General features: G+C 42.1%; 2 protein-coding genes, 1 long non-coding RNA gene and 2 pseudogenes across 11 annotated transcripts; 4 read left to right on the forward strand and 1 right to left on the reverse strand.

Annotated features, from left to right (window-relative positions):
- Positions 1–26576: 26576 nt before the first annotated feature.
- On the forward strand, positions 26577–85523 carry ZNF169 (zinc finger protein 169). Of its 9 annotated transcripts, none has more exons than XM_060610261.3 (6): positions 26577–26665; positions 30257–30474; positions 46830–46917; positions 69980–70106; positions 70582–70677; positions 83821–85523. In XM_060610261.3, exons 3-6 carry the CDS (start codon positions 46885–46887, stop codon positions 85332–85334), a joined length of 1770 nt encoding a protein of 589 aa, XP_060466244.3. In that variant the 5' UTR covers positions 26577–26665; positions 30257–30474; positions 46830–46884; the 3' UTR covers positions 85335–85523. The 9 variants fall into 9 exon arrangements, with proteins under 9 accessions (XP_060466244.3, XP_060466242.3, XP_060466251.3 ...); XM_060610265.3 differs by lacking the exons at positions 26577–26665; positions 30257–30474 and adding exons at positions 38568–38584; positions 57812–57956; XM_060610266.3 differs by lacking the exons at positions 26577–26665; positions 30257–30474 and adding exons at positions 48155–48241; positions 57812–57956.
- On the forward strand, positions 66199–69350 carry LOC132663740 (heat shock cognate 71 kDa protein pseudogene; annotated as a pseudogene).
- A 6024-nt stretch (positions 85524–91547) lies between the features above and the next one.
- LOC144614005 (uncharacterized) lies at positions 91548–124678 on the reverse strand. Its single transcript, XR_013551538.2, has 5 exons — positions 124592–124678; positions 116837–116968; positions 109672–109793; positions 99423–99483; positions 91548–98644 (listed from the first exon to the last, which is right to left on the reverse strand). It is a non-coding gene; the product is annotated as an uncharacterized LOC144614005 (long non-coding RNA).
- On the forward strand, positions 112536–113084 carry LOC144614004 (large ribosomal subunit protein eL21 pseudogene; annotated as a pseudogene).
- A 2647-nt stretch (positions 124679–127325) lies between the features above and the next one.
- On the forward strand, positions 127326–136299 carry LOC144614003 (NUT family member 2G-like). Its single transcript, XM_078436095.2, has 7 exons — positions 127326–128969; positions 130907–131624; positions 132111–132239; positions 132581–132720; positions 133178–133464; positions 134956–135072; positions 135435–136299. The coding sequence occupies exons 1-7, from the start codon at positions 128954–128956 to the stop codon at positions 136188–136190; spliced, it is 2163 nt and encodes a 720-aa protein (XP_078292221.2). The 5' UTR covers positions 127326–128953; the 3' UTR covers positions 136191–136299.
- Positions 136300–144179: the final 7880 nt, after the last annotated feature.

The raw sequence follows: 144179 nt of genomic DNA on the forward strand, positions 1-144179 counted from the left end.
TGCACTTTCAACATGCAGCATGTCTTTAGGTCTAAAGTGAGTTTCCTGTAGATAGCACATGGTTGGATCTTGGTTTTTTTTGTTTGTTTTTTAAATCCATTCTGGTACCCTCTGTTTTTGATTGGAACATTTAGTCCATTTACATTCAGAGTGATTTTTGAAAGATATATATTTAGTGCCATTGTCTTCCCTGCAGAGTTGGTGTTTCTGGTGATGTTCTCTGATCCTTTCTAGTCTTTCTTGTGTTTGGTCTTTGTTTTGTTTTTTCTCCACTCAAAGAGTCCCCCTTAAAATTTCTTACAGGGCTGGTTTGGTGGTCATGAGCTCCATTAGTTTTTGTTTGTCTGGGAAAGTCTTTATCTCTCCTTCTATTCTGAATGGCAGCCTTGCTGGATAAATAATTCTTGGCTGCATATTTTTCCCATTCAGCCCATTGAATATGTCCTGCCCCTCCCTCTGGCCTGCCAAGTTTCTCTGGGCAGATCTGCTGCAAACCTGATCTGTCTTCCCTTGTTGGTTAAGGACTTTTTCCCTTGCTTCTTTCATGATTCTTTCCTTGTCTGTGTATTTTGTGAATTTGATTATGATATACCTTGGTGATGGTCAGCTTTTGGTGAATTCAATGGGAATTCTGTGCATCTTTGATTTTGATGTCTGAATCCTTCTCCAGATTAGGGAAGGTTTCACCTGTAATTTGCTCATATAGACCTTCTACCCCTTTTTGTCTCTCCTCATCTTCTGGAATGCCTATGATATGAATGTTATTCCTCTTTAATAGGTTTCTAGGTTCTCTAAGTCTTGTATCACGATCTTTTGCCTTTGTTTCCCTCTTTTTTTTTTTTTCTGCTTCATTATTTAACATGACTTTATCTTCTATATCACTGATTCGCTGCTCTGCTTTATCCATCCTTCCCATCATGGCATCCATTCCTCATTGTTTCTGGGTTATACCATTTTAAATTTTGGCCTGACTAGATTTTAGTTCTTTCATCTCTGCAGAAAGGGATTTTCTGGTGTCTTCTATGCTCTTTTCAACCCCAACTAGTATTCTTATAATTGTGGTTTTAAATTGTAGTTCAGATATCTTACTTGTATCTGTGTTGATTAAATCCCTGGCCATCATTTCTTCCTGTTCTTTCTTTTGGGGTGAATTCTTTCACCATGTCATTTTGGAGTAAGAAAAAAAATTAGTAAAATAAAATTAAAAATTAAAAAAATAAAAACAAAACCAAATAATCAAATAAAGAAGCTAGATCCTAGGTGTGTTTTTGTCTGCTTGTTAAGAGAAGTGTGACAGAAAAGAGAAAAAAAATAAAAAAAATTTTTAAAGAAAAAAAGATTAAAACAAAAAAATTTTAAACAATAAAATAGAATAAAATAAAGAAAGAAAATACAACAAAAATTTGCTCTTTCTGTATCCAAGAAAGAAAAAGAAAGAAAAAACCTCAACATAAACAAAAACAGAAGCAAAGAAGATGAACAAACAAAAAGAAACTGAAATGAAGCTAGACCCAGTTTCCCATAGATCTGAAACTTGGCAGCACACTGTGATCTGTAGACTAAGCCTGGGGGAAGGGATTTGTGCTGATCCTCTGGGGGAGGAGCCTGCTGCTCTGGTTCTCAGGCTTACTTGCCCTACTGGAAATGTGCCTGGAGGGCGCAGGTTGGGTGGGGGGGGCAGGTGGTGCTTGGTGTAATGACTCCATTCTCCACTTAGTGGTACTGCTTAGCTCTCGGGTTGATCAGTGCAGGTGTGCTAGTAGTGAAAATGGCTTTACCCTGCTCTCTAGTCTCTGGAGCAGGAATTTCATGCCCTCACAGACACACGATCAATCACCCCTCCTTTGTCTCAGGCTTCCGTCAACTCCCTGCCTCTATCCGGTCTGTGTCCAAGCTGCCCACCTGCTAGGCAGTGCCTCTCTCCAGAGTTTTATCTCAGATGGAGCTGTGTTTCAAAACCCCATACTTCAGAGACCCCTGCCGCTTGGACCTGCACTGAACTTCTGTGGGAGGGTCTCACTGAGCAATGGCTGGGTACTGACTTGTCCCAGAAAACATCCACACGACTGTGTAGGGGCAGAGGTTCAGAATTTAGGGCAAATCACAACACACAGCTGGCACCAGGGTTTGCCGTCTTCAGCTGACATCTTTGTTCCTGTATCAGTAAACATAGCAGCTCTCCAGCATCTTCCAGGACTTTATCCATGGAGAGGCCATAGGGCCTCTACCAATTGCACTCTAAGCAGGGAAACTGCTTCTCTCCAAGTGGCATAGGGGTGCCTCAGACCGTGCTGGCCACTGTTGGGGATTCACCCTACTTCCTCACCAGAGCAGCGCCTGGCACTGAGCTCTAAAACTGCAGATGCTGCGCTCTGCTGTTTTAAAAAAAACTGATAGTATTGAAATCCTCTCCTTTTTCACTTACAATGGTTTTGGGGAATAGATTTCTTGTCCAGTCTTCTGTGAGTGTTTTCACTCTTTCTCTCTCTCCTTCTTTCCAGCTACTTTCAGGGGGAGTGCTTTTCTTGCATGATCCCAACGTGCTTCATTATCTCCCCTTTTCTCTTTCTCTCTCTGAAATCAGCTTCCTACCCTTTACTGCTCTGTGGCTTTTTTCTCCCCTAATTCACCTCTCCACACTGCGTACCTGCCAAGATCTCTCACTCAAATTATACAGATTGTTGCATTAATCCTCAGATCAATTTCCTAGGTGTTCAAAAGTGGTTCAATGTTGATGTAGCTGAGTTTCAGGGACAAGACAAGCTCAGGGTCCCCATACTATGCTGCCATCTTAACTGCCCCCCTCCCCCCCGATCCTGTGAATGTTTAATTAGACTTATATCTAATTCAGTTTCTTTGGAAAAATTATAAATGGTATTGTGGTTTTAGTTTTGGTTTCCAAATGTTTGTTGTCAGTGTATAGAAATGCATTTCGGGGCACCTGGGTGGTTAAGCATCCAACTTCGGCTCAGGTCATGATCTTGCGGTTCTTGGGTTTGAGCCCCACGTTGGGCTCTGTGCTGACAGCTCAGAGCCTGGAGCCTGCTTTAGATTCTGTGTCTCCCTCTGTCTCTACCCTTCCTCTTCTCATGTTCTGTCTCTCTCTCCCTCTCTAAAAAACAAACATTTTTAAAAATGTTCATTTTGTATTTGATTTTGTATCCTATAACTGTGCTGAATTTCTGCTATAAGTTTTATAGTTTTGGGTTTTCTGATTAGGTCTATAATCTATTTTGAATTAATTTTTAATATGGTAGAAGGTATGGATTGAAGTTCCTTTTTTTGTTTTGCATATGGATATATAATTATTCCAGCTCTATTTGTTGAAAAGACTATCCTTTATCCACTGAATTGCCTTTGTATCTTTATCAAAATTCAGTTTTCTGTATATGTGTGGATCTATTTCTGGACTCTCAATTCTGCTCCATTTACTATCTGCCCATCTTGATGTCAATACCACACTGTCTTGATTACTGTGGCTTTTTGGTAAGTGTTGAAATTAGATTTTCTTAGTCTTGAGATTACCACTTTGTTCTGTGTTTTAAAAGTTGCTTAGACTCTTATAGGTTTTTGCATTTCCATATGAATTTTAGAATCAGCTTGTCAGTTCCTACAAAAATATCTTCTGGTATTTTGATTGGAGTTTTATTGAATCAGTAGGTCAATTTAGGGAGAATTAACATCTTTTTTAATTTTTTTTAATGTTTATTTTTTTTAATTTTTTTTAATGTTTATTTATTTTTTTTAATGTTTATTTATTTTTGAGGCAGAGAAAGACAGAGCGTGAACAGGGGAGGGTCAGAGAGAGGGAGACACAGAATCTGAAGCAGGCTGCAGGCTCCGAGCTGTCATCACAGAGCCTGACGCAGGGCTGGAATTCACGGAGTGTGAGATAATGACCTGAGCTGAAGTCGGATGCTTAACTGACTGAGCCACCCAGGCGCCCCGAGAATTAACATCTTAATAACATTATGTCTTCCTATGCATGAACAGGGTATCTTTAAAATGTCTTTTAAAAGCAATGTTTTGTAGTTTTATATCTTACAAATATTTTGTCATATTTATCTGTCAGAATTTTATACTTTTGATGATATTGTAATTATTATAATAAAATCTTTAATTTCTGATCATTCTTCATAAAAAGTGTTCATTAGAAAACACACTTTTAAAAATATTTTTTGCAAGTTGCTAAACTTAGTAGTTTCTTTTTTTTTTTTTTTTTTAAATTTTTTTTTAACGTTTATTTATTTTTGAGACAGAGAGAGAGCATGAACAGGGGAGGGGCAGAGAGAGAGGGAGACACAGAATCGGAAGCAGGCTCCAGGCTCTGAGCCATCGGCCCAGAGCCCGACGCGGGGCTCGAACTCACGTACCGTGAGATCGTGACCTGAGCTGAAGTTGGACGCTTAACCGACTGAGCCACCCAGGCGCCCCTAAACTTAGTAGTTTCATTGAAACTAATCATTGGATTTTCTACATAGATGGTCATGCCATTTGTGAACAAAGACATTTTTACTTTTTCCTTTCCATTTTGGATGCCTTTTATTTATTGTTTTACAGTTATTCCACTGGCCTCCAATTCAGTGTTGAATGGAAGTGGTGAGAGTGGACATTGTTTTCTTCTTTTTGTTATTAGAGCAAAAACCTTTCATTCAGTATGGTATCAAGTATGGGTTCACAGGTTGAGACAGTTTCCTTCTGCTCATAGTTTGCTGAGAGCTTTTAAAATTACATATGGATTGGATTTTGTCAATTACTTTTTCTGTGTCTGTTTAAAATTTTTTCCTCTTTCAGCTTATTAATATGGGGTGTTGCACGGACTTTCAAATGTTAAGTGAACTTTGCATTTCTAGGATAAACCCACTTGACTATGATGTATTATTATTCAATTAAAAAATCTCCTTAACTATTTTTTTTTCATTGTTTACTTTTTTATGTTTCAATTTGAATATTTTCTCTTGACTTGTCTTGAATTTATTGATTCTTTCCTCTGCTGTGTTGTGCTGGTAAGTCCATTGAAAGATTTTTTTCTTCTCTGATGTATCTCTTCTAGCATTTCCTTTTGGCTCTTTTTGAAGGGAAAAAAAGTAGTTTTCATCTGTGTGCTAGAATTTCCCATTGTTCATGTTGTCCTCTCTTTCCACTGGATTCCTTGAAATAGTTGTCATAGGTATTGTAGTTTCTGTCTTTCTGCCCCACTTCTGGAGCCTCCCTGGATCCAGAATCTTTCCCGTCTTGAAGCTGACCGCTGTAGACGCCACTGTCTCAGAGTCCCCTCCGCCCTCCTCCTGTCCCCCAGACTTCAGCAGACACTGCCTGCCCCCTCAGCCAGTTCTCTCGGCCCCCTGGCCCGTCCCCACTCTGCGGACCACCATAGCCCCATACCAGTGGAACACCCAGAGGTCCTGTGGAGTTCCTCTGTTTTGCTTTTTGTCCCCATTTTTTTTCCCAGCAGTCTATGAGTGTCTGTGCCTCAAGGGGGTCTCTTTCAGCTCTGTTGCTCTGCCCCCATCTTTCTGGAGAGTGTTCAGTGAAAGCCTGTGTGGTGGCTGTAGGCTCCCTTTATGCCTGGGGCTCCTGAAGATTCCAAACTGTCAAACCAGCCCCAGTTGGGCCTTCAGAAAGTCTTCCTACTCATGTCTGTGGCACCCTCCTCTTCTTCCTGCTGCTCTTGCAATGCTAAAATAACTGGGGTGCCTTTTCTTTCAAGAGGAGTCTGTCACTTTTCGTATTTTAGCTTAGCAGATTTCTTGGTGACCTCAGTTTTCTTATGGGCTAAACCATCATTTCAAAGAAAAAAATCCTATGATTTTAGGGGCACCTGGGTGGCTCAGTCAGTTAAGTGTCTGACTTCACCTCAGGTCATGATCTTGTGGTTTGTGAGTTCGAGCCCCACATCAGGCTCTGTGCTGACAGCTCAGAGCCTGGAGCCTGCTCCAGATTCTGTGTCTCCCTCTCTCTCTCTGTCCTTCACCTATTTGTGCTCTGTCACTCTCTCTCTCTAAAATAAACATTAAAAATTATTTAAAAACGCATGATTTTGTAGGGTATCTGGCTTTTGTTGATCTTAAGGGTAGGAGAGATATTTCCCCGTGACTTGCTGTGTCCTAAGCAGGAGTGGAAGCTCCTAGTGTCTCCTGAGTCCCAGTCCCAGTTTATGAGGGGGCACTTCCACCCCATCATCCTGCCATCCTCCCCTTTTGCTGAGGTTGAGGCGGCCCCCGAGCCCTAACAGCAGCGGGCACCGTGGAATACTGTGCAGCTGCCTCTACCAGAAATGCCTCTGCTTGTCTTCTTGTAAAGCAGCGATGAAATTCCCTGCTCTGTCTGCTCATGAATCTGTTGGGAGATTCTTCTGGAATAATAGACGTGAATGAGCTCGATAAAATGTACAGTCTGCATACATGTCTTTGCTAATGATGAAGTGCTTTTTTTCTGCAGCTTCAGTATCTGTGGAGCCTAGGGCTTCTCTCCATCAGTACACCCACGCTTTGGTTCAGGGCTGCATTTCTCACTTGAAGCTTAGTATATGATAGGTGCCCTGATGGTCACTTAGGCATCTGGGCTATTTTTTTTTTTTTTAAGTTTATTTATTTTGAGAAAGAGAGCATATGCATGCATGTGAGCAGGGGAGGGGCAGAGAGAAAAGAAGGGAGAGAATCCCAAGCACTGTCTGTGCACTATCAGCACAGAGCCCCACACGGGGCTTGAACTCACAAACTGTGAGATCACGACCTGAGCTGAAATCAGGAGTTGGACATTTAAATGACTGCTATTCTTATTACAGATGTGGCCTATGGATTCCTGCAACTAACTCTTAGCAGATATGTGGTGTTAGATAGTACAACACCCAAAAGCCTTGGTTTCTTTATTTTAAACCGGGGATAAAAATAGCATATAATCCCACAGAGTAATTGTAAGAATTAAGCATTATGTTTGTGATGTTTGCCTGTCACACTGGAAGTGACCTGCCCAGGGCCATGTGGATGGTTTGCATCAGGACTAGGCTGCAGCCCACGTCTGGGATGCCCAAGGCATCATTTGGAATCACTGAGTTCTTTGGTCTCTGAATAGCTTCCTGGGCTCTCTGCCTCACCTTTGTTACATATTCCAAAAAAGAATGCTCTTAAGGTCTCTCACCTGCACCCAAACCTTTGCTTGTTCTTCATCGCCAGGAGCTCTCTCAAGTTTAATTACCTCAGCATTCAAGTCTCCTGGCAGTCCCACACAAACTTACCTGTCAGGCATGCCTCGTTGCTATGTTTAGCCCATGCGCGCTCTGGCTGTGCCTTGAATGGTGGGAGAGCTGAGGACAGGCCGAGGGCTGCTACAAGTCGTGTGGCAGAGAACATCTCTAGGAGGAAAGTAATGGGAGCAGAGGCCAGGGGACAGGTAAGCAAGATGACGTGTATGGAAATCAGGAAGCAGGCTGCCTGGGGTGCACAGAAGATGTGTGCTGTGAGAGCGTCATCCACAGCTGGACCGTTTGGACCGTGTGTGCAGGTCTAGGATGCCTGGCTCTTGTTCGGCAGGTGAAGAGGAGTCCACCCATGTGGTTTGGGGGGAAAAGACATGGCCATCTGCGTCCCCTGCAGGGCATCTTTCTCCTGGTTTTGCTGCAACCGTCGCAGAGGTCACTCAGAGTAGATTCTAGATGCTCCCCTCCCTCTTTGTTCCCCTCATGGGCTCTGGGAGGCCGAGCCTCACCTGCCATCAGAAAGGTAATGTCTGCATACTCCCTGCCGAGACACCACAGCCTGAAGACCTGAGAAAGGCACAGATTGTGACCACAAGGTCTCAGCTTATCCTGCTTGTCCACACAGATCTCTGTGAATTGGGCTTACAGCACCTACTTTGGAAGGGTCCTATGTGGATTGAGTGAGATAATGTAAGAGAAGTGCACACATAGCACAGGGTACGGCATGAAGCCAGCCTCCAGTAAGGCCTTCTGCTCAGGCCTTGTCTCAGCCAGTCTTTCCTCCAGCATGTCCCACCCACAGACAGTGCGGTCTGAGGACACAAACCAGCTATTCTCCCCGCGTTCACTATGTGGGCATCACCTGAGAGGTAAGCCACGCTGTTTCTGCCACCAGGATCTCCCAGGCAACCCGGGAGCAGAGCAGAGCTGAGATGACTGGCGGCCCAGGTTTCTAGCTCACTCATGTCTGAGGAAGGTTCCTTCCCTGCTTGCAGCCTTGGTGGCCTTGGTGGGTTTGCTAGGAGCGATGTGATGCAGGGGAAGACACAGTCTGCATCTGATGACATCTTGTGACAGCTCTGCAAGTCACTGCTGGGGAACTTGGGCAGATCTCTCCACTTCTCTGATCCTATTTCTACCCTGAACTTGGGCTGATGAGAGAGGCCAGGGAGAGAATCCAGGAAAAGTGCTGCATATGGCTGGCCCTGCCAGCGCCTAGTGGGGCGGCCTTCTCCTGCACGGACTCCCCATGAGACCAGACTGAGAGCAGGAGCCGGCAAGATGGTCAGAGTCCCCTTGTTGCTCCAGGGCCTTGCTGTGACCTGGAGCTCTGGGATGGGGAAGGAGTTCTGTGACATCCACGTGCCATGCAGCAGTCTGTCTTTGGTTCCGTGCAGATCCTGTTGGGCGGTCCTATAGAGGGTCTAGCACAGCACCGTCCGGTAGAAATGGAATGTGAATCACATATGTAAGTTCATATTTTCTGGTAGTCACATTAAAAAGAGTAAAAAGAAAAAAAGATGTAAATTTTAATGTATTTTATTTAAACTCATATCTAAAATATTTCAATATGTAACAAATGTAAAAAATATTAATGAAGTACTTTATGTTATTTTTTCATATTAAGTCTTCAAAAGCCCATGAGTATTTTACATGTAAAACAATCTTAATTAGGACTTGCTTGCCACACTTCAAGCACTCAATAACCATTACATGGCTAGTGGCTACCATATTGGATAGATTCAGCAGCTGAGACCTGGCCTCCTGAAACAGAGCCATGCTGCCATCTGGTGGTGACGCCATCACATAGCAGCCCAAGTACCCACCCTTGGCCAGGTTTTGTGCTGGCACCAAAGAAGAGAAAGTTACCTGCTTTCTGCTCTGGGGTGCCCTTAAACTAGTGTGAGAGAAAAGAGGGCAGAAAGAGCCAACGTGCAGAGATACCCTGGGATTTTGAAAGACCCAGGATGATACTCAGCCAGAGATGTGCGAGGGCTCTAGAAACAAGGAGTCCTTTCACAGTTGTGGAGATGAAGGGGAATGGCCTGCTTGGAGCCACATGATAAATAAACAGCTGCCCTGAGGGAAGGAGACCTTTGACCAGGACACTAGCACCTCTCTCCTGGACCATGGAAATTGCTTAAAAAAAAAAAAAAAAAAAGAATACTGTTTCTTTTTAAACTAAGTAATGAATACATTCAGTGATTTAAAATCCAAAAAATACAAAAGCAAAGAAAGAGTTTCCCTCCCATCTGCTCCCCTAACTACCCTGTTTCCCCTTCAGTAGGCATCACAAACAATGGTGTGATAACCCCGTGTTCAAATTATTCCACATGTGCAAGTGTATCTGTAGAATGTTTCTGGAAATGGAATTACTGGGCCCAAGGATATGTGCATTTGTAATTTTAATACCTAAGGAGTAGCTTTTTTTATGTTTATTTTTGGGAGAGAGAAAGACAAAGAATACAAAGCAAGCCAGCAGCTGAGCTGTCAGCACAGAGCCTGATGCGGGGCTTGAACTCATGGACCACGAGATCATGACCTTGAACCCAAGTCGGACGCTTAACCAACTGAGCCACCCAGGTGCCCCAGGAATAGCTTTTTAAAAAGAAATAATCAATTTTATTTAGACATAATCTACATCCAATAAATTCATGATTTGGATTGTACAATTCGATGAGTTTTGAAGAATGTATACAGTTGTGTAACCACAACTATAATCAGGGCACAAAACATTTCCATCTCCCCATAGAGTCCCTCATGGCCCTTTGCAGTAAATCCCCTCGCCACCACCTCCAGCCTCTGATCTATTACTGATCTATTTTCTGCCCTTATGATGTGGCCTTTTCCAGAATATCACACGAATGGAATGGTATAAAGTGTAACCTTTTCTGGCCGGATTCTTTCACTTAGCCTATGGATTGTATGATTCATCCATGTTCTTATGAATCATGTATCAAAACAGAACTCTTTCTTATTGTTCAGTTGTGTTCTATTCTGTGGGTACACGAAACTTTATCCACTGGATGCACATTTGGTTCATTTCTGGTTTGGGGCTAGTATGAACATTCAAGTATATGTCTTTAATCTTTCAGTTCTCCCAGGTAAATGCATAGGAGTGGAATTGCTGGGTCACGCGTTAAGTGAATATTTAACTTTATATGAGGAACTGGCATACTTTTTTCTAATGTAACTGCAGCATTTTGCATCGCCACCAGCAAGTAGAGTTCCAGTTGCACCACACCCTTGCTAACACTTGGTACAGATAGTCTTTTTAATTTTAGCGATTCTAGTAGATATGTAGTGGTATCTCACCAAGGTTTAAATTAACATCTGACTGATGCTGCATGCTGCCCGTGTGTTGCTTTGCTATTTGTATACATTCTTAGCTGAAGTGCCTTTCAAATCTTCTGTCCATTTTTCAATGGAGCTGCTTATCTTATTGAGTACTAAGATATCATTGTATGTTCTTAGATACAGATCCTTTGTCAGAAACATGCTTTGCAAACATCTGTGGTCTGTGGTCTATTCATAATCTTATCAGTGTCTTTTGATGAACAAACTTTTTAAAAAATGTTTATTTTTGAGAGAGAGAGGGGCAGAGAGAGGACCTGAAGGAGGCTCTGTGTTGAGAGTGGAGAGCCTGATGCAGGGCTTGAACTCACAAACCGTGAGATCATGACTTGAGCCGAAGTCAGATGCTTACCCGACTGAACCACCCAGGTGCCCCGATGAACAAATGTTCTTAACTTTGATGAAATATGTCTCCAGTTTTCCTATCTGTTGTCCTTAGGCTGCTCCTGTTCTTGGCTTCTTCACTATGTGGCAAGAAAACCATTGTTCTGTTCTGTCTAGGGTGGAATTCTCCAGCATTGCTTCTGGGCTGCAGCTGTTGTATGAGACCATGTCTTCCATTAACTGCTTCTTGTTCTAGTCCTCTGCTTTCAAAGAGTTGTCGTCTTTTTTGGTCAAGGGATAGTATTCTTTTTGTTTTCAGGTTTAGTATTAAAATTTTAAAAATTGATAAAGTCATTGCCCAAAGACCATCAGGAACACACCTGTAGTCAAAGTCACATTTGTTACTATGCAGAACGGGGAGAACAAAGACCATATGGAACTGTGTGGGGCATCTCAGAATGGGGCAGGGCGGGGGCTGCTAGAGTAAGTCTGGGGGCTGGAGTTGGCCATAAGATGACATTGGCAGGGATTAGTCCAAATTTATAAATTAGGGACTTTAATAAATAGTGGTCTATTTTTTAGAATGCACAAGTTTCTTCAGGTTCCTCTTGGGCTTCATCTGTGGTTCTATCCCAGAACGCATTTGGGTCTGTCAGAACAAACTGTTGTTACAAGAGTTGTACAGAGTTGCCAACAGACATCGTAGTTTTGGTTCAGTAGTTTCTTTTGTGAGTCATGGGACAGTTTATAAACTGTGCTTTTTTTCTTGATTTTTATCTATTATGTCACCCCTGTGGAGTTTTGATTACTGAAGTGCAGGGATCAGGAATATCAAATTAAGACAGCCTACCAAATAAGTGGTTAAGACCCAGAACTTGGCAGAGGCTATCAGGCTAAGTGGATGGCTATTTTGGAAACTATTCACACCTCTACTACCTGGATGATTCATACCATATACAATGCATTATAAGTAGATTAAGTGTCTAAATGAATTAGAAGAAAATATGGGAGAATATTTTTATAATATCAATAATATATTTTATAATATCAGTGTGAGGAAGGCATATCTAATAAAGACACTAAAGCTAGGACACAAAAGAAAACACTTATACAACAGAAGATTCGAAATCATAATATATAAATAAATTCAGCAACCCACTAAGAAAAAGGCAGCTTCTAGGGTGTGGTTAGCAAATGGCCTCAGCTTCTGACTCCTTCAGATTCACTTAAACTCTGGAGCTGAGGCCACACTTTTCTTGGGGTGGTCCCATCACTGACTCAGCAATGCCGTGGTCTGTGGGCCGGCCATCTCCACCCAGCCCGTATTGTCCTGACAGCCCTTGCCTGGTCCTGCTATTTTTCTTTCCTTTTCACAGGAAAAGTACTCCCTAATCAGCCCTTTTCTACCCATAATTCTATCTCAGTATCTGTTTCCTGGAGGACCTAATGGCACACAAGTTCAAAGAAAAATATGACAGGGGCACCTGGGTGGCTCAGTTGGTTAAGCATCCAACTTCGGCTCAGGCCATGATCTCGCAGTTCGTGAGTTCGAGCCCTGTGTTAGGCTCTGTGTTGACAGCTCAGAGCCTGGAGCCTGCTTCGGATTCTGTGTCTCCTTCTCTCTCTGCCCCAACCCCACTTGTGCTCTGTCTCTCAAATAAATGTTTAAAAAATTAAAGAAAAAAAACAGAAATAGGACAATTTATAAACAGGCAATTCACAGAAGTATAAAATGAGGAGATGTGATCAACACCATCATTGTATCTCAGTGATGAAATATAATTAAGGAAATGAAAACTTAGGGAGAATAAAGATAGAAAAAAAGTTTAAAGAAGTTGAATACTGTCTGTCTTGGCCAATGTGTATTGGAAATGTAAATGGTAAAATGTGTGGTAATATAAATTCCTGTAGCCATGTTGGAAAGCTGGTGTCCAAAATATTTAAAAATTACATAAAAACCATAGGACTCGAAAAACTTCACTTCTTGAAATGCATTTTACAGAACAGTTTTTACTGTGCAAAATGAGGCATATTCAAGAATATTCATTGTGACATGGTTTGTAATTGTTAAACAGTTCTGGAAAGAAACAACTGAAACTAACAATAGTATATACCTCTGAGGTAGTTTTGTAGAACCAATTGAAATTAGAGATCCTAGGGATGCCTGGGTGGCTCAGTTGGTTAAGCATCTGACTTCAGCTCAGGTCATGATCTCACAGTCCATGAGTTCGAGCCCTGTGTCGGGCTCTGTGCTGACAGCTCAGAGCTTAGAGCCTGCTTCAGATTCTGTGTCTTCCTCTCTCTCTGCCCCTTTCCTGCTTGTGCTCTCTTTTTCTTTCTCAAAAATAAATAAACATAAAAAAATTTTTTTAATAAAATAAAATTAGAGATCCTGTCATTGTTTGGCCAGCAATATACAGGTGAACTTTCAACAACATGGTTTTGGGCTGTGCAGGTCCACTTATACATGGAATATTTTCAATAAATATAGTACTTTAAATGTATTTTATCCTCCTTATTTTTCTTTCATATATATATATATATATATATATGTAATTTTAGAGATGGAAAAAAGGCAGAGAGAGAGAGAATCTGAGAGAATCTTAAGAAGGCTCCATGCTCAGCGTGGAGCCCAATGTAGAACTCAATGCCACGATTCTGGGATCATGACCTGAGCCTAAATCAAGAGTCAAGACACTCAACTGACTAAGACACCCAGGCATTCCACTTCCTTATGATTTTCTTTTTTTTTTTTTTTAATGTTTATTTATTTTTGAGACAGAGAGAGACAGAGCATGAATGGGGGGAGGGTCAGAGAGAGAGGGAGACACAGAATCGGAAGCAGGCTCCAGACTCCGAGCTGTCAGCACAGAGCCCGATGCGGGGCTCGAACTTGTGAACCACGAGATCATGACCTGAGCCGAAGTCGGACACTTAACCGACTGAGCCACCCAGGCGCCCCCCTTATGATTTTCTTAATAATATTTTCTTTTCTCTAACTTACTTTATTGTAAGAATATGGCATATGATCTTAGGGTCGTGGGATTGAGCCCCATGTTAGAGCCCAGCATGGAGCCTGCTTAAGATTCTCTCTCTTTCTGCCCTTCTCCTCGGCTTGTGTGTGCATGCTCTCTCCCTCTAAAATAAAAAATAAATTAAAAACATTTAAGAATACAGCATATGATACATATAACATACAAAATATGTGTTAACTATTTATGTTATTGGTAAGGCTTCTGGCCAACAGGCTATTAGTGGGTAAGTTTTTTGGGAGTAAAGTTATATGTGGAATTGTGAGTGTGTGAGGGGTCAGTGACTCTAGCGCTGGTATGGTTCAAGCACTGTACTGATTAAAAAAAAAAACAAGTTTTTTATTGTGGTAAAGATACATAACATAATACTTATCACTTTAACCATTTGTAAGTGTACAATTCGGTGGCACTAAATATATTCACCATGTTTTCAAGGTCCATCTATGTTGCAACACATATAAAAATTTCATTTCTTTTTATGGTTGAATATTTCATTGTGTGTATATAGCACATTTTGTTCATTCATTGAACTGTTGATGGGCACGTGGCTATTGTGCATAATGCTTCTATGAACACTGGTGTACAGATAACTGTTCAAGTCCCTGGTCTCAACTCTCTGGATATATACCTAAGAATGGAATTGTTGTAGCATATGGTGGTTCTGTTTACTTTTTTGAGAAATAAAACTGTTTATCAAACTGTTTTTCACAGCAGCTGCACTATGTTACATTCCCACCAGCAATGCACAGGGGTACAAATGCACATATTTGCCAATGCTTGTTTTTAATTTTCTTGATTATAGCTTAGAAGGTGTGAAGTGGTATCTCATTGTGGTTTTGATTCGTATTTCCCTAATAGCTAATGACGTTGAGCATCTTTTCATGTGGTCATTAGCCATTTGTGTGTCTTCTTTGGAGATATGTCTATTCAAGCAAGTCCTTGCCTATTTTTGAACGGGGTTGTTTTCTTGTCACTAAGTTGTAGGAGTTCTTTATATTGTAGATCTAATCTCGTATCAGTTATATGATTTGCAAAAATTTTCTCCCATTCTGTGGATTGCCTTTTCACTCTTTTGATTTTCACAAAAATTTTTAATTATGATGAAGTCCAATTTTGTTATTGTTGTTGCTGGTGCTTTTGGGATCATACCCATGAAATTGTTGCTAAATCCAATGTCACATAGACTTTCCCCAACATTTTCTTCTAAAAGTTATATCGTTTTAGTTGTTATGTTTAGATCTTTGATCTATTTTTGAGGTAATATTTGTATGTGGTATAAGGTCAGGATCCAATTTTATTCTTTTGCATGTGGATATTTAATTTTGCCAGCACCATTTGGAAAAAATATCATTCTTTCTCCGTTGAAAAATGTTGGCACCCTTGGCAAAATCACCCCTGTCAAAAATCTTGTTTTCTTGCCTTTGTGTCCATGTTTTCTTTTAGCTCTTTGAGTATCTTCAAAACAATTTTTAAAAAGTATTTGGTAGTGAGTTTGATGTCTGTGTTTCTTCAGGGCCACTGGCTGTGGATTAATTTTTTCTCTCAAATGGGCATGTTTTTTTTTTTTTTCATGTGCCTTGTAGTTTTTCATTGTTGTTGTTAAAAACTGGACATTTGAATCTTATAATGTGGCAACTCTGGAATCAGTCTCTCTTTCTTCCCTAGGGTTTGCTGCAAGAAAATCCTTTTCTTCTAGCCAAAGGACTGAGAAAAATATGGCTTGGGAAGATAGCAAAAAAAACTTTGACAGTATATACCTTACCGCAGCCAAACACCATTAGAACTACCACTATCCCCATGGAGTTAGTGGGCTGAGCATGAAGTTAATCTTACACCCACATTCCACTCTATGTAGCAAGAGGTGGCACTCGTATTTCCTTATCTCTCCTTTATTTTTGAAGGATAATTTTACAAGGTACAGAATTTTAGGTTGGTATTTTATTTCTATCAACACTCAATTCACTCTCTTCTTGCTTGCATGGTTTCTGAAGTCAGATGTAATTCTTGTCTTTGTTTCTATATATACATGGTGCTTTCTTCCTCTGGCCTCTTTAAGGATTTTTTCTTCATCTTTGATTTTCTGTAACTTGAATTATAGTACCTCCTGATTCCACTAGGCAAAGGATAAAATATTAGCTCCTTACTTGGTCACACTGACACCACTGATAAGAATTTCAAAGCAGCAATCATAAAAATGCTTCACTAAGTAATTATAAATTCTCAAGACAGATGAAAAAATTTAGAAAATCTCAGTAGAAAAATACATAATCTTAAAAAAACAAAAAGAGTGGTGCCAAAGTGACTCAGTGGGTTAAGTGACTGACTCTTGATAATCAGCTCAGGTCATGATCTCATGGTTTGTGGGTTAGAACCCCATGTTGGGCTCTGCGCTGACAGCACAGAGAATGCTTGGGATTCTCTCTTCCTCTTTCTACCTCTCTCCTGCTTGTGCTTGATCACGTTCTCTCAAAATAAATAAATAAGCATTAAAAATTATTGGGGGCACCTGTGTGGCTCAGTCAGTTACGTGTCAGACTTCAGTTCAGGTCACGATCTCATGGTTTGTGAGTTTGAGACCTGTGTTGGGCTCTGTGCCGACAGCTCGGAGCCTGGAGCCTGCTTCATATTCTGTGTCTCCCTCTCTCTCTGCCCCTCTCCGGCTCTTGCTCTGTCTCTCTCTCTCTCTGTCTTTCTCAAAAACTAAAGAATAAACATTAAAAATTTTTTTTAATTTTATTGAACTGAAATATAATAAATTAGCAACCCATCGATGGGCAAAACAATAGATTGGATGTTAGAAGGAAGGATTAATGAAGTCAATGAGATAAATAGAAATTACACAATCTGAACAACATAGAGAAAATAGAAATGAAGTGAGAATAGAAATGATAAAGAATGAATAGGACCTCAGTTCTGTGGGACAGTAACACAAAACGTTGGTGGTAAGCAATGAAAGCAACAAGCTAATTGTAGACCAGCTAGTTTACTAGAGAGAACCAGGGAAAGACAGCTAGGAAGAAACTTCCAGGGGTTAAAACAAACCTCAACTACTGGTCTCAAAAAATAACTCTTCCTGGGGCGCCTGGGTGGCTCAGTGGTTAAGTGTCTGACTTTAACTCAGGTCACGATCTCACGGTTCACGGGTTCAAGCTCTGAGCTGTCAGCTCAGAGCCTGGAGCCTGCTTCAGATTCTGTCTCCCTCTCTCTCTGCCCCTCCCCCGCTCACACTCTGTCTCTCTCAAAAATAAATAATCATGAAAAAAACTCTTCCTGAATTTATTATATCTGACTGTGGGGCAATTTTTGCCCCAGGAATTTGTTGTAAACAATAGAGTGATAAACCAGCAATTAGTGGAGCTTAACAGATGGGTGTAATATAAGGCAAGGGAAAGAATGTAACACGGAGATCAGGAAAGCCTTTCCTTTTCAGCAGTTACCTTGCTAAAACTTTTGTCACTCCAGGGTACCTGTGTGATTACCCAGTGCTGTACTGTCTGAGGAGTTACATCAGGGTCTTCAAACTTCAGAGGAAATAGAATCATCTATTCATTAAATTTGTCTAGCCCAAGCCACTAAACAAGTAAACAAGCAAATGATAACAAGCCATAGAGGGGGTAGGATAATCAACATTCAATTATTACACTATATTACCTAAAATGTTCAATTTTCAACAAAAAATTATAAAACTTGCAAAAAAATGTAGCTGTGATCCATACACAGAAAAAATAACAAGCAAAAGAAAGTGCCTGTGACAGAACCCAGATGTCAGATTTAGCAAAGACTTCAAAGCAGCTGTTTTAAATATGTTCAAAGAACTAAAGAAAAAACTATGCTTAGAGGAAACTATGATAACAATGCCCAAATAGGAAATACCAATAAAAAAGAAATTGTTAAAAATAACCGTATAGAAATTCTGGAGTTGAAAAGTGCAACAGGAAGAATGAAAATTATCACAAGAAATTATTCTAAAAAATTATAAAAATTATTACAAGAATGAAAATTATTACAGTAGATTTTAAATAACAAGACTAAGAAAACTTAGAAATATATTTATAGAGGTTATGCAATCTGAATAGTATAGAGAAAAAAGGATGAGGAAAAATTAACAAAACCTCAGAGAAATATTGAATGCCATTAAGTGCACCAACATATGCATAATAGGAGTACCAAAGAGGTGAAGGAGGAAGGAGCAGAAAATAATTAGAAGAAATAATGGCTGCAAAATTTTCCAAATTTGATGAAAACCATGTATTCACATATCCAAGAGGCTTAATGAACTCCTAGTAGGAGATCCATACCCAAGTATGTAATAGCAAAAATCTCGAATGACAAAGAGAAAAATTTGAAAGCATCAACCCTCCCAACTCATGACATGTAAGGGAACGTCAACAAGACTTAACTAGGTGACTTATCAGAAATATTGGAGGCCAGAACATATTGACACATTCAAAGTGATAACATTAAAGTGCTGAGACTTTGGAAGCCAGAACAAATTAACACATTCAAAGTGTCAATAGAAAAAAACTATGAAACAAGAATTCTATAACCAGAAAAATCATCTTTCAAATGAAGGGGAAATAAACACATTCCCAGAAGCGAATACATCCACAAGAAGAAACACATTCACAAGAACTGAATTCAGAACAGAGAGAATTCATTGCTAATATACCCAACTTACAAGAAATATTAAAGGAAGACTTTTAGGCTGATCACAGATGGTAATGTGAATCCACATGAAAAAGACAAAGAGCAACAGTAAAAGTAATTATGTAATTATAAAAGAGTATAAATTCACATTTCTTCTCCTATTAACTGATTATAAAAAAATATATTGTTGAATATATAACATATAGAAATGTAATATATTCAACAGCACAAAGGTAGTAGCTCAGAGCAAAGCTGTACTGGAGTAAGGAAATCATCCAATGGTAAGTTGAACCAAATTAAGAAAGCCAAAAATGGTGAATAGAAAGGCTAATACAACAATATTAACAATATTAACAATATTAATGTTATATACAATTTTAATATTAAAAACTCTAGAAATTTATATTTCCTTTCTTTTCTCAGCTTATATAATAGGCATAAAATTAGATGTAGTATGTTGGTTTTTAAACATATATAAAAGCAATATGTATAAGACTGATAGCATAAAAAACAGAATAGAGCTACATGGAAGTAACATTTCTGTATCTAATTGGAATTAAGTTAGTATAAATCTGAAGTAGATTCTAATAAGATATATGTGGTAAGTCCTAGGGATACCACTAAGAAAGGAATTTTTAAAACATAGTAAGTCATTAAATATTATACTAGAAAATATTTAATGCAAAAGAAAATAGTAAAGGAGGAAAGAGGAATAAAAACCACATGAGTTATGTAGAAAATAAAATAGATACATATGGAACAAAATAACTATGTTAAATGTGAATGGATTAAACATTCCAATCAAAAGGCATTGTCAGGCTGGATACAAAAGTAAGATCCAAAAATATGCTGTCTACAGAATACAGACCTCAGATTAAAAATACAAATATTTGGAAGCAAAAGAGTGGAAAAAGATATATCCTATTGAACAGCAACCATAGACACCTGGAGTGGCTACACTAATCTCAGACAAAATAGATTTTAAACATAAACTTTTAATAGATAAAAAGAGATATATGTTATAATGTCAGGAGGACCAATCCATCAGGAATTTATAATGATTATAAATATAGATGCATCTAGTATCAAAACTCAGGACACATGAAGCAAAAACTCACAGAACTGAAGTGAGAAATAGACAATTCAACAATACTAGTTAAAGAATTTAATATGCCACTTTTAATAATGGATATAACAACTAGTCAGAATATTGATAAGTAAATAGATGACTGAAATAAGATTATAAACCACATAGTCCTAACAGACATCTATAGAACACTCCAGACCCAACAATAGAATACACATTCTTCTCAAGAACTAGGATAAATGCACAAAGTCTTCAAACAAGCCCTAATAAATTTAAAGGATTAAATAATACAAAATATGTCTCTGACCACAATGGAGTAAAATTAGATATTAATAACAGACTGAGAGTTTGGAAATTCACAAATATGTAGAAATTAAACAGACTTTTAAATAACCAATAAGTCGGGGGGCGCCTGAGTGGCTCAGTTGATTAAATAACCAATAAGTCAGAAAAACCACAATGGGAGTTAGAAAGCACTGTACTTTGAGATGAATTAAAATAAGGCCGCAATACACCAAAACTTAAAAGATGCAGCTAAAGCAGTACTTAGATGAACATTGATAACTGTACACACCCATATTAAAACTGAAGAAAGAGGGGTGCCTGGGTGGCTCAGTCAGTTAAGCATCCCACTTGGGCTTAGGTCATGATCTCATGGTTTGTGAGTTCCAGCCCCGCGTGGGGCTCTGTGCTGATAGCTCAGAGCCTGGAGCCTGCTTCGGATTCTGTGTCGCTGTCTCTTTCTGCCCCTCCCCCACTCACATTCTGTCTCTATCAAAAATAAACATTAAAAAAAAACTGAAGAAAGATATTAAATTAATAAGCTTCCATTTTAAGACACTGGAAAAATAAGAGCAAATTAAATTCAAAACAAGCAGAAAGGAAATAATGAAAGGAGAGTGAAACTCAGTGAAATGGTAAATATTAATAATACAGCCGACAAGTTGGATGAAACCAAAAGTTGGATTGAGGGGAGCAGCTTAAACATTTCTTTCTCAGTTCTGGAGGGTGGGAAATCTAAGATCAAGGTGCAGGAAAATGTGGTGTCTGGTGAGGACCCACTTTCTCATTCATAGATAGCTGTCTTCTCACTGTGTCCTCACTGGGTAGAAGGGGTGAAGGAGTTCTCTGGAGTCTCTTTTACAAGGACACTATATCCAGTTCATGAGGGCTCCACTATCATGACCTAATGACTTCTTAATACAATCATATTGGTGATTAGATGTCAACATGTGAATTTGGGGGGATGGGAAAGAAAATAAAAACAAAACCCAAAAGTTGGATCTTTGAAAAGATTAACAAAATTGACAAATGGTTAGCTACATTGATCAAGGAAAAAATAGAGAATATTGAAATAACTAACATGAAGAGAGAGGGGATATTGCTACTGACCTTATGGAAATGAAAAATGATCATAAGGAACTACTATGAACAACTGTTTGCCAATAAATCATACAACTTAGATGAAGTCAACAAATTCTTAGAATGATACAAACTACTGAATCTGATTCAAGAAGAAAGAGAAAATGTGAATAAGCCTATAATAAGAAAATATGTTGAATCTGTAATCAAAATACTGACCACAAAGGAAAAGTTGAGGCCCGGATGCCTTTGCTGATGATTTCTACCAATTTAAGGATGAATGCATAGCAATTCTTCATCAGCTCTTCCCAAAAATAAGAGGAGAAAACATTCTCAACTCATTCTACACCAACATTACCCTGATATGAAACCAAAGCCATCACAAGAAAAGAAAACTATGGGGGCGCCTGGATGGTTCAGTAGGTTAAGCATCCAACTCTTGGTTTTGGCTCAGGTCATGATCTCATGGTTTCATGGGTTCAAGCCCTGAATCGGGCTCTGTGCTGACAACATGGAGCCTGCTTGGGATTCTCTGTCTCCCTCTCTTTCAGCCCCTCCCTGATTTGTGCTCTCTCTCTCTCAAAATAAATAAATCTTAAAAAAAGAAAAGAAAACTATGGACCAATACCTCTTAGGAATATAGATGCAAATTCCTCAATAAAAACCCATCAAACTGAATCCAACAACACATAAAAAGTATTATGTACCTCATCCAGGTGGGATTTATTCTCAGAAAGGCATCAAAACTTTGATTTAATGTCTGAAAATTAATGAACATTGTATATCATATTAATAGAACAAAGGACAAAATTTACATGATCATTTTAATAGCCTTAGAAAAAGTATTTGACAGCACTTAACACACTTTCAATATAAAAACATTGAACAAATTTGAGGAGAAGGTAAATTTATCAACCTAGTAAAGGGCATATATGAAAAATCAACATCTAGTATCATACTAAATGTTCAGACACTGAATGTTTTTTCTTCCTATGATCAAGAACAGAACAAGGATGCTCTCTCTTGCCACTTTTATTCACATTTCCCTAATGATTTTAGCTAGGGGAATTAGGTTAAGAAAATGAAATGGAGAGCCTGGCCAACTCTTGATTTCGGCTGAGGTCATGATCCCAGGGTTGTGGGATTGAGCTCTGCGTTGGGCTCTGTGCTGACAGCATGGAGCCTGCTTGGGATTCTCTCTCTCTCCCTCTCTCTCTGCCCCTCCCCAACTCACATATGCATTCTCTCTCTCTCTCTCAAAAATAAATAAATAAACATAAAAAAGAATGAAATAAAAGAGGCCCATATAAGAAAGGAAAAAATAACACTTTCTCTATTTGTAGATGACCTTTGTATATAGAAAATTTTAAGGTATCTGTTAAAAAGTTAACTGATAAGTGAGTTCAGTAAGGTTAAGATAAAAGATCAAGATATAAAAATCAGTTTTATTTCCATAAATTTATAATTAGCAATCCAAAAATAAAACCAAGAAACAATTTCATTTTATAAGAGCATCAGAAGAATAAAATTCTTAGGAATAATTTAATGGAAGAAATGTAAACCTTATATGCTTAAAACAACAAAAATTGTTGAAATAAATTAGGGAAGATCTAAAGAGTTGGGACAACAATCCATATTCATGGATTGGAAGATTTATAGTAAGATGGCAGTCCTACTCAAATTTATCTACAGATTCAAAGCAACCTCTATTAAAATCCCAGCTGTCCTTTGCAGAGATTGATAAGCTGATCCTAAAATGCATATAGAAATTCAAGAAGCCTAGATTTCAAAAAAATCTTAAGAAGAACAAACTTGCAAGATTCACACTTCTCTATTTTAAAACTGACCGGAAAGCTACTGTATCAAGACAAGGTGTTACTGACATAAAGTAGACAGTAGATCAATGGGATAAAATTGGAAGTCCACAGATAAACCTGAATGTATGTGATTCACTGATTTCTGACAAACATCCAAGATAATTCAGTGGGGGTAACAATTCTTTTCAATAAATGGTGCCAAGAGAATTGGATGGCTACATGGAATAGAAAAAAATTGAACTTCCTCTTACACCATACCCAAAAATTAACTCACAATGGATTGAAGATGTACATATAGGAGTTAAAATTACAATACTCTTAGGATAAACATAGGCATAAATTTCTGTGACCTTAGATTAAGCAATGGTTTCTTATATATGACACCAAAGCATAAGCAACCAACAATAAAATAGATACATTGAACCTCACTCATTAAAATATTTTTGCTTTAAAGTACATCATCAGAAAATGAAAAGACAATCCACAGGCTAAGAGAAAATTTCTGTATATCACATGTCTGGTAAAGGACTTTAAAGTATGTAAAGAATTCTTACAACTCAATAATAAAAAGATTGTCCAGTTAAAAAATGGGCAAGGATTTGAATAGATATTTCTCTAAAGAAGATATACAAATGTACAATAAGCACACAGATGCTCAGCATCATAAACTAGTAGTCAAATGTAAATCAAAACCACAATGAGATACCACTTCACACCCACTAGGATGTGATAATAAAAAAGACAATAATATTTATAGGTGATGATATGGAGACCTGCATATACTGCTGGTGGAAATGTGAAATGTGAAATGTGAAATGTGAAATGTTGCAGCCACTTTGGAAATGGGATTGATTTCCATCAGGTGTGAGGTGATATCTCATAATAGTTTTGATTTGCATTTCTCTGATGATGAGTGATGTTGAACATCTTTTCATGTGTCTGTTGGCCATCTGATGTCTTCTTTGGAGTAATATCTGCTCATGTCTTCTGCCCATTTTTAAATTGGATTCTTTGTTTTTGGGGTTATTTGTATAAGTTCTTTCTATGTTTTGGATACTAATCCTTTGTCCGATATGTCACTTGCAAATGTCTTCTCCCATTCCATAGGTTGCCTTTTAGTTTTGTTGATTTTTTCCTTTGCTGTGCAGCTTTTTATTTTGATGTAGTCCCAATAGTTTATTTTTGCTTTTATTTCCCTTGCTTCAGGAGACATATCTAGAAAAATGTTGCTGCAGCTCACGTCAGAGACCTTACTGCCTGTGCTCTCTTCTAAGATTTTTATGGTTTCAGGTCTCACATTTAAGTGTTTAATCCATTTTGAAATTATTTTTGTGTATAATATAAGAAAGTGGCCCAGTTTCATTTTTTTGCACGTTACTATTCAGTTTCCCCAACACCATTTGTTGAAGAGACTGTCTTTTTACCATTGGATATTCTTTCCTGCTTTATCAGAGATTAATTGACTATATAGTTGTGGGTTTGTTTATGGGTTTTCTTTTCATTTCCATTTTATTTTACTTTATTTTATTTTTTATTTTAGGGAGGGAGAGTGAGAGCGTGAGTGGTGGAGAGGGGCAAAAGGAGAGAGAGAGAGAGAGAGAGAGAGAGAATCATAAGCAGGTTCCACACTCAGGAAGGAGCCTAACGCAGGGCTTGATCTCACGACCCTGGTATCATGACCTAAGCCGAACTCAAGAGTCAGATGCTCAATCGACTGAGTCACCCAGGCACCCCCATTTCTGGGTTTTCTATCCTGTTCCACTGATCTATGTGTCTATTTTTGTGCCAGTGCCATACTGTTTTGATTACTACACCTTGGCAATATAACTTGAAGTCTGGAATTGTGATACCTCTAGCTTTGTTTTTCTTTTTCAAATTTTCTGTAGCTATTTGGAGCCTTTTGTGGTTCCATATAAATTTTAGGGTTGTTTGTTCTAGTTCTGTGAAAAATGCTGCTGGTATTGTCAGTTTTGTTGATCCTTTCAAAGAATGATATATTGGTTTCATTGATGATCTCTATTTTTTTTTCTATTCTCTATTTCATTTATCTCTGCATTATTATTTCCTCCCTTCTGCTAGCTTGGGGTTTGGTTTGTTCTTTTCCAATTCCTTAAGTTGTAAGTTTAGATTGTTGATTTAAGATCTTTCTTGTTTTTTGATGGAAGCATTTATAGCTATAAATTTCTCCTTTAACAGGCTTTTGCTGTGTCCCATAAATTTTGGTATGTTGTATTTTTGTTTTTACTCATCTCTATTTTCTAATTTCCTTTGTGATATCTCTTTGATCCATTGGTTGTTTCAAAGTGTGTGGTTTTGTCTCTACAATTTTGTGAAGTTTTCTTTATGTTATTGATTTCTAATTTATCCTCTTGTGGTCAGAAAAGATACTTTGTGTGATATGTATCTTTTGAAATCTTTTGAGACTAAATTGTGGCCTAATATATGGCCTATCCTGAATGTTCCATGTGCATTTGAGAAGAATGTGTATACTATTGTTGGGTTGAGTATTCTGTATGGGTCTATTTGGTATACTGTGTTTTTTAAGTCCTCTATTTTCTTCTGTCTAGTTTTTGTGTCCATTATTATAAGTGGAGTATTGACAATTCTAATTATTATTGAAGAACTGTCCATATCTCCCTTCAATTCTGTCAGTTTTTGCTTCATATATTTTAATGGTCTATCAGTGGGTGTGTAAATGTTTATAATTATTATATCTTCTTATTGCATTGAAACTTTTATTAATATATAGTGTCCTTCTTTGTCTCTTGTAAACTTTTTAATTCAAAGTCTGTTTTGTCTGATATTAATATAGCCACTCCTTATTTCTTTTGGTTATTTTTTACATGAAATATCTTTTCCCAGCCTTTCACTTTCAACTTGTTTGTTGATCTCAGGTTAGTCTCTTATAGACAGCATATGTGGTTTTATCCATTTTGCCAATCTCTGGCTTTTGATATGAGAGTTTAATTTGTTCATATTTAAAATAATTACTGATAGGGAAGGAATTTATTCTGTCATTGTATTGTTTTCTATATGCCATATAGGTTTTTTTTTGTTGTTGTTGTTGTTTCTCATTTCCTACATCCATGTCTTCTTTTGTGTTTAGTTGATTTATTTGTTGTGAACCATTTAAATTCCTTCTTAATTTCCTTTTGTGTATATTTTGCTATTCTATTTGTGGTTACCATGGGGATTACATTCAACATTCTTAAGTTATAACATTCTAATTTGAATATATGGCAATTTAACTTCAATAACACAGAAACTATGTTCTTTTACAACTCTGACCCCACCCCTTTCAGTTGTTGATGTCACAAAGTTACATCTTATACATCGTGTGTCTGAAAACCTAAACTACTAATTCCTTTAAGTGAATTAGTCTCCCAAATTATGTAGAAAACAAGATTTGGAGTTACAAACTAAAGTTATAATGGCAGCTTACATTAATAATCATTGTTTCTTTAATTGTATTAGTATCAAATCATGAAGAAAACAAAAAGTATAGTTATAAACCATTGTTACAATAATACTAGCTTATATAATTGTACATGTATTTACCTTTATGGAGACCTTTATTTCTCTATATAGCTTTGAGTTAGTCTAGTATCCTTTTGTTTCACCTTTCAGGACTCCCTTGAGTACTACTTGCAGGGCAGGTCTAATGTCATAAACTCCCTTAGCTTTTTTTATCCGGGAATGTCTTGATTTCTCCCTCAGGATGTAGAATTCTTGGTTGATAGGTTTTTTTTTTTTCTTTTAGCACTCTGGATATATTGATCTACTATCTCCTGGCCTCCAAAGCTTCTGATGAGAAGTCTGCAGATTTTCTTACTGAATATCCCTTGTATGTAATGATTCACTTCCCTTTTGCTGTTTTCAAGATTTATTCTTTGTCTTTTGAAAGTTTGATTATAATGTGTCACAGTGTAGGTCTCTTTGGGTTCATCTTATGTCGAGTCTGTGAAGCTTTTTAGATGTTCATATTCATGTCTTTATTCAAATTTGGGCAATTTTCAGCTTTTATTTTTTCAGATATTCTTTCTGTCCCTTTCTCTCTCTCCTCTTTCTTTCCTCTCCCACAATGCGAATGTTGGTACTTTTGGTGGTGTCCTATAGATCTCTTAGGTTTTGTTAAACTTTTTTCTTTATGCCCCTCAACCTTGATAATTTCCAATGTTCTGTCTTTAAGTTCACTGATTCTTTCTCCTTCCTGCTCAAATCTGTATTTGAATCCTTACAATAAAATTTTCATATCAGTTACTGTATTTTTAGCTCTAGAATTTCTTTCTTTAAATTTAGGTTTTCTATTTCTTTATTTCTATTTCTTTTTTATATTTCTTTATAATTCCATTTAGTTAACGCCTTGTTTTCATGATTTTCTCCACAGCTTCTTTTAGTTCTTTGAGCATCTTTAAGGCCACTGTTTCAAATTCTTTGTCTACTATATCTTCCAGTAAGTCTTTTTCAGGGGCAGATTCTGTTATTTCTTTCTCCCTTTGAATGGGCCATACTTTCCTGTTTCTTTGTGTGTCTGTGATTTTCTGTTGAACACTAGACATTTGAATTTAATAATGTGGTAAATCTGGAAATTGAATCCCTCCCCTTCCCTAGGGTTTGCTGCTCTGTTATTGTTATTGGGTTTTTAAAATTTTTATAGCCTCTCCGTGCCAAAAGTCTACCTGAGGTATAAACCTAATGCCTTCTTATGTCTTTTCTGAGCTTTTCCTTGGGCATACACTGTCACTTTGTAATGTTCTCCATATATGCAGTTGTTTTTGAATGTCCTAGTCATTAATATCTCATTCCCAAGGGAGAAAAGCAAAAAATGAAGGAAAAATAATGAGTTCTAGACTTTTAAATCTTCTGGAAGTCACTTGAGCCAGAGTGGGGAGGGGCTTGCAACAACAGGGGGTAGTGCAGCAACAATGGCTGCCCACCTCTTTGCACCTCTGAACTCAGAAGCAGCAATCAGAGCACAGAACTCCAATACTTGAGGGACAGAGTTCTTTTTGCCTACCTCAACTTTCACAAGCTCTGTGCAAGCTGCTACAAGAACACGAGTACAGTTTCCTGGTATGTGGGATATTTGTTACTGTGCTAAGAGCTGGAGTTGAATGAACGTGGCCACAATTTACTGTCCAATCTTCCCCTGGAACTTGTGATCCTTCAACAGACTCCAGAGTTCCAAATAATTACATTAGATAGATTCTTCCAGTGTAATTGTTTGGATGAGGAGACAGATTCCTGGTGCTTCCTACTTCACCATCTTCCCAGAATCGTCTAGGAATAGAATCTTAAGGATGAAATTTCTGAATTGCTTCTAGGGTTTCTAAAATTGGCTCTCTAACCTGATAAGACTTAAAGACACTAATTATTCTATTTCTGTTAATAAAGAGAGCCATGATGTGATTTGGCAATAGAGATATATAAAATATCATCATTGGATACTTCTTATTTTATTTTTTAAAATTCCAGTATAGTTGGGGCACCCATATCTCTTAACCAGTTGAGTATCTGACTCTTGATCTCAGCTCAGGTCTTGATCTCAGAGCTGTGAGTTCAAGTCCTGTGTTGGGCTCTGTGCTGTGTGTGAAGCCAACTTAAAAAAATAATAAATAAAAATAAAATTCCAGTATAGTTAACATACATTGTTATAGTAGTTTCAGGTCCACATTATGGTGATTCAACAATTGTATACATTACTCAGTGCTCTTCATGATACACGTACTCTTAGTCCCCTTCACTTAGTTCTCTTAATCCTCTTCACCCACCCCCTACCCACTTCTCCAGTAACCATTGGTTTGTTCTCTATAGTTAAGAGTCTGTTTTTTGGTTTCTTTCTTTCTTCATTTTGTTTCTTAAATTCCACATATGAATGAAACCACATCATTGTGTACTTCTAATAAAACACTTATAAGAACTAAGAATCTAAGTGGCAATGTATATATTTTCAAACACTTTTGTCAAACTAATGAGTATAATGAACTTTGCTGGTTGCTCCTAATATCACTGAACAAAGTGGAGAAAGAAACAGATGAGTTCAGGGATTTAAATTTCTGGCTCAAGTGCCAGATAAATGACCTGAAAGTGTCTATGTCTTTCCTGAAAGAGACTCTTATCTCCTATCGCCACAGGATTAAGATTGCTGAAAACCAAACCCAGAATTGCATTTTGCAAGTGGATGACTTACAGCGCATTTTGAATTCCCAGCTTTGCAGGATGTCTCTTGATTAGGAAGAAATGAGATTCTGAAAGTTGGCACGGGGATGTGTGGAAAGACCTGGATGAATCTGGGGACATCGAGCACCTAAATTCTGATAAGCCTTGTTTGCCAGTAGTAGCAACCTCTTCACCCAGTCTGAGGAGACTAACTGTGTTGTCTCAGGAAACTGTTGATGGCCTCCCTTGAGGCAGTTGCCTTGCAAGACAATGCTGATTCCACCCCTTCAGAATCCACCCCTACCACCCTTCTCTGCTTCCAGACCTATGACTTTGGCTAATTGATTGTGGTGTCCTTAGAAGTGAAGTAGATTGGAAGCCTACTACATTTTTACTTGGTCTGTATAAGGAGAAAAGTTCTAGGTCAAGAGAACAAAAGTTGTACCTGAATAATAAAGATAGGGAGTCACAGCCCCTGAGTAGATTACCAGACTTGAGTTAGATCCAGAAATTGTTGAATGAAGAATGGGTTCCCTTGAGGAAGGACACTGGTATACTGGTATACTGCTAAAATTTATTTTAGTTGTTTTCCCAGCTTTTCCCAAAGGAACCTATAGCCTCTACCAGGCTAACTCTGTACTGGGGAAAAGGGAATAATAATAATAGACTTTTTGGGGCTCTGAACTGACACCAATTCCAGGAGACTCAAATGTCACTGGTGTCCACCAGTTAAAATCAGGGATTTTGCATGTTACATGATAAATGGAGTTTTGGCTCATATTCCTCTCACACTGGGCCAAGTGGGTCCCCAAACCATCCTGTGGTTATTTCTCCAGTTCTAGAATGCATCATTAAAATAGACTCAGTAACTGAGGAATTCTCACATGGATTCCCTGACCTGTGGATTAAGAGCTACCATGGTGGGAAAGGCCAAGTGGAAGCCACTAGAACTGTCTCTACTTAGAAAAATAGTAAAGTAAAAGTAGAACTGAATTCCTGGAGGGATTTCTGAGATTAGTGCTACCATCAAGGACTGGGAAGATGCAGGGGTGGTGATTCACACCACATTTCCGGTCAGGTGGCAATACATTGTAGGAATGAGACAAGATTCTTTAGAAGGCTAAATATACTCTGAATCACCACTCAATATATGGTGCTGTTACTCCCGTAGCCAGGATTCACAGGTCCAGGAATCTAGGGATGGAATTGGGAGTGGCGTCACTCACAACTACCCCTAATAACCTGCTAACAATATTTTTGCCTCCTATACCCACAGTCTTATACTCTGCTGGCCTAGAAGTCTTAGTTCCAAAGGCAGGAATACTTCCACCAGGAGATACAACAATGATCTTATCAAACTGGGAATTAAGACTGCCATCTGGCCATTTTGGACTCCTCATGCCTCTGAATCAACAGGGAGAGAAAGGAGTTGCTATGCTGGCTGGGCTGATTGATTTGGACTACCCAGAGAAGCTAAACAACTCCACAATAGAGGTAAGGAAGAGTATATATGGAACAGAGGAGATTCCTTAGGGTATCTTAGTATTGCCATTATCTGTGGTTAAAGTCAATGGAAAAGTACAACAATGCAATCTAGGCAGGTTGGCTACTGGCCCAAAAACTTCAGGAATGAAGGTTTGGGTCACCCCACCAGGTAAATAACCATGAGCAGCTGAGATATTAGCTGAGGGCTAAGAGAATATGGAATGGGCAGTGATAAAGGTAGTTATCAATATCAGCTGCAACCATGTGCTCAGTTACAGAAATGAGAACTGTAATTGGCATGAATGTTTCTTCCTTATTTTGTTATGAACATGTTTGTGGTTGTGGTTGTGTGTGTGTGTGTGTGTGTGTGTGTGTACATAATACAGTATCTTTGTTTTTGTTGTTCTCTTATCCCCTTATCATGTAATGTAAGCTGCATTGACTTTATATTATAGTCTTTAAATATTGTTAATTTTACATTATAGTATTTAAGTTATGTGATATCAAAGGAGAACAGTAAACATCATTTAAGGTCTTTGCATTGTCTTTTGGAAAAAGGGTTAGTGTCTTCATTTGTATGCAGGATAATTACATGTTAGGGGGAAGTATGACCATATCATTCCATATTTATGCATGTCTGTGATATAAGTTTTCTAAATATTGTTATTTTGAAAGCTCAAAGCGGTTTTATTACTTCTCGGCTCAGTGGCTACAGTGAAGCCCATGGAAAACAGGAAGAAAGTCAGTACTGGGTTCTTCCTGCACAACCTTCACTTCTTCCACTCCTTCCTATACCATAGTTTCCTTCACAATATGCTGTCCCTGTGTTCCTGCTGCCACCAAAATGTCCATTCTTCACTAGACCATAGTCATAAGGTTGCTAGTTGTAATATCCAAAGTCACTGTATTTTCCCCTTCCATAATTTCTTCTACATAGTTGTCAAAACCACCTATGTAGCCCCCACCCCGGTTCCCACATCCAGGTCCTCCATCACTATATCTTCATTTTTGTCCCGCATAACCAGTACTGCCTCCAAAACTGCCACCGAAATCCTCTTCTATACCCATTATAGCTATCCCTAAAGCCATGTCTTCTTCCTTATCCACAAGAACCTCCTCTAAACTTGCCTCCTGATCCATTGCCCCTGCATTAATCCTTCAAAGCAAAATACCTTTCTCTGCCATTCCTAGAACTTTTTACCTCCTGTGTTTCTTGTCTGCACAAAGCCCACTGATGGTATGGTATTTCTGCAGTACAATTTTATCCACAGGATCATGGTCATCAAAAGTAATAAAACCAATGCCTCTTTTCTTTCCAGTCTGCCTATCAGTAATGATCTCAAATGGTATAAAGCTTTCTATATTCCTTGCAGAATCTCTAGGTTGATATTCTTTAGTATTGTCTTTAATTCCATCACAAGCAGCTTCTTCATAGTTACATGAGCTCCAGGTTTTCTGGATTTCTCTTGCTACAGCACATTTGGACTTAACCGCTGTCCCATCCTTTGAATGAGATCTTGCAGCCATGATAGCACCAATCTCTGCCATGTATGAAGAACTTACAAAACCCAATACTCTTGAGCTCTTGCTTGCAGGATTCCTTGTTACCTCACAGTCTGTAAATTTTCCCCATGGTTTGTAGTGGTTCCTCAAACTTTCTTCTGTGGTTTCAAAACTTAAGCCACCAGTAACGAAGTTCCAGAAATGTACCTTCTCTTTCTCCATAGCAGACTCAGTCACTTCCACTGAACTTTAGTCCAGTGAGATGAGAGAGATCTCTGTGTACGAGCATGAGCACATTTGTCCTGGTGCTGCTGTCTTGAGGCTTTCTCTTCGTGTCTCTGCTTTGTTATAATTCATGCAAAGCCCTTCCGTACCACCAGATGGAACAGAGTGGTTTGCAAAATCATTTATATTTCATCATGTTATGTCTCTGATTTCTCTTTTTACATTTCTTTTGTGAACCAACTTAACTTCCCGCAAATAACTATTTTCTCAACCACTTCAAACTGAATTGAAACTGTCTCACTTTTCCTCTTTCTCCGTCTCCTTCCTAGTTCCCTTTAGTTCCATTCAGCTGACTCAGACCATCATCACACTGATTATTATAGTTTTGTATTAAAATGCTAATGATACAGAAAATTAAGCTCTATTGTTTGTCACCATTGTATTGAAAATATAGTCATCCAGATAATTGCTTTGTGGTGTTGAAAAGTATGCAAATGCTATTTGATTGGATCATATTAAGTGTACAGCTCACTTTATGGAGACCATGAATTCAGTCTTCTTTAAAATTTTATTTATATAAGAATATGTGTGATTCTGAATACATAATTCATGTAAAAATGAAAGTGACTTCTAAGATTCCTAAGACATATGTTTTCTCCCCCAAATTTAATATAAGAATTATCTATCAAGCATTCAGGTCTAATTTTGCCCCACTATTGAGACAAAACCTTTTGAGTACTTTATTCCAGGCCATGTGAATTATGAAGATTTTTCATCCTATCTGGTGGGAACAGGGGCGGTTTCTGGCCTATGTGAGCTCACAGTATTTCTTTCTAATCCCATCCAGTGTGGTTCCTTGCTCGGGGTTGCACACACATGTGTTGGTCAGCACTCAGCTGACACTTGAGGAGCATCCCCACTTGGGTTTCCCTTCTCTGGACTGTGACCTGAACTTTCTCTCCATCCAGAAAGTTCAAGGGCTCACCTGGTTTATTACTGACCTCCCAAGGTTCTCTGCTCTTCATTGTCTTATATCCAATGTCTTCAAACCTACTTTCCGGTATATTTTGTCCTTTAAAAGTTATTTTAGGCTGGAGGTTAAATCTGGTTCCTGTTACTTCATTTTGAGCAGAAGCTAATAGAAGTAACTTGAAAACACTTGTTAAATTCCTAGAAAAAGAGGTGTGTCTCTTTATAAAGACCTTGATGTTTCTGAGCTCTCTGTTCTATTACATCAAATCAGTGATTTTTTTGTATTAGTCAAATAATTTTAGTTTTAATTACTATAGATTTAAGTGTTTTCACATTTACTTTGTAAAAATTAATAAAAGGAAATCTGGTTTAGTATTGAGTCAGGAGGACAGCAGGGAGAACTGTCACACCCTCCCGAATTACCACTCATGGTCAACTGCAGACCCAACAGGAAGAGGTGCACTTTGCAAGTAGACACTACTGTAGCTACTAATTTACTAACCCAGCAGGAGAAAGTAAGATTTCTTCCTCCCTAGCAACTCCCCAGCCAATGAGAGACTGTCACAGTTCAGCCAATGAGAAGCCACTGCACTTTCAGCTCCATGTTTACACCAATGGACTTGTAGTTTACAACATCTCCTCCCAAATCCCCCTTTCCTCTATAAAAGAACTTTTCATTCTTTTAATTTCTGGGCTCGCCTACCATTTGCTGGAGCTTGCTTGTCCCAGATTGCAATCCTATGCTGTTCCCAAATAAACCCAGCTTTCGCTGGTTAAATAACTGGCTGTCTTATTCCTAAGGTTAACATTACTTGCTAATCAGAAGTGAGATCCAGCAAAGACCCTAAACCACTCCAAGACTAGGAAGCAAATGGGTGCTGGTCCCCTCAGAGCAAACCAGGCTCATTGGGTCCTGCTGGCTCTTTAGTTTGAGGGTAGATTTTCTCCTGGATTTTGAGCTCTTCTCTCTTTGTGTTCCAGCTCTCTAGGCTTTATTCAGGATCTGTTTTAAGGCTTTATTTTTTCTGAGAGTACTTATTTAGCCTTCAATCCAACTTCTTTTTGGAATTGCCTGTTCCTACTGGAACCATGCTAGCTTTGGTCTGATTCCTTCTGGACCCAGACTATTCCTGCTGAAATTGTGTTTTTTTCAGGATTTTTCTCTTTGCTGTAGAGAAAAATCTCTAAGAAATGGGATCCCCATCATCAAAATACTTTGAGAATACTCCCCCCAACACACACTGGTACTCCAGCTAGTTTTATGTTTAAAAAGACTATGGTCAGGGATGCCTGGGTGGCTCAGTTGGTTGAGTGTGAACTCTTGATTTTGGCTCAGGTCATGATCCCAGGGTTTTGAGATCAAGCCCTGTGGTGGGCTCCATGCTGAGTGTGGAGCCTGTTTAAGATTCTCTGTCTCCCTCTCCCATTGTCCCTCCCCTGCTCATGTGCACACACTGTCTGTCTGTCTCTGTCTCTGTCTCTGTCTCTTTCTCTCACACACACACACACACACACACACACACACACACACACACACACACAACTATGGTCCTTCCTCATGTGCACTGATTTAACCAAAAGTAATTTATTTTATTTATTTCAGTGTAATCGACACACTCTATTATAATAGTTTCAGGTGTACAGCATAGTGATTTGAAAAGTTTATACATTATGCTATATTCCCCGTAAGTGTGGCTACTATCTGTCACCATACATCACTATCATATTATTGACTGTATTCCTTACGCTGCACCTTTTATTCCCATGATTTATTCATTCCCTAACTGGTAGCCTGTATGTCCCACTCCCCTTCACCCATTTTTCCTATGCCCTCACTCTCCTCTTCTCTGGCAACCATCAATTTCTTCTCTGTATTTAAAGTTCTGATTCTGCTTATTTGTTTATTCATTTTTTTTAAGATTCCACACAGTGAAATCATGTTATTTGTCTTTCTCAGTCTGACTTATTTCATTTAGCATGATACTCTTTAGGTTCATCCATGTTTTTATGAATGGCGTGATTTCATCTTTTTAATGGTTGTATAATATTCCATTGTGTGTGTGTGTGTGTGTGTGTGTGTGTGTGTGTGTGTGTATGTGTATACATACCACATCTTCCTCATCAATTTGTCTATTGATGGACACTTAGGTTGCTTCCATAACTTGGCTCTTATAGATAAATGCTGCCATAAACATAGGAGTGCATATATCTTTTCACGTTAGTATTTTAGTTTTTGTTGGGTACTCAGTAGAATTATCGGATCATATAGCATTTCTATTTTTAACTTTTGCAGAACCTCTATACTGTTTTCCACAGTGACTATAAAAGTTTACATTCCCATCAACAGTGTATGAAGTTTCCTTTTTCTCCATATTCTTGTCAACACTTGTTTCTTATCTCTTTGATTTTAGACATTCTGACAGATTTGAGGTGATATCTCATTGTGGTGTTGATTGGCATTTTACTAATGATCAGTGATGTTGAGCATCTTTTCATGTGTCTCTTGGCCATACATATGTCTTCTTTGGAAAAATGTCTATTCAGAATTTCTGCTCATTTATTAAATTGGATTTTTTTTTTTTGGGGTGTTTGGTTATATAAGCTCTCTGTATTTTGGATATTAACCCATTATTAGATGTATCATTTGCAAATACCTTCTCTAATTCAATAGGTTGCCTTTTTGTTTTGTTGGTGGTTTACTTTGCTATGCAAACCCTTTTTATTTTGGTATAGTCCCAATAATCTTGGTTTTTGTTTTCCTTCTCTTGGAATGCATAACTAGAAAAATGTCCCCTATGTTAGAGAAATTGCTGCCTCTGTTTTTTTCAGGATTTTTAGTGGTTTCAGGTCTCACATTTATGCCTTTAATTCATTTTGAGTTTATTTTTTTGCCTGGTGGTCCAGTTTCATTCTTTTACATGTGGCTGTCCAGTTTTCTCAGTATTATTTATTTTTTAAAATTAAAAAAAATTTAATGTTTATTTTTGAGAAAGAGAGAGAGAGGGAGAGAGAAAGAGAGGGGGAGGAGCAGAGAGAGAGGGAGACACAGAATCGGAAGCAGGCTCCAGGCTAACAGCTGTTAGCACAGAGCTAGACGCGGGGCCCAAACCCACGAACTGCGAGACCATTACCTGAGCTGAAGTTGGGTGCCCAACCAACTGAGCCACGCAGTTGCCCCTCAGTATTATTTATTAAAGAGAATATCTTTTCCCCCACTGTATACTCTTGCCTCCTTTGTTGTAGATTAATTGACTGTATAATAGTGGGCTTATTTCTGGGTGCTTTATTATGATCCATTGATCAATGTGTCTGCTTTTGTGCCAGTACCATACCGATTTGATTACTACAGCTTTGTAGTATATTTTGAAATCTGGAATTGTGATACCTCTAGCTTTGTTTTTCTTTCTCAAGATTGCTTTGGCTATTCTGGGTCTTTTGTGGATCCACACAAATTTTGGTATTATTTCTTCTAGTTTTGTGACAAATGCTATTGGTATTTTGATAGGGATTGCATTAAATCTGTAGATTGCTTTGAGTATTATGGACATTTTAACAATGTTTATTCCTCCAATTCATTCTTACAATTCATTCTTCCAATTCATGAGCATGGAATATCTTTTCATTTGTGTCATCTTCAATTTCTTTCATCAATGTTTTATAGTTTTCAGAGTACAGGTCTTTCACCTCTTTAAGTTTATTCCTAGGTATTTTATTCTTTTTTGGTACAATTGTAAATGGGACTGTTTTCTTTATTTCTCTTTCTGCTACTTCATTATTAGGGAATAGAAATGCTACCAATTTCTGGGAATTAATTTTGTATCCTGCAACTTTACTGACTTATTCTAGTTTTTTTGGTGGAGTCTTTTAGGATTTTCTATGTATACTATTATGTCATCTGCAAATAGTGACAGTTTAACTTCTTCTTTGCCAATATGAACGCCTATTATTTTTCTTGTCTGATTGCTGTGTCCAGGACTTTTGGTACTATGTTGAATAAAAGTGGCAAGAGTGGCCATCCTTGTCTCGTTCCTGACCTTAGAGGAAGAGCTCTCAGCTTTTTACCATTGTATATGATGCTAGCTGCAGGTTTTTCATATGTGGCCTTTATTAAGTTGCGGTATCTTCCCTCTAAACCCACTTTGTTGAGAATTTTTATCATGAATGGATGTTGTACTTTGTCAAATGCTTTTTCTGCATATATAGAGATGATCATATGATTTTAATCCTTTCTCTTGATGTGGTAAATCACATTGATTTGTGAATAGTAAATATTTGTGACTATTCCTTGCATTCCTGAAAAAAATCCCACTTGATTATGGTGAATAGGTATTAACTCTTCTTTTTTTTTTTTTTTTTTTTTAAATTTTTTTTTTTTCAACGTTTTTTATTTATTTTTGGGACAGAGAGAGACAGAGCATGAACGGGGGAGGGGCAGAGAGAGAGGGAGACACAGAATCCGAAACAGGCTCCAGGCTCCGAGCCATCAGCCCAGAGCCCGACGCGGGGCTCGAACTCACGGACCGCGAGATCGTGACCTGGCTGAAGTCGGACGCTTAACCGACTACGCCACCCAGGCGCCCCTACTCTTCTTTAAATGTTTGGGAGAATTCACCTGTGAACCCCTTTTACCAGTCAGGTGGTTTGACAAATCTGTGCTGTTTGGCCAGTTTTACAACATTTTCATGGTGAATACCATCCTCATTCCTCAGGGCTAGTTGAGCCGGACACAGGGTGGGTGGGGGGGCCTCAGTCTCCTGGGATCCTGGGATCATGACTTGAGCCGAGGCCAAGAGCTGGAAGCTCAACCAACTGAGCCACCCATGCACCCCCATGTTTTTTTTTTTAAAAAACTTCATGACCTTCTTTAACAAAGAAAAATGCCAGTACCTTTGGCATTTTTTAAGAAGTTCGTTTATTTCATACTGTTATTCAAATTAAGATTCACAGGGGTGAATCTTCAGGATGGAGGACAAGCACACATCCAGGTAACTGACTTTATTATTATTATTAAACGAAAATTACAAGGCTCTATAAATTAAGACGACCTTCTGCTCACCTAAACCACCCTTCTCTTGCACCTGAAAGTCAGTTTGATTTTGCTCACCTGACTTTTCACAATCTCTTCAAGAGCCCAACGAACGGACTGCAACCCAATCCCTTCAGTTGAGGCATCCCATGGAGCTCAGGGGCAAGTACCAGATGAGGTCGCCCTAGACCCCGCCCTGTCCGGGAGGGGGCGGCGCAGCGCGCTGTGGTCTGAGGCATTGTGGGTATTGAAGACCCTCTCCCAGGGCACTGTGGGTAGCGCAGTCCCGCGTCCCGGGGCACTGTGGGTAGCGCACCCCGGGGCACTGTGGGTAGTGCTGTCCTGCGCCCGCCGGCGTCGCTGGTGGCTGGTGAGCGTCCTTGCGCGCTTGTGGTGAGTGATTCCGCCGCTGCCGCCGTTCCGGGGCACTTCGGTGGGGAGAGTCGGGCGGGAGCGGACGGGGTCGGTTCGCTGTCGCCGCGGGTTGCTGGAGGTTTGGGTTTCCCGGCGGGGTTGGGGCGGCCCACCTGGGAGGGGCTGTGGGCGGGAGTCTGGGGGAAGCGCCGTCAGGCGGGGCTGGGGGCCCAGCGTCCCGTCCTGGAGGAGCCGGGCTGGCCTGGGCGACTTGGGGCACACGGGCGGTGGGGCGGCGCTGCTCGGCGAAGCCGGCTCTGGTGATGCGGGTGCCGCTTGGCCACCCGCCCCCAGGTTTTGGAGGAAGATTGGCCTGGGGCAGATACCCAACCTCGCCTCGATGGTGGGGGCAGCCGGGGCGGAGACTCGGGTCAGCTGCCTCGGGACCGTGGGCTCCTCGGGGCGTTGGAAGGGCCCGGCGGGGTCAGACATCCCCGGGTTGCGTGGGGAGCCCTTGGGTCCCCTTCGGCGCTTTCCGCTTGTGTCAGCCCCCTCCTGGGGCCCTTCCAGGAGCATGGGGTGGTGCCATTGGAGTGGACCCTACCGGGCAGAGCACTTTCCCTACATCCCCTCGTCACCGGAGGTGGGAGAGGGAATGAATGGTGAGAACTCCGGCCTTAAACTTTCCTTTGTGAAAATGAAACTCGAGCGTACCCAGGAGTAGCCGTGAAGTTCTATGGGTTCATCAGTCTGATCCACCAGTTATCAACGAGAACCCTAGCTTTTCTCCCCCAGCCTGCAACCCCCAAGTGTACGTCTCTTTGGGCACTGTGTCTGCCCACGGGCCTATGCCAGGCTTGCTGTCGGAGCCCCCGACCCCCCTTCCTTGTAGGGAGAGTTCAAATCCAGACCTGCCCCTTTCTCACTGCCTCATCCTGGGCAAGGTACCGAACCTCCTGGAGTGGAGTGTGGAAAGAGTTAAAACCTGTGTCTGACCCATGCTAAGTGCTCGAAAACATCCACGTGTGTTTTTACTAAGCCGACCCCCCCCCCCCCCCCCCCCCCCCCACTCCCCGGCACATAGAGGATTAACCTCCTGGGCGTCAGCATGCGTTCAGAGCAGGTTTGCTCCAAAACCCACACCCTGACTGTTCCTGGGGTTGTCCTGACCTTCCCTGCCTGCTTCCAGTACTTCAGTGGACTGGAACCCAGTTGCATACTTGGAGGTTTCCAGCCTGCTCTCTGGGCCAGGAGAGACTCCTAAGGGGGGAACTACTTCTGGTGTGCCCAGGTGGGCCCTGAAGCAGTCTCCCCTCCCTACTCCCCCTCAATCCAGAGGGAACTAACTGCCTGTTAGGGAGGGGAGGACTCCTAGGGGCCCGGTAGCCTGTTGTGGATGGGCACCACCTCCTCCTGTACTTGTGGTGTGGGCTTTAGTGTGTGTGTAGTATGCCCTGTGGGGTCAGAGCTGCAGGTGGATTCCCAGGAAGCCAGGCTTGTTCTTGAAAGGACACATTCCTGCACAGGGTGTCCTCCCTGGGCACATCCTCTGCCTTCATTCAGGAGCTTTTCAGCATCTCCATACGTTCACTCTGCTGTATTCTCAGGGCCTTGTGGTGTTGCCAAAACAAAGATGGTGAGAGGTGCTGTTTTGAGAACAGTAATCTTGTGTTGGCCATATTTTTATTTCCTCAGCCATCTTGCACCTTATGTGGTAGAATATTCATTTTGTAGAAAGGTAAATGGTACAGTAGAGGATTAAATAACTTTTACCACGGAGCTAGCTGTTCTTTAACTTTCAAAGTTAATGAAAATTTAAAAAGAGAGGTGCTCTATTTTTAGACTGTCTCATCTAATGCTAATTAAATTCATTTTCATAAAATTTTTTAATGTTTATTTTTGAGAGAGAGCACGAGCAGGGGAGGGGCAGAGAGAGACAGAGAGAGAGAGAGAGAGAATCTGAAACAGGCTCCAGACTCTGAGCTGTCAGCACAGAGGCAGATGTGGAGCTTGAACCCACAAACCGTGAGATCATGACCTGAACCAAAGTTGGACACTTAACCAACTGAGCCACCAGGCTCCCCACACCCCCAAATTTTCTCCTGATCCTTGGTCTCAGCCCCTAATGACATGAACTTCTGTTGGTGACATTAATGACACTACCTTTAAAGTTTCTTCTACTTTTCTTAGTTTTGAGGGTGTGGAGGGAAATGGGATTATTAAATTTAAAATTTATTATGAAAATTTTACAAATACAAAGATAGCGAGAATTTTCAAAGAGCATCTGTGCATCGGCTTCAGCAATTGTCAACATTCTGCTCTTCCTCTCTTCCTTTTTGGTTTTCTCTGCTGAAGTATTTTGCAGCAAATCCCAGATATCATTTTACCAGTGAATACTTCAGTATGCATCTGTTAGGAATTAAAAAAAATTTTTATTAAATTTTATTGAAATATAATTACCATACATTATTATATCAGTTGGTGTACAACATATTGACTTAATTCTGTACATTATTCAGTGCTTACCACAACAAATGTCACCATCTGTCACCATACAATGTTATACTCCTTCTCATCTCCATAACTTACTTATTTTATAACTGGAAGTTTTTCTTAATCCCCTTTATCGATTTTGCCTATACCTCCACCACCTCCCCTCTGACAACCACCATTTTGTTCTCTGTGAGTCTGTTTTTTACTGGTTCATGTGTTTTTGTTCTTTATCCATTTATCTATCAATAGGCACACATTGTTTCCGTATCTGGGCTATTTTAGATAATGCTGTAATAAACATAGGGGTGCATGTATCTTTTCAGATTAGCATTTTCATTTTCTTTGGGTAAATAATAGTGAAATTACTAGATCATATGGTATTCTATTTTTAAATTTCTGAGGAAACTCCATACTGTTGAACACAGTGGTTGTACCAATTTACATTCCTACCAACAGTGTGTATGTAAGGGTTCTTTTTTCATCATATCCTTACCAACACTTGTTATTTGTCTTCTTAATACTAGCCTTTCTGAATGGTGTGAGGTGATATTTCATTGTAGTTTTGATTTGCACTTCTCTGATGATAGGTGATGTTGAGCATCTTTTCATGTGTCAGTTGGCTATCTGTATGTCTTCTTTGGAAAAATGTCATTCAGGTCCTTTGACAATTGAGAAAATTATTTTTTGTGGTACTGTAGAAGTTCTTTATGTATTTTGGATATTAAACACTTATTGGATATATCGTTTGCAAATATCTCCTCCCATTCAGTAGGTTGCCTTTTTGTTTTGCTGATGGTTTCCTTTACTGTGAAAACCCTTTTTATTTTGATGTAGTCTGAATAGTTTATTCTTGCTTTTGTTTTTCTTGACTGAGGAGACATATTTAGGAAAATGCTGTGATGGCTGATGTCAAAGAAGTTACTGCCTCTGTTTTCTTTTAGGAATTTTATGGTTTCAGTTCTCACATTTAGGTGAGAAACCCATTTTGAGGGGTTTCTCTCTTAAAAATTCCAGTATAGTTAACATACACTGTTGTATTAGTTGCAGGTGTACAATACAGTGATTCAACAATTGTATACATTACTCAGTACTCATCGGGATAAGTGTATTCTTAATCCCTTTCACCTGTTTCACCCATCCCCCCACCTACCTGTTCTCTGGTAACTATCACTTTGTTCTCTATAGTTAAAAGTCTTTTTTGGTCTCTTTTTTTCCTTTGTTTTGTTTCTTAAATTCCACATATGAATGAAACCATATGGTATTTGTCTTTTGCTGACTGGTTTGTTTCACTTAGCATTGTACCTTCTAGATCCATTCTTGTTGTAAATGACAAGATTTCATTCTTTTTTTTATGGCTGATTAATTCCACTATGTGTGCGTGTGCGCGCGTGTGTGTATCACATCTTCTTTATCCATCCATCAATAGACAGTTAGGTTGCTTCCATATCTTTGCTCTTGTAAATAATGCTACAGCAAACATAGGGGTACATATATCTGTTTGTGTTACTGTTTTCATATTCTTTGGGTAAATACCCAGTAGTGAAATGACTTCATCATATGGTAGTTCTATTTTTAATTTTTTGAGGGACCTCCATACTGTTCCCACAGTGGCTGCACTTGTTTGCATTCCCATCAATAAAGCACAAAGTTTTCTTCTCTCCACATCCTTGCCAACACTTGTTGTTTCCTGTATTTTTTATTTTAGCCATTCTGACAGGTGTAAGGTGGCTTTTGATTTGCATTTCCCTGATGAGTGATATTGAGGATCGTTTCATGTGTCTGTTGGCCATCTGTCTTCTCTGGAGAAATGTTTATTCTTGTCTCTGCCCATTTGTCATTGGACTAGTTTTTGTTTTGTTTTTTGGTGTTGAGTTGTATTAGTTCTTTATATATTTTGTATTCTTTATATATTTTGGATACTAACCCCTTTATTGCATACATACCTTGCCAGTATATATATTCCCATACAGTAGGTCTTTTAGTTTTTTTGATTATTTCCTTTGCTGTGCAGAAGCTTTTTATTTTGATGTAATTCCAATGGTTTATTTTTACTTTTGTTTTCCTTGCTTCAGGAGACATATCTAGAAAAATGTTGCTATGGCCAGTGTCAGAGCCAAGGCACAGCGTCAGGTTCACAGGTTAAAAACAGGCTTGGCATACTTTCTCTGACACTGTGCCTTGGCTCTCTTATCACTACCACTTGCATGATAAATGCCTTTCCATCCCTTAACTTTTAATCTGTGTGTGTCTGGCTCTTTTGGGCAGCATATAGATGGATCTTGGTTTTTTTGTTTGTTTGTTTCTTTTTAATCCATTCTGCCACCCTGTGTCTTCTGATTGTAGCATTTAGTCCATTTACATTCAAGATGATTATTGTTAGCTATGTACTTACTACCATTTTGTTACTTGTTTTATGATTTTTTTTGTAGTTCTTTTCTGTTCCTTTTTTCTCTTGGTCTCTTCTCACAGTTTGCTGGCTTTTTTTAGTGATATATTTGGATTACTTCCTTTTTTTTTGCATATCTATTATTGGCTTTTGATTTGTGATTACCATTAGGTTTATAGATGACATCTTATGCATACAGCAGTTTATAATGAGTTGATGGCTGTAGGAGTTTGAACCCGTTCTTTATTCCTCTCCCATGTTTTAGTTATATGGTGTCATACTTTATATCCTTTTATTTTGTGAATCCCTTGACTGATTTTTATAGGTGTACTTAATTTTACTGCTTTTATGCTTCCTACTTTTCTTACTCCTAGTTCTGTCCTTTTCTTTCCACTCATAGTTATGGCCTTTTCTTTCCACTCATGAAGTTTCCTTTAACATTTCTTACAGGGTTGGTTTAGTGGTCATGAATTTCTTTAACCTTTTGTTTGTCTGGGAAGCTATTTATCCTTTCATTCTGAATGATAGCCTTGCCAGATTCTTAAAAAAAATTTTTTTTTTACATTTATTTATTTTTGATAGAGAGAGACAGAGCACAAGTGGGGGAGGGGCAGAGAGAGAAGGAGACAGAGAATCCAAAGCAGGCTCCAGGCTCCGAGCTGTCAGCACAGAGCCCGATGCGGGGCTCGAACCCACAAACTGCGAGATAGTGACCTGAGCCAAAGTCAGACGCTTAACCAACTTAGCCACCCAGGTGCCCCTAGCCTTGCCAGATTCTTAGTTGCAGGTTTTTTCCTTTTAGCACTTTGAATATATCATGCCACTTCCTCTGGCTTGCAAAGCTTCTTCTGAAAAATCAGCTGATAGCCTTATGGGGTTTTGTTGTGGGTAACTTTTTTCTCTTGATGCTTTTAAAATTCTCTTGTTATCAGTATTTTCTGCCGTTTTAATAACTATGTGTCTTGAATTTATTTTGTGGGGGACTCTCTGTGTCTCTTGGATCTGGAATTCTGTTCCTTTCCCCAAATATGGGAAATTTTTAGCCATTATTTTTTCAAATAAATTTTCTGTTCCCTTTTCTCTCTTTTCTTCTTTTTGGATCCCTATAATGCATATATTATTACTCTCGATGGTGTTGCTGAGTTTTTTGTTTTCATTTATTATTATTTTTTCTCCTGTTCAGCTTGATTGCTTTCCATTACTTTTGTCCTCCAGGTCACTGATCCGTTCTTCTGCTTCCTCTAGTCTAGGGCTTATTCTCTCTAGTGTATTTTTAATTTCAGTTAAGTTCATCTCTGATTGGTTCTTTTATGTTTTCTATCTCTTTGTCGAGGGTCTCACTGAAGTTCTCCAATCTTTTCTCAAGTCCAGTGAGTATTTGAATTTTTATAAAACTTACTTTAGATTCTCTATCAGGCATATTACTTATCATTGTTTCATTTAGCTCTCTTGCTGTGATTTTGTCCTGTTCTTTCATTTGGGACATACTCCTCTCTTCATTTTGTCTAAGTCTCTGTGCATTTTCTTTGTGTTAGGAAAGTCAGCTACATACAACTCCTGGTCTTGAAAGTCATGGCCTTATGAAGAATAGGTTCTGTTGTACCCTGCTGTGCACATTTATTAGAGAGAGAGAGAGCATGCGTGTGCACAAGAGGGGAAGGGGCAGAGAGAGAGAGAGAGAGAGAGAGAGAGAGAGAATCCCAAGAAGGCTCCATGCTGTCAGCACAGAGTCCGACTTGGGGCTTGATCCCATTACCATGAGATCATTACCTGAGCCAAAATCAAGAGTCAGATGCTTAACTGACTAATATCTCTCCATTTATTTAGATATTCTTTGATTTTTTTAAGAAGTTTTATAATTTTTCTCACACAGATTTTATGCAAATTTGTTTTAGATTTATACCTAAGTATTTCGTTTTTCTGGGTGTTAATATAAGTGTTGTGGTGTTTTTAATTTAAAATTCCATTTGTTCGTGGCTGGTATATAGGCAAATAGTTGATTTTTTCATATTACTAACCTTGTATCCTGCAGCCTCAATATAATCACTTCTTAGTGCCAGAAATTTCTTGACTTTTTGGTATTTTCTATATAGTCAATCAGGTCATCTGCAGACAAAGACAGTATTGTTTTTTCCTTTTCAATCTGTGTACCGTTATTTCTTTTTTTTGTCTTCTTAGGTTAGGTAGGACTTCCAATGTGATGTTCATAGGAGAGATGAGAGGGGACATCCTTGCCTTGTTCCTGTTCTTCAGGGACAGCATCTGTTTTCTCAGCACTAAGCAGTACTGTGATTGGTGGCTTTTCCACCCTTTCTTTAAGCACGACCACAGTTATTTGCAGAGGCTGTCAGCACAGCCTGTTTTTAACCTGTGAACCTGACAAAATTAATGTTACTCCTTTACTGTTCTCCGACATTCAGTGTTCATATTTCCTGGATTGCTCAAAACTGCCAAAACAGTGTCCATGTGTTGCATTTGGTTGCTGTGTATCTAAAGTCTTTTTTTTATTTCTACAAGAGCTCTCTTTCTTTTTATGCTGTTAACTTGTTGAAAGCTTCACATTTTAAAAAGATTAAACATATGTTAATTCACTCTTCAGTACTTCAGCACCACTTAATAACAATTTATTTTCCCCATGTGCAGAATATCATGATCACAGCTAACCATGTTCATGATAATTAACACCATCTGACACCCACTTCCTCTTGAAGTGTCCTTTGTAATCCCCAAAATGCTTTCCAGTTCATCTGTGCAAAATAGGACCTAGTCAAAGCATATAAGGACATCTGAAGAATGGTTATCCTGTAAATATCTTTGCCTAAGGAAAGGTTTCCCTCTCCTATTTCTTCATGATATTGTCGTGCTGAAGACCCGGGCCATTTGCTGACTGCCTCTTAAATTTCAAGTCTCATTTCAAATCTTGGGAACTCAATCTTGGATATAGAAATGAGGGGGGCAACCAGATAATGGTGTCCACCCTGCTTCACATTCCCCTCAGATTCTGTGGAGACTTGTAGCACTCTTTCTGTTTGGATTTCCTAGGACTTGTCCTTTAGCTTTAGGGCAGATATGGATGGAGAGTTTCTGTTTTCCCCATGGTAGGTCACTTTGGCTGTCAACGTGAGTGCTCTCCTGTGGGTATTCTGAGGCCCTTTCCTGCTTAATAGAAACCCCACAGTGATAAAAGTCTCACCTAGCTGTAGGAGGCTGGAGGCTTCCATTCCCAACTGGAGATTGGGGCTGAGCCTGCTGCTGGCCTAGTTCTGGGGGGCCTTTTTAACAGGAAACTGGTTAAGAATAGGCTGTTCTGATGCCCTCTGCAACCTGCCTTATCTCCCCTGAACTGGGAGGCTAATAGAAGGGTACTCCTCCCAAGCGCCCCCTCACTTTCTTCTCTTTCCCCAGCTCTACCTCTGCAACTTGACTCTTCTCTAGAAAGAGCACTCAGCTGACCAGGAATATGGCCCCAGGGCCCCTGACAACCAGGGATGAGGTGAGTCCTGAAATTTCTTCCTAGCTCTTGCAGGATGGACTCCTTGCCTTTCCTTGTCCTTGGAGCTCCCCTGGTGGTGTTAGGTCATATTTAGCCCCGATTTTGGAGATGTGGCCCATCTTAACCTGGAGCCCTTTCTCAGACTCTGCTCCATTCATGACTCAGGCATTCACCAAGCAGTAAAGTGTGACTATAATTAGTACAATTAACATACAAATATAGGACATTCATGCTTATGTGCCCAGTGATTCCGAAGGCCTGAAAAATTGAAGGAAGGCTTTCAGGAGAAAGCTCTTTTCAGAGTTGCCTGAGCTGCCTCTGATGGACTTGGCAAGTTGAAGAACTGAGAGAAAGTCTTCCAGTGGGAGTGTGACAGCAAGTCTAGTACACGTCAGAGACTGGGTGACTGGGCAGGCCGTCCCTCACTGTTTGGAAAGCTTGGAGCAGCCAGTGGCCTTTGGTCATCAGTTTTCTGTGTGTAGAGGTGAGGATGCAGACCTGCTGTCTGCTTGGGACTCACGGATACATTTAGTTTGGCCAGCCCCATGCTTTATATTTAAATGAGTTTTCCACACCTAAAAATTGGAAGATTATATCTGAAGGTCTGGATTGCCAACCTCTTTGAGAAAAGATTGCTTACCACTCTCCAGAGTCCACCCTTTTGGTGGATGACAAGTAGCTGAAGCCAAACAGTGTCTCCACCCCCGCCCCTTGGCTGAAGAGTCTGCCTCACTCACTTTCCCTGCTCTGATCCAGATTCAGCCAGAATCTACAAAGGTAGGCTGAGGAGTGGGGGCTTGAACCTGGAGCAAGCTGGATTTTGAAGGAGTTTGCCATGTTGAAATCAAGGATTTGGAAATAAGCGGTATAGTTGATCCCTGAACAACATGGACTTGAACTATGTGGGTCCACTTATATGTGGAATTTTTTCAGTAAATACACGACAGTGCTATAAACATTTATTCTTCCTTAAGAATTTCTTTTTTTAAACAAATTTCTTAATACTTTCTTTAGTTTATTGTGTGAATATAGTATATAGTGTACATAACATATAAAATAGGTGTTCATTGACTGTTTATGTTGCCAGTAAGGCTTCTGGTTAATCATAGGCTATTGAGTTTTTGGGGAGTCAAAAGTTATACGCAGGTTTCTGACTGTATGGTGGGTTGGCACCCCTATCCCCCTGTGTTGTTCAACTGTTAACTGTAACCGAGTGAATATATGTCCTTTCGGACAGATTTTCTCATCCTTAAGACTAGGCAGCATGTGAACTTGACATAATTGGATAAAGTTAACATTTACTAACCACCTAAATAGATACCAGGTAAGACACTTTTGTGCTTATTATATCAATTACACAAAATAGTGTCATTCAGTTTTTCAGTGCCTGTCATATCAAGTGTAGAATTTCTTTGCAGAAAATCTCAACTTGATCTTAATACTGGGCTCATATAGTGGACATTTGCCTGTTAATGTACAAATTAAAAATGACTGACGTCATCAGAACCATTGAGAACTGTGTGTCTCTCCTTTGTCAAATCTTGTATACCTTTAAGAGAACATGTTTATGTAGTGCATGCAGTTCAGAGTGTTCCTTAAGGTAAGAGAGAAAACTTTTTTATATTTTACTTTACCATTTATGGTGTTAATAGAGAAGCATTCTTGGCCAAAATGGGACATGGCACTGGCTTGTTTCATAAAGGGACCATAATTTTAACTTACTTTGAAAGAATGAAAGAACAAAGGGGTTTAAGTTTGTTATTTGAGGCATAGAAGTTACGTATTTTAGGATTCGTTAAATTACATTTCCAGATACTTAGGTATGTGGCTGATCTGAATTATACAGAATATTCTGATCTATGTTCTAATTGAATATATTGTTGACTACATACACACACGATATTTATGCATGTCTAAAGGGTTTGGCTTAATAGGAGAAATTGTAATATGCTTTAGGATTGTGGCATAGATTGGGGCTGGCCCTAAAGGCTCTTAGCTAGTATGAAATTAGCACTATTTTACTGAATCTTAAAATTTGTTTTGAATGTCTGCTGTGTGAAGGAGTCTTTGGTCAACAAATAGTGATACCTATAGCACAGCCTCCATTCTTTTTTTGTGTGTGTGTTTATTTATTTTTGAGAGAGAGCACACGTGTGCACATGGAGCATGGGAAAGAGAGGGGACAGAGGATCTGAAGTGGGCTTTGCGCTGACAAACTGTGAGGTCGTGACCTGAGCCAAAGTCACATGCTTAACTGACTAAGCCACCAGGTGCCCCACAGCCTCCATTCTTATAAGACTCCCATCTAATTTAGGGATTTACCTATCATTGGAATTAAACTTTTTTTTTTTTTTTGAAGACAAACTGCACTTTTATTCTTTCAGTGGTGAAAACCTAAATGAGAAAATTCCTCCTGACCATTAAATCTCTAATAAAACAATGCACAATAGACCTCTTCCCACAAGATAGCACATCACTATACAATGCAGAATGGCAGTGCTTTTCCTCATAATCCCTACTGTGCTACATATAAATTAGGATTTATATGATAAAAGCAAGGTATTAATTCTATACATAATATTTTTAAGAAATTATAAATTAGTCATCATTCTTCAAATGGAATTAAACATTTAAAAGTTTCTTTCTACTGAGGTATAATTCACATCTGATAAATTTTGCCATTTTAAAGTGTATAGTTCAGTAGTGCAACCCTTACTACTATCTAATTCCATAATATTTTCATAACCCCCAAAGAAATCGCACACCCATTAGGAGTCACTCTTCTCCCCTTCCCTGACCTCTGGCAAGTGCTAATCTATTTTCTATCTCTATAGATTTGATTATTCTGGTTATTTCATATAAATGGAATCATATAATATGTAGTCTTTGTATCTGTTCTCTTTCACTTAGCATATTTTCAGGGTTCATCCATGTCATAGCCCGAGTCAGTAATATTTCATTCCTCTTCATGGTCAGATAACATTCTATTGTATGGATATATGACATTTTGTTTTTTATTCATCAGTTGATAGACATGTCCTGTCACTGGAACTTAATATCTTTGGTCTGTGGACATTTTTGATAGATTTTAATGATAAAATTGTATTAAAACTAGTGACTACCCCAGTGTCAGATCTTTAAAGATGAAGAAACCACTTACATTCACATTCAAATCTATGACTCGTTACAGGTTAAAAACATTCAGATTTTCACCATCCCATCCCACTATTTCTCAGTCATTGCAAATTTAACTTGTTCTTAATGTCTGAGAACCTGTTTCTGTGGGTAATTTTGTTCATGAAATGAATTTTAGGATTACAGTCGGTTATTCTCAACGCAAATGACCAAGTAAGATGACACGAGTATTTTAAGTTTTATGAGCTACAACTCTGTAAAAGAGTGTCTGTGTTCTTTTTTTGTTGGCTTTCAAAACCATCTGCAGGATACTGGAACACCTCTGCTTTCTATTCTACCACTAGCTACCTTTTCCCCCTGCCAGGTGCTTCTCACCCACACCATGGGCTTTTTCCCTCTCTTCCTCTTCTCATGATATCTGTGTTCCTTACTTTCCTAGGAACATGCTTCATTTTAGATTCTCAGCCCTCTACTCTTTTCTTGATTATTCTGAATCTTACCCATCTTTCAAATTTTAATTTTTTAGAGATATAATTCACAGCCTAGAATTCATCCTGTGGATGAAATAATCAGATAGACTTCAAAGTCTCTATTTTAACTATGCTCAGTGTGGAAAAGGAAAATGTAGTAATATCAATAAAATCCACTTCATGACAAAGGGAAAGAAGACCATTTCAGAATGATAATAAAAGAGTAGCTTCAGGAAGACATGACAATTATATGTGTATGTGTCTAATAACAAAGCTTTAAAATACTTGACAATTAAAGGGAGAAAAAGGCAATTATACCTTTAAAAAGAGATTTAACCCCTCTGAGCAACTGATAGGACAACTAGGTGAAAAGTCAGTAAAGACAGGATTTAAAGAAAACTAGCAAATTCATCATCTTGATCAAAAATTATAGAACACCCTACCCTACAACTGCAGAATATACTTTTTCAAGTACATTTGGTATGCTCAGCAAGACAGACTTAGTGAATTTGAAGGGATTTAAAGAATACAGTGTATATTCTGTAACTCCAGTTGAATTATATTAGAGACTCGTAAGATATCTAAGTAAATCTCAAATATTTAGAAACTGAACGACACATTCTTCACTAATCCTTACATCAAAGGAGAAACTGCAAAATTAAGAGAATATTTCAAACAGAATGATAGAAATAGATCATTAAATCTGTGGGAGGCCAATCTGGGTGGCTCTGCCCCAGCAGCACTCTGGCAGTGCCCTCTACCACCCCTGGGATAGGATCTCTGTGCTAGCCTCAACCCTGGCATCCTGGATATCGCCAGAGGGATCAAGAGAGGACAGCCTATTGCTTTATTGGGCTTCCATGTTCTCCCTCCATCTGACTTTCTGCTTCTTCATGTTGAAGCTTAGGGTCTGTGACTGATGGTGAGGTTATAAGGGTCAGCACCGAGGATGAAAGGGGGTTAGCAGTTGGAAAGTGACTAGAGCCAACACCTGCTTGCTTTCTCAGACATGGACAGAGGTAACTGTGTGGCCACAGTGCTAGATTGCCAGTTTGGCTGATGAGCCCCTTTGGATCTGCATTTCTTAGGTCTTAGACACTTTGGCCAGAAGGCAGGGCATCCTTTGCCTAATGCAAATGAGAACTTCAGGACAGAAACTTCACAGGCTCTGCCTTCAGTGGACTCATGTTCAAGTAGGAGAAGATTCATGTACACAACCTAAATCAAAACAGGCAGCTGTACAATAAAGACGGAGACACACAATCTTGTTTTGTGAAAGAAGAAATCTCAGATGATGGTTTCTTCTTGGCATTGAGGAACGGTCCTCAGGAACCTGGTGTGGAGACAGCTTGTGACACTGGCTCAGGTTAGATTTCTGCAAGTCTCTCCCCAAGGGACTCTTGTGTTCCTGGCAAGCACCTATATTCCACAAGAGAAATTCCACGTGAGCAAGAGCCCGGGGAGGTGATGAGCGTGTAAACAATGTCAGTCTAAATGCAGACCTTCCTACAGAGTGAGACTTCAGAAAGAAGAACTCACAGTGTCTCATTGTGGCAGAAGCTTCCTACTCAATTTTGAGCTTAGGCAGCATGAGGAAATCTATTCTGGAGAGAAACCTTTTGTGTGTGACAGTAAGTTCTTCATTCAAAGTTCAAAACTTAGGATCAGAGGATTCACACTGGAGAGAAATTTTACAAGTGTACCAAATGTTTAAAAAGCTTCAGTCAGAATTCGAATCTTCAGTGTTAGAAATTTCATACTGGAGAGGAACCCTATGGATGCGACAAATGTAGGAAAAGAAAGGATTCAAATCCAGCTTAAATCTCTTTCCGAATCAGTGCACCCCCCTGAGAAACCCTGGAAATTCTGGAAGGGTGAGGAAGCCTTTAGTTAGAGCTCATGCCTTGTTCTCACAGACTCCTAGGGGGAAGCCTATGAGTGTATGGAGCGTGGAGGTACTTTATCTGTAGCTCACATCTGGCCCAACAACAAAGAATACTTCAGAGAGAAGCCCAACAGATGTGATAAATGTGGGAGGGGTTTCCACAATTTGGCCAGTGTCACAGAACTTGAAGCATGGGGAAAAAAGCCATAACAATGCAGCATCTGTGGGGAGCGCTTCAGCCTGAGCTTTCACTGTCTTCACGACAGAATCCACACGGGTGGGAAGCCCTGCGGATGTGATAAATGTGTCAAAGTGCAAACCTTATTCAGCATCAGAAAGTTTACACTGGAAAGAAACCCCACGCATTAGTCTGCTAGGGCTGCCATAAAAGAATACCACACAGTAGGTGGCTTAAGCAACAGAAATCTTATTTTCTCACAGTTCTGTAGGCTGTAAAGTCCAAGATCAAGGTGCTGGCCAGTTTAGTTCCTAGTGAGGACTTTTCCTCGTTTGTAGATGGCTGCTTTTTTCACTGTTTGCCCACATGGTAGAGACAGAGAGCTGGAGTATCTCTTCCTCTTATGAGGTACCATTCCTGTTTGATCAGGGCCCCACCCTTAACCTTTGTTACTTCCTTACAAACACTGATATTGGAGTCAGTGCTTCAGTATATGAAATTTCAGTACATAATTCAGGCTATAACATTCCACCCCTGGAGCCCCCCCCCCCCCCCCCCAATTCAATGTCCTTCTCACATGAAAATGAATTATTTTTAAAATTTATCTGAAGGGGTGGGAGGGAGACGGGGGCGGGAGAGAATCTTAAGCAGGCTTCATGCTCAGTGTGGAGTCCAATGTGGGGCTTGATTGGGATCATGACCTGAGCTGAAATCAAGAGTTGGGCACTGAACTGACTGAGCCACCCAGGTGCCCCAGAAATACATTATTTCTTGCTAGCAGCCTCCAAAGCCTTAACTTACCCAGCATCAGATTTAAAGTCCAAAGTTTCATCTAAATGTCATCTAAGTCAGATATAGATCAGGCATGAATCTAGGTATCATTCATCCTACAGCAAAATCTCTCTTCTTGTGAGCTTGTGAAACTAGATAAGTTATATACTTCCAAAATAAAATGGTAGACAGACATAGGATGCAAACTCCCATTCCAAAATGGAGAAATGTGATGGGTCCCACCAAGTCTAAAACCTACCAAGGGAGAATGTATTAAATCTTAATGTTGATGAATAATCCTGTGTGGTTTGATGTTCTACCCTCCAGACCCACTGGGTTGAGTGTCCCTTTAGGTCAGATGGGTGACCCCCACCTCTGTGGCTTTCTGAGAAGGCCCTGCCAAACTGAGGAGTGGTGGGCATCCTTGCCCCCGGGCCTGCTGTGGGATTGGCAGCTCTGACAACCTCTGAATTGCCTTCAGGGTCGTTCTTTCCCCTTTTTGAAAGATAACGCGTGTCTGCAGCCTTCCTCATTCTGTCTTGTTTCCTCTGTTTAATCCCAGCTGGCAGTGTTTCTGCTGGTATAATTCCATCTCAATTCCTGGCTTCTAGGTGGCTGATGAAATTCATGGTTTACATCGATACTAATCTCTGTATCAAATTATTTTTCAGACACACCTTCAGTGTTCTCTTCAGAACAAGTTTTCTCTCCCCTTCCCTCTCTCTCTTTTTTGCAATGTGGATAAATGGAATTTTCCACATCTTCAGCTTGGGTTCCTTTTTGCTTAACAATTTTTTTCTTCAGCTCATCTTATGTCTCTTACATTTTACTGTAAGCAGTCAGGAGAAACCAAGTCATTTCTTCAACACTTGGCTCTGAAATCTCTTCAGCTAAAATATCCAGTCTCATTAATCACAAGGTCTACCTTATACAAAACACTAGAACATAGTTCAGTGAAGTTCTTTATTGCCTTATAACAAAAATCATATTTCCTATGGTTTCCAGTAACCTGTACCTCATTTCCATCTGAGACATCAGAATGGCCTTTAATGTCTATATTTTTGCCAGTATTATTTTCATGATTATTTGTGTATTCTCTAAAACTTAAGTGTTCTCTCCAGCTCTTTTCTTTCTGAGCTCTCATCAGAATCACCTTTAACTCCTGTTATTTCTATTAGCAGTCCCTTCATGTCAATCTTGTGTTCTTTTACTATGTGGCTCAACAGTCTTCCAGCCTCTATCACACTGTTCCAAAGCTGCTTCCACAGTTTTAGGTATGTGTTAACAGCGGCTCCTTGCTCTCAATACCAAAATCTGTATTGGTTTGAGAAGTGTGCCTTAACAAGTACTATAAACTGGGTGGCTTAAATAACAAATTTATTATCCACAGTTTTTGAGGCTGGGAAGTCTAAAATCAAGGTGCTGGCTGATTCGGTTCCTTGTGAGGTCTCTCTTCCTGGCTTGCAGACGGCTGTCTTCTTGCTGTGTGTTCACATGGAGAGACAGAGAGACAGGGAGCTGTGGTCTCTTATGTGCCAGCCCGACTGTACCAGAGTCCTACCTTGATGACTTCACGTAACCTGACTTCCTTGGAGGCTCTTGTCTCCATTAGGGGTTAAGGCTTCAACATATCAATTTTACAAGGACATAGTTCACTCCATAGCACCCGATAAATGTCATGAATGTGGAAAAGCCTTTACTAAAAATTTATGACTTAACAATAGACAGTCCATAAGTGAAAATACAGAGGGGTGAAGAGAACCCTGTAAATACAGTCAATGTGACTCTCTGGATTTGTTCAATGTCAGAATTGATAGGGGGAGAAAGCCCATAGCTACAAGTGACATGGAGGAAGCTTTTATGTGCTAAGCCCACACAGGGCTTAATTCCACGGGAGAGTGTTGACGCCAGCAAGTGTAAGGGAGATTCTGAGGAAACTCAGTGATTGTATATAGGATGGTGAGAATCATGTAAGCAGTCTCTGTTCCAGTTTGTTGAAACTACTCTTCTGAGCCATCAACTAGGATATGGAAAGTGCCCTTCGAAACAGATCTCCTCCTTGAAAGTGACTTTAAAAAATTTTATTGATGTGCAATTCACAGAACATAAAATTAACAATTTAAAAATGTTCAGGGGTGCCTGGGTGGCTCGGTTGAGCATCTGACTGTTAATTTTGGTTTGGGTCATGATCCCGGGGTTGTGGGATCAAGCCCTATGTCAGGCTCCAAACTGGGCATGGAGGCTGCTTGGGATTCTCCCCCCACCTCACCTTTTCTCTCTCCCTCTGCTTCTCTCCCCGACTTACATGTGCACTCTCTAGAAAATAAAAATAAAAAAATTTTGTTAAATGTACAATTCAGTGGCATTTAGGACATTCACAGTGTTGTGCAACCAAGGAGTCATTAAGCAATTACTCTTCCTTTGCTCCTCCCCAGATACTGACAACCACTAACCTGCTTTGTGTCTCTATGGATTTAACTGTTGTGGATACTTTGTATAAATGGGATCATACAGTTAGAAACACTGTGACATCAAAATGTCAGAGTAAGGGAAGTATGAGGTTCTGTGCCTGCCCCAAAGCAACTAATGAGCTGCTAAAATCTGCCAGAATTAACTTTTGTTGAACTTTGGAACCTAGTCAAAAGTGGAAAATTTGGTGAAGCAGCTCTTAATTTATGGCAGGAGAGTGCTACAGCATTTTAAACTACCTGCACTGTTTAAATATACACAAAAAGCTAAAGGAAACCATGAACACTGAACTAAAATAACTAGGTGAACAATGTTTGAACAGATAGAGAAATAAAACGCCATACAGAACTTTTGGAGCTGCAAAGTACAAAAACTGAAGTGAAAAATTTGTTAGGGGGTTTAACTGCTTATTTAAATAGGCAAAATAGAGACACTGACTTGCAAATAGTTCAACTGAGATTATGTACTCCAAGGAGCAGAAAGAAAATAATGAAAAATGCACAGAACTTGAGAGACCTGTGAGACACCAACAGATGTACTTGCATACGCTTGCAGAGGGAAAGGACAGGGAAAGTTTTCAGGAATCATGTCCAGAAATTCCCCAAATTTGATTAAAAAAAAAAAAAAAACCAATCCATAAATATATACATCCAAGAAGCTTAGTAAACTCCAAGCACGATAAACTCCAAAAAATCCATACCCAGACACATTATAGTCAAATTCTCAAAACCCATACACACAGAATTTTGAAAGCAGCAAGAAGTTATTTGTTACCTACAAGGGATCCTCAATAAGGTCTGATTTCTCATCAGAAACCATGGAGACCACCAGTAAGTGGGATGACATATTTAAGGTCTTGGAAGAAAGACTGTCAGCTAAGATTTTTAAAAAAAATTTTTTAACATTTATTCATTATTGAGAGACAGAGAGCGAATGGGGGAAGGTCAGAGAGGGAGGGAGACACAGAATCCGAAGCAGGCTCCAGGCTCCAAGCTGTCAGCACAGAGCCCGACGCGGGGCTCGAACCCACGAACCGTGAGATCATGACCTGAGCTGAAGTTGGACGCTTAACTGACTGAGCCACCCAGGCATCCCAGCTAAGATTTCTATATCCAGCAAAATATCCTTCAAGAATGAGGGAGAAATTAGGAGGTTTGCAGACTTAAAAAAATGAAAACAAAAACCAAAACCTGAGAGAGCTCATTAACAGTAGACCTGCTCTACAAAAAATGCTTCAGGGGGCACCTGGGTGGCTCAGCCAGTTGAGCGTCCAACTTTGGCTCAGGTCATGATCTCACAGCTTGTGGGTTCAAGCCCCGCATCAGGCTCTGCTGACAGCTCAGAACCTGGAGCCTGCTTCGGATTCTGTGCCTCTTCTCTCTCTGACCCTAACCCACTAGCCTTCTGTATTTGTCTCTCTCAAAAATAAACAAATATTAAAAAAAAATAAAAACAAAAAATGCTTCAGGCTGAAATGAAAGGACACGGCAGTAGTTCTAAACCATAAGAAAGAAAAGTGAACGCTAGAAAAGGTAACGTCATAGGCAAATGTAAAAGGCACTATTGCAGGCGCCTGGGTGGGTCAGTGAGTTAATAAGTATCCAACTTTGGCTCAAGTCATGATCTCACAGTTCATGAATTTGAGCCCTGCATCAGGTTCTCTGCTGTCAGTGTGGAGCCTGCTTCAGATCCTTTGTCCCCTTCTTTCTGCCCCTCCCCGCTTGTGCACACACTCTCTCTAAAAAATAAACATTAAAAAAGCCAATATTGTACTTTTTATTGGTTTATAACTTCTGCTTTTCCTGTATGATTTAAGGCAAACAGACAAGAAAATTATAAATCTATGTCAATGGTTATAGTGTATAACAATGCAATCTGTGACAATTACAAAAGTAGGAGAGGGATTAAAAAGTATAGAAACAGACTATATACTACTGAAACTAAGTGGATTTGTACAAGTTTACTATGTTAATTTTAATCCACAAGGTAAACACTAAGAAAATACTAAAAGAAAAACTGAAAAGAGAAGAAAGAAATAAAAGTGTGACACTACAAAAAAAATCAGTAAATATAAAAAAAGGCAAGAATGGAGGAACAAAAGACACAGACAACAAACAACTAAATGGTATAAGTAAGTACTTTTCAGTATTCATATTAAATACAAATGGAATAAACTTCCCAATTAAAAGGTCCAGATTAGTAGACTGGATTAAGAAACCAAGATCTATGTATATGCTTCCTATAAGAGAGTTACTATAAAGAATGAGGTTGAAAGTAAAAGGATGGAAAAAAAATATTGCAAAAGATTTTGTATTCCATACAAAAAAAAGGGCTGTATTATGAGACAAACTAGATTTTAAATCAAAAGAAGGTTAATGAAAACAGACTCCTGGATCAATGGAATAGAGAGCCCAGAAATAAACCCATGCATATACAGTCAATCTGTGATAAAGGAGGCAAGATTATACAGTGTGAAAAAGTCTCTTCAGTAAATAGTGTTGAAAACACTGGGCAGCTACATGCGTAGAAATGAAACTGGACTGCTATCTTACACTATATACAAAAACCAACTCAAAATGAATTAAGGACTTGAATGTAAGACCCAAAACCATAAAACATAAAAAAGGAAATGTGAGCAGTAAGCTTTTTGACATTGGTTTTCGCAATATTTTTTTGAACCATTCTCCTCAGGCAAGGGCAGCAACAGCTAAAATTAAAAGATGGGATTATGACAAACTGAAAAGCTTCTGCACAGCAAAGGAAACCATCGACAAAATGAAAAAGCAATCTACTGAATGGGAGAAGATATTTACAAATCCTACATCCTAGAAGTGGTTAATAACCAAAAAATATAAAGAGTGTACACACCTTAGTACTCAAAAAACAAACGGGTGCCTGGGTGGCTCAGTTGGTTGAGTGTCTGACTCTTGATTTTGGCTCAGGTCATGATTCCAGGATTGAGCCCTGCATCAGGCTCCATGCTAAGTGTGGAGCCTGCTTAAGATTCTCGGTCTCTCTCCTTCTGTCCCTCTCCCTTGCTTGCGTGCTCGCTCTCAAAACAAACAAACAAGCAAAAAAACAAAACAAAACAACCCAGGAAACAAAAAACAAACAGCCTGATTCAAAATGGGCAGAGGACTTGAATAGACATTTTTTTAAAGAAGACATACCGATGGTCAATAGACATCTGGAAACATGTTCAGCATCTGTAATCATCATGGAAATGCAAATCAAAACCATAAGGAGATACTACCTCACACCAGTCTAACTGGCTTTTATCAAAAAGACAATAACAAATGTTGGTAAGGATGTGGAAAAAAGGGAACCCTCATGCACTGTTGGTGGGAATAAAGACTGGTGCAGCCACTGTGGAAAACAGTATGGAGACTCCTCAGAAATGTAAAAATAGAACTACTGTATGATCCATGAATTCCACTTCTAGGTATTTATCCATATAAAACAAAAACACCCATTCAAAGGGATATATGCATTACCATTATTTATAAAAGCTAAGATACAGAAGCAACTTAAGTGCCCAGCAACAGATGAGTGGATAAAGAAGTTGTTTACGCACACATTCGGGAATATCACTTAGCCATAAAAGAAGAATGAGCTTGCTGTCTGTGGCAACATGAATGGACCTAGAGGTATTATGCCAAGTGAAATAAGTTAGAGAAAGACTAATACTGTACAATTTCACTTATATGTGGAGTCTAAAAAATACACCAGAATGGAAACAGGCTCACAGATAGACAAAACTATTGGTCACCAGAGTGGGGAGGGATTGAGAGTAGGCCAAAAAGGAGAAGGGGATTAAGAAGTTTCTAATTATAAATAATTCATGAGGATACAATGTATAGCAGAGGGAAACACTATGATATACACCAGAAACTAACGGGAAATTGTATGTCAATTATACTTCAATTTAAAAAGAAAGTTACAAAAGATTAAGAAGGATATCATATGTTGATAAAAGGTTCACTATGAAGAGAGGATATAACAATTATATAACTACCTAATAGTACAGTCCCAAAATATACGGAGTAAAAATGGGCAGAATTGAAGAGAAAACTAGTTCTACAATAATGGGTGTAGTTCAGTAACCAACTTTCTATAACAGAGCAGCCAGACAGGAGATCAAAGGCAGTATACAACTTGAACTGCACTAATACACACACACACACACACACACACACACACACACACACCCCATCTATCCAACAACAGCAAAATATATATTTAACTTAATTGTACCTGAAAGGATAGGTCATTAGGCCACAAGGTAAGTCTTAATGAATTTGAAATTACTGAAATCATGCAAAGTAACTTCTGATCACAGTGGAATGAAACTAGAAATGAACAGCAGAAAGAACTCTGGAAAATTCACAGATATGTGGAAATTGAATAGCACACTCAAACCTTTGTATCAAAGAAGAAAAATCACAAGAGAAAGTAGAAAATACACTGAGACAATGGAAGTGAAAACTTGACATACTAAAACTTAAGGAATGCAGAAAAAGCAATGCATAGAGGGAATTTTATAGCTGTAGATGCATCATGTAAACAGTAGATCTCAAATCTGCAACCTAATTATACAATTTAAGAAGAGCAAACTAAACCCAAACTAGAAGAAGGAAGCAAATAATAAAAGAGGAAAGATGAGATAAAATAGAGAACAGAAAAAATGATAGAGAAAGCAACAAAACTTAAAGCTGGTTCCTGAAAAAGATAAAATTGACAAACCTTTATCTAGACTAACCAAACCTCCCAAGTTACTAAAATCAGAAATGAAATTGGAGACGTTACTGTTAATTTTTTTAAGAAGTGTTACAAGTAAATACTTATACAAGGGAATAGCTGTATGCCAATAAATTGGCTACCCAAGGTGAAATGGATACCTTTCTAGAAATGCACCATCTATCCAAACCTCAGGAGAGAATAGAAATTCTGAAAAGACCTAGAAATAGTGAAGATATTAAATCAATAATAATAAAAAACCTCCCAACAGAGAAAAGCTCACAACCAAGTAAAGATGGCTTTACTTGTTAACTCTACCAAACATATAAAGAAGAATTAACAAAATCTTTCTCCAATTATTCCAAAATATTGAAGAGGACACTTCCTAACTCATTCTATGAGGACAACATTACTCTGATACCAGAAGTCTTAGACAAAGACACTATGAGAAAAGAAAACTACAGGCTAATATCTCTTATGAGCAATTGCAAAAATCCTTGCCAAAATATGCACAAAACTAATTCAGCAGCGTATTAAAAGTATTGTACCTCTGGGGCGCCTGGGTGGCTCAGTCGGTTGGGTGTCTGACTTCGGCTGGTCTGTGAGTTCGAGCCCTGCATCGGGCTCTGTGCTGACAGCTCAGAGCCTGGAGCCTGTTTCAGACTCTGTGTCTCCCTCTCTCTGACCCTCCCCTGTTCATGCCTGTCTCTCCCTGTCTCAAAAATAAATAAAACGTTAAAAAAAATTTTAATAAAAAAAAAGTATTGTACCTCTTGAGCAAGTGAGGTTTACTCCCAGAATGCAAGAATGTTTCAACCTGTTAAAATCAACTCTGTAGGGGCGCCTGGGTGGCTCAGTCGGTTGAGCGTCCGACTTCGGCTTAGGTCATGATCTCACAGTCCGTGAGTTCGAGCCCCGCGTTGGGCTCTGTGCTGACAGCTCAGAGCCTGGAGCCTGCTTCGGATTCTGTGTCTCCTTCTCTCTCTGACCCTCCCTCGTTCGTGCTCTGTCTCTCTCTGTCTCGAAAATAAGTAAACATTAAAAAAATTAAAAAAAAATCAATTCTGTAATACATCACATTAAGAGAATGTATGATAAAAGCCACATGATCTCAACTGAGGCACAAAAAGCGAATGACAAAACTGAACATACTTTCACAAAAAAAAAAAAAAAACATTCAGTAAACTAGGAATAGAAGGGAACTTCCTCAACATGATTAAGACCACATATGAAAAATTCACACTGACATCATATTTAGTGACGAAAGACTGAATGCCTTTTTTTCTGAAGAACATGAATGAGATAAGGATGCCAGCTTTTGCCGCTTCTGTTCAACACAGTACTGACAGTTCTAGCCTGAATGATTACACAGAAAAAAGAAAAGGAATTGTAAAAGAAGTAAAATGATACCTTCACTGGAGCCACTCTCTCATATCCATAAAACATTAGAATCCATACACGTGAAAAAAATGTCAGAGCTAATAAATGAATTTTAGCAAAGTTGCAGGATACAAAATCAACATGCAAAAAGTCAGTTTTATTTCCATATGCTTTCAATGAACTATCCGAACAGGAAGTATATATTTTTTAAGTTCCAATAAAATAAAATTCCAAAGAATACATTCTAATAAAATTCCAATTTATAGCAGAATCCAAAAGAATAAAGTACTCGGCAATAAATTTAACCAAGGAGGCAAAAGACTTGTTCACTGACACCCAAAGAATATGGCTGAAATTAAAGAAAACCAAAGTATATGAAAAGACTTCCCATACTTATGGACTGGGAGACTTAATATTGCTAAGATGACAGTACTACCCAAAGTGATCTATAGATTCAAAGCAATCTCCCTCAAAATTCCATTTGTGTGTGTGGTTATTTTTACAGAAATAGAAAAAACTATCCTAAAATTCATTTGGAACATCACAAGACCCTTGAGTCTTGCAAAACAAAAAGTATGGAGGAACCACACTGTCTGATTTCAGTACTCCGTACCAAGCTACAAACAGTGGCAAAATCGGTTTGCTACTGACATAAGGATAAACATATAGATCAATGGAACAGAACTAAGCCTGAGGAAAAACCCTCACATATATGGTCAATTGATTTTTGACAAGGGTACCAAGTCCATACAGTTGGAAAAGGACAGTCTGTACAAATGGTGCTTGGACAACTGGATACCTATGCTAAAAGAACACAAGATAAATGAAAAATTAGAAAGTGTCTGAAGAAGTAGATATAATGAATACATATGTGGAGATTTCAGAACTGAAAAATACATACCTGAAAGAAAATGGTTAGTAGATGGCTTACTAGCACATTAGAGGTAACAAATCACTGAACTGGAACACAGAACAATAGAAATTATACTGGGAAAAAAGTTATGAAGAGAGCCTCTAAAACTATGGGAGTATAACAAAATACCATTTGTGTCACTGTAGTTCTGCAAGTAGTAAAGGTAGGCAGTATTAGAAGAGCTAATGGCTTAAAACTTCCCAAATTTGGCAAGAGATGGAAACCTAAAGATTCAAAGAGCTTGAATGTATGTCAAACATGATAAGCCCACTGAAATCCATGTCAAATCACATTACAGTTTATCTCCATAACCTAAAAATGAAGGAAACATCTTGAAAGTGGCCAATGAAAAACAACACATTTTCTTATAGGGAAAACTATTGGAATGGTAGTGGATGTCTTACCAGAAACCACAGAGGTTAGATGGAAGGGGTGTGATGTTCTTCAGGTGCTGAAAGAAACTGTCAACCCCAAATCCTGTACCAAATGACAATATCTTTCAGGAATTGAAGGGAAACACAGGACATTCTCAAATGGAGGGAAACTGAGAATTTGTCCCTAGGAGAGCGGATAGAGGCAATTTTATAAGCAAAAAGGAAACAATAAAAGAGGGAACCTTGGAACATCTGTGTGCAGTAAGGAGTTAACATAATAGGCCTGAGACTGCTATTGTTAGGAAATCCTGCTTGCAAGATTATCCTTTGGCTGGCATTGGGATCTTGCATTTCTAGAGGGTTGGCACCATTCCCAGAACTGATAAGAATGGCTCACTGTGCCTAAAACTATGCAAACTGTAGGGTTATGTTGAATGTGCCTGTGTGACTAGCCCCCACTAAAAAAGCTGGGCACTGAGCCTTTAATGAGCTTCCTCATTAGATAACATTTAACACATGTTGTCACAGCCATTGGTGGAGGATTTAAGTGGGTCGTGTGTGACTCCACTGGGAGAGGATTTTTGGAAGCTTGTTCCTGGTTTCCTTTGGACTTTGTCTCTTGTATGGTTTCCCTTTGCTGATTTTGCTTTGTATCCCTTTGTTATAATCATAGCCAAGTGTGCAACCATGTGAGTCTTGTGAGTCCTAGTGAACATCAAACCTGGGGGTGGTCTTGGGAACCCCTGACACAATCAGGAAGAAAGAAAACACAGGAAAAATATGGGTAAATATAGTAGGCACTCCTCTTACACATGAATTTTCTGAACTAATTTTGATGGTTGAAGCAAAAATTATTACACATTCTGCTATGATTCTAAATATATAGAGAGGAAACACTTAAAATTACAGTAAGGGCAAAAGGATGTAATGGGAGATAAAGCTTCTATACTTCATTCAAACTCGCAAAATGAAGATACCAGTAGACTGATTAGTTATGCATATGTAATGGAGCTCCCAGAGTAACCACTAAAAATGCTATATACAAAGAGATACACAGAAAGCGCTGGATATTTCAAAATAGAATTCTAAAAAGGAAAAAGAAAAAGGTCCAAATAACCCAAAAGAAGTCAGTAAAAAGAAAACCAAGCAAAAAGAACAAACAAAATGGTCTAAATACACCAACCAAAAGAGAGAAATTGGCATAACAGAGTAAGAAAAAAAGAAGCCACAGTAAACCCAATGTGCTGCCTAAATGAAACTTCAAATATTATAGCTTAGGCAAGTTAAAAGGATAAAAAGAAACATGCAAACATTAATCAAAGGAAAGGAGTGGCTATACTAAATCAATAAGGTAGGCTTCTGAGCAAGGAAAGTTACCAGACACAGAGGGTGATCAATTACAGGAAGACAGTGATCCTGAATATGTGTATCTCACATACAGTTTCACAACATGTGAAGAGGAAACCCAAAGAAATAGACAAATCAACAAGTGGAGACGTCAACACCTTTCTCTCAATGGTGGAAAATCTAAACCCCAAATCAGGAAGAGCTTGTCAACACCATCAACCAATAGAATCTAATCTTTACAGAACATTTCACCCCCAAATAGCAGAATACATATTCTTTTCAAATGCTCACAAAAACATATACCAAGATAAGCATATCCTGGGCCATAAAACATAAGAAATTTGTTTACCTTAACAAATGGAAAGAATTGATACCACACAAGGTATGTTCTCTGACCATAATGGAATCAAACATGAAGTCAGTAAGAGAAAGTTGACAGAAAAGTCTCTAAACACTTAGAAAATATTTAAACTACACACTTCTAAGTAATCCATGCATCAAAAATGAAGTTTTAAGGGGAAATAAAACATTCTCCATGAAAAGAGCATGGAGAGGAAGATACAACGTATCAAAGTATGTGGCGTACAACTAAAGCAGTCCTGAGAGGAAAACCTGTAGCAGTGGATGTGTATGTTACAAAAGAGGAAAAGTCTCTAATCAATAAGCTTCTATCTCAGGAACCTAGAAAAATAAAAGCTAAATAAACCCAAGAAACACATAGAAGGAAATAATAGTGATAAAGGCAGAAATCAGTGAAATTGAAAAAAACAGAGAAAGAGCTGTTCTTTTGAAAATAATAACATTGAAACAACCTCTAGCAAGACTAAGAAAAACAAGAGTAGACACAAATTACTACATCAAGAATGAAAAGAGGGTATCTCTACATACTCTGAAGCCATCAAAAGAATACCAGCCTACAAATTTCACAACTTACATGAAATGAACTACTTCCTTGAAAAACACAAACTACTGAAAATTTCCCAATATGGAATAATTTGAACAGCTCTATAACTATTACGGAAGTTCAATTTGCAATCTAAAAATTCCTACAAATGAAATGTATAGGCCCACATGTTTTCACTGTGGAATTCTGCCAAATCTTTAAAGACTTAGTGCCAGTGCTGCATGATTTCTTCCAGAAAATAGAAGAGGAAGAAACAAACCCTTCCCAATTCACTCTGTGAAGCAGGTATGTTAATACCAAAATAATTACACACTATTACCAAGTACAATTTACTTTAGGCATGCAAGACTAGTTCCATATTTGAAACTTAGTGTAATCCACCATTTTAACAGACTAAAAAAGAAAAACCACATGATTATATCAGTTGATGCAGTAAAATCAATTATTTGTCAGAATTCAATAACCACTGTGGGGAAAAAAAAATCTTAGAACAAAAGGAATGCAGGGGAACTCCTCTACTTGAGTAGGAACATCTACAAAAATATCTATATCTAACATTCTTTATTGCTTATATATATATAAACATACATGTCTACTGCTGTATATATATTTATTTGTAATAATATATAACTATATATATAAAACAATTTACTGTTTTAACCATTTCACAAATTTATTTTAGAGATGGGGGCAGAGGGAGAAAGAGAGAGAGCATTAAGCAGGCTCCACGCTCAGTGTGGAGCCCAACATGGGATTTTATCCCATGACCCTGGGATCATGACCTGAGCCGAAATCAAGAGTCAGACACTCAACCAAGCCATCCAGGTGCCTCTTAACCATTTTTAAATGCACGGTTCAGTGGTGTTAAGTACATGCACACTGTTGTGAAACCATTCCCATTCTCCATCTCCAGCACTGTTTCATCTTCCCAAGCTAAAACTGTGTCCATTAAACATGGACTCCTTCCTCATTCCCCACTCCTCCCAGCTCTTGGTAACCTCTGTTTTACTTTATGGACTTGCCCATTCTCGGTTACCTGCTGTAAGTGGAATCAAACACTTTTTGTCCTTCTTAGACTGGCATATTTCACTTAACGTTTTCAACGCTAATCCTTGGTGTTGAATGTATCAGAATTTCCTTTGTTTCTAAGGCTCAACATATGCCATTGTATGCATACACCACATTTTATGTTGATGGCCATTTGAGCTATTGTGAATAATGCCATTATGTTAGGGATTTTGCTGTACAAGTATATAGGGGTAGATAGCTAGGAGTGGAGTTGCTGAATCACAGGGTCAGTGGTATGTTTAACATTTTGAGGAACTGCTGGACTCTTCCACAAAAACCACACCATTTTACATTTCCCATCAGAAATGCATAAATGTCTCCACACTGCCAGAACTTGTTCTCTCCCTTTTCTTTGGTAGTAGCCATCATAGAGGGTATGGCGTGGCATCTTATCTTAACGCTGTGAGACATAATGCTTTTCTCCTCATGTTAAGAATAAGGCAAAGATGTCTGCTCTCACCACTCTCATTGTGCTACAAGTTCTGCAATAAAGCAAGAGGAAACAGATCATTGACTGCTCTCCAGGTAGCTGTTTCCTTCAAAAGCCAGGCTGGGCCCATAATGAAGCAACTATGTCTAAGGGACCTGCAGGTGGCATTGGTCTTGGCACCACCTACTCTTGTGTGGGTGCCTTCTAGCACAGGAAAGTGGAAATAATTGCCAATGATCAGGGAAACTGAACCACCCCAAGTTATGTAGCCTTTACTGACACTGAACGATTGATCGGTGATGCTGCAAAGAATCAAGTTGCAACGAACCCCACCAACACAGTTTTTGATGCCAAACGCCTGATTGGGCGTGGATTTGACAATGCTGTTGTCCAATCTGATATGAAGCACTGGCCCCTCATGGTGGTGAATGATGCTGGCAGGCCCAAGGTCCAAGTAGAATACAAGGGAGAGACCAAAAGTTTCTATCCAGAGGAGGTGTCTTCTATGGTTTTGACAAAGATAAAGGAAATCACAGAGGCTTACCTTGGGAAGACTGTTACCAATGCTGTAGTCACAGTACCTGCCTATTTTAACAATGCTCAGCGTCAGGCTACCAAAGATGCTGGAACTATTGCTGGTCTTAATGTACTTTGAATCATCAAAGTACAGCAGCCAACTGCTGCTGCTATTGCTTATGGCTTAGAGAAAAAGGTTGGAGCCGAAAGGAATGTGCTGATCTTTGACTTGGGAGGTGGCACTTTTGATGTGTCAATCCTCACTATTGAAGATGGGATCTTTGAGGTCAAATCTACTGCTGGAGACACCCACTTAGGTGGAGAAGACTTTGACAACCGAATGGTAAACCATTTTATTGCAGAGTTCAAGCGCAAATATAAGAAGGACATCAGTGAGAACAAGAAGGCAGTCCGTTGCCTCTGTACCTCTTGCAAGCATGCCAAGCATACACTTTCTTCCAGCACCTAGGCCAGTATTGAGATTGGTTCTCTATATGAAGGAATCAACTTCTATACCTCTATTACTCGTGCCTGGTTTGAAGAATTAAAATACTGACCTGTTCTGTGGCACCCTGGGCCCTGTAGAGAAAGCTCTTCAGGATGCCAAGCTAGACAAGTCTCAGATCCACGATATTGTCTTGGTGGGTGGTTCTACACGTATCCCCAAGATTCAGAAACTTCTACAAGACTTTTTCAATGGGAAGGAACTGAATAAGAGCATCAACCCTGATGAAGCTGTCGCTTATGGTGCAGCTGTCCAGGCAGCCATCCTTCCTGGAGACAAATCTGAAAATGTTCAAGATTTGCTGCTGTTGGAGGTCACTCCCCTTTCTCTTGGCATTGAAACTGCTGGTGGAGTCATGACTGTTCTCATCAAGCACAATTCTACCATTCCTACTAAACAGACCCAAACCTTCACTACCTACTCTGACAACCAGCCTGGTGTGCTCATTCGGGTTTATGAAGGTGAGCGTGCCATGACCAAGGATAACAACCTACTTGGCAAGTTTGAACTCACAGGCATACGTCCTGCCCCCCATGGCGTTGCTCAGATTGAGGTTACCTTTGATATTGATGCTAATGGCATTCTCAATGTCTCTGCTGTGGATAAGAGTACAGGAAAAGAGAATAAGATCACCATCACAAACAACAAAGGTCGCTTGAGCAAGGAAGACATTGAGCTCATGGTCCAGGAAGCTGAGAAGTACAAAGCAGAAGATGAGAAGCAGCGAGACAAAGTGTCCTCCAAGAATTCACTTGAATCTTACGCATTCAACATGAAAGCAACTGTTGAAGATGAAAAGAGTAAAATCAATAATGAGGACAAACAGAAGATTCTGGATAAGTGTAATGAAATCATCAACTGGCTGGATAAGAACCAGACTGCAGAAAAGGAAGAATTTGAACATCAGCAGAAAGAGCTGGAGAAGGTCTGCAATCCCATCATTACAAAGCTGTACCAGAGTGCAGGAGGCATGCCTGAAGGAATGCCTGGAGGCTTCCCTGGTGGTGGGGCTCCCCCCTCTGGTGGTGCCTCCTCTGGGCCCACCATTGAAGAGGTTGATTAAGCCAACCTGAGAATAGGTTTAGCATTGTTTCACACAAAATATTTGAAGGACCCAAATTTGTAGCAAATTCCATGGCAGTGAAGTTGAGCTGCCATAGTTAATAAACTGGGCATTCTTGATACTTGAATATGGAATATGTGCACAAGGAAAGGAAATACAACATTACACTTTATAAGCACTGTATTGTTAAGTAGAAAATACAATGTCTTAAAACTGTATTTAAAATTGGCACCAAAAAAATAGAGGAAATAAAATGCATATAGATTATAGATTATAAAGGAAGAAATAATTCTGTCCCTATATGCAGATGCCATGCTTGTCTATGTAGAAAATCTAAAGGAATCTAGGAGGAAAAAAATCCTAGAACTAAGTGAGTTCAGCCAGGCTGTAGGATTTAAGATAAAGATAGAAACAATTGTATTTTTGTATCCTAGCAATGAACATAGTGTCACTGAAATTAAAAATACCATTAAAATCACTTAAAGAGATTCTAAGGTGTCAATCTAACAAAACATATGGATTTGTATGCTGAAAATCACAAAATGCTGATGGAAGAAATCAGAAGACAATAAATGGAGAGACATACCACATTTGTGGATTTGAACAGTCAACAGAGTAAAAAGAAGAATAAGGTGATCTACCTGATTTCAAGACCTACTATATAGCAGCTTCATAGACATAAGATCAAGAGAAGAAAAGAGAGGACCCCCTAACTAGACCCATGAGCAATGTGAGAAGGGGATTAATAGTCTTGAACACACGGCACTAGATTTTGGGTTAAAAGCAGGGGCTTTGAATCTCACCTGGGGCCCCACACCAGCCTTTCTTCCTGCCTTGGCCCTAGTTAGTGGCTTAGCTTAGGTTGACTAGTGCATGTGGTTTGCTTCTGGGTGAGCAGGAATGTGTTTGTGTTACAGGCATTAATGGCCTTCAGGGATGTGGCTGTGGCCTTCACCCAGAAGGAGTGGAGGCTACTGAGTCCTGCTCAGAGGACCCTGTATCGGGATGTAATGCTGGAGAACTACAGCCACTTGGTGTCGCTGGGTAAGGATGTCTTGTCTCAGGTCTCAGACTGCCTGTGAACATCTTAAGATTTTATGTAGTAGCCATGATACTTTTGGCTCAAAAAGAAAAACAATATTTTCCCTATATCCCTAGAGAGTGTTTGGATTCTGTAGAGCTGAAATAGTGAAGGTGTGTGTGTGGCGGGGTGGGGGTGAAGCTATGTGGCACTGAATTGCCAGGACTCTTCCAAGGTTGGGCCCTTCCTCCAAAGTGATCTTGCCTCAAATTTGGGAATACTGGTATTCAGTTAACCACAGGGGAGACTTTAGATCCGGGACTCCCCCTCCCCTTAGTCATCCTTTCTCAGCACTCAGAGAGCCTTTGCGCACTGCCACCGCCCCCCCCCCCCCCACCCACTTTCTGGGTTATTGCATTCCCCTGCTGACTCTGAGTTCTGCCATAGCCTCTTAAACCACTAACCCAGGGTCACCTTGGTTTCTTTCCCTGTGAGTAGGAATTGCCTTTTCCAAACCCAAACTCATCACCCAGCTGGAGCAAGGGGATGAGCCCTGGAAAGAGGAGAGCGAATGTCTTCTGGACCTTTGTCCAGGTGAGTGGGAAGCAGTGGGCCGGAGAGGAGACCAGGCAGTGAGGTGCTTAGCAGATGAGGAAGGAGTGCTTATGAACTCCTGGGGAGGGCTCTTCTTTGGGCCCCCCTTCCATGATATCCTGCTTACCCAGAGAGGGCTTCCCTGGCCGTCCTCCCTTCCCCTACGCAGGCTCATTCTGTTCATGTAGTGTCTCTTTTCCAGCACCTTTTCCAGTTCTAGGATCTCCTTGTTCTTGGGCTTTTGTTGGTTGGCCTGATATTCTGCATAGCACTTGCCTTCTGAGACTAAGTCTGCTGTCTCTGGGAGACACTATCTAGTTTTTGTTCATAACATGTGAATTTCTTAGTGCATTGGTTTTACTCCATAAATTCCCATAAGCTTGCTTCTTTTATGATGGATTATTTAAGATTACAACAGGGTGTGTAGAATTATATGAGTGCCTGTGTGCCTTCCCTGCAGCCTGAGAAATAGATGTTAGAACACCAGTTAACAGCCCCCACACCTTCCCTGTTGTGTCCTGCTCTTCCACCCCAGCCAAGAATCCAGTTTGTGCATTAGCATTCTCATGTGCCCTTTTTTCTTTTTCCCCATTCGATGGGTCCTTCAAGCATATAGTGTTGTTTTGCATGTTTGTAAATTCAGCACATAGTATTGTGCTGTACGCATCCTTCTGGAACATGCTTTTTCACTGACTGTGTGTGAGTATCCTGTTAAAACACATTACCAGTTCCCTTCTTTTGGACACTTATTTCCAATTTTGGCTATTAAATAATGCTATCTACATATTCCTGTTACTTCCATAGAAACGGGCAAGAATTTTTCCAGCCTAGAGTTTCTTGTCCCACATCCTCACCAATACTGGGTATTGTCAGATTTCTTCCCTTTGCAGTGAATCTCAGAGGTTCTTGTCCCACACATCCTCACCAATACCAAGTATTGTCAGACTTCTTCCCTTTGCGGTGAATCTCAGAGGAGCTTTGCTTTTCAGGGAGCATGAGTATCTCTTCCTCTGTTGTTTGGTCATTTACGTCTTCTGTGATTTGTCTGTTCATGGGGTTTCCCTCCTTTTCATTTGGGCTGTTTCTGTTATTGATTTGTAGAAATTCCATATAAATTCTGAGAACATGTAGGTCTTTAATCCAGTGGGAATTAATTTTATGTGAATGACTGGAGGTAAGAATAAATTTTTTCCTGATTTATTTTTTTTATTCTTTTGTTTTCAACATTCCTGGCATTTTGTTTCTAAATACAACCATATATCTGGACTTGTACTTTATAGCAAAATCAGTGCTTTTGTCTTTTTTTTTTTTTTTAAAGAGAAACTATTATATAAGCTATAATAATGGTATAATATAAAATGTATTATGGTATATTATGGTATAATAGTTTAGGGATAAATACTTTAATATAAAAAACTACACGTATTTAAAGTGTAAAATTTGGCTACCGCTATGGAATCACTGCTACAATCCAAATACCAAGCATAACTGTCACCTCAAAGTTTCCTTGTGCCTCATTATAGTCCCTATCTCCTATCCTTTCGTCTTTCCCTCCTCCGCAGACTCAGGTACCCACTGCTCTGCTTTCTATCATAGATTTGCTCACATTTTCCAGAATTAATGTAAGTTAAATATATAGAATGTATACCAGATTCTTTCACTCAACATAATTATTTTTAATTTCATCCATAATGCTGTTTGTATCATAGTTCATTTCTTTTTACTGCTGGATAGTATTCCATTACATAGATAGCACAATTCATTTAACCATTCACCTACTGAAAGACATTTGAGTAGTCTCCAGTTTTGATTAATACAAGTAAAATCAGCATGGATGTTCATGACAAGTCTTTTATTTCTCTTGGATAAATACCCGGAACTGGGAATGGCTGGGTTATAGGATATAGTGTATATTTAACTTTTTACAGAATTCAAAAGCTGTTTTCCAAAGTGGCTATGCTATTCACATTCCCACCAGCAAGGTATGAGGGTTCCAGATGCTCCACATCTTTGCCAAAACTTGGCAAAGAAATAAAAAGTTTCTTATTTTTGTGAGAAAGAGGGAGAGAGTGAGCACATGCGAAGGGGGGGAGAAGGGCAGAGGGAGAGAGAATCTTAAGCAGGCTCCATGCTCAGTGTGGATGCAGGGCTCGATCCCACCACCCTGGGATCATGATCTGAGCTGAAATCAAAAGTCGGACACTCAACCTACTGAGCCACCCAACCGACTGAGCCACTCAGACACCCTGGTATTGTTTTCATTTTAGACATTTGCATAGCTGTGTAGTGGCATCTGGTTTTGCCTGACAGTTTCCTAATGGCTGATGATGTTTTCATATGCTTATTTGCCATCCGTACACCTTTGGTAAAATGTCTCTTTGAATCTTTTGCCCATTAAAAAAAATTGTTTTCTTGTATTTTTGTTACTGAGTTCTGAAAGTTCTTCATATATTCTGTATAGAAGGTCATTGTCAGATGTTTGATTTACAAATATTTTCCCTATGGCTTCCTTTTCTTTTCTTTATTTTGAGAGAGAGAGAGTGTGCAAGGGGAGGGGGAGAGAGAATCCCAAGCAGGTTCTGTGCTGTCAGCACAGAGCTGGACATGGGGCTGAATCTCATGAACTGTGAGCTCATGACCTGAGTTGAAATCAAGAGTTGGACACTTAACCGACTGAACCACCCACGTGCCCCACCTTTTCAATCTTTTAATAGTCTTTCAAAGAGAAATTCCTAATTTTGATGAAGTCCAAGTTTTTGTCTCACGAATTTCACTTTTGGTAGTGTGTTTAAGAAATATTTGCCTGACTTAAGGTGAAAGAGATTTTCATATTTTTTTTCCTTTTAGAAGTGTTACAATTTTTATTTTATATTCAGCTCTATAATCTATTGTGAATAAATTTTTATACTTGGTACCACCTCTGGATTTAAGTACATTTGTTTTTGCATACAAATACCTAAATTTTCCAGCACCATTTATTGAAAAGGCAACCTGTTGTTTATTGAATTGCCTATTTACCTTTGTGGTAAATGAATTGACCACATGTGTACAGGTCTATATTTGGATTCTATTTTTTTTTTTTTTTTCACTCCTTTTTCTACCTTGATGCCAATACCACACGGTCTTGATTACTGTAGCCTTATAAGTTTGGAGTTCAGACAGTATAAATCTCCAACGTTTTTTCCTTTTTCAAGTTGTTTTAATTATTCTAGGTTCTTTGAATTTCCATATGGATTTAGAATAGCAATTTTCACACACACACACACACACCCTACTTGGGATTCTGATTTGGAATGAATTAAATCTACCTCATTTTGGAGAGAATTTACATGGAAATAACACTGTATCACCCAATATGTGAACACGGTATATCCATTTTTATGGGAGTTCTTTTAATTTTTGTCAGCCTTGTTTTATAATTTTTAGTACAGAGGTCTTATGCATTTCTACTCAGATTTATCCCTCTATATTTCATATTTTTTATACTATTGAAGCTATTTTCACATTGTTTTCAATTGTTGAAAGTACAGAGAAACACAATTAACTTATGGATAATCATCTTGTATCTGGTAAACTTGCATACTTACTTTTTAGTTCTAGTAGCTTTTGTCAAATTCTATAGGATTTTCTAATAGATGATTATGTTATTTGTGAATAAGTATAGTTTTACTTCTTTACATTCAGTATGTCTTTATTTTTCTTGCCACATTGCACAGGCGAGAACATCCAGTGCAATGATCAATTTAAATGGTGAGAGTGGACATCCTTTCCTTGTTCCTGATCTTATGGGGGAATGCTTTCTCCTAAGTTTAAGTTTTATAGCTGCCCTTTATGAGCACAACAAACTTCTGTTCCTTCTTTGCTAAAAGTTTTTATTGGGAATAGATGTTGGATTTTGTTAAATGTTTTCTGGGCATGTTTTGAGGTGATCATTTATGATCTATTTTTTTTTTAGTCTTTTATAAAGTTTTTATTTTAATTTTAGTTAACATACAGTGTTACATTAGTTTCAGGTGTACAATAGAGTGATTCAAAACAATTCCATGTGTCATTCTTGACAAGTGCAGTCCTTTTTTTCTTTTTATGTTTCAAGTTTAAATTCTAGTTAGTTAACATATAGGGTAATATTGGTTTCAGGAGAATTTAGTGATACGTCACTTATATCTAATACACAGTGCTCATTACAAGTGCCCTCAATATCCATCACCCATTTAGCCCATCTCCCACCTACCTCCCCGCTGGTAACTCTCAGTTTGTTTCCTAAAGTTAATAGTCTCTGATGGTTTGCCTTCCTCTTTTTTTTTTTTCTTCCTTCCCCTATGTTCATCTGTTTTGTGTATTAAATTCCACATATGAGGTGAATGGAGTTTTTTTTTTTTTCCCCTTGTTAAATCAGGCTTGTATTTTTGTTAACATAATGCACTGACCTTATTCAGGTTTCACCAGTTTTACCTTCACTCTTTTGTATGTGTGGGTGTATGTTTGTTTAGATCTATGAAATTTTATCCCATGTACATTCCTGTAACTGCCAGTATATCCAAAGATACAGAATAGTTCCATCACAGGGATCCCTTGTGCTGCTCTTTCATAGCCACAGCCAACTCTCTCCCTCCTCGCCTGTCCTGTCTGGCAACTACTAATCTGTTCTCTTTCTCTATGAATTTTCATTTCAAGAGTGTTATATAAAAGAAATCATATAGTATGTTAACATTTTGGGATGGCCTTTTTTCATTCAGCATAATTCTCTTGTGATCCATCCAAACTGTAGCATGTACCAATACTTCATTCCTTTTATTGCTGACTAGTATTCCATAGTATGAATGTACCACAGTTTGTTAAACCATTCACCCACTGAAGGATATTCCAGTTGTTTACAGTTTGGGGCTTTTATAGATGAAGGTGCTTTCAGCATTTCGATACGGGTTTTTGTGGGACCCTAAGGCCTTATTTCTGGGATAAATGCTGAAGAGTGCAGGTGCTGAGTCATATAGTAAATAAATGTTTAGTTTTGTAAAAAAGAGCCATAGCCATGTCTAGAATGGTTACACCATTTTATCTTCCCACTAGCAACGTCTGCATGATTGTTTCTCCACATTCTTGCCAGTATCTGGTATTAGCCCTATTTTTTATTTTGGCCATTCTGACAGATTTCTAGCAATATCTCCTTGGTTAGTAAGAGTGAGGGGTTTAGTGCAAGCAGTTCCTCTCATGGAGAGCTGGGCATATCTGAGTCTGTGCACTGTATAAAGGATTTAGTTTCCTTGGAAAAGAGACTGGTGTTCTCCCTATGGGTAAAGAGCTTATGAAGCCTCTGGTTATGGATGGCTATTGCTGTCATTTTGCAAGGTTTTGTGGCATGTCCTTGCATCTCTGTTCATTCTTCCCAGACGATCTCTATCCAAAAGTGGTTGGCAGGTGTGTGTGTGTGTGTGTGTGTGTGTGTGTAAGATCTGATCTGACCACTGAATGGACCTGGCAAAGATGGTCTAACAAGTGAGGGGAAAGAGACAATCTCTTCCTAGGTTGGCTCATGTGAGTAGTTGGCAGGCAGGGGCCCACGGACTTAGGTCTAGGGTGTCCAGCTAAGCATCTTCAGACACTGCATTTTAAGAGGGTAATCCCTGGTAGTTCTTCTCAGCTAAGCAGAGTCATGTAAGGTGGTTGACCACAGGAGCAATGGGTAGATGTGTATCATTACCTAGTGTATTTCTTTTCAGGTAGAATTTACTTACAGGAAATGCAAATTCTTAAGTTTGCTAGAGTTCAAACAATGTGTCTATCTCTACAATCCAAACTTTATCAAAATACAGATTACTAGCATTCCAGATAGTTCCTTATGGCCCATTCCAGTAAACTCCCACCCTAACCCTCAGAGGTACCTCTGGTCTTGATTTTATTTCATCATGGATTAATTTTGCCCACTATACAATTTTGCATGAGTGGAATGATACGTATTCTTTTGTGTAGGCTTCTTCACCCAGTACAAAGTTTTTGAACTTCATCCATGTTGTTGCATACATTAGTAACCTGTTCCTTTTTAATGCTGTGTGACTTCCCATCATGTGAATATACAACTATTTATCCTTTCTCCTTGGCAGACACCTTGATGGTTTCTAGTCCTTAGTTATTGTGAAAAAGCTGTTATTAGTAATCTTATGCTAGGTTTTTTGTTTTGGTAAGCCTATGTTTTCATTTCCTTTGGATAAAGACCTAGAGTAACGCCAGATGTATTAGTTTCCTAGGGTTGCTGTAACAATTTACCACAAACTGAAAGGCTAAAACAAAAGAAATCTATTCTCACAGTTCAGAAGTTAGAAGTCCAAAATCAACCTGCTGGCAGGGTTGGTTCTTTTTGGAGGTTTGGAGGGAGAATCTGTTCCTCACCTCTCCTGGCTTCTGGTGGTTGCTGGCAATCATTCCTTGGCTTGTTGCTTTGTCAGTCCAATCCATGCCTTGTGACCACACAGCCTTCCTTCTATGCATCTCTGTATCTAAGTCTCTCTCCTTGTAAGGACACCAGTCATTGGATTAAGGCTCACCCTAATTTGGTATGACCCATCTTAACTTGATCACATCTGCAAAAACCTGATTTCAAAAGAAGTCCTATAGGTAGAAATGAATTTTGGTGGGATACCATTCAGTTTGATACACTGAGTCACAGGGTACAGTATATGCAATATTATGAGAAATGACTATTTTCCAAACTGGCTGTACCATATTTCACTTCCATGAACACACAAGAAGAGAGTGACATTTGTCTCACAACTTCCCCCACAGTTTTCACCTTATCTGTGATGGATATGTAGTGGTTTCTCATGGGATCTTTAATTTCCATTTCCCTGATGGTTAAGTGTTGAGCACTTTCTTTGTGCTTTATTGTATATCTTACTTTGTGAAGTATTTATTAAATCTTCTTCCAGTTTATTGCATTTTAAAATTGTTGAGTTCTATGAATTATTAATCCTGGATACCAATTTGTCATATGTACATTTTGCAAACATTTTCTTAGTCTGAAACCTTTCTGTTCATTTTTTAAAGTTACTTTTGATAAGCAGATGTTTAATTTTGAGGAAGTCTAATTTTTCTCCTTTAAAATTTTTATTGTCATGAAGATAATTTATATTTTCTAAATGCTATATAGTTTTAGCTTTTAAGTCCATGATCCACCTTGAAGTAACTTTTGTATATGGTGTCAGGCAGGAATCAAGATTTTACTCTTTCATATGGATACCCAGTGGCTCTAGCATCAACTGCTGAAAAGACTTGCCTTCCCCTCACTGAATTGCTTTGTTGAAAATCCAATGGCTAAGTGTGGGTCTGTTTTACACTTTCAGTTCTATTTCTTCAATAGAATAGCCCTATCCTTAAACAAACCACACTGTATTACTGTAGGACCATCAGAAGTCTTGAAGCCAGGTAGTGGAAGTACTCTCCCTCTCTCTGTAAGTCAGGTAGAAGTTTTTCTTTTATTTTAGAGAGAGTGAGATTCCAAGCAGGGTCCATGCTCAACCCCCTCCTCCCCCACCCCCCAACATGGGGCTTGATCCCATGACCCTGGGCCAAAATCCAAGCCAAAATCAAGAGTCAGATGCTCAACCAATGGAGCCACCCAGGTACCCCTAATTTTTCTTTTTAAAGACTGCTTTGGGCAGTGTAGGTCCTCTGCATTTCCACTTAAATTTTAAGATCAGTTTCTCATAAAATTTGGGGTCTTTTGTGGTTCCATATAAATTTTAGGATTGTTGCTGTTGGTATTTGATAGGTATTGCATTAAATGTGTAGATTGCTTTGGGTAGTATAGACATTTTGACAGCATTTGTTCTTCCAATCTGTGAGCATGGAATGTTTTTTTCATTTCCTTATGTTGTCTTTAATTTCTTATATTAGTTTTATAGTTTATAAATAGTTTTTTATAGTTTTTTTATAGTTTTTTATATTTATAGTTTTTTTATAGTGTTTTATAAATATAGTTTATAGAATTTTATAATATAAAATTCTTATATTAGCTTTATAGTTTTCAGGCACCTCTCAAGTTTATTCCTAGGTATTTTACTCCTTTTGGTGCAATTGTAAATAGGATGGTTTTCTTAATTTCTCTTTCTGCTGTTTCATTATTGGTGTATAGAAATGCAACAGATTTCTGCACATTGCTTTTGTATCCTGCAACTTCACTGAATTCCTTTATCAGTTCTAGTAGCTTTTTGGTGGAGTCCTTAGGGTTTTCTATGTATACTCTCCTGTCACCTATGTTATTAGACGACATACAGAAAAGGAATTCAAATTGGTAAGTAGTAAAAGCTTTATTTCTTCCTTACCAATTTGAATTCCTTTTCTGTATGTTGTCTAATTACTGTGGCTAGTACTTCCAATGTTTTGTTGAATAAAAGTGGTGAGAGTGGACACCCTTGTCTTGTTCCTGACCTTAGGGGGAAAACAGTTTTTACCCCATTAAGGATGATGTTTACTGTTGGTTTTTTATATATGGCCTTTATTATGTTATATTCCCTCTAAACCTACTTTGTTGAGGGTTTTTATTATGGATGGATGCTTTACTTTTACAGATGATTTTTCTGTGTCTACTGAAATATGATTTTTATACTTTCTCTTATTGATGTGATGTATCAAATTGATTGATTTGCAAATATTGAATCACCTGTGAATCCTGGGAATAAATCACTTGATCTTGGTGAATGATTTTTTTAATGTATTGTTGGATTCTCTTTGCTAGTACTTTGTGAAGGATTTTTGCATCTATGTTCATCAGAGATATTGGCCTGTAGTTCTTTTCTTTGGTGGTGTCTTTATCTGGTTTTGCTATCGGGTATACTGGCCTCCCAAAATGAATTCGAGAATAGGTTAACTCTTTAAGTGTTTGGTAGAATTTGCCTGTGAAGCCATCTGGTCCTGGACTTCTGTTTGTTGGAAGTTTTTGATTATTGATTTCAGTCTCCTTGCTGATAATTGGTCTCTTCAGATTTTCTATTTCTTCCTGCTTCAGTTTTGGTAGGTTATATGTTTCTAGGAATTTATCTGTTTCTTCTAGGTTGTCTAACTTGTTGGCATGTAGTTTTTCATAACATTCTCTTAGTTTGTATTATTGTTGGTTACTATTTCTCCAACTTGTGATTTTGATTTTTTTTTTTTTTTTTTTTTTTTTTTTGATGAGTTTGACTAGAACCTTTTCAGTTTTCTTGGTGTTTTCAAAGAACCAGCTCCTGGTTTCACTGTTCTATTTTTTTAGTTTCTGTATCATTTATTTCTGCTCTAATTTTTATTCTTTCCTTCCCTCTGCTGGTTTTGGGTTTTTGTTGTTCTTTTTTTAGCTCCTTCAGGTGTAAGATTAGGTTGTTTGAGATTTTTCTTGCTTCTTGATGTATTATAAACTTCCCTCTTAGAACAACTCTTGCTGCATTCCTAAAGTTTTTGGACCATTGTGTTTTCACTTTCATTTGTTTCCATGTACTCTTTCTTTGATTTATTCTTTGATTTCTTGGTTGACCCACTTATTGTTTAGTAGCATAGTATTTAACCCTCATGTATTTGTGGTCTTTCCAGATTTTTTCTTATGGTTGATTTTTAGTTTCATAGGGTTGTGGTTGAGAAAAATGCATGGTATGACATCAATCTTTTTAAATTTGTTGATACTTGTTTTGTGGCATAATATGTGATCTATTTTGGAGAACATTCTATGTGCACTTGAAAAGAATGTGTATTCTATCTTGTTTTAGGGTAGAATGTTCTAAACATATGTTAAATCCATCTGTTCCCATGTGTCATTCAAAGCCACTGTTTTCCTTGTTGCTTTTCTTTGTTTGGATGATCTGTCCATTGATGTAAGTGGGATGTTAAAGTCCCCTACTGTTATTGTATTACTATAACATAGTTCCTTTATGTTTGTTATTAACTGTTTTACATAGTTGGGTGTTGCCATATTGGGTGCATAACTATTTACAATTGCTAGATCTTGTTGGATTGTCCCTTTTATTATTATATAGTGTACTTGTCTCTTTTTACAGACTTTGTTTTATAGTCTATTTTGTCTGATATAAGTATTGCTACCCCAAGCTTTCTTTTGACATCCATTTGCATGATATTCTCTATCCCTTCACTTTGAATCTTCATGTGTCTCCAGGTCTGAAATGAGCCTTTTGTAGGCAGCATATAGATGGGTTTTTTTTTGTTTTTTTTTTAATGTATCCTGTCACCCTTCTGTCATTCTTTTGATTGGAGCATTTATTCCATTTACATTGAAAGTAATTATTGATAGTTATGTATTGCCATTTTGTTACTTGTTTTGCGGTTATATTTGTAGTTTTCTGATTCTTTTGTGGTTTGTTGGTTTTCTTTAGTGATATATTTAGATTTTTTATGTTTTGCTTATCTATTACTTTTTTTTTTTTTGTGGTTACCATTCAGTTTATATCTAACATTTTCTGCATCTGTAGCAGTCTATGTTAAGCTGAGGGCTGCTCAATGTTAAACTCATTCTTTACTCCTTCCCTCCATGTTTTAGATATATGGTGTCCCATTTTATATCCTTTTATGAATGTCTTGACTGATTTTTTACAGAAATACTTATTCTTACTATTTTTGTGTTTACTTTTCACACTCTCACTTATCAACTTTCCACTGAAAGAATTCCCTTTAACATTTCTTGCAGGTCTGGTTTAGTGGTCACAAACTCCTATAGTTTTTGTCTGGGAAATTCTTGTTCCTCTTCTTCTATTCTGAATGATGGCCTTGGTGGATAGAGTATTCTTGGCTGCAGATACTTCCCTTTTAGCATTTTGAGTACATCATGCCAACCCCTTCTGGCCAACAAGTTTCTGCTAAAAAATCTAACAGCCTTATGGAGTTTCCCCATGTACCTGTCCTCTTTTGTCTTGCAATATCTAAATTCTTTACCACTGTTTCTTGCCGTTTTAATTGCTATGTGTCTTGGTGCAGACCTCCTTGGGTTGATTTTGTTGAGGGATCTCTGTGCCTCCTGAATCTGGATTTGTTTCCCTCCCGAATTAGGAAATTTTCATCTATTATTTCTTCATATACATTTTCTATCCCCCCCCCTCTTCTTCTGGGATCCCTATAATGTGAATGTTACTATGCTTGATGGTGTCACTGACTTCCCTAACTCTATCCTCATTATGGAGTATTTGTCTCTCTTTTGCTCAGCTTGATTGCTTTTCATTACTCTATCCTCCAGGTCGCTGATACATTCCTTTCCTTCCTGTTGCCTATTCCATCTGTTGTATTTCTGGTTTCATTTATGGAGTTCTTCATCTCTGATATGTTATTTTTTATCTCTGTGTTAAGAATCTCACTGATGTCCTCCATTCTTTGCTCAAGTCCAGTGAGTATCATTATGGTCATTAATTTAAATTCTCTTAGCTCTCCTACTGTGTTTTTATCATGGTCTTTCATTTGGGACATATTCCTCTGTCTCATCTTGTCTGTTTCTATGTGTTAGGAAAGTCTGCAATGTCTCTTGCTCTTGAAAGCAGTGGTTCTATGAAGAAGAGGTCCTGTAGTGTCCCCTGTTCACCAGGACCTGGCGCTTCAGGGGTGTCTCCTATGTGTGTTGCTTGCATCCTACTATTGTGTCTGGGTAGCTTTTCTTTTCAGTCCAGACTTCACTCATTCTGCCTGTTATGGGCTGTGCCTGCTCTGTGGTGTTAGGGAGACTGAATCAGGCTGGCTCTGAAAGTGGAGTGACCATACGAGGGCTCAAGAGTGGGATGGCAGTATTAGCAAAATTTGCATTGAGCCACTAGTCCTAGGCTATAGATGCCATAAAGCACGGTGGTGGCTAGGAGCGTGGTGCACATTGGCAGTGGCGAGGGGTAATGCAAGCAGCTGAGGTGGCAACAACGGGCACGTGGCAGTTGACGTGTGATAAGACGGTCATGGCATGTATGATGTTAACAAAATTTGCATTGAGCCATGTGTCCTAGGCTGATCCCCCAAAGCAAGGCAACAGCCAGGGGTGCAGAGCACAGGAGTGGCTGTGACCTGGGGTTCTGCAGGAACTGGGCAGGGCATGTACACTACATTAGCAAAATTTGCACTGAGCTGCTAATCCTAAACCAGATCCCCCAAAGAAATGCAGGCCAGAGGGGCATGGCACACAGGGTATTAAAAGAATTTGTGATAAGCCCAGGGCCAAGGCCAGCAGGATGAGCAAGTCCTCAGGAGAATACATGGACATGGCACACTGCTAGCAAGTGTCCGTGCAGCCCCACTTCCCACAGGTGGCCCTGTGTTTATGCTGGGGGAGTGGGGGAAGGAAAATGTCACCTGCCAGTTCCTTTGTTCCCAGAGAAGTCTCCTCAGCACACTCCAAAATCAGCATAAACAGATCTCCCTCCTGTTGTGCAAGCTGTCGTTTCTGTGTTGACTCTCCTTGGGCTGCACTTTAGGGGCAGGCCCTGGTTATCACTCACCCAGTGCTGAAGTGGTTGACTTTTAAAGCTCTAGCTCCAAATCCCACTGGGTATACAAACTCACAGAATTCAGCTCCTCTGGTTTTCAGGGCAGGATGCTATGGGGATTTCCTTTTTCTGTGTGGGCTTCCCATCCCCGTGACCACAGCTCCTCACTGCTCCTTCTTTCCTCCTTTTGGGCAGCTCCTGACGACCGTTTCTGTCCTTCATAATCTCTCAGATGTGGCTGCTCTCTGTTTAGTTGTGGAGTCTGTTCTGCCAGATCACTCTCCAGTTTACTGATGTGGATGTGAGTGACACCTAGTGTAAACATGGGATGGGGTGAGCTGAGGTCCTCCTACTCCGCCATCTTGCGCTCCCTGCCCCCATAAGTCACATTGTTTCTTAGTGGAAGCATATATACATTTGTGGATTAACGTTTGCATTAGCATTGATTATGTCTTGCAAGTGAACTGTATTGGTGGAAATGTGTAACTCTAATGGCAGCAGTTTATAGGGCTGGGCTGGTGTTTAGAGCTGCCTCATCATGTGTATCTTCTGTGTTGTAGTGAGATATGCAATAATGTGTCAGCAAAGGATGGAAAGTAGGTCTGTAAAGGAAGTCTTGGTTGTGAGAACATCGGAGCAATGACTGCTGGGCAGGTACGACCAACCTTTCACAAGGTGCCTGTAGTGATTCTGACCAACATTTTCTCTCCGGCAGAACCAGGAACAGAATTCCAGCCATGTGTCCATTCCTGCCCGGTGGCCTTTTCCAGTCCACAGTTCCTTCAACAGTACGTGCTGTGCGGTCACCTTCCTCAGATCTTCCCAAGCTCATATGCAGGAAGCCCCATCTCAACGGAAGCTCCAAGCTGCTCAAGTGAACAAGGAGAGGAGGAAGAGATAGAAAGGAGACTTGAGCTGAGTGGGGTTTCCCGGGTGCTCTTCAGATCCTCTCAGGGTCGGCCAGCAGACTGGGTAGAAGGCAAAAGAGCTGGGGGAGTGGACCAGGGGATGTGTCCTGAAGAAGCAGACCTTTCAGCATCTGGAGCAGCCATGTGTGGGAAATACAGACTGGGACTTGGTCCCAAATCCAGTCTCTTAAGCCTCCAGAAACATCACATATGTCCTGAATGTGGCAGAGGCTTCTGCCAGAGGTCAGACCTCACCAAGCACCAAAGGACACACTCGGGAGAAAAGCCTTACAGCTGTAGGGAGTGCGGGCGAGGCTTTGGCCGCAAGTCCTCCCTCACCATCCACCAGAGGAAACACTCAGGGGAGAAGCCTTATGTGTGTCGGGAGTGTGGCCGCCACTTCAGGTACACGTCCTCACTTACCAACCACAAGAGGATACACTCTGGGGAGAGGCCCTTCGAATGTCAGGAATGTGGGCGGGGCTTTCGCCAAAAGATCGCCCTGATCCTGCACCAGAGGACACACTTGGAGGAGAAGCCCTTTGTGTGTCCCGAGTGTGGGAGAGGCTTCTGCCAGAAGGCATCGCTCCTCCAACACCGAAGCTCACATTCCAGTGAAAGACCCTTCTTGTGCCTTGAGTGTGGGCGTGGTTTCAGGCAGCAGGCACTGCTCCTCAGTCACCAAGTCACACACTCAGGGGAGAAGCCTTATATCTGTGCTGAATGTGGGCATGGCTTTCGCCAGAAGGTCACCCTTGTCAGACACCAGAGGACACACACGGGGGAGAAGCCTTACCTGTGCCCTGAGTGTGGCCGCGGCTTTAGCCAGAAGGTCTCCCTCATGGGACACCAGAGGACACATACAGGGGAGAGGCCTTACCTGTGCCCTGAGTGTGGGCGTGGCTTTGGCCAGAAGGTCACCCTCATCAGACACCAGAGGACACATACAGGGGAGAAGCCTTACCTGTGCCCGGAGTGTGGACGTACCTTTGGCTTCAAGTCGCTGCTCACCAGACACCAGAGGACACACTCAGGGGAGGCGACTGATGTGTACAGAGTGTGTGAGCAAGGACTGGGCCAGAAGTCTCACTTCACCTCTGACCAGAGGACACACTCAGGGGAGAAGCCGTGCGTGTGCAGTGAGTGTGGGCGTGGCTTCGGCTTCAGGTCGGCCCTCATCAGACACCAGCGCACCCACTCAGGAGAGAAGCCGTATGTGTGCAGGGAGTGTGGCCGAGGCTTCAGCCAGAAGTCTCACCTCCACAGACATAGGAGGACCAAGTCTGGCCATCGCCTCCCACCTCAAGAGCTGCTCTCCTGACCTTTCCTTTCCTCACGGTTGTGAAGATAGCAGAAAGCACTAGGAAATGTTCCACTTTCTTCAAATGCAGTGGAGGGAAAAAAAATGTGTTTTCAATGATTGTAAGATCATTAATTTATGGTTTATTTTCTGTACTAGCGATGGTTTTGATTTGCTAAAGCTGCCATTAAAAAAACGCCACAAACTTGATGGCTGAAGAACAGTTTTCACACAGTTCTTGGGACTGAAGTCCAGGATCGATGTGTGTACTTGGGTTTCTACTGAAGCCTCTCTCCTCAGCTGGCAGATGCCTGCATTCTTACTGTGTCCTCACATGGCCTTTGTGCATGCTCTTTCCTGGTGTCTGCCCCTCTTCTAAGGATACCAGACTTACTAGGTTAGAGCCCCCAATCTATGACCAAATAAGGTTGCATTGGGGGGTTCTGGCTTCAATGTATGAATTTGGAGTAATTCAGTCCATAATACTCAGTCCTCCAAACCCCCAAAATTCATGTTCTCACATCCATAGAATAATTTTTTTTTTAACGTTTATTCATTTTTGAGACAGAGAGAGAGGGAGACACAGAATCTGAAACAGGCTGCAGGCTCTGAGCTGTCAGCACAGAGCCCTATGCGGGGCTCAAACTCACAGACCGCGAGATCATGACCTGAGCCGACGTCAGACGCCCAACCCACTGAGCCACCCAGGCGCCCCTCACATCCATATTCTTAAAAGCTCCCAAAGTGCTGACCCATTCCAGCACTGACTCTATCCAAAATCTCATGTAAATCAAGTGTGGGTGAGGTTAGGGGTATATTTCATTTTGAGGCAAAGTTCCTCTCCAGCTGTGAATCTGTGAACCAGACAAGTTACCACAGATGTAGAATTTGCATTCCTTTCCACAGGGGGAAAGAAGAAAAAATTGGTGGGTCCCAAGCACATCTTACGACCTAGCAAGCAAATTCTGTTACGTTTTATGGCTTGAGAAAAATCTCTGGTTGGATGCTCTGCCCTCTGGTCCTGCTGTTGTAGCAGCATGCAGCCCCTGTGAGACCATGGAGGCATTCACCCTCTGAGCCCATTGTGGGGATGGCAGACCTGATATGTTTCACCATGAGGGTCACTGTTTCCTCCTCTTGGTGGATAACACCACAGAGGTCCGACACCTGACCTTCACTGTGTCCCATCTACATATGCTTAGTTGAGCCACACAGTTTCCACTGAGGGTTGACTGGTTCCAAACTAATCTCCATCAAATGACTGTCCAGCAACACCACTGGTATTTTCTCCAGAACATGCTTTCTCATTTTGCAATATGGACAGGCTGAGAATTCTCTAAATCTTCGAGTTCTGGCTTCTTTTTGCCGAACACTTCCTTCGATTCACCTCCCTTGTCACATTTTTCTATGAGAAGAAACAGGTTACACCTTCCATCACTTTGCTAGGAATTTGTCACTTCTGTTACTTAAGATTTCTACCCTGCACCAAACACTGGGACACAACTTGGCCATATTCTTTGCTGCCATATATATGTAAATAACAAGGAATGCCTTTCCTTCAGTTTCCAGTAATGTTCCACATTTATGTCTGAGGCTGGGGCAGAATCACTTCTAATGCCCCTATTCCTACCATAGTCTCTTTCAGGCAACCCCAGCTTTCTCTACCAAGCACCTCAAAGCTCTTCTACCCCCTACCCATCACCCAGCTCTAAAAACACCTCCATAGTTTTTCACATATACTATGATAGCACACCACTCTCAGTACCAAAACTGTATTCTTTTGTCAGGGCTACCGTAACAAAACCAGAGACAGGAAGTCCGAGATCACCCTGACCTACTGAAGCCTCACCTCCTGGCTGGCAGATGGTGTGTTCTCCTCACATGGTATTTCCCTTCCCTGTACGTGTGCCAGAAAGCAAGTAAGCTCTGGTATTTCTTACTCTTATAAGGATGCCAGGCCTAGCAGATGAGGGCTTCATCCTTACATCATTTAACTTTCATTACTTCCTTAGGTCCTGTACCCAAACACTGTCACATTCAGTTCATAGCACTCTGCTCTCTGGACTCCCCCAAATTCCTACCTGGCCCTCAACCCCTGCCATTAATGGTCATGACCTTCCCTTTCCCATGAGTGTGAAGCCAGCAGGAAGCAATGGGCAGTGCTGCACTTTCCTCAAGTGGAATGCAAGAAGCATACTGGTCCTTTCAATGGCTGAGGAGAGAGGGGAGCTGGACATGGCTGCTTTCTAAGCCTTCCTCCACACCTGGAGACCCATCTCCCTTACCGACAGACACCATGGGGATCCTGACATATTAGCAGCTCAACCTGTGAAGCTTTTTCTTCTTTGGGGCCAGAGCATCCCTTCTATCTGGACACCAAGTAGCCTGTTTTAGGGAAACTCCTTCCACACTCTAATACCAGCAGTGAAAAGTGGGAGGAATAGTGATATCAAATATGTCAAGTAGACCTAAATAGCATTGCAAGAACTCTGAAAGCGACACTGTCATTGGATCAAACAGAGCCCACAAAAGTAGGCTGCAATTGGGGAGGTACCCTTTAAAGCAGGGTGACTGCCTGCCTGGTCGCCCTGTTTAAATGAAAGGTTTAGAGAGGACCCGGAGTTTCTTTTTTTTTTTTTTTTTTTAATTTTTTTTTTTTAACGTTTATTTATTTTTGAGACAGAGAGAGACAGAGCATGAACGGGGGAGGGTCAGAGAGAGAGGGAGACACAGAATCGGAAGCAGGCTCCAGGCTCTGAGCCATCAGCCCAGAGCCCGACGCGGGGCTCGAACTCACTGACCCGTGAGATCGTGACCTGAGCTGAAGTCGGAGGCTTAACCGACTGAGCCACCCAGGCGCCCCTAGAGAGGACCCGGAGTTTCTTAACAGCTAAATGTACAGAGTGCAATAAAAAGTTACTCATAATTCTAAGAACCAGGAAAACACAACTTAAATGAGAAAAGACAATCAAATGACACCAACACTGAGATAAGCATGACAATGGAACTGTCTGACAGGGATATCAAAGCAGCCATCATAGAAATGCTTCAAGCAATCACAAGTTCTCTTGAAACAAATGAAAAAAGTACAGTATCTCAGCAACAACAAAAAATAGAAGTTACACCAAAGTTGAAGGGGAAATTGTTAAATTAAAAACTAGACAACGGGCGCCTGGGTGGCTCAGTCGGTTAAGCGTCCGACTTCAGCTCAGGTCATGATCTTGCGGTCCGTGAGTTCGAGCCCCGCGTCGGGCTCTGTGCTGACCGCTCAGAGTCTGGAGCCTGTTTCAGATTCTGTGTCTCCCTCTCTCTCTGACCCTCCCCCATTCACGCTCTGTCTCTCTCTGTTTCAAAAATAAATAAACGTTAAAAAAAATTAAAAAAAAAACTAGACAACAAATGTAAAAACTATTTGGACGGGCTTAAGGGTAGAGTTATGGCAGAAAATGGAATTGGGGAGAATTTGAGGGCAGATCAATTGAATTCAGCACATCTGAACAATGGAGAAAAAAGACTGAGAAAAAGAGCCAGAATCTTTGGGAGAAAAACAAAAAAAGCTAACGTGTCATCAAAGTCCTAGAAAGTAAGAAAAGAAGTGGAATTGAGAAAATATTTGAAGAAATATTTTTAAGAAATGCCCAGAAATATTCCATATTTGGCAAGAAACATAAATATACAGTCAAGAAGCCAAATGAATACTAAATAAAACAAATCCTAAGAAATCTACACTAAGACATCATAATTAAAATTTTGAAATCTAAAGGAAAAAAAAAATCTTGAAAGCAACCCCAGAGAAATGACTTACTACCCATAGGGGGACAAAATGAGAGCAGATTTCTCAGGAAATCACGGAGGTCACAGGAAGGTGGCACAACATTTTTCTTCGAAGTCCTAAAAGAAGACTGTTGACTGCAGAGTGAATATCTACCAAAACTATCCTTCAAAAATGAAGGTAGAATTAAGCACATTCCCAGGGAAAGAAAACTAAGAATTTGCTGCTAGCGGACCTGACCTTGAAAAATGGCTAAAAGGAAATTCTTCAAATAGAGAAAATGATAAAAGAAACACTGGCACATCAGGAAGGAAGAAAAAATCATGGAAAGAGCACAAATAGAACTATATAAATTGGCATCCTTCCACCCACAGGTTTTTAAAATCAAATGTGATAAGTTGTAATATCACTTGATACTCTAGACAATGACTTAAAAGTGGGGACAGTAATAAAGGGGCCTAAACAAAAGTAACATTTTCACACTTCACTCCAAGTGATAATATACTGATAGACTGTGATAAGGCACATATGTGTATTGTAATACCCACAGGAACCACTTAGAAAATTATACAAAGAGATACACTAAAAAACATGAGGAATGGATCTAAATGGAATCTTAAATAACCCACAGAAAAGCAATAAAAGAGATACAGAAAAATGAGATCTAGAGAAAACAAATTTTAATTCAGTAATAAAATGGCCAACTTAAGCCCTAACATAGCAGCAATTACTTTATTATCTAAACATTGGTTCTAATTACGCTAATCAAAAGACAAAGATTGTGAAGGCGGATTCAAAAGAAAAAACAAAACAAAACCACGCAACCATGAATTTTAAAAGGCATTAAGTTCCCATATTAATATCAAATATAATAGACTTCATAGCAAAGAAACTGACTAGAGACTAAGAGGGATGTTATATAGTAATAAAGGAATCAATCCACCAGGAAGATATAACAATCCTAAATGTGAATGAACCAAATAACAAAACGCATGAAGCAAAAACTGATAGAGCTGAAACAGAAACTGAGAAAATTCATCATTATCATTGAGGACTTCAACACTGCTCTCTCAGGAGCTGAGGACTACAGAACAAATATCAGCAAGGATGCAGTAAACCTGAACACCATAATCAAGAACTAGGATCTGACATATAGATCATTCCATCCAAAAACAACAGAATGTTTTTCAAACACCATTCACCAAGACAGTCCATACATATCCTGACTCATAAAACACACCTAAACAAATTTAAAATAATTGAAATCATAAGGAGTATATTTTTCTTTTGTTTTTAGTTTTTTTTTTAAATTTATTATTTATTTTGAGAGAGACACAGCGTGAGTGGGAGAGGGGCAGAGAAAGAGGGAGACAGAGATCCCGAGCAGGCTCCACATTGTCAGCATGGAGCCCAATGTAGGGCTCAAACTCACAAAACCATGAGATCATGACCTGAGCCGAAACCAAAAGTCAGATGCTTAAATGACTGACTGACCTGCCCAGGCTCCCCATAAGGAGTATATTCTTTAGCTACAATGGAGTCAAACTAGACATCAATAACAGAGACAAAAGGAAAACTTACAAAGACTCTGAAATTTAACAACATAGTACTAAACCATGGTCAAACAGGAAGATGTTTCATAGGAAATAATTAACAAATATACTGCACTGAATGAAAATGAAATACAACAAAGCAAATTGTGGGATGCAGCTAACACCATGAGAAGAAAAATGATAGCACTAAATGTTCACATTATACATACAAAAATGATTCAAATCAGTGACAGAACTTTATACTAAAGAGCTTAAAAAGTGGAGCAAAGTAAACCCAAAGAAAGCAGATGGACAGAAATAATAAAAACAAAAATCAGTGTAGTTCACATAGAAGAATGGAGGGAACAAAATGCTGGTTCTCCAAAAAGTAAAATAAACTTGACTAACCTTTTGTACGAATGACAAAAATTAGAGCATAAATACAAATCATCGAAGTTAGGAATAAAGTAGGATATCTGTTACTACAGATCCTATAGCCATCAAAAGGGTAACAAGGGAGTGCTATGAACAATTTTTACTACGGTCATGAACTATGTATCTTTGAAGTGGACAAATTCCTCAAAAAACACATCTGAAAACTCTAAATCAAATAGATAGAATCTAAGTATTTACATAACCACTAAGAAAACTAGATTCATAGTATCATTCTTTTTATACGTGGTTGGGTTCTATTTGCTAATGTTTTTGAGGATTTTTGCATTCATCTTCATGAGATATTGGTCTGTCGTTTTATCTTTATTTTTTTTTTAATTTTTTTTTTAATGTTTATTTATTTTTGAGACAGAGAGAGACAGAGCATGAATGGGGGAGGGCCAGAGAGAGGGAGACACAGAGCTGCCAGCACAAAGCCTGACGCGGGGCTCGAACTCACGGACCGCGAGATCATGACCTGAGCCGAAGTCGGACGCTTAACCGACTGAGCCACCCAGGGGCCCCGGTCTATCGTTTTATACTTTAACATTGTCTGCGTTGGGTATCAGGGTAGAACTGGCCTCATGAAATTAAGTTAGGAAATATTCCTTCCTCTTTTCTGGAAGAGATTGCACAGCATTGGTATTCATCCATCCATCCAATCCAAATGCTGGGTAAAATACTCCAATGAAACCATCTAGGCCTGGTTTCTTTTTCAGGAACTTTTAAGATCTACAACTGCTCTTGTGCTGAGTAACTTTTCAGACCAATAAGCACTTCAGTAATTGTAAATAAACTCAAAACTTTACAAAGGAGAAAAAAAACAATGTGTAGGGCCCCATAAGCACCACATTTCTAATAAAGTCCACTGGCCTTTAGCTATATCAACCAGGGCAGAGCTGAAGGCCACAAGGGAAGTTTGTGCAGTGGTGTGTTTTGGAGGTTCAGAACAGAGAACGTGGATCTTCCCAATTCCAAGCAACTGTGGTGCTGCTTCTATTCCATTTGGGAACCAAAAAAGTCCAATCACCTTTTTTAAAATGGTGGAAAGATGGGCAACAATTTTTTCTTCTATTAAATCCCCCAAATCTTTTGGAGGCTCTGAAGGCCTGGCCTATGGTTGGCCCAGCTGAGCACAAAATGGAGGGTCTTTTGTAGGAAGATTCTGGTTTCCTTTGCAAGCCACTATTTATTCACTCTTGGGTCTCCTGATGGGATAGGGTTTGCAATCAGCACTGCCCCCTCTCTGGGTCCCTGGCTCCATTCCAGAAGGAATCAGACTGAAGTGTGCTGAGAACTCTCAGAAGAAATGGTCCAGATAGAGAAAAGGTGGCACAAACGGTCACAGGACTCCAGGATATTGGAGGCCAAGCACACGACTCACATTTATTCTGTCCACGGGACAATTATTTGTCACCCTTGAAACTGGTCATAATAACATCTACCATTTAGGTTTTTTGTTTAAGAAATAATTGAGGCAACATGTAGAATGTTCAAGGTATGGAGGGAAATCAACAAATATTAGAAACCTCCCACTGCTAACTTTAGCTCTTCTATAACAAATTGTAAAGTAAAAACTTTAGGGGTTTTTCCCCTTTCATAAAACATCAGGTTCCCTGGAATAGGACACACTGTGCTAACGTATATACCCACTCCCCAACACAGAAATTCTAGAAAATCATACAGTTTTGATACAAAACTTATGTTGAAAAATGGAAATCATCAAATAAAACATGAACAAAAATCCAAAATCAAAACATTGGAGCTGACCTTACAACATTTTCTTAGACCAAAATACGATAAAATTACAAATAATAAAAAACCTCTTAGAAAACAAAATTCTATTAATTAACACATCAGAAATGAAATCATAGTGTAAATCTAATAATGTTTGTAACTGAATAACACTAAACCCAATATATATCATAGAGAACTAAAATGTTAAAGGGATATCAATAGCCAAGATGACATCATTAGACATTAATATTAGGAGGAAATGAGAATTTCCCTCAGAAAGTCAGAAAAATAACAGGTAAATGCTCAAGGAAAAAGAACATAGAAAACATGAAAGATAATAGTAGAAACTAAATGAAACAGAAAACAAAAAAAACTTCAGTGTATTAGGATGCTCCAGAGTAACGGAACCAATAGATTTATGTATGTTTTTTAAGGAATTGGCTCATATGATTCACGGGTAGCTGTTCTGAATCTGTAGGACAAGCCAGGAGGCTGAAAACCTAGTGAGAGTTATGCTTGGGGGCAGAAATGAACAACAACAACAGAAACAGAGATAGACTCAGATATAGAAAACAAACTCATGATTCCCAGAGGGGAACACAGGCAAACAAACAAAAATGATGCTTAGGACATAACTTACCTGGGAAACCTTGGTTTTTGCTGTTATGGCCTTGAAATCACTGGATGAGGCTCAGCCACACTTTCAAAGAGTAATCTCTACTTAAAGTCAACTGATGGTAGATGTTAATTACCATCCACAAAACGCCTTCACACAAATACCTAGATTTGTGTTTGATTAAATAACTAGGTACTACAGTGTAGCCAAGTTAACACATAGAACTATCTATCACAGCCCACCCCTTGTCAACTCAACACCTATATACATCTCCTTAAACCATACTTAATCTCCAAATAAAAACAACAACAAAGTCATACTTCTGCCTAACATGATACAACTCCTTTGCAGGGAAGTGGTAGTTCCTTTTTGGTTATATGGAGTTCACTGGTCATGTGGCTGAATCTGGTATTTACACCTACCTTATTCCCCTACCCATTCCGTATTTTCTTTGCCAAATGAAGTGACCCAAACTTTCATTTTTGAATGGGCCATTAGTTCTTGCTGAATTATAATTTTCCATGGACTTTAATCACAGGATGAATGACATCTTTATGTCTTGAATCACACCTTTATGTCTTAGGGTATCTCCTCTGTTCTGGACCCTTTCTTCCTTAACTCTATTGTGTAGTAGCAGCCCAATTTCTCCTTAATAATCAGGATCAATCACCCCACCCAGTATGGTGTCCTCCTTTTTTGCCTATTGAGAGGCATGAGGATCTGAAAGTAGCAATTTCCAGGTCAGTAGAATTACTGCTGTCTCCTAGTAGAAGCAAAATTTTTGACAGATCTCTATGGCTAATAGTGAGCAGAACTACTTTCACTTCCACCCCTTGATTCCTGGACCAGTGAATCCTGGCTGTGGGAGAAACATCACTACATACTGAAGGCAGATTTACAGCATATATATATAGCTTCTGGGAGTACACTGTACTGACCCTGCAAAGTACTGCCATCTAGCCTGGCACTATAAATGAGTTTTTAAGAGGCCAATTAATTGTTCTATCAAGGCAACTGCTTCAGGATGGTGGGGAAATGGTAAGACCAGTGAATTCCATGTGTTAGCCCATTCACTCTTCATTTGCTGTGAAGTGAGTTCCCTGACCAGAAGCAATGCTGTATGGAATACCATGATGGTAGATAAAACATTCTGTAAATCCACAGATGATAGTTTTAGCAAAAGCAGTGCATGCAGGGAATGCAAAACCATATCTAATAGACTAAGTGTCTATTCCACTAGGAACAAAGCACTGATCCTTCCATGATGGGAGACAAACTGTACAGTGTTCTGGTTTCCACAGGGCTATGTTATTGTTTTGTTTGAGTAATTCTATGGACTGTCAAGGAACTGAAACCTACTTCTCATGAATAAGGCACTATGCCTAGTCTTTATGATAAGGAAGGTTGTTTGACAGGACAAGAGTGGAGAGGAGACCTTGCCAGTATACTATATGAGGTCCTGATGGCTTCAAATGTCAAGGCAGCACAGAATGTTGAATTTAATAAAAAAAACTTATGGCCCCAATTTCCCCAAATCTAGGGAAGGAAATGGACATCCATTTCCAGGAAACTTAACAGACTCAAGTAAGAGGAATCCAAAGAAGTCCACAGCAAGAAGCATTATAATCCAATTGTCAAAAGCAAAAACCAAAGAATTTCAAAAGCAACAAGAAGAAAGCAACCTTTCATGTACAGGACCTCCCATAAAATTTGAGATTTCTCAGTAGAAACCTTGCAGTCCAGAAGGTAGTGGGACAATATAGTCAAAGCACTAAAAGAAAAAAACTGCCAACTAAGAACACTGTATGTAGCAAAATTATCCTTTATTTTATTTTTTTTAACATTTTTACTTATTATTGAGAGATAAAGACAGAGCATGAGCAGGGGAGAGGCGGGGAGAGGCAGAGAGAGGAGGAGACACCGAATCAGAAGCAGGCTCCAGGCTCAGAGCTGTCAGCACAGAGCGCAACACAGGGCTCAAGCTCACAAACTGCGAGATCATGACCTGAGCTGAAGTCGGATGCTCAACCGACTGAGCCACCCAGGCGCCCCGCAAAACTATCCTTTAAAAGCAAAGGAGAGATCAGGATTTTCCCAGATAAACAGAAGCTGAAGTTGTTCATCACCACTAGCCTTCCTTACAAGATATGCTAAAGGGAATTCTTTAAGGTGAAATGAAAGCATGCTAAACAGCAACAGGAGAGCAAATAAAAGTATTGTACTCACTGGTCAAGGTAAATATGTAGAAAAATATGGACTACTGAAATACTGTAATAATGATGAGAAAATCACTTATTCTAGTATATGTCTAGTAATAGACATATAAAATATATAAATATGTTAAGAGATTCACAATATAAAAGGTGTAAACTTTGATGTCAATAACACTGTGTAGGAAGAGAAGGAAATGTATACAGATTTTGCATACAACTGAAGTTCTGTTATCAGCTTAAAGAAAAGGAATCAAAGCATGTTGACTACAAAAAGTGAAACACAAAGGAAGACAGCAAGAGAGGAAAAGAGGGACAAAGGAGTTACAAGACAGAAAAACAATTAGCAAAACAGCAATCCTAAGTTCTTCCTAACCAATAATTAACTAAAATGTAAATGGATTTGAAGTCTCAAGTCAAAAGAGCAGCTGAATGGATAAGACAAAACACAAGACCCAATTACATGCTGTCTACAATAAATTCACTTTAGATTTAAGAGGCACACTCAGGCTCAAAGTGAAGAGATGGAAAAAGTATTCCATGATGAAGGCAACCAAAAGATAAGCAAGCAGGGTAGGAATACTTAAATCAGACAAAATAGAATTTAAGTCAAAAACTGTCACAAATGACAAAAAAGGACATTGTATAACCGTAAATGAATCAATTCTCCAGGAACATATAACCAATTATAAACCTAAGTTCACCTAACATCAGAGTACATAAATGCACAAAGCAATTATGATGTAACAGAAGGGAGACAACAGCAACACAGCAATAGTAAGGGACTTCAATACTCTCAACAATGGATAGAACATCTAGACAGAAAACAGCTTGCAAGTGCGAGTGAAAACACTCCAATAAATCACTTGATCTTAGCCAAAAAGCTGAGAAACACTAAGACTCCAATAAATCAAATAGGAATGAAAGAGTAGACATTAAAACAGATTCCACAGAAATAAAAAGGATTATAAGGGACTATTATGAACAATTATATGCCAATATGCCAAGAAACTGGATAACCTAGAAGGAACAGATAAATTCCTAGAAACATACAACCTACAAACACTAAATAAAAAATAGGAAATGTCAGCAGACCTATAACCAATAAAGAGATTGAATTAGTAATCAAAATCATCTCAACAAAGAAAACCCCAGGACCAGATGGCTTCATAGATGAATTCTACCAAACAATTGAAGAAGAATTAACAACAATCCTTTTCAAGCTCTTTTAGGCCATTTGCGCTGCTATAACAAAATAGCACTGACTGAGTCACTTATAAATGAAGGAAATTTATTGCTCAAGGTTCTAGAGGCTGAACATCTGAGATCATGGTGTCAGCATAGTTGAATGAGGGCCCTCTCTCTGGTTCAAAGCTAGTTCCTTTTCATCGTGTTCTCACATTGAAGGAGCTACAGGTATGTCTGGAGTCTTTTTTTCTCTAAAGGCACTAATCCCATTCATGATGGCTCTGCCCTCAGAACCCAAGCATCTTAAGGCCCCACCTACTAATTCCATCAGATTGGCCATTAAGTTTTCAATATGTGAATGGGGTGTGGCAGGGAACACATGTAGACCATAGCAAACTCCTGCAAAATATTACACGCAGGGAAGTCTTCCAAACTAATTTTATGAGGCTAGCATGACATTGATATCAAAAGTAGACAAAGACGCAAGAAAAAAATTTACAGGCCAATACCCCTAATGTATACAGATATAAAAAAAACCTCAATGAAACACCAGCAAGCTGCACATTAAATGGTTGTTGAAAGGACTATATGCCATGACTAAGTGGAGTTTATCCCAGGGATGCAAGGATAGTTCAACATATATAAATCAATCAGTGTGATACACACACCACATTAACAGAAGAACAAAAAAACATACAATTGTCTCAACAGATGCAGAAAAAGGATTTTAAAAAATTCAACATCCTTCCATGACAAGAACTGTCAACAAGACAGAAATAGAAGAAAATTAATTCAATATAATAAAGGCCATATATGAAAAGCCCACAGCTAACCATACTCAGTGGTGAAAAACTAAAAACTTTGTAATCTTTAAGATCAGGAAGAAGGCAAAATGCCCACTCTTGCCACTTTTATTCAACATGATTCTGGAAGTCTCAGCCAGGTAAATTAAAATAAAAAGCACCCAAATCAGGAAGAAGTGAAATTATCTGTTTGTAGAGTCCACAAACTCTTAGAAACAATAAAGTTGAAGGACACAAAATCAACATACAAAAATCAATTATGTTTCCATACACTAACAATGAAATATAGGAAAGGAAAATTAAGAAAAGAATCCCATTTACAACAGCATCAAAAAGAACAAAAAAGTACTTAAGGTTAAATTTAACCAGAGGTGAAAGCTTTATAAACTAGAAAGTATAAAAAATCTAATGAAAGGAATTAAAGACAACACTGATACATGGAAATACATGCTGTTTTCATGGACAACAGGACTTAATATTGTTAAGATGTCCACACTAGCCAGGGCAATTTACAGATTCAATGCAACCTTACCAAAATACGAACATTTTTTTTTTTTTTTTTTACAGAAGTAAAACATATGATCCTAAAATTCATATGGAACCCCAAAGGACCCCAAAGGGCGAACACAATCTTTAGAAAAATAAAGCACAAGACATCAAAATCCCTGATTTCAAAATATATTACAATGCTACAGCAATTAAAACATATAGTACTGGCTAAAAGACAGACATAGGCCAATGTAACAGAATAGAGAACCCAGAAAGAAACCCATGCATATACAATAAACAGATCTTTAACAAAGGTGCCAAGAACATACAATTGGAAAGGCATAGTCTCCTTAATAAATGGTGTTGGAAAAACTGTATATTCATGTACAAAAGAACAAAGTTGAACCCTTATTTTACACATACACAAAAATCAACTGTAAATGGACTAAAGACTTGAAAAACATTAAGATCTGAAACTGTAAAACTACTAGAAGAAAACACAAGGAAAGTTTCATAACATCAGTCTTGGCAGTGAGTTCTTGAATATGAAACCTAAAGTAGAGTAACAAAAGCAAAAATAGACAAATGTGATTACATCAAAATAAAAAAAGATTCTGCACAGCAAAAGAAACAACATAATGAAAAGGCAAACTGACAAACTGGGAGAAAATATTTGCAAATAGTCATCTGGTAAGGGATTAATATCCAAAATATAGAAGAAACTACCACAACTCTCAATAGCAAAAAGTCAAATACCCCAATTTAGAAACACTCAAAGGATTTTAATAGATATTTCTCCAAAGAAGACATACAAATGGCTAAGGTATATGAAACTGTGGTGCAACATCACTAATCAACAGGAAACTGCAAATCAAAACCACAATAGGATCATTTCGTCCCTGTTAGGATGGCCATTATTTTTTAAAAAGTTCAAAGACAAGTCTTGACTTGAATGTGGACAAACTGGAACACCTGTGCACCGTTGGTGAAAATGTAAGGTGGTTCTGCCAATACAGAAAACAGCATGGAAGCTGCTCAAAAAATTAAAAATGGAACTATCATATGATCCAGCAATCCTACTTGCACGTATTTATCCAAAAGAATTAAAATCAAGACAGCAAAGTGATATTTGCACTTCTATGTTCATTGCAGCATTATTCACAACAGCCTAAATGTGGAAGCAATCTAAACATCCATTGATGAATAAATGAAGAAAAAGTACATATACAATGGAATACCATTCAGCTTAAAAAATAAGCAAATCCTGCTATATGCAAAAATATGACAAAATAAGTCAGTTACAGGACAAATACTTTACAATTCTACTTACATGAAGTACATAAACCAGTCAGGCTTACAGATGAAGGAAGTAGAATGTTCTTTGATTGAGTCTGGAGGTAGGAAGATATATACAGACATATTGTTACTGCTCAACAAGCATAATGTTTTAGTTATGCAAGATGAAAAAGTCCTAAAAATATGTACAAATTGTACTTTTAGTTAAGAATATTGTACTGTATACTTAGAAATATATTAACTGGATAGAGTTTATATCATGTGCCCTTACCACAATTTAAACTAAAGTTAAAGGATCCCAATTCAGTGGCTACAGTTCCCACTGAAATTTCTGACCTACAGAGAAGAATGACCATGATGCTCTCCAAGGATTCTTGGGACGTGCTCACAGATATCTTTCTTAACAGCTGTAGTGAAAGTTGGGCCCTCTGGTCCCTCCTGGGGTGAGACCATGATAAATCCTGACATCCTCCCTAAACAGTCTCCCTAAATCTATGAATACTTTACAGTATATCGAGAAAGCTCTGGCATTTCAACCTCATTTAGCACAGGACACATTTTGTTCCATGTTGCAGCCAACCAACTAACCAACCAAATTGTTAGAGCCCTGTCTATCCATTCAATAACTGAGTTTAAAATCTCTTAGTGGGCCTTTACCAATACATTAGGCCTGATACAATGTTATGTTCCTTCTACCATTATCCTACACCATTAATAAAATTTCCAACATACTCCTAACCTTATGGCTGTATATACTGAAACACCCATACAGTTTTTTGGAGTGTAGTATCCCCCTCCTCCGAGTCACATTTTTGACCTCACCCTGTGGCCTGCTGAAACTGAAGTCTAATTCAAGTCTATAAACAAGGACAGTGGTGGGGGTGAATTGTGAAAAAAATCAGCAGTATCTTGTGAGATAACTTCCTTAGAGAAAGACATTACAGTTTATTCATGCAAAGCAGGATTAATCTCAGATGGTGACAGAATGGCTATTTCTACTAGCAGAAAAGAGTCAGTGTAATGTAGGGGTTCAATGCCTCTAGCTTCATCAGAATCTTTCTGTATGTTTTCACTCCAATTTTCAGGGATCCATTCCTCCTCAATAAATGTCCATATTTTAACAGAACACACCATACAAAGTGAGAAACTCACCCTGCACAGTAATTCAGAATGAGACTCTGGGTTTTGTTTTCAGAAATGTCAGCTCTTTGGCTACAGGAGATAAATATTTCTTTTAGGGCAGAGACAGATAATTTCAGGTCACTTATGTGTAGTTCTAACTGGGAATTTAAAGCTTTGACTTCATGGTTTTATTTCCTTCCCTTTCTCCAGCACAAGAGCAACCAATAAATTTCATTTTATTTTCCAGTTTAACAAAAGGTCAATCTGAACTGGTTTCTGGGGTTCTGGAATTGATAACCTAACACGAATGGACTCAACTATTCTGTTTTTAGTCATTTTAAAAAGGCACAAACAGGGCACCTGTGGAGCTCAGTCGGCTGAGTGTCCAACTCGGTTTTGGCTTCAGTTGTGATCCCAGGGTTATGGGATCAAGCCCCATGTTGGGCTCTGCACTGACCATGCAGCCTGCTTGGGATTTTCTCTCCCAGTCTCTCTGCCCCTCCCCTGCTCATGCTATAAATACATAAATGAACAAATGAATGAAAAGGCACTAGCAGTCTGTGGCATGATGTGGAAATACGTATATTCAAAATATCACCACTGGATATTCTTAGTGAAATACTTATAGAAAGCAAAATTCAGGGTGACCAGGTGTTCAATACACTTTTGTCAAAGGTTTGAATCTTAAATGTTGTCTGAAAATTTAAAAAATACAAATTTTAGAAAGCATTCAGAAAACAACAGTATGAAGTTCTAGGCCTTGTATCCCCATGCAAACATCAAGTTACTAAAGGACACAGTAAAAACAGCTTTGTGGGAGCCCTAGAAACGATTCAGAGATGTGCAGCAATCAAGTGAACCAAATGAACACCCATGTATCTCTCAACAGTAAACAAAATGTGGTATATACACAGTGGAATATTATTCATCCTTAAAAGAGGAGGAAATTTTGCCATTTGTGGCAACATGGATGAAACTGGAGGACATTATGATAAACGAAATATGCCAGTCACACAGGAATACTGTGTGATTCCACTTACATAAGATATTTAACTAAAATAGTTAAATTCAGAGAAACAGACCATACAATAGTGGAAATAAAGTTTTTGTTACAATACATGAATAAGCTCTACAGATTTCCTACACAACATGATGTATACAGTTAACAGTATGTATTATGAACTTCAAAAAATTTTAGAGGCTAGATCTCATGTTAAGTGTTCTTAACACCAAACAGACACACAAGTATACTTTAGGGGCTATTGTATAGGGCTATTACTTTGACTCAAGTGATGATACCATGTTTGCAGGTCCAAATGAATCAAACTGTATATGTAAAGCTAATATTTTTTAATGGAAAGGAGTGACATAAGCAAGATGACAAACAAGGAATCTCCAGGCCCTTGTTCTCACAGAAAACATCAAGTAGATAATGACTGAGTAAAACAGCTTTGTGGGAGCTCCAGCGATCAGTCAATGATCTGAAGCAACCAAGTGAACACCCATTCAAGAGAGAGCCACACTCAAGAGGACAGGAAATTTCACATTATTTTTGTTCACTCTTGTCCTAGCTCATTCCGGCGAGATATGGTGCAGTAGGGTGATGCCAACCAATACTGTTTCACCCTTGGCAGAAAAGAGTGCTGCTTGACTGCAATGTTTGACTTGTCAGAGGCTGTCTGAGACGCTAATTTGTGTCTCACATGACTTGGAGCTGAGATAGAAATGACATGATATTTTAGCGGATTAGTGGCTGTGAAAGCAGTGATGGGTGCCATGGCACGTGAAAACTTTATGATAACTTAAGATTTGCACACACCTGGAGGTCAGAGATTAGTGATAGATACAACATCTAGGGCTCAAGAAGCCAGCAGAGATTCTTACGGAAATTAAGACTTTTAGAACCAGCTGTGAATGCAGAATAATTGAGAAGGAAAGAATATACACAGGCTGAGGGAAGACACATCCTCGGAAGGAACCTGAGAAGAACTCAAGTCTTTGCGCTAGATGATAGTGAAGGTTTTCCTCTGTATATGTATCTATCTAGTCTGTAAAAACTAGGTGAGGTGGCTGGTTTTCAAATATCCAGGTTTTGACAGTGCTCACAAAACATAGAAAGAAAGAAGAAAATGAAGCCCAAATAAACACAATAAATCTCATTCCTAAAGAAATACAGGCTTTGGACTGACTAGAGGAACACTTTAAAACAACTACCTTAAATATGCTCAAGGAACAGGAGAACACAAAGAATGAACTAAAGAAAACCAGTAAGATAATATATGAGGAAATGTGAATATCAACAAAAAGACTTTATGAAAAAGAACTAACCAGAGGCCTAGAACTAAAAATTGTAACTAAACTGAAAATTTCATAAAAGGGGTTAAAACACAGATTTGAACAGGCAGAGGAAAGCATCAACAAACTTGAAGACAGTGATGTGAAGTGATCAATTCTCAGAGTAAAAAGGAAAAAAGAATAGAGAAATGTAAACAGAATCTAAGGGAATTATGGTTATCCATCTTACAAACTAATGTATGTATTACATGAGTCCAGAAAGAATAAAAAGAGTGAGAGAAAGAGCCAGAGAGCTTATCTGACAAAAACAAAAACTTCCCTAGTTTTGTAAATACATAGATATAAAAATACAAGTTAAACAAAGCCCAAATAAGATAAAGTCAAAGAGACCCACGTTGAGACACATTATGATCAAACTGATATTTCACCTTAAGAAAGTAGAATAAACTCAAAACTAGTATATGACAATAATAAACACAGATAAAGAATATGCACAGATACAAAGAACAGAAAAGCAGACAATGAAACCAAGAGTTGCCTTTTTCAAAAAATCAACAGGTATATATCACCAAGATGGTGACATAAGAAGCTCCTGAATCTTCTATAGATGAACTGAATATACAACTACACAAAGGTTAATTCCTTCAAAGAGAAACCCATAAATTAGTTGAGTAACTCCTACATACTAGGTGACAAAGAAAATACCCACATCAAATTGGATAGGAAAGGCTGTGACACACTCTTACCATAACCCTACCTTGGCCTATTGCTTTTTAATCAGTAGGGAACCCCCAACTCCTATTTCTCCCTGAGGAGACAAGGGTTTAGACCACACGTCTAGTGCCCCAACTTTTGAGAATGCCACCTGAGGGACATAGATCTATCTAAATTACCTAGCACTGAGAGCCGGTGGGTCTTGGATTCACAAGTTCCACTGAAGTATAGCAAACAGGGAAGCAGCTGTTGCCAGGTACATGAACACTCCCCCTAGCTATCCCTTTGGGCTCAGCACACAGAGAGCAGACAAAAATCTCTATCTCCCAAGTTTTCACTGAGAAGACTGCCCTGCATACATTCCTAGTTGCTGCCTGAAAATTCAGCTTCTAATCAGCTTGAATTTTAGAGCTGACTGTGATCTTCTCTGGAGCCCAGAAGAGCCAGGGGGCTCTTCTCCTGCCCTCTTTTTCCAGCTTGCTGAAACAATGTAACTAAGTCACCTGCATATCCTTGAAAGCAGCTTGCCTACCCACCTAATAGCCCAAATTTTATAGCTTCCACTTGAGGGGTGAAGGATCAAAGCAACTATCTCTGAAAGCCAATAGGGCATGCACTGATGAGTCTCATGGGACTATAGCAAACAAGCATTTTTTAAATGGGCTTACAAGGATTTCCTGTATCTGTGCACCCAGATTCAGCACAGTGGGTGTAGGTAAAAATGCCCATTTCCCAGTTACTACCTGGAAGAAATAGGAGTGCGTATCTGCCTAGATGCTGCCTAAGGTTCTGGCTTCTAATTAGCCTACATGTGGTAGCTGACTGGGATCCTCCTGATACCCTGATAAAGCACAGGGAGGGGACACTTTAAACAGTAAAATCAAGTCTGCAGTTTTTTTCCTGAAAGGAGCTTGTCCACATATCTAGCATCACAACTCTTTCAGCTGCCATTCCAGGGACTGGAGCCCAAATCACCATCTCTATGTAATGATGAAATGTGGTAGTCCCTGGGACAATTGAAAAAAAGGTGGAGGTTGTATTTGGGTGCAAAAGTATTCACAGCAATGCATAATTTCCCCTGTTTCAGTACAGAGTATGTAAGCAAAAAACCCATCTCCTTGGTTTCTCCCCAACAGAGGCTAGATCGTATATTCAATGTCCTGACTTTCCCATTTGCTGCTTGATGACTGGCCTTCGAGCTAGCCTAAGGGAGCTGGAAGGGGTAGGCAACTAATAGTTTATTGGGAACCTGACAGGCAAGTGGCCATTTCCCATGCCTTTGGGAAACTGATGGCTCTTGGCATACCCTCAACCACAGGGAGCCACCAAGAACAAAGACAGGAACTGGAACAATCACAAAGGTTTAAGAGACCAGAGGAGCTCAGGCCATGATGACTGTTGAGCTTCTCCTGCACAAGGCCAATCACTCAACTGTGAGACAAAACACACACCGACAGTCAAGTGAAGAAATGGGAATATGTTCCAAAGGAATGAGATAAATCTCTAGAAATTGACTTAATGAAATGGGAGATAAGTGACTTACCCAACAGAGAGTTCAAGACAATGACGATAAACGGACTTCATGCTGTATTACAAAGCTGTAATCACCAAGGCAGTATGGTACTGGCACAAGAACAGACACTCAGATCAATGGAACAGAAGACAGAACCCAGAAATGGACCCACAAACATATGGCCAACCAATCTTTGACAAAGCAGAAAAGAATATCCAATGGAATAAAGACAGTCTCTTCAGCAAGTGGTGCTGAGAAAACTGGACAGTGACGTGCAGAAAAATGAACCTGGACGTCTTTCTTACACCATACACACACAAAAAAAAAACAAAATAAATGACGACCTAAAGTAAGACAGGAAGCCATCAAAACACTTGAGGAGAAAGCAGTCAAAAATCTCTTTGACCTTGGCTGCAGCAACTTCTTACTCAACACGTCTCTGGAGGCGAGGGAAACAAAAGCAAAAATGAACTACTGGGACCTCATCAAAATAAAAAGCTTCTGCAGAGCAAAGGAAACGATCAGCAAAACTAAAAGGCAACCAACAGAATGGGAGAAGATATTTGCAAACGACATATCAGATAAAGGGTTAGTATCCAAAATCCATAAAGAACTTATCAAACTCAACACCCAAAAAACAAATAATCCAGTGAAGAAATGGGCAGAAGACATGAACACACACTTCTCCAAAGAAGACATCCAGATGGCCAACCGATACATGAAAAAATGCTCAGCATCACTCATCATCAGGGAAACACAAATCAAAACCACAATGAGATACCCCCTCACACCTGTCAGAATGGCTAACATTAACAACTCAGGCAACAACAGATGTTGGCAAGGATGCAAAGAAAGAGGATCTCTTCTGCACTGCTGGTGGGAATGCAAACTGGTGTACCCACTCTGGAAAATAGTATGGAGGTGTCTCAAAAAATTAAAAATAGAACTACCCTACGGCCCAGCAATTGCACTACTTGGTATTTATCCAACAGGTACAGGTATGCTGTTTTGAAGGGGCACCTGCACCCCCATGTTTATAGCAGCACTATCAACAAGAGCCAAAGTATGGAAAGAGCCCAATGTCCAACAATGGATGAATGGATAAAGAAGATCTGGTATATATATATATATATATATATATATATATATATATATATATATAATGGAGTATCATTCAGCAATCAAAAAGAATGAAATCTTGCCATTCGCAACTATGTGGACAGAGCTAGACGGTATTGTGCTAAGTGAAATAACTCAGAGAAAGACAAATATCATATGACTTCACTCATATGAGGACTTTAAGATACAAAACGGATGAACATAAGGGAAGGGCAGCAAAAATAATATAAAACAGGGAGGGGGACAAAAACATAAGAGACTCTTAAATATGGAGAACAGTTACTGGAGGGGGTGTGGGAGGGGATGGGATAAATGCATTAGGGGCATTAAGGAATCTACTCCTGAAATCATTGTTGCACTATATGCTAACTGACGTGGATGTAAATTAAAAAAATAAATTTCTTCCGACCTCTTTATCATCATCTTTTTAAAAAATTTTTATTTATTTTTATTTTTTTAATGTTTATTTATCTTAGAGAGAGAGAGAGAGAGAGACAGAGTGTGAGTGAGGGAGGGGTAGAGAGAGAGGGAGACACAGAATCTGAAGTAGGCTCTAAGCTCTGTGCTGTCAGCACAGAGCCCAACGCGGGGCTCGAACTCATGAACTGTGATATCATGACCTGAGCCAAAGTCAGACGCTTAACAGACTGAGCCACCCAGGCACCCCCATCATCCTTTCTTGATAAAAAGCCTCAAGAATGTAGGGATAGAAGGAACATACCTTAAGATCATAAAAGCCACATATGAAAGGCCCACAGCTAATATCATCCTCAATGCGGAAAAACTGAGAGCCTTCCCCCTAAAATCAGGAACACAACAGGGATGGCCACTCCCACCACTGTTGTCAGTATCATACTGAAAGTCCTAGTCTCAGCAATCAAACAAAAATAAATAAAAGTCATCCAAACTGGCAAGGAGTAAGTCAAACTCTCGCTCTTCTCAGATGACGTGACACTATGGAAAACCCAAAAGATTCCACCAAAAAACTGGTAGAAATGATATGTGAATTCAGCAAAGTCACAAAATATAAAATCAGCATACAGAAAGCAGTTGTATTTCTATACATCAACAATGAAGCAATAGAAAGAGAAATTGAGGAATCAATCCCATCTACAATTGCACCAAAACCCGTAAGATACCTAGGAGTAAACCTAATCAAAGAGGTAAAAGGTCTGTATACTGAAAACTATAGTAAGCTTATGAAAGAAATTGAAGACACAAAGAAATGGAAAAACATTCCATACTCATGGAATGGAAGAACAAATACTGTTAAAACGTCGATACTATCCAAAGCAATCTACACATTCAGCACAACCCCTATCAAAATACCACCAGCATTCTTCACAGAGCTAGAACAGTCCTAAAACTTGTATGGAACCAGAAAAGACCCCAAATAGCCAAAGTTATGTTGAAAATGAAAACCAAAGCTGGAGGCATCACAATTCCAGACTTCTAGCTGTATTACAAATCTATAATCATCAAGACAGTATGGTATGGACACAAAAACAAACACATAGATCAATGGAACAGAACAGAAAACCCAGAAATGGACCCACAGACATATGGCCAACTAATCCTCAACAAAGCAAGAAAGAAGATCCAATGGGAAAAAGACAGTCTCTTCAACAAATGGTGCTGGGAAAACTGGACAGCAACACGCAGACAACTGAAACTGGAGCACTTTCTTACACTATACACAAAGATAAATTCAAAATGGATGAAAAACCTAAATGTGAGACCAGAAACAATCAAAATCCTATAGGAGAAAATAGACAGCATCCTCTTCGATTATGCCCGCAGGAAATTCTTACTAGACATGTCTCCAGAGGCAAGGGAAGCAAAAGCAAAAATGAACAATTGGGACCTCATCAAGATAAAAGGCTTCTGCACAGCAAACAATCAACAAAACTAAAAGGCAGCTATGGAATGGGAGAAGATATATGCAAATCACATCTCAGATAAAGGGTTAGTTTTCAAAATCTAGAAAGAATTTATAAAGAACTCAACACCCAAAAAACAAATAATGCAGTGAAGAAATGGGCAGAAGACACGAACACTTTTCCAAAGAAGACATCCAGATTGCTAACAGACACATGAAAACATGCTCAACATCACTCATAATTGGGGAAATACAAATCAAAACCACAATGAGATACTACCACACACCTGTCAGATGGCTAAAATTAACAACTCAGGAAACCACCGATATTGGTGAGGACACAGAAAAAGGGGAACACTTTTCCCTGTTGGTAAGAATGCAAACCGGTGCAGCCACTCCGGAAAACAGTATGGAGGTTTCTCAAAAAATTAAAAATAGAACTATCCTACAATCCAGAAATTGCAGTATTAGGTATTTACCCAAAGGGTACAAAAATGCTGATTCAAAGGGGCACATGCACCCCCAATGTTTATAACAGCACTATCAACAATAGCCAAATTATGGGAAGAGCCCCAATGTCTATCAACTGATGAATGGATAAGGAAGATGTGGTGTGTATGTATGTATACATACGTACCTACATACATATACATACACATACATACATATATACACACAATGGAATACTACTTGGCAATCAAAGAGAATGAAGCCTTCCATTTCCAATAATGTGGATGGAACTAGAGTGTATTATGCTAAGCAAAATAAGTCAGGCAGAGAAAGACAAATATCTATGATTTCACTCCTAGGTGGACTTTGAGAAACACAACAGATGAACATAAGGGAAGGGAAGGAAAAATAAGATAAAAACGGGGCGGCGGGGGGGAGACAAACCATAAGAGACTCTAAGTACAGGGAACAGACTGAGGGTTGTTGAAGGGGAGGTGGAGGATGAGCTAAATGGGCGATGGGTATTAAGGAAGGCACTTGTTTGTGATGATCACTGGGTGTCATACCTAAGTGAGGAATCACTGGATTCTATTCCTGACACCAAGCCTACATTGTATGCCAATACTTGAATTTAAATAAATAAAAGAGAAAAAGAAAAAAAAACAGGAATCTGAAGAGTGCCTGGGGCACACAGTGGGGAGGTTATGTGCTCATTTTAGAGCACATCTCAGAGAGGCAGCATTCATGGAACATTCTGGGAACAAAGGAACTGGCCAGAGCCATTTCCCTCCTCTACCCCTTAGCAAAAGCACAGGGCAAACTGTAGGAACCAGTGCAGTATCAGCACTCACAACCTAACTTGTTTACACCAAGTCCCACCCCCACACCCTCTGATAGAACCACTCTTCCCAGTCAACAGCCTCATTCCCAGCTTGGCAGGCCCCTCCTCATGGAGACCTGCCCAAACCCCTGCTCACATGTATCTCCCAATCAGGAGGTTTGCAGAGTCTTGTTCCCATGGCAGTGGCAACAGGTCTCATTCCACAAGCAGACCAGGGAGCACCCAGTTAAAACTCACCACATTCAAGCCAGGAACCAAACACTGCCCACAGCAGGCAAAGAGAGCTCTGCAAGTAACTGGCCCAAAGAATAAAGCAGCCCGTACTCAATAGCATAGCGCAAACAGCATACCTTAGAGCCACTCCCGGAAGCACCAGGTCCTGGGGAACAGGTGACACTATACTGCAGGGCACTACAGCACCTCTTCTTCATAAGGCCATTACCCTCAAGCACAGGAGACTCAGCTGACTTGCCTAACAAACAGAAACAGGCACAGAGACATAAGCAAAATGAGGACACAGAGGAATTTATCCCAAATGAAGCAACAGGACAAGGCCTCAGCTGAAGACCTAAGCAACACAAATATAAGTAACATGCCTGATGGGAGTATTTAAAGCAGTGATCATAAGGATACTTACTGGGCTTGAGAAAAGAGTGGAAGACATGAGTGAGACCCTTAACACAGAGATAAGGAGTACCATAGAGATAAATTGTTCAATAAACAAATGAGAAACACACTTAATAGAATGAATGGCAGGCTGGAAGAAGCAGGGGAACATAATGACCTAGAAGACAGAGTAACAAAAAGTAATCAAACTGAACAAAAGGGAGAAAAAAAGAATTATGCAAAACAAGAAGGCACTCAGGGAACTCAGTGACTCCATCAAGCATAGTAATATTCACATTATAGGCATCCTAGAAGAAAGTAAGGGGACAGAAGATGTATTTGAAGAAATAAAGCTGAAAACTTCCCTAATCTGGGAAAGGAAACATATCCAGATGCAGGACGCACAGGGAACCCCCAACAAAATCAACAGAAGCAGATTCGCTCCAAGATAGATAATTGTCAAAATACAGTGATAAAAAGAGATATTTTAAAAACAGCAAGACAAAAGTAGACAGTAACAAACAAGAGAACCCTCATAAGGCTATTAGGGGATTTTTCAACAGAAACTTTCCAAGCAAGAAGGGAGTCGCATGATATACTCAACGTGTGAATGGGAAAAAAATTGTAGCCAAGAATACTCTATCTAGTAAGGCTATCATTCAGAACAGAAGGAAAGATAGAGTTTCCCAGCCAAACAAAAACTAAAGGAGTTCATGACCACTAAACCAGCCCTTCAAGAAATATTAAAGGGAACTCTGAGTAGAAAGCAAACAACAAAAATGACAGTATGGAGTCAGGAAAACACAGAGGAAGTAAAAATAAGTATTTCTGTAAAAAAATTAGTCAAGACATTAAAAAAAATTTTAATGCTTATTTGTTTTTGAGAGAGAGAAAGAGAGAACGAGAGGGACAGGGGCAGAGAGAGACGGAGTCACAGAATCTGAAGGAGAGAGAGAAAGAAAGAGAGACAGAACGAGTGGGGTAGGGGCAGAGAGAGGAGTCACAGAATTCGAAGCAGGCTCCAGGCTCCAAACCGCCAGCTCAGAGCCCAATGCAGGGTTCGAACATGAGCTGCGAGATCATGACCTGAGCCGAAGTCAGATGCCCAATCGACTAAGCCACCCAAGAGTCCCTAAAAAATCAGTCAGCGCATTTTAACAATATTTTTCTTCCAATCCATGAGCACAGAATGTCTTTGCATTTTTTGTGTCATCTTCAATTTATTTCATCAGTGTTTTATAGTTTTCACAGTACAGGTGAAAGTACAGGTCTTTCACCTCTTTGGTAAGATTTACTCCTAGGTATCTTACTAGTTTGGCGACAACTGTAAATGGGACTGTTTTCTTAATTTCTCTTTCTGATGCTTCCTTGTTGGTCGTTGCAAGGAGTATGGCCGGAGTCGCAAAAGATGAGTCTGCAAACAAAGTGCAGTTAAGTGAAGGTCCTCATACTCAAGTCGGAATGAGGCCCTGACTCCACAATGAAGCTTCTTTTCATTAGGATAATCGATACAGACTATGTGCATAAAGTCAGCTAAGCAAGTGTGTTAATCAATCTAATGGTTTAGTTTTTCAAGGTTGAATTTCGAGTTAGTTGGTTTCTATAACACTAGGAAGTGTCAGGTGTGAAGGAGGGTCTGGCCCTGACAATGTTAATGGCTTTAGGCGTTCCTTACTAGTCGCAGCCGTGGTCAGCTGTGTAAACATGTCCTAAGGCCTTGCACCTTCTCCAGCCCTTGCCTTTTGAAGTCTTTTCCTTTGATGCTTCTCTCCTGCAACTCCCACAGTTGGTGTATAGACATGCAACAGATTTTTGCACGTTTATTTTGTATCCTGAAAATTTACTGAATTCATTTATCAGCTGTAGCAGTTTTTCAGTGGAGTCTTTAGGATTTTCTGTATGCAGCATCATGTCATCTGCAAATACTGTGAAAATGTCCATACTACTCAAAGCAATCTATACGTTTAATGCAGTCCCTATCAAAATACTAATAGCATTTTTTACGGGACTAGAACAAACAGTCCTAAAATTTGTATCGAACCACAAAAGACCCTGAACAGTCAAACCAATCTTGAAAAATAAAAGCAAAGCTGGAGGGCATTGCCAATCTGGACTTTAAGTTCTATCAAAAAGCTACAGTAATCAAAACAGTATGGTACTGGCATAAAAAGAGACACATAAACCCAGAGATAAACCCACAACTATACGGTCGATTAATCTTTGACAAAGCAAGAAGGAACATCCAACAGGAAAACACAGTCTCTTCAACAAACAGTGTTGGGAAAACTGGGCTCAACATGCAAAAGAACGTAACTGGACCATCTTCTTACACCATACATAAAAATGATTTCAAAATGGATTAAAGACCTAAATGTGAGACCTGAAACCTTAAAAATCCTAGAAGAGAATATAGGCAGTATTTTCTTTGACATAGGCCATAGCAGCTTCTTTCTAGATATACCTCTTGAGGAAAGGGAAATAAAAGCAAAAGTAAACTACTGGAACTATATCAAAATGAAAATCTTCAGCACAGTGAAGGAAAAAAACCAACAAAACTAAAAGACAACCTTTAGAATAGAAGATATTTGCCTTTCGGCCAGAACCGCCATCTTCCAGTAATTCGCCAAAATGACCAACACAAAGGGAAAGAGGAGAGGTACTCCATATATGTTCTCTAGGCCTTTTAGAAAACATGGAGGTGTTCCTTTGGCAACATACACGCGAATCTACAAGAAAGGTGATATTGTGGACATCAAGGGAATGGGCACTGTTCAAAAAGGAATGCCCCACAAATGTTACCATGGCAAAACTGGAAGAGTCTACAATGTTACCCAGCAGGCTGTTGGCACTGTTGTAAACAAACAAGGGCAAGATTCTTGCTAAGAGAATTAATGTACGTATCGAGCACATTAAGCACTCAAAGAGCCGAGACAGCTTCCTGAAGTGCGTGAAGGAAAATGATCAGAAAAAGAAGGAAGCCCAGGAGAAAGGCACTTGGGTTCGACTGAAGCGCCAGCCTGCCCCACCCACAGAAGCACACTTTGTGAGAGCCAATGGAAAGGAGCCTGAGCTGTTGGAACCCATTCCCTATGAATTCATGGCGTGATAAATGTAAAAAAAATAAAAGACGTCAAGACTGTAAAAATGTTTCTTTTAATTGAGTAGCAGCATGGTATTGTCTTCCCCAAAGAAGTATTTAAAGCAAACTTTACATCCGAATTCACTGGGGGATGGCTTTATTCAAATTTTGTGGGTTTTGAGGCACCTGGATGACTCAGTTAAGCGTCCGACTTCGGCTCAGGTCATGATCTCGCGGTCCATGAGTTTGAGCCCCGCGTCAGGCTCTGTGCTGACAGCTCAGAGCCTGGATCCTGCTTTGGATTCTGTGTCTCCCTCTCTCTCTGCCCTCCCCTGCTTGTGCTGTCTCAAAAATAAACATTAAAATATGAAAAAAAAAAAAGAAGATATTTGCAAATGACATATCCAATACAGGATTAGCATCCAACACCTATAAAGAATTTATAAAACTCAACACCCAAAAAGCAAATAACCCAAGATACCACCTCACACCTGTCAGAACGGCTAAAATTAACTCAGGAAACAAGAGATGTTGGTGAGGATGCAGAATGAGAACACTTTTGCACTGTTGATGGGAAAGCAAACTGCAAAACAGTATGGAGGCTCCTCAAAAAATTAAAAACAGAACTACCCTACAACCCAGCAATTGCACTGCTAAGTATTTATCCAAAGGATACAAAAATGCTGATTCAAAGGGGCACATGCACCCCAATGTTTATAGCTGCATTATCAACAACAGCCAAATTACGGAAAGAGCCCAAATGCCCACTGACTGCTGGATATGGAAGATGCGTATATACACAAAAACACCATGGAGTATTAGTCAGCGATGAAAAAGAATGAAATCTGGACACCTGCAACAACGCTGATGGAACTAGAGTGTGTTTGGTAAGTAAACGTCAGGCAGAGAAAGACAAATATCATATGATTTCACTCCTATGTGGAATTTCAGAAACATAACAGATCAACATAGGGGAAGGGAAGGAACAATAGAGGGAGGCAAACCATAGCAGAGAACTGGGGGTTAACAGAGGGGAGCTGGGGGGGAATGGACTAAATGGGTGATGGGCATTAAGAAGGGTACTTGTTGGGATGAGCACTGGGTGTCATATGTAAGTGATAAATCATACTGGGTTCTACTCCTGAAACCAATACTTCACGGTATGTTAACTAACTTGAATTTAAATAAGTTTAATATTTAAAAAATGGGCCCAAAACATCAACAGACATTTCTCCAAAGAAATCCAAATAGCCAACGTGAAAAGATGCTCATCATCACTCATCATCAGGGAAATGAAAATGAAAATTACAATATCACCTCACACCTGTCAGAATGGCTAAAATCAACAACACAAGAAACAGGTGTTGGCAAGAATGTGGAGAAAATATGGACCCATGTAGTTCAAATTCATGCAGTTCAAGGATGACATGTATACACTACTTACAAGATATTCACTTATATTCAAACCTATATAGACTCAGAGTTAAGGGATGGAAAAGGATACAATACCCCACTCAAATAGTAACCAAAACAAACTAGGAGTTTTTATACAAAAAAAAAAAAAAAGAAAAACAACCAGGAGTTTTATACAAAATAGATTTTAAGTCAAAAACTTTCTGTAGACCATAAAAGGTCTGTATATGATGATTAAAGAGTCCATTTAACAGGAAGATATAACAACCATATGTACACCCGATATCCAAGCACCTAAACATATAAAGTAAATGCTGACGTATTATATTGCACTATAATGATGTTAGGGGACTTCAAAAACTCACTTATAATAACATAGAATATCCAGACAGAAAATCAGTAAAGAAACAGTTGACTTGAACAATATTATAGATCAAATGGACCTTATAGACATACACAGAACTCATATTCCATCCAACAGCAGCAAAGATTCATTTCTAGTACACAAGCAACGCTTTCCAGGATAAATAATACGTTAAGCCACAAACAGATCTTAAATTAAGAAGATCAAAATTATTCAAAGGATCTTTTCTGACCACAAGGGAATGAAACTAGAAATCACTAGCAGCAAAAACAAACGAACAAAACAAATTCACTAATGTACAAACAGCCCACTCTTGAACAACCATTTGCTCAAAGAGGAAATCAGAAGGGAATTGAAAAAGTGTATCAAGACAAACTCAAAGAAACACAGCACACCCAAACTCACAGGATGCAGCAAAGGCAGTAAGTACTAAGATGGAAGTTTATAGTCAGAAATGCCTCTATCAAAAAAATAAAATAAAAAGGACCTCAAATAAACAGCCTACCTTTACACCTCAAGGACCTAAGGAAAAAAAGAAAAACATAATCCTCAAGTTGGCAGAAGGAAGGAAATAATACAGATTAAAACAGAAATATATCAAGAACAGAAAAAACAGCAGAAAAAGTCTTAAAAACTAAGTGGTGATTCTTGAAAAGATAAATTCAACACACCCGTAACTACATTAATTAAGTAAAGAGGACTCAAATCAAGAAAATCAGAAGGGAAAGAGGATGTAATAAAAAGTGATGCCTCAAGTCCTAAGAGGAAAATACACTGCAACTCAGGTCTATCTCAAGAAACAAGAAAAATCCCAAATACATAATCTAACAGCACACCTAAACGAACTAGAAGCAGAACAGCAAAGAAACCCCAAGGCCAGCAGAATAAGAGGAAAAATAAAGATCAGAGCAGATATAAACAATATAGATTCCAAAAAAATATTGTTTCAATGCCCATACAGCCTAAAGTGCCCCATCGATTTCATGCAATCCGTATTAAAATTCCAATGGAATCTTTACAGAAATAGAAAAACAATCCAAAAATTTATAGGGAACCACAGATCCTGAAGAGCCAAAACAACTTTGAAAAAGAGCAAAGCCTGAGGCATCACATTTCCTGATTTCAAAATATATTACAAAGCTACAATAATCAAAATAATACAGTACTGCCATATAGATATACAGGCAAATGGACCCAAGAGCCCAGAAATAAATCCATCTATAGTGTGATCTTCAAGATCAAGAAGGATTCCAAGAACTCACAAAGTGGGGAAAGGGTAGTCTCTAATAAATGGTGATGGGAAAACATGCTTAAGAGTGAAACTGGTCCCTTATTCAACTTCCATCACAAAAATCAACTCCAACTGGATAAAAAAGACTTAAGACCTGAAACTACTAGATAAAAACAGAGATTCCGCTGCTGGGATCTACTTTGTGTCTTCAAAGCCCGGCATCCGGATGCATTGATCAGGGTTATGTTTAGTTTGCTGGGAGGGGTTAACAAGTATGACCGATACTCTGGCACACACAAGGTGCTTCATCATGATTGCCCACCTCTGAACATCAACTTCATCACCTGCAAAAGTGAAACAATTAATGTTTCCACCTAGTGGGGTTTTTATGGATTTGGAATACATGCATGTGAAAGTACTCCACACAGTGCCTTGCACACACTAGAAACTCAAGTGATGCAGTGATGATGCAAATTTGCATTTTCAATGGAGCCTGATAAACACAGCTGGGCACTCAGCTTGGCTCTGCTCTTTCTTCAACAGTTTAGGACACCAAGAGTTTTGGCTGTCAATTTTTGGATAACGGGAAACATGTTGCATTCTAAAAAGGTCACCGTTTATAATTTTACAGCCAGTCTACTGAAGTTCTATGCCATGCCTGCTCCAGTGGGAGCCACCCAAGGGAGGAAACAGGTTTCTCTCTCAGGAACGGTCTGGGTCTACTTTACTCCTAGCAGAGTCCATCCAATAGGTCAGTCCTGCCAGCACATTCTGGAGAGGACTGGTCATGTCTGACTTCCTGGAGGGCAAGTCCTGACCTACCAGCCACCCCACTGAGGACAGGACTCCTGGGGGACTCAGCCCCATTCTGCATCCAGCCACCAGCAGAAGTGATATTCCCACTCCAATCCAGGTGAAAATGAGACTTCTGACAATTCCAGGGGAATGGCTGCCCTAGAGAAGAGACAGGATGACGGCAAGTCACAGAAGGTCAGAACAAACAAGGGTCAGTACACATGGGGGAGACTTACAGCCACCAACACAGCCCCATATCCCACTCCCAGGCCAACAGACACTCCACCCAGTCACAGTCATCTGTGCCACCATCAAACAGGCCCACAGAGCTCCACACATCCTCAAACACACAAACCCTCTACCTATCAGATGCCTGGTTGTGTACCCAGAACCCTCATGCCCCAAATATACATAAACCCTCAGCCCCAATAAAATTACAGCTATGGCCTTCAATAAAATAATGCACTCCCAGGGAACCTGGGTGGCTCAGTCAGTTAAGCATCCGACTTCGGCTCAGGTCATGATCCTGCAGTCCATGGGATCAAGCCCTGTGTCGGACTCTTTGTTGACAACTCAGAGCCTGGAGGCTGCTCAGATTCTGTGTCTCCCTCTCTGTCTGTCCCTCTCCCGCTCACACTCTGCCTCTGTCTCTCTCAAAACAAACATACATTTAAAAATTTTTAACTAAAAAAATGCACTTCCAACCATCCCCATATCCCCAAAAAATCCACTCAACCTCATAAAACCCCCAATGCAATGCACACAAACCCTCCAACAATAACTGAATACATTAAAACCAAACTCACATACTCCTTAATGTTGGACACAATCCTCTAATCCCACATATACCACACACAGTCCCCTAGAGCTGTGAACATCCACATAGGCATGCCTTCAAAGCTCAAATACATAAATACCCTCAGACAGACACAGACAGGGTTTCCTACCTTCTCCTAAATGGTCACTCCCCCCCAAAAACAATGACCTTACCACGCTGATACAAACGTACACCCATCTCCCTCTTGAGAACCTATAAATACCATGTCTACACCCCTCAATTCTGCACACACCACTCAAAACACCCCAATACACTAACAACCCCAATCTCCCAAATCCCTCCACTCCCTAAATTCTTACCCTGACAAGATGCATGAATACAGGTATAACACTGATATTGCAAACACACACAAAACCAACACATGAAGCATTAAAATGCATAACTCTACCTCTTCTGAAACGCACATACACATATTCACCATAGTCTCAAAATGCACACAACCAGCCACACCATCCAGCCAAACCACACGCACCCACACCCACCCACACACCATTCCACACCACCTGTATACACACAGCTCTCCTTGCCCCCCCAAATCACACATATACAATCCCTACACATCCTTAAAATTACCCCAAACTATCTCATACCCCCATATACCCACAAGTTATTCTACAACCTTCTTTGTCCTGGTTCACATTGCTTCTCCCCAGCCTCCTTCCAAACACAAAACACACACACATACAACAGTCCCCCCAAGCGCTGTCCCAACCCGAGGCCTCCAGAAAAAAAAAAGTACTGAATATATAGAACCAACCCCTTAAACCTCTCAAAATACACAGGAACCCTTCAAAATTCCTCAAACACACTATGGACCCCTTACAAATAGAAACATACACATACGCGACCTTTCGTGTCCCAAGTGCACATGCACCCAGACACATACATAAGCAACCCCCAATCCTCAAACGTATATATTAGATTAGTATGATTTCACTCATATGTGGAATTTAAGAAGCAAAACAGATGAACATATCGGGGGGGGGAATACACAGGGAGGCAAACCATAAGAGACTCTTAAAGACAGAGAACCAAACTGAGGGTTGACGGGGGTGGGGTAAATGGGTGATGAGTATTAAGGAGGGCACTTTGGATGAGCCCTGGGTGTTAGACATAAGGGATGAATCACTGAATTCTACTCCTGAAACCAAGATTGCACTGCATGTTAACTAGCCAGAATTTAAGTAAGTTTTTAAAGAAAAAGATGACTCACTAAACACTGAATTCACACACACAACTCAGCCTGTACTATATACACTCAACACACCACACAAACTTCCTGCAAGCACCCTGAATATTCACAGGAATTCACACAACCCCAGCGCACACACACCCTCACGTCACTGGCACACACGCGTACAGAGCTCCAGTCTCACAATGAGAAAACCGCCCTCGTGAGGTGCTGCCCGCGTGACTACAGCAGGACAGCCTGCTCACACCCAGTCTGGACATTTCGATTAGGGCCTGAGCTTAGAATTCCCACCCCAAGCTCCCACTCTGCTTTTCCTAGGGCACCTTGGAAAGTAACCCTCCAGAGCTGAGCCCGTGAGAAGCGAGCAACCTCCACCCCAACCACCTGGCAGTACTAGGTGCTTGCTACCCTGCACTCTACGTCTGCTGGCTGTGGCCCAAGATGGACAACTGCCCTTCCCCTGGCTCACTGCACGCCCGTTACAGGGACCTGGAAGTAAATCTTGTGACTCTCCTTCCTTTGAGGGAGGCGGGTGTGCTGAAACTGTGCGTTCGATCAAACCACCCTGTGCTTTTCACTTCCCCACCGTGTTGCTCAGGTGCCGAGGGAGCTCCCTGCTGAGGCCGCGTGGGTATGACCGGCTGAAGGAGGTCTTAATCCAAGACTGGTTCTTAATACCATCTACCAGCTCGGGACCCCCAACAATGCTCAGCACAACATACAAGGGCCATCCAACGCCCCCCCCCCCACCCAGACCTAAGCGCAAACCTACACACTCCCCAACTTCACACACAGAAACTCCATGCTCGTACAAACATTCACAATATTCACAACACCGATGCGCACTTACACAGTTTCCACCACCTGAAGACACCCACACACTCAGAATCTATATACAGAAACTGCGATGGGGAGGAGTTGGTGACAACGGCAAGTATCACCTGCCCCTCTTTCCAGGGAAGGCCCGGTGTCCCCCGCTGGCAAGGGTGCCTTCGGGAGGCAGTGTCGACTCCCGGCTCCTTCAGGGACTGCCGAGCTACACACAGTGGCCTCACCACGGGGCATCCCCTTTCCAGGAAGGCATGTGTCCCACGGGTTGATGGCGGCCTGGCCGGTTTCCTCCAACTGAGGACAGACAGCTCTGAAAGAGAGTTCAGTGGGGGCAGCACAGGCTGTGCTGGAGTCTGGGGGAGAGATCCATGGGTCCAATCCTGCTTTCTGCTTCTTCCCTCACAGGTGCTGTTTAGTAAACATCCTGTTCCCTAAACTCCGTGTTCAGGTCTGTTTTCGGAAGAATCCAAGCTACAACAAGTATTTACCAAGCACGGTAAAGACTCCTCTTCTGGCTCTTACTTTCCAGTGGAGAAAACAGATACTAAACACAGAGCTGCATCACGGACACACACACACACACACACATGCACAGCATCAGCCAATGTCCAGTCAGCACTTTGACCAAAAACTCTGATCTCTGCACATGGAAGGAGGAGAGACTACAAGCACCGATATACAACTTATTAAAAACCGGTTACTGTTTCTAATTTTGTTTCTGGGGCGCTCCCAAGGAAGAGGCCTTGAGCTTCCTTAAACGCTGCATTTCTAACCAGGGTGCACCATGGACACGTTTGTCGTTTAAAGCGTGAGTGAGCCTCGGGAAGGAGCTGGACCGCTGACCTCCAAGCTAACATTCTCTCAGGGTCCCTAACCAGGAGCAGCCACAGGAGCAGGGTCTGGCGGAGGGATGAGGGTGGCGGACTTCATCCCCTGACTTGCTCCCTCCTCCCCTCCCAGCGGAGTCAAAGCCTGCCTCCAGCCCCGTCCTGATTCCCATCCTCTCCCTGCTCTGTTCCTAGTCCCACTGACCCCGTTCTGCTTTTCCCAGTCCCTGCAGGCTGTAAGCCCTTGGACGCGCAGCTCCTACAGCAGACATCAGAGCAGCCTCCTTTCTGCAGCCACCTTTTGGGTGTCCTCAGACCCACTCCTGTGTTGCTGCAGGGCTCCTGAGCCCCCAAAGCCCAGTGTGGGTGACAGCGTTCAGCTCCTTTATCCCCACCAACTGCTGCGAAGTACAAGGGGTGGGAGCTCCTAATGGCCTGGCCAAAGGGGCCGCTCCGTGCGGAACAGAGGATCCCTTCTGCCCAGGGAGAGATGGGGGAACGCAGGGTACGTGCCGTAACGTACACTCCAAAACACCAGTGGCCCCAGAACAACCAGCTGTGATCGGCCTCAGCCATTCCGGACGTTTCCATCCATTCCACGTGAGTGGGGCGTTTTCAGTGCTGGTTTGGGATATCGAGACACTCCTGTTCTTCTCCCCTAAAGCTCAGGGTCTACATCTTCCCATATCAAAAACAAAACAAATTAAAGGAACCCAAGAACGTCTACCTTGCATGTGTTACATCATGTTCTTTTTAGAACATAAACTGTTTTAAAATCCAAAAAACAGGCAAAGGTCCGTTTTGCCAACAAAAAACAATGCAATTAACATACCGTACTGTCCCTTTATTGGGGATAGGTTACAAAGGAGGCAGTGAGAGCCCTAGGAATCCGCTAGTGCTAAGAGAGGTGGTATTGGGGCATTCAAGAAGGTGACGTCGGCACCTTTTGCTGGAGGGAGATCCACCATGAGGGAGAAGAGGCCAGTGGGAGACTCCCCATAAGGAAGGCCCAGAAAGGCTTGGGTGGGTCCAAGGGAGGGGGAGGCAGGAGGCAACTGTGTATGTGGTCAGCTGGTGGCCATATTGACTGAACCCTCTGGTGGGTCTGCAGGTCCATGTGGACGGAGAGAAAGAGCATCAGGTCATCCCATCAGAGAAACATGAAGCTGAGATAAGCTTCCCAGGACTAGGAGCACCCTAAACCTTCGAAAAGAAAAGAGAGCATACCCTACAGGGTTCTGGAACATCACAGCCATACCTACCCAGAGCAGAACATCCCAGTCTCCCCGGGTCTCAGCCCCCAGCCCTTCTGCAGGGACAAAGCCTCCCAACTCCAGGCTTGTCAGTTCACTGACCCCCTCCCCCCACCCCGCCCCCAGAGGTCCTGCCGAGCACCGAGGACTCAGGCTTCCACTGAGATGAGCTGGTTGAGAACTAGCGACATGGCTGACCAGCATGATCGCCCAAATCCCCCACCACCTGGGGCAGCTGCTCTCGCAGATACATGTTTCTACAGACCGTCACCACCTGGAACCCACGTGGAGGGTGTCCTTGCCTAGCAGCCATGCCCCAGAGGAGACAGCAGTGCCCGTAGCTGCCCGGCTGACCTGCGGGGGTTGCCCGCGAGAGCAGACCTTCCGCCCTCCCCTCCAGGAATCCCCATCACACCGACAACACACTGGTGAAGGTTCTGCACCGACAGCCATCGATGCCCACCAGGCCATCCCACTTGGGACCCAGATGCCAGGACCGCAGGTGCTGAAGGAGTCTCCACCCACCTAACAGACACCCCCAACCTATCTGCACATCACCAATGTTTACAGGGATGCTTTGGCCCTAACCAGTGGGCCAACCTCATTAGGAGTGACGCAACGGTTCAGAATGACCAGGCTCGGTGCACACATACAAGGGCCCACAGCTCCGGAAGCGACACTCACAATTCACAGAGTCACCCCACCCCCCCCCCCCAACACCCAACGATGCCTGAATATGCTTGCTTCGCTCATCCATCCATCCATCCACCCACCCACACAGACCGGTGGTGTGCTCGTAAATGCCCAGGAAAATGCTCCCGGAGAAAGGAGGGAGAGGCTTCATTTGTGGCTTTTACGTAGCATTCGCAGCTTGACTCCTTCAAGCGACCCGCCTGCTGACACTAAACACGGAACTAGGAACAGATGCGCACCACTCACCATCCCGAGTCGGCACAGGTCACTTCCAGCACACCCCAACGCTTCGCACAAGCCCACATCACGAGGGCACGTCAACCCCCGCCCCCACCCCCGACGCCATGAAAGAGTCACGGACTTGCCCTCTACACACCAACACACACACACAGCTCCACTACCCAAAGAAATACCCTTGGAATGCTCCTGAAACCTTCACACCTTGCGAACAACTTGGATAATTCCTGCAGCTGGTGACGGATAGATACACAGCTGCCGACAATCAGGAAAAGAACCTGAACCCTAAACCACGTGGTCCTGCGACACTGGCCGAGTAACACGCAGCACGCCACACACCGAAGCTAACACACGCAGGCGCCGTCCACACCCTGCCCCTACGCACGCGCGCCTAATCCTTCCAAATCCGCCGCGACTCGCACCGGACCCCGAGTCACAGGGGGAAACAGTCGCACGTTCCCCACAGTACCCACAGCTAACCGCCAACTCCCCGAGGAGCTGGGCACTCAGCGTCCACACACGACTCTCCGCCCACGCTCACACTCGGCCTCGGCCCCTCCCTCACAAACGCCCTACCGCAGGGCGGTAGAGACCGCACTACCCCACACGTGCGAACACACGTGCCACACTCCCGGCGGACAAGCTCCCGCGGCCCCACCTGTGCTCCGCTCGCCTGGCGGCCCCGCGCCCTCGGAGGGGAACCCCGACGGCCCCTCGCCACCCGCCCACCGCACCCTCCAGGCCCCCGAAGCCCGACCGCCGGGACGCACATCCAGACGCGCGGCCGCCCGGGACCCGCTGCCGACGCCGACACGCCCAAGAACCCGCCTCAGAACCGCCGGGTCGAGATGCCAGGGGAAGACCCCAGACCCGCCGCCCGGGACCAATTTGCCGACGCCGACACGCCCAAGAACCCGCCTCAGAACCACTGGGTCGAGACGCCGGGGCGCAGACCCCAGACCCGCCGCTGCTGCTCGGGACCAAGTTGCCGACGCCGACACGCCCAAGAACCCGCCTCAGAACCGCCGGGTCGAGACGCCGGGGCGCAGACCCCAGACCCGCCGCCCGGGATCAATTTGCCGAGGCCGACACGCCCAAGAACCCGCTTCAGAACCGCCGGGTCGAGAGGCCGGGGCGCAGACCCCAGACCCGCTGCTGCTGCTCGGGACCCCGCTGCCGACGCCGACACGCCCAAGAACCCGCTTCAGAACCGCCGGGTCGAGAGGCCGGGGCGCAGAACCCAGACCCGCCGCAGCCCGGGACCCCGGTGCCGACGCTGAAACGCCCAAGAACCCGCTTCAGAACCACTGGGTCGAGACGCCGGGGCACAGACCCCAGACCCACCGGCCGCCCGGGAACCCGCTGCCGACGCCGACACGCCCAAGAACCCGCCTCAGAACCGCCGGCTCGAGGGGTGGGGCGCAGAACCCAGACCCGCCGCCCGGGACCAATTTGCCGAGGCCGACACGCCCAAGAACCCGCTTCAGAACCACTGGGTCAAGACGCCGGGGCGCAGAACCCAGACCCGCCGCAGCCCGGGACCCCGGTGCCGACGCCGACACGCCCAAGAACCCGCCTCAGAACCGCCGGGTCGAGATGCCAGAGGAAGACCCCAGACGTACAGCCGCCCGGGACCACACTGCCGACGCCGACTCCCAAGAACCCGCCTCAGAACCACTGGGTCGAGACGCCGAGGCGAAGACCCCAGACGTACAGCCGCCCGGGACCACACTGCCGACGCCGACTCCCAAGAACCTGCCGCAGAACCACTGGGTCGAGACGCCGAGGCGAAGACCCCAGACCCGCCGCCGCCGCCCGGGACCCCGCTGCCGACGCCGACTCCCAGAAACGGTCTCAGCCCCGCACGGTCCACACCCGCACACCGCCCGAAACACTCGCGCGCCAGCTCACCGTCGCGGCGGCGGTCGCCGAGCGTCCACGCGGCCGGTTGCTACGTGACACGCGCGCACACCAGCTAAGGCCTTAACACGGCGACCGCAGCTACGCCTGAGCGACTAACAGCGCGCGACCCTGGCCTCGACTTGACGTCACGGTGGCACGAGGCCGCCAGGCAGGGCACCGCCTCCAGCCGGCAGGGCCGTTGAGCCCCGCCCCCACGTACGCGCGCGCGCTCCCCGGCACGCCCCCTCAACGGACGCGGCGGGCACCGGGGGGCGGGTCCAGAGCGCTGCAGCCCCGCCCCCCTGGGCGTGCGCGGACGGGCAAAGGACACGCAGGGACGCGCCTGGAGGTCCCTGCGGGGTGGGACACCAGGGGACCCTCTCGCGCTGGGAAGCCACTCGGGCGGCTCGAGCTCAGACGGGACGGACTCTTTATGGCCGTCCAGCCGTGGAGCCGGCGCCTGTGAAGCCAGCACTGGCGATTGTAACACCGCACACGTGCGCTCCGCGCCCTCTGACGCGGCCTTCCCACCGAGTCAGGGACCAGGTGCACCTGCAGCCCCACGGCCTCCGGTGGGGCCACGGCCGCCCTCGGCCGGGACCGCCCGTCCCTCTTCTCGTCCCCGCCTTTCCACAAGTGCTGTGCCCCTTGGACGCCCGAGCCCGAAGGTTCCGTGAAGGAACAGATCAGGCGGAGAATGCAGACCTGGGGAACACTCCAAGGGCCCCCTCCCTCCCCGCCTCCTTTCCCAGAGTTTCCCGAACGCACTGCCTGTGCCGGGTTAGGTTCCTTAGTGTAGCTGCTGATACACGGGCTGCTCAGTACGTGGGATGCACGGACGTCTCCTTAGAGGCTTGTGCTCTGCCTTTGATCCTGCTGGACAGATGCAGTCACACAGCTGGGCTGGGAACGATTTGCCCTCCCCTCCCTCCTTTTCAAAACAGCGAAGAATTTCAACTGATTTTTTGAAAAAGACTCAACTTCTTGACCAGATTTTGTAGTATTCTTGGGAGAAGCTGCAACCTCCACAACCTCTTCGTGGCCAGTTGCCACCTTCGTGCTATTTCTCAGCCACAGCAGAACGATGAAACCTCGCACGGCACACCCCCAAGTGCACGGGCTGCAGACTCCAAGAGACACAAGCATGATATCCCCCACTCTGCTAACGTCCTTGCTTGTGTGGAAGGCCACCCCTCTTCTGAGGCCTGTGATCCGTGTCCAGAGATGGGTTTGTCTCAGAAGTTAATGCAGGAACGGCCAGAGATCAGGGTCTAAAGGAATGCTCTTACTCCCTCCTAGGACCAGTCTTCCCAAGTTACATTTGGGCTCATTTGATGCCATCTAGACTCTGGACTCTAGATTTCGAAGTGTTCGAAAATGATTGCAGAATTGGGACCAGAGAATTTTTCTGCAGTGTAATCTTTTATCAGTGGCCCTGAGAAGGGTCACTCAAGTCCTACCTCTGAGCCATGAGTGAGAATCTTAGCAATAACTGGTTGACTGACTGGACAAAGGGAGCAAACAAGAAGGAGCCTGCTTTCACGAGTGCCTGAGTACATGTTGCCTCAAAACTCTCTGAAACAAAGCTGTTGCTTGAAACCCATTTCAGCCTTCCCCTGATAAAAGCTCAAGTCTTGAGACATGCCTGCAAGTTGTTCACTTTTTCAATGCCCAGCAGGGATGTTTGCAATAAAGTTCACTATGATTTGCTTGAATGGCTCTCAGCTCATCTCCCCAGCTCACGTCCAGGAAGCGTGCTCAGAGCAGCTGCCAGAGAGAACACACAGATGGGTGCCTGTGGAGGGTCCCTTCCACACTGCAAGGGGGAGAAGCCTGGGGAACGCCCTGAAGGGCTGCACCGTGGAGCTCACCTGCTTTGGGTGGCTGGTCCTACACTCCAGAAGTGCTAATACAAATAATCCCTGGGCCCTGTCAGGGTGGGAGTTGGGAGAAAACTTAGAAACTGTGTGGAGATTGGAGAGGAATTGGGAAATGACTCTCTTACGTGACTATAGTACGGAGCAGGGGGAGGGGAGGAACTCCAGGTCCTGAACTCAAAGTCCAGTGCCTTTTGGGCATCAGGGTGTCCACTGTTCAGTTTCCACACAGTGGTGGCCTTTGGAGTCAACTTTCCTCAAGAGGGCAAGGAATTGTTTCAGTGCCTTGACCAGGAGTCTTTTTCAGTGTATGTTCAGTGTGGAGCCATCCTTCTAAACCTCCCTTTCCTTCCCCAACACCCTGCCATCCTAGGAGCTGCACTGCTGTGATAGCAGGAGTGAAGCAGGTCTCCCAAGAGATTGGTGACAACCACTGAGGTTCTTAACCCTCGTCACCCTTGGCCAATTTCCTGACAGTCCTCTCTTCTGACAACACAAAACCCCAATGCTCTTTCATATCATTTTGAACCTTCCCAGTAAACTGATGTTGATGTGCAATATGAAAAGAAGAATCAAACAAGACTTTAAAGAGGTGCTCCCATGATTCTCGTGCAGATGGGGCCACATGCACTGATGAGCATGGATTCCAAAGAACAAGGGTCTCTCATGCAGACAGGAAATACACAAGCCCGTGAGCAGGGCTTCCAGGCTAGCATTGGCCAATCAGAACTTAGAGGAAGCTGGTTGTGTGAATGGGGGTTGGACGTCAGTGGATAGATTACAGGTGCACATCCATTTCATGGGGATGGATTTTAACCCCTAGGAAAACCAGGACTGTAGAATGTTAGGGAGGAGAAGGTTTCCTAATCCTTACTTCTGTCCTTAGTCCCATTAATTCCAGATACTCAATTCTGTATATTTGGCGCCTCCAAATTCCATATCACCCAAAGAGCCTATAGACACTGTGTGTGTGTGTGTGTGTGTGTGTGTGTGTGCACGTGCATGCGCAGGCAAATGATTTTGTGGGTGAGCCAAGATAGCACTCTTTTTTTTTTTTTTCAAAGTAGCACTCTTGAGTCTCCTAATCCAAGTTCTCTTTCTCACAGGGTGACTAATATTAGCTGAATATATTACACTGTTTGGGTAGAGATGCCATCTAAAGTACAGAACCCCAGCTAAATGCAAAATTCAAATCAACTGGGAACAAATTTCCATTAAAAGTTATATCCAAAATATTGCATGGGACACAATTATTCTAAAAGCTGATCCCTATTATCTGAAATTCTAACTCACCTGAGCATCCATTATTTCATATGCTAAATCCAGCCACCCTATTCTACAGGGTCCTTGAAATGTAAAGGACTGTAGAACTACATGTTCCCAGAATCCATTCTCCAGAAATAAGGACAGGAGCCACAGTATCAGCATAAAGTCAATCACTGGGCACACTCACACATATTTTGGAATATGTGTCAACTTTTAGCCAGAGAAAAAAATACAAGCATTTTTTGAAAATGAAAATAGCTCACATGTACTCTTAGTTGCATAATCCGTCTCTCTGAAGCTTTGAACGTCACAGATAACACTGGTTTCCTGCGAGAAAGGGGCTTGGTGCCCAGGAGTAAGAGGTGGGAGGAAGAGTCATCACTGCATATTCCTTTATGTCCTTTGACATTGAACCACACAAAGCTATTGATTCTTTGAGATATTCCACTAAAAGAAGGAGAAATGTTAACAGTCAATGTTGAATGACAGCACAGGATGCTGGGAGACAAAAAGTAGTGATTTCTGGTCCTGCATGTGTAGGCTGCACGACCTTTGTCTGATAGGCTGGGGCTTTCCAGCAGAGGAGAGCATTAGTAAGGCTCGTCCTGCTTGAGGCTGAGCAGCTTCCAGCGCCGGAGGGCGGCGAGGACAGAAGGACCCATGTGCAAGCACGCACGCAGGATCTGCTGAGACCCTGCTAATTTGGAAGCTCAGTTCCATGTGGCCTTCAGGACCCATGTGTTCATCAGAATACATGCTCTGAATCTTGTTCAGAAAGTCCGGCCTCGGTTGAAGTGAGTCAAGAGCCAGGTGGGAAGCAGAGTGGGTTGAGGGACGCAAACTCGGCCGATGGATGAAAACGGAAGCAAAGGACCACCGAGTAACACCTCGGTGCTCGGAATCTGAGCAACTTGTATAAATTGCCTCAAAAGGCACACAGCAATTGTGTTGCCCCTGTGTCATTTGAGAGGGACTTGTGGTCCTTGCCTACCTGCCAGAGCCCTCAGGGAATGTCTCCCCACCCCCACCCAGGGCCCTGGCCCTCGGCCCCTCCCCCGCTGCAGAATGTCAGGAGCCCTACATTCTGTCCCTGTTTACATTCAAACTTTTCCCTCCTTAATTGGATCTTGAGCATCTGCTGGAGCAGGTCGCTGTCTGGGACCTGAACTCGACGTTTCTCACTGTGGTGGCTGCAGGGTAGCAGTGGTCCCTGCCCGAGCCTGCGGGGATGGCTTCAGAAGGAGGTAAGCCTGTGGGTTGGGCAGGTGTGTCTGCGTGCCTGCCATCCCTCAAATCCGTGGGATTCAAATGTGACACTTGGACAGGGGCACATGGGGGTGGGGGTGGGTGTTGAGTAGGGAAAGAGGGTGGGGGCCAAGGACAGCTCATCTGGGAGGCTGGGAGCCCGTGGAAACCTGCAAGGACCCTGGGGAGGAGGCCGGGTCGAGACCTCGTAGGGGAAACGCCCTGGGTGTGGAGAACAGAGGGAGGCAGGCACACTGCGTGTCTCTGAGTCACACACCACTTTGACAGTTTGTAGGAGAGGTGGCACCATGTCGTGGTGGTGGCACAGGCAGGGTCCCAGGGAAAGGACAGCCGGGTGTGGTATTCCTCAGACACCTGGACCTCCCCCACCATACCCTCCAAGGGACTTGACTGCAGATTCTGGGTCTCCATAGTGCCTGATAGGGATGTGGGGGGACATGGTCTGAGCCAGGACGTGGTTCAGTGGGGCGGTCTTATGGCCAGTGTCCTCCCCGGGAGCGGGGCTGGAAGTTCCTCTAACACCCCCGGCCCAGGACTTCCACTCCTTCCAGCCCAGAGCTGACTTCTCCCCAGCCCAGGTGACCCTTTTCGTAGATTCAGCAGGGACAGGGCATCCGGTGGCCTCAACCAAGGTAGGCCTTGGGTTCCTCAGCTGTTCTGGGTCCCTCTTCCTCTTGAGGACGTGCGGTCCTTCCACCTGCTTCATCTTGTCCAGTGTTTCCTGGCCAACCCTCAGCCCTGGGAGCCACCTTTGAGGTGAAGAGTCTGCTTGTATTCCTCGTCCCTGTGCCGTGGATGGGGAACAGAGTGTAGTGTGGTTGGGTGTCCCAAGCAGCATCTGTGAAAGCTGAGTCCTCCTTACAGGGGGTAGGAGGGGAGCCTGGACGGGAGGACCATCTTCTCTGGTTGTATCACATGTCGTGGGACACCTGTTGATCAGTTAGATGTGCAGGTGTGTCCCTTGTCCTCCCGAACGAGGACCTGCATGGGTTCTTCATGAACAGGCACAGGATCCAGCCCCTTTTCCTTCTGGCACTGGGCTCATGCTGGGCTCCTCGTGTGTCTTCACTTTCACTGTTGGAGCTGGAAGGGGAAGACCACAGAAGCCTGCATTCCCACAACCAGTCCCACGTGACCCAGCTCCAGAGTCCCCCCACCCCAACAGCCCCGCTGCCCCCTCTGCATTGCCCTTTGCTAATCTTCTGTAGCCACCGTGGCTGCGAGTGACAGGAACCAGGGAACATGATGCCCGCCTCACACTCTCCCAGGATCCGAGCTGCTGAGCGGTGGCAGAACCTGGCCCGTGATGCGTGTGGGATGTGGGGGTTCCTAAGACAGGGTTACGTGGGGGCTTGGAGGCCGCGTTTATAGGGAGAAAGATATTACAAGCGTTTGTTTTCTTATGTTAGGACGGGAAGAAAGGGAGGGAGTTATACTGTCGGGCATTGGGGGTCTGAGCAGGAGAGGGGCTCAAATGGTTTAGACGCTGCCCGTTCACAAAGGCCCTTCAGGTGACTCGGACGTACCTGGAAGCAGAACCCAAGCTGCCTGGGAGCCGGCCGAGGGCATTTCCCACAGGGCAGATGTCCACCCAGCCCCTCGTCCAGGAGGACAGCCCGTGAGGATGGAGGGTGGTGTCTGGGGTCCTGGGGAGGTTCCCAGAGTCAGTGCTGGCCAAGGCTGCCTCTTCCAGGCAGGCAGGCTGTCTTGTTGAGAAGGGCGGGGACAGTAATTGTCGTCTGGAGGCCAGAGCATGGAAGTCACTCCAGGACACTTGCAAACCGCACCTTTTCCTGTAAGTGTCCCTCCCGTGTTGCGATTCCCCACCCCCCTCCCTAGTGAGCACAGGGGCCCAGGATCCTGCGTCCTGGCTGCGATTCTCCGACTCGATCTGGCCCTTCCCTTCTGTCCACAGCATCTCCAGTGCTGGGACCGCATGTGGCCATGGACCCAGAGGCCTCCGTGTCTTCTTTGACGGCACAGCCGTTTCCCCCACCTGCTGCTGGCGCCTCGCACTGGTCACCCCGGGGGCAGCGCTCGCCGCCCCACGTGACCCCACCATTCACGCCTGGCAGCCCCGTGGTGCTGCCCACTTTCTGCAGGACACCGCTGGTGGCAGGAGATGCCGTCCATGGCCCAGGTGGGACCCGGGCCTGTAACGTCATCGTCCAGGTCAGGTCAGAGTGGCGGCCCGCAGATGCCCCCCAGACTCAGACCGTCATCCTCACCCAGGCCCCCGTTCGCTGGAGTCCTCCTGGGGCCCTCTGTGGGGGTGCTGCGTGTCCCACACCCCTGTTCCTGGCAACGTCGGCAGCGGAGAGCAGCGTGTCCGCCCCAGCCGTCGGGGGCACCTGGGCCGGCAAGGGAGGCTCCACCCCAGGCCTTCGGCCTCAGGCTCCCCCCCTGGCTGTCCGGCTGGCCCCCATGGTGCCCCCGGTGACCGCAGGGCCGCAGCCCCCCGCAGCTGCCAGGGAGGGCAGCCTGGCCAGCGGCCCCGCCAAGGCCTCGCCCGCGGACTCCTGTAGCCCCAAGAGTGTGTACGAGAACTTCAGGCGCTGGCAGTGCTTCAAGGTCCTGGCCCGCAGGCACCTCCCGCAGAGCCCCGACGCCGAAGCCCTCTCCTGCTTTCTCATGTGAGCGCCTTCTGCCCCCCGCTGCCCTCAGCCAGGACCCTGGGGTGTGCCCAGGGCGGGGGCCTCAGGGTGAGGAGAGGAGGGTGTGAGCCAGTGCCGCTCTGGGAAGGCAGTGCGGCGCGGGTCCTCTGGGGTCCCCCCCCCCGGACACGGGGTGACGGCACTTCCCGCAGGGGACCGGGGGACCGGATCACTGCCTGGCACGGCACGCTCAGTATCGTCAGTATGGAACGCAGGGTCCGGGGGCAAAGAGCCCCTGATCCAGGTGCGGGTGGGTGGTCAGCCTGGAGCCCAGGGCCCGGGGCTGCCCAGTGTGAGGCAGTGACAGTGTTCGCCTGGAGGGGGCTGGTTTGCACGGCCAGACACCGCCTGTCACCTGCCAGCACTGAGTCACGCTGGGCGGGGGACACGTGCTGCACAGGGCGGGAGTGGGGCAGGGTGGGGGCCACCAGGCCGCAGCCACCGCCTGACCCCGAGGGCTTGCAGCCCGGTGCTTCGGTCCCTGGCCCGCCTGAAGCCCACCATGACGCTGGAGGAGGGAGTGTGGCGGGCCGTGCAGGAGTGGCAGTGCAGAAGCAACTTTGACCGGGTCATCTACTACGAGATGGCAGGAAAGTGAGTCAGGGTCCCAGCCCCAGCTGGTGGGCGTGAGGCCGGGCTGAGCACAGGGTCCTCCTCACCTACCTGCCCAGGCTTCAACCCCAACCTGATCGACACCCACCCCTGCCTCCATGTGAAGGTCTCAGGATGGGGGCTGAACCTGCGACCCCGGGGGAGGTGGGACCCCCGCTGTGGCTGGGCCGGGCCGGATCGGCCAGCCTGCTGCCTCCTGGGGGGCCAGGACCATGGCTGCCGCTGCCGGGCACTGCCTCTTCCGGTCCCCCCACGGCCTCCGCCTTTGCTGGGCTCCACGGCCGGGCCCCTCCTCAGTGTGGCCTGGGTCTCCTCACCCCCAGGTTCATGGAGTTTGAGGCAGAGGAGGAGATACAGATTCAGAAGCTGCAGTGGGTGAAGGTGGCCCAGGGCCCATCTGCTCCAGCCCCACCCAAGCCTGGAACCCAGGGGTCCCCAGCCCTGGAGGGGGGCCGGCAGCCAGGTACAGCACCCGCATTCCCAAGGGAGCTGGCGGCCGAAGGCAGTGGGGCCTAGGGAAGGCCGCCGTCCCCACGTCCTGTCTCCTCCTTCACGTGGGCCTTGGTCTTTCAACCAAACCAGCCGCAGAGAGCCTGGGGTCGTATGTGCCCTTTGTCACCGTGAGATATTGACCTGGCCAAGTTGGTGACTACTCTCCCACCTCCCTGTCAAGGGACCCAACGAAACTGCCTGGAAAGCGGGCTGCGGGGGGAGACCCTTGGAGAATCGGTGGGTCCTCTGTTGCTCACAGGAGACACTATTAGGTGCTCCTCCCCTCGGCTCCCCCGTCCCAGGGTGCCTGTGGCTTCAGGTGGCCCCGACCCAGCCCTCCACCGACATCAGTGTCCCCCAAACCCTGCCCTCTCCACAAGCAAGCTGGAGCCCCTCTCACCTCCTCCCTCGTTCCCGCTCTGCCTCAGCCTGCATTCCCAGGAAGGCCGGCTCCAGGGCCCAGCCACCCTGCCCGCAGCCACACAGACCCCCGCAGCCCAAGGCACCCAAGGAGATCCCCCCTGAGGCTGTGAGAGAGTACGTGGACATCATGGAGGGGCTGCTGGGGCCTGCCTGCTCAGCCCCGGGGGCGCTAGCGGGTGAATGGGGACAGGACGGAGAGGAGCCACAGCAGGACGAGGACGCCATCTACCTGGACCCGGGTCTTCTCAGCTACACTGACAAGCTGTGTTCCCAGGAAGACTTCATCACCAAGGTGGGCTGGCCCACAGCCTGGCGTCTGGAAGATCCCAGGCATTGCCACTCCGACACCCGGAGTGGGGCTGTGCCTAGGCCTTTGGGACCAAGCTTTGTTCCTCATTCCTGAGCTGTGTGTGTGCAGGCACGTGTGTGTGCACGTGTGTGTACTTGCGTGCATGTGCTTATGAGCATGTGTGTACTTGCGTGCATGTACGTACATGCAAGGGTTTGTATGTGTGTGTATTTGAATGAATGTGCTTATGTGCATGTGCGTGTGGGTACTTGCGTGCATGCATGTGTGTATACTTGTGTGCATATGTGTCCATTTATGTGTGTGCATGGGCGTGTACTTGAGTGCATGTACACACATGCAAGTGTTTGTGTGTGTACTTGTGTGAACGTGCTTACGTGCGTGTGTGTGTGCCTGCGTATAGGGTGCATGTGTGTGTGCTCTTGTGTGCATGTGCATACATGTATGTGTGTGCATGTGCATGTACTTGTGTGAATGTGCTTACGTGCACGTGTGTGTGCCTGCGTGTAGTGTGCGTGTGTGTACTTGTGTGCATGTACGTACATGCAAGGGTTTGTTTGTATGTGTACTTGTGTGAATGTGCTTATGTGCATGTGTGTGCCTGCGTGTAGTGTGCTTGCGGGTACTTGTGTGTATGCATATGTGTATACTTGTGTGTTTGTGCGTCCATGTATGTGTGTGCATGTGCGTGTACTTGAGTGTGTGTACATACATGCAAGTGTTTGTATGTGTGTGTACTTGAGTGAACGTGCTTACATACATGTGTGTGTGCCTGTGTGTGTGTGCATGTGTGTACTTGGGTGCATGAACGTACATGCAAGGGTTTGTATGTCTGTGTACTTGTGTGACTGTGCTTACGTGCATGTAAGTGTGCCTGCGTGTAGGGTGCACCTGTGTGTACGTGTGTGCATGTGCGTCCATGCATGTGTTTGTGCCTATGTGTAGTGTGCCTGTGTGGGTACTTGTGTACACGAATGTGTGTGTACTTGTGTGTGTGTGCACATGTGCAGGTGTGGGTGAGCCTGTGTGGGTGTCTGTGTGTGGCCTGTGTGTATGTGTACGTGCATGTCTGTGTGTGCATGCATATGTTTGTGAGGATATGTTGGTGTCTACCATTTGAATGCTTCTGTGTCTCTGTGTGGGCACATATGTGTTGGGGGTGTGTGTGCATATGCATTTGTGTGGCTTTTGTATGTGCGTATGTATATATGTATGTATGTATGTATAGGGTTTGTCTCTCTGTGTATGCCTGTGTGAAATTGTGTTGTCTGCATGTGTGCCTGTGTGTGCATGTGTGTGTGTGTGTGTGTGTGCGCCTGTCTGCGTGTGCGTGCAGCCAGTGACCATGATGGTTCAAACATCCTGCCTTGTGCAGAAGGCGGGGTGGGGCTTCACGTTACCACTTTCCCTCCGGGTCCTCCTTGGCTCACAGGTGCCCCCTGCCAAGGTGCCCACAGCCTGTTCCTTCTGTCCCAGGTGGAGGCAGTCCTTCACCCGCGATTCCTGGCAGAACTGCTTTCTTCAGAACCACAGCTGGATCTTTTGGCCCTCGCTGAGCAATTGGAGCAGGAGGAAGGACTCTCCCTTGCAGAGGTGAGCAGGGCAAAGAGAGACGCAGGAGAGGACCTGAGCCAGGGGAGGGAGGGGACCCAGGTGAGCCAGGGGAAGGGGGGGCACTCAGTACAGAGGCACACGTGACGCGGTCCCCCGCTCCCCTGCCTAGGAGGCATGGCACTGGGGAGGCGAGCTCCAGGGCAGGTACTGAGCAGAGAATGGCATCTACAGGATGGGGAGCCTGGGGAGGGAGGGAGGGACTCAGGGGGATATCAGGAGAGCCAGGGCCTCACGGGCCACCCGTCCCCTCCTCCCACCCCCCCTCCGCCCCCCATGCCACCGTCCTACCTCCCCTCTCACACTCCCGTGCTGGCCAGTCACCGTCACCTCCCTCCTCCCAGCTGGTAGAGAAGAGACTGGTGGCCTTGGCAGTGGAGGACGGTGTGCCCACAACCCCGAGTCACTGTGCAGCGACACTGGGCTCCGGGCCCGAGGGTGAGGCCAGGGCCCGGCCAGGGGTCAGCCGTGAGGCCTGCCCAGCAGAGAGCGAGTGCCAGGACCTCCGGAGGCACAGCCGGGCACACGCACACCCGTGCAGACCCAGATCCTTTGCCGCGTCTCCAGGACAACAGGAGCTGCCTGCCCTCCGGGCTGGCGGGCTCTCCTCTCCTCCCCAGGGGCCAGGGCGCACCCCTCCTCGGCCAGACCCCAGGGATGCCCCCGTGTTCAGAGAGGCGCCCCCTGCTAGGGAGCCTGGCGGGCCAGCAGATGGGTCCAGTGAGGACGAGGAGGAGCTGCCCAGCCTGGCCTTCCTCCTGGCCTCTCGGCACAGCCTGCTGCCCTGGGGGCTCTCCCAGAGTCCTGCTCCTGCCCCGGGCCTCCCCAGCCCTGGAGGGCGCGGGCCGCGGGGAGCTCCCCAGGCCCCCGCTGCTCAGAGAATAGGCCGCAGCCCAGCCGCTCCCCCAGCTGCCAAGTCCAGAAAGCGGGCTCTGTGTGCGGGTCTGGCCGCTGCCGGCAAGACGCCCCTCGCAGGGGCCAGCCTCAGGGGCTCGGTGCGGGCCTTGGCCGTGGGGCTGCTTCGGCCCTCTCTGCCTCCAAAGAGAAGGTGTGGCTCCTTTGTCCCAGGGAGGAGGAAAAAGCAGCACTGCAGCCCGTAGGGAGCCCTGGGCCCACCCTTCAGTGCTGATCCTGGCTGGGGGGAGAGGGGGAGGGCACGACTGCGGGCGGGGTGGCAGCAGCCCCCAGGGGCGCTGCGTGTACGTGGGAATAAAGATGGTTTTGCTGGGAAATGCGTCTGGGCCGCTGCATGGAGATGCCCTGGCCGGAGGGAAGGGGTCTGGGAGGGGCCTCCAGGGGCTTGCGGTCACCATGTGCGTCCCTGAACATCCAGGGATGGGCGCCCTCTGCACCACAACCATCTTCCAGAGTGCAGTCTGCAGTCAGCCCTGTCTTCTCCGGGAGCTGCCCTCTGCCTCCCTGTAGCGTCCAGCCATGGGGCTGAGCTGGGGCGGGGAGGGGGGGCTTGGGGAGGGGGGCTACATCCTCCTTGGCTCCTCCAAGGCTCCCTGTGTGGGCCTGAGGGAGGGCAGAAGGCCTGGCCTCAGGGGACAGGCTCTGGGGCTCTGGCCTCCTGGTATGAGGAGCATCTTCGAGTCCCAGTGGGACCGTTGAAATATGAGGGATGGGGGGGTCCTCTTCATCCCCGTGAGGATGGACTCGGGGAAAGCGCGAGGCGGGACTCGGGGGCCACCAGCCGAGGTATGCGCCGCGCTGTCCCAGGCGGCACCTCCCGGTCAGCTCACTGGGCCTCCACAGGGAGCCTGGAGGGAGCCAGGCTTCACCGTTTTCTGAGGACCGTGGGCTCCGGGAGGCCAGGGGATGAGGGCAGTCACGGGCGCCAGGGCGGCTGCCACACAGCGTTGGCTCCAGAGTCCTCCTCCTGCTCCCCTAAGAAGAAACCCCTCAAAGTAGCCATGGAGTCGTGGGGAACTCCCTCGCATCCAGGTGCACGCCTGTCCCCACTGATGACGGTGTCATGTCTTCTGATGGCACCCGGGCAGTCGGGCTCCCTGTGGCCCCCCTGTCCTGGCTGCACGTTTGTTCTTCATTCCGAGCTGTGGGGTGTCCTACAGGTCACTGCGCTGGGCGGGAAGGGGGAGAGCAGGCTGGTTTGGGGAATCCTGGCCAGGGTGCCCCCATGCTCCCCAAACGCTGATCTTGGGGAGGCCTGCCGCACCCATGTCTCCATCGGTCATCAGCCATCACTGGGCACGGGTGTCTTAGGGGGCTCCGGCAGAGAAAGATGGTGTCCGTGGCCAGTTGTTAGGACAGACAGTGCTGAGCCATCCCCGGAACCCCTACAAGCATTTGCTCTGGAGATTCTGGGCCGGGAATCAGAGGGCTCGGAAAGTCCCCACTTGTGGTCCCCACGACCTACTTGACGGGACCCTTCCTCCAGATGAGCTGGCACAAGTCCCTACAGGTCTCCTGGGAGGCCCTGGACGTGACTCACGGAGTCTGAGGGCCCGTCCGTCTGGGATGCCTGCGTGCCAGCCTGGGCTCTCTCTCGGTGCTCATTTTAGCAAAATATCTTGCGATTAAGCTGGGCTGTGTGAGGGTTCATTTTCCCTACTTCACCGCAGTCTCTGAAGGCCAGTCTCCACCCTCCTCCCATAGTCTGTCCTTTGGAATGTCCTTTGTCGTGGTTCGTTCCGAAGATCATGCTTCAGGGCCGTGTATTGTGTGAATTCGTACAAAGTGCATGGATATTAAAAGATGTTTTCCAACCCCACACACAATCTACAGAGGTATCCGTAAGGTGTTTCTAGGTTGTAAGGCTCCTAAAAATATATAAATAGAACAATTGGTAAAGTGCTCCTGCCCTTTACAATCTGTTCATATGAAAACAGCCAAATGCAGATTTTTCTCTTGCAAATTGTGCTGAAGTGGATCCTCAAAACCATCTATACAGACCAACCTATGCCACTGGGAGCACAGTGGTGTTATCAGTACCGAGAGGGTGATTCAGATCACACACCATCCTTCCCCCCCTATTTTTACCTCGATGTTGGCTTTGCTGGATCCCTTGTGCTGTCCCAGAAAGCAATGGATATACCACTATTGTAGTCTCTGTGTACTTCTGATAAGTACGTCTTGTAGGCCTGGAGTCATTTTTTCAGGGCATTCGCTATTGGTTGCTCTGCGTGTGCAAGATATTGACAACCTCTAGATAAAACTGACATTAAAAGAATTTTCTCCAATGGTATTTGGAGAACAGTCATAAAGTAACTAAACAAACATAACTGCATTATACTCTAATGTGTCCAAAGTTTAAGCTTTAAGTTATATATAGATAAAAATGAAGATAAAGTTTTTCCCCTCAGTTCAGCAATAAGACCAGAATATCTGCTCTCATCTCTCCTTTTTCAACTTAATATTGCAGGTCCTAGTTAGTATAGTAAAGCTAGAAGTGGAAATAGAGGCATACGGTTTGGAGAAGAAGAAATATATCTGTCATTATGTGCTGATGTCATTATGTGATGATGAAAATTCCAAGGACTCTACAAGAAACTCATAATAAATTATAATAGATTACTTTAGCGAAATCTCAGAATACAAGATCAGTGTAATATGCAACATCGATCATATTACCATAGTCTAGCAACGAACAATTGGAAATGAATATCTAGAACATATACAATCATTCTCTCAGAAATGAGATGTTTGGTGTAAGTCTTTTAAAAAATGTAAAGGACCTGCACAATGAACCTTACAGAACTGATGAAAACAAACAAGCCCACGTAAGCACAAGAACATACTGCTTTCATGAACTGAAAGAGTCAAGGTAGTAGATCGTCAATTCTTGTAAAACTGATAGACAGGCTTAAAATGGAATTCCTGTCAGTTCCCCATAAGGCTTTTCTTTGGTGAAAATAGACAAACTTATTCTAAAATTTACATCGAAGTTAAAGGAAGAGTGACAGCAGCAAAATGATGGACAGACTAGGATGGTCCAAGCTCTTGTTTCTGCACAGAAAATTAAAAAAAAAAAAAAAAAAAGAAAGAAAGAAAGAAAGAAAAGAAGAACACACACACACACACACACACACACACACAAACTCTCAGAAACCTCTAAACCAACTTTATAGGAGCTCCAGAAAATAGCCAAAGGCTTCCAGTGACCAGCATATGCCCAATCAAGAAAAAAACATCTTCAAAAAGGTAAGAAGGTTTTGTGGCATTTTACCCGCCCTTGTCCCATACCTCCCAGCAGGGCCATGGTCTTAGTTCTGTGCAGGAGCAGGGCTGGTCCCCGGTTCCCCTCCTCCATTGTGGGGAGCAGAGCAGACCTTCCTTGCAGATAACTGTGTTCCCTCATTCCAATCTGCCTGGGGACCTCCTGAAGGCCTGGAGGGAGATGTTCGTGTGTGGTTTGTATAGGTTGGACACAGGTGGGAAAAGGCAGGTGCTGCTCCTGAACCTACAGGGCACCTCTGAACCTACAGACGCCTGAGCTAGGAGATTCAGGCTGGGGACACGCAATTGACTGTTTAAAGCTCAGGAGATAAGCTAAAGTAAGACTTTGGGAAATGAGGATTTTCTAAAGCAGCCTGTATACAGGGGAGTTTAAAAAGCCATGTGCAGGACAGGCAAGAATGCTCAGAAAAGTACTGAGAAGACCTCAAGCTTCCACCCCAGGCTGACTCCTAGCCCAGAGCAAGCCTAGCAAAGGGGGAGGGGGGACAAGGACTCCAGCACAGAGCCAGCATGCCTGGGGGAGGTAGCTGTTCTCTCTCATTATTTGTTATTTTTGTTTGTTTATTTGTGTCAGCTCTGGAGATTCAAAGAAATCTTTCAAAACATAAGCTAAACACAGACTAAAGAAACAAAGACTTCAGTGTTTAAACTCGACAAGTAATCAATCGTCTTTGCAAAAAATAATAATAATAATAACTGGAGGTGTGCCTGGGTGACTCAGTCATTAAGCATCTGACTCTTGACTTCGGCCCAGGTCATCATCTCACAGTTTATGAGTTCTAGCCCCGCATCAGGCTCTGTACTGAGAGTGCGGAGCCTGGTCGCGATTCTCACGCTCTCTCTGCCCCTCCCCCCCTCTTTCAAAATAAATAAATAAACTTTAAAAAAATGGAAGCATCAAAATGAACACACTACTACAGACTTCAAAAATAAGTAAAAACCCAACAAACCACGGGGAACAGGAAGATTCTTATTTCCAGAGTTACCAATGATAACCAATTTCCAACAAAAAAGCCACAGGCATACAAAGAAACATAAAAATAGTAAGCTCATCTTGACAAAAGAGCAAAAGCACTTCTATGAATGTAGGATAGTTGTTTTGTTTGTTTGTTTGTTTGTTTAGCAAGTATATGAGTGGGGGAGGGAAACAGAGAATCTGAGGCAGGCTCTGCAGTGTCAGCACGGAGCCCCATGTGGGCCTCGAACTCCCGAACCCGAGATCATGGCCTGATCCAAAAGCAAGAGTCAGATGCTTAACTGACTCAGCCACCAGGTGCCCCGAGGATAGTTGTTTTAACAAATTGTGTTGAAACAATTGAATGCCCACAGGCCAAAAAAACAAAAAACAACCCCCCCCCCAAAACCCCCACCTAAACTTCACAGTTTATATATAAAAATGAACTCAAAATGGATGATACATCTGTACATAAGGTAAACACATCTGTACGTAATGTAAATACCTCTCTACATAATGTAAAACGTAAAATTGGGGCGCCTGGGTGGCACAGTCGGTTAAGCGTCTGACTTCAGCCAGGTCACGATCTCGCGGTCCGTGAGTTCGAGCCCCGCGTCAGGCTCTGGGCTGATGGCTGGGAGCCTGGAGCCTGTTTCCGATTCTGTGTCTCCCTCTCTCTCTGCCCCTCCCCCGTTCATGCTCTGTGTCTCTCTGTCCCAAAAATAAATAAAAAACGTTGAAAAAAAAAAAAATTTAAAAAAAACGTAAAACTATAAATCGACAAAAACATAGGAGAAAATCTTTATGATTTAGGGTGAAGCAAAGGTTTCTTAGCCATGACACCAAAAACGTGATCTATAAAATTAAAAACTGATAAATTGTAATCATCAAGATTACAGACTTTTGTTCTGAAAAAGACCCCATGAATAAGATGAATAAACAAATTGATATATTGGTGCCACCCTCAGAATCCACTTCGATTTCAACAGTTTTATATGTACTCATTTGTATGTTTGTGTATAATTTTTTTAAAGCGATTCTTCTTCTTTTTTTAATTTAAATTTTCATTAGTTAACATACAGTGCAATATTGGCTTCAGGAGCAGAAGTCACTGATTCATCACGATATGAAATTTTATGACATGGACTCGTATAAACACCACAGTGAAGAAGATGTATCACCGGGGTCGTACCTAATGCTACTCTTCACAGACCCGCCAGCCTCTCCTCCCTCCCTGGGGTCCTCCATAACCCCTGGCAACCGCAAACATGTTTTCCATCTTGACAACCTTCTCTTCTTAAGAATGTTGTATGAAAGGAATCATATGTATGTTATATAAGCAAAATGTTATATCAATGATTTTTCACTCAGAAAAATCCCCTTGAGATCCATTCGACTTGCACACATCAATTTGCTCCTTTTTATCAGAGAGTAGCATTTACTAGTATAGCTGTACCACAAATTGTATGGCTGTTTACTGATTGGAGATCATCTGGGTTGTTTCCAATTCGGGGTTCTTACAACTAAAGCCACTATGAACATTCACGTACAGGGTTTTGCATAGACATGCTTTTCATTTCTCTGGGATAAATGCCCAGCAGGGTGATGCTGAGGATTTGGTAAGTGTATGCTTATTTTTTTTTTTAAAGAAACTGCAGTCTGGGGATGCAGGGGACTTGGGTGGAGTCTAGGGAGTCTGGGGGGTGCATTTGACCTGGAAGTGGTGGCAAGAGTGTCTCTAGTCACAGGAGACATGGGCCACTGTGGTTGTAACCCAGGTCACAGGGCACTCGAAGAGAGTCACAGGGGTATCTAGGAGCACAGAGATCTTGGAAGTAACCAAAGAGGTGTTGGGGGGCACCAGAGGCTTGAAAGGAGTCATAGCAGTTTCTGGAGGCACAGAGGACATGGGAGGATTCCCAGAGATTTGGAGTGCATGGCAGCCTAGAAGCAAACAGTTGTCTCAAGGAGGAGTGGTAAGACCCAGGGAACACCAGCATCATTGGGTGGATGGTGGGTTCAGAGAAGCACCAGCAGCATCAGGGTGCATGAGGGCCTGAAGGAGCACCAGGACTGTCTGGAGGTGTTGCGACGTGTACGGTCACACGAGGGATGTGGAGGGAGTTGCAGGCACGTGTGGGGGAGCAGAGAACTGGGAGAAGTCACAGGAATGTTTAAGGTACAGGAGATTTGAGAAGAGTTCTCTGCCCAGGGTCCCATGAGGCTGAAGTGGAGATGTTCACTGGGCTGCTTTCTCATTGGGAAGCTCTGGGTAGAAAATCCACTCGCAAGCTTGTCCTTGCTCCTGGCACAATTCAGTTCCATGCAGCAGAAGGTCTGAGGCCCTGGTTTCTTCCCAGTGTCGTTGAGGGCCATTCTCAGCTTCATTAGGCCAGTGCATCCCTTGCCGTGTAGCCCCACCATTTTCATGCCAGCAACACCAAACCTTTCTCATGCTCTGAACTCAGACGGGGATCACACCACTGGCTTTCCTGGGGCCAGTGTGCAGATGGCAGATCATCTGAGCCTTCACAATCATGTGAGCCAATCCCTCATAGGTAAACAATCTCTGCCACTCCCTCTTTCTTGCTCTCCTGATTCGTATTAGCTCTGTTTCTCTGGAGAACCCCAACAAATGTAGCAACCACTATGAAAGTCACTAAAAATATAGGTATAGAATTAACAGAGGAATTAGATGGTACAATAAAAAATGTTAGTGGAAAAGACAGAAGTAGAGAAGTAAAAGTGGGGGAAAGATAAGAGAAACACAGAAAACAAGTAGCAAACTGGAAAATGTAATTCAAACCACATCAATAGTCACATTAAGTACAAATAGACCAAGCACTCTAATTTAAAGATAGACATTGAAAGACCATATTACAAAATTTAAAAAACAAGGCCCTTATAAATATGATCCCTAAGAGGAAGAAGGAAAGAAATGAGAAATTAAAGTAATCCAACTTTGAATGGAATAAGTAAAACTTTTATTTGCAGAAGTCATGAACCTCTATGTAGAAAATTCTAATGAACTTGCCAAAACAAGAGACTATAGTTAATAAATAACTTGAAGATCCTAAGAAGCAATATTTCTTACAAAAGTCCATGATATTTCTGTATACTAGCAATAGAAAGATGAAAATAAACTAAAATAATTTCATTCACAATAGCATAGAAAATAGATATAAGTTTAATAAAGAAGTACAAGATCTGTACATTGAAAACTATAAAACATTGCTGAGAGAAATTAAAGATCTAGTTAAATGGAGAAACATATCTCACTCATGGATTGAAGGATTTCTTTTTTTTTTAATGTCAGGTTTATTGATGTATAATTCACATATAGCTATGTAATCATCACCACAATCAAAATATAGATTGTTACATAACCCCAAAAAATTCCCCTGTGCCCCTTCATAGTCTTATTTTTTCATTTAATGTTTTTATTTTTTTTTATTTTTTTTTTTTTTAATTTTTTTATTTTTGGGACAGAGAGAGACAGAGCATGAACGGGGGAGGGGCAGAGAGAGAGGGAGACACAGAATCAGAAACAGGCTCCAGGCTCCGAGCCATCAGCCCAGAGCCTGACGCGGGGCTCGAACTCACGGACCGCGAGATCGTGACCTGGCTGAAGTCGGACGCTTAACCGACTGCGCCACCCAGGCACCCCAATGTTTTTATTTTTTTAATTTAAATTTTAGTTAGCCAACATACAGTTCAATATCGGCTTCGGGAGTGGAACTCTGATTCATCACCTACAAACAACACCCAGGGCTCATCACAAGTGCCCTCCTTAATACCCATCACCCATTTAGACCATCTCTCCACTCACCTTTCTTCATCAACCCTCAGTCTTTTCTCTATTGTTAAGAGTCTTTCATAGTTTGTTTCCCTCTCTCTTCTACTCCCCTGCCTTCCCATATGTTCACCTGTTTTG

Source organism: Panthera onca, chromosome D4 (assembly GCF_046562875.1).
Source record: "Panthera onca isolate mPanOnc1 chromosome D4, mPanOnc1 haplotype 2, whole genome shotgun sequence".
Classification (NCBI taxonomy): domain Eukaryota; kingdom Metazoa; phylum Chordata; class Mammalia; order Carnivora; family Felidae; genus Panthera; species Panthera onca.

Coding starts and splice junctions, on each gene's coding strand:
- ZNF169 (XM_060610261.3), top strand. CDS start 46,885: ATGGCCCCAGGGCCCCTGACAACCAGGGATGAG. Junction 46,918..69,979: donor CCCTGACAACCAGGGATGAG/GTGAGTCCTGAA, acceptor TTTGTGTTACAG/GCATTAATGGCCTTCAGGGA. Junction 70,678..83,820: donor TCTTCTGGACCTTTGTCCAG/GTGAGTGGGAAG, acceptor TCTCTCCGGCAG/AACCAGGAACAGAATTCCAG.
- LOC144614003 (XM_078436095.2), top strand. Junction 131,625..132,110: donor GCCCTCTCCTGCTTTCTCAT/GTGAGCGCCTTC, acceptor GAGGGCTTGCAG/CCCGGTGCTTCGGTCCCTGG. Junction 133,465..134,955: donor AGGAAGACTTCATCACCAAG/GTGGGCTGGCCC, acceptor CTTCTGTCCCAG/GTGGAGGCAGTCCTTCACCC.